This window comes from Odocoileus virginianus, chromosome 21 (assembly GCF_023699985.2).
Source record: "Odocoileus virginianus isolate 20LAN1187 ecotype Illinois chromosome 21, Ovbor_1.2, whole genome shotgun sequence".
NCBI classification, from domain to species: domain Eukaryota; kingdom Metazoa; phylum Chordata; class Mammalia; order Artiodactyla; family Cervidae; genus Odocoileus; species Odocoileus virginianus.
The window spans coordinates 50,971,201-51,115,379 of record NC_069694.1 but is presented as its reverse complement, the minus strand read 5'-3'; the positions used below and the strand labels follow the sequence as shown (position 1 = coordinate 51,115,379).

Genomic DNA, 144,179 nt, shown 5'->3' with positions numbered 1-144,179 from the left:
CACTGGAGATCCCTTCTCCAGGGGATCTTCCTGACCCAGGGATTGAACACGGATCTCCTCCCACACTGCAGGCAGATTCAACATGACATGAGGGAATGCCCTTCTTATTCATTAGTTTGTTTCATAGTATTTACCGGGGGTTTCTGTACAGATTTGCTGTGTGCAGATATCATGCTGGGCACTAAAGTTTCAGTGACAAGTAAGCCAGAAAATGCCCTTACTGATTTTCTATTTCTACTAGAGGACACAGATGATAATCAAGCAAGTAAATAAATAAGCAAGATAACTGCAGATTAAAACAACTGCTTTGAAGAAAATTAAAATGCTATGGAATACCATTAAAGTGATAAGGGACAGATTAAATGTAATTTAATCTGGGGTTAAGAGCTACCTCAGAAACAGTCTTTAGCAAAGGCCCATCTGAGGAGGGGAATTTCTAGCTAAACCTTTAGGGATGAATCTATTCATGTATTTAACTTAGTAAATGCATACTGAATATCTACCGTGTGACAGGCACCATTCCAGGTGCTGGGAAATCAACAAGGAATGAGAAAGCCAAAGATGCACCCTTCATGGTGTTGAAATTGAAGCCTGCAAAAACAGTTTCATAGTGATGCAACAAGGACTACAAATAAATATGGATGGGAAAAACCTTGATGGGCTAATTAAATTTTTAAAAGACTACAGTATCAATAACACTGTGAATTATCCAGAGAGTGGCTTGCAATGGATTTGAAGAGTAGGCAGAGACCAGAGCATGTGTGATTCTCTAGGTCATGGAGGAAATCTGCTTTATAGTCTTAGAATAATTAGAAATCATTGATGGATTTTAAGAAGACAAACGGCATGATTAGAGTCCAAGTCATACTATACTGCTTTGTAGAGAATGACCTGAAGGGAATAATAGTATACATTTAAAAAAAAAAAAAAAGCAAGTTAGTATCTATATTTAAGGCAAAAAAAGTATAGTGATCTGAACTGACATAGGAAAGTGGAGATAAGAAGTAAACAAATTTGGAGAATAATTTGGAGACACAATCAATAGTATTTACTGGTATATTGGTATAGCAAGAAAAAGAAAGAAAGAACAAATTACTCTTTTGCTTCTAGAAGAGACAACTAGATGGATTTTGATGTTATTTGCTAAGGTGGCAAAGAAAGAGAGAAGTTTAAACAAGAGATTTAGAATGGAAAAACCACGTATTTCTGCTCCCTAAAATAGATTATGTTTGAGAGGTGTAGGAAGCATCCAATATTGATTTAAATAAGTAGTTTGAAATACAAGTCAAGAGCTCAGGGATAAATATAGACATTTCAAGGTCATCAGAATAAAAAATGAATTCGTATCTCAGTCAAATGATTACTTAGAAAGAGTATGTTTAAGATGCAAAGAAGATCTAGGTGGGTCTGTCTGAGCATTTACAGGTCTAACAGAGGAGGAGTAGCCAGGAGAGGAAACAGTGATGATAGCATTAAGTTAAAATACCAATACCAGTCGTGAAGCAGAAGCCAAAGGAAAAGGGTGAGTGAAAAGAAGAAAAAGGCATTAGTTATCAGTGGCAAACTGAGCAAGATGCAGATGGTGGTATGTTACTGTTGACCCAGCTAAGATTTCAGAGGAGCACTGGGCACAGACTGGTGGGTATGGAAATCTAGTAACAGTAGGCTTCAATGAAAATGGAAGGGGAAGAAATGAAACAGCACAATGATCCATTGAGGGTGACAGTGAAGGAGACATTACGCGGGTGGCTTCAAGAGCGGAGATAGCCAAGTCTTATCTCAAAGTGGAAACATGATCCCGCTGGAAGAAAAAGGGAGAGTCAATAAGCACTATTGAGTGGAAGTTTGAGATTTTAGATCACAGAGCCATGGGGTCTTTCCCTAGCAAAGTTTTCCAGGTGAAGTTCAGTTACAAAAGCAAATGACAGAATTCTGCAAGGTAACTGAAATGGAAGAACACAGGACCAAGGGGTTGAAGAAAAATTGCAACAAAGTTATTAGAATGAAGACAGAAAGGAGGCAGAATAGTAGGGAAAAAAATGAAATTTGGAGCGGACCACTAAAACGTGTGAGTAGGGGTTAGAATCTTCATGTGCTTGAAGAATTTTGGCAGTAGAGATACTTGAATAAATGTTCTAGAAAAAAAGTGATTCGGGTGATTCAGTTATTGAGAACCCAGCTTTCAGAAGTGGTGTATTTTCTGAAAAGATCCTGTATAGAAGAGGCTTCCCAAGAGAAATAAAAGGAAATTTAAAGATGAGAAGACCAAAGAACCAAAAAAACTATATCATTTTGGATGATTTATTTATGTGGTTCTGAAGTCACAAAGAAATACACAGGATTAAGGAATCTAGATTCTTGAATAAAAGGGCTTTAGTAAGTAGGCAAATATACAACTATGACAAAAAATGTGGAAGAGGGATATTATGGAAGTGGCACGAATCTCAAAAGTACTACTGGGCATTTGCAGGAAAGAATGAAGAACTAGTAGAGGAAATAAAAACCAAAGACAACAACAACCCAATCTCTTTGCAATGAAAAATTAATCAACAGTCAATCCGAGAAAGAAATCGAAATTTTTATTCAAGTCAACCTGAGGATTATAACCTGGGAGACAGTTCTCAGAGAGCTCTGAGAACTGTTTGATGAGGCTAGTGGGGAAGCTAGTATGTTTGCGATTTTGGCAAAGGGGGCATGTGCATTCAAGCACACATCTCAGCAGATGGTTGCTGCTAATGGTTTTGATGCTTTTTTAATTATGGAAAGAGCAAGAAACTGGGTTCATAAAATTTTCTCCTGAAAATATCTAAGTATCCGAGGGCCAGTTCTGCAAGTTTTCCCAGGGCACAAAGTGCCCCACATTGACCTTCACCCTGAATTCCATTCAGGGTGTATCTATGATACATTAGTGCCTGTAGTAGCTAATGGCTTGATTTTTATAGAGCTAGATGATGGGCAACATTCTTCATTTTATAATCCTTTGCCTTTTCAGTCTTAATTTCAAAAAATGTTTGGGAGGCATTTTGTGACTGATTGATCTTATAAGACTATATGTTTAGTTAATCATTTAAAATCATCATTACTTTAAAAAAAATTTAATTGGTGGAAAATTGCCTTACAGTGTTATTTCCTGCCATACAACAATGCAAATCAGTCAAATTACACAGATACCCCTCCTTCTTGAGCCTCCCCTCCCCCGATCCCACCCTTCTAGGTCGGCACAGCGTGCCAGGCTGGGTTCCCTGTGTTATACAAAAACTTATCACTAACTACCTATTTTACACGCTGGAGTGCATATATGTCAATGTTACTTTCTCAGTTCATCCCACCCTCACCTTCCCCCACTGTCTCTAGAAGTCCATTCTCTACTAGGTTCATCAATACCATTTTTCTAGATTCCATATATATGCATTAATATACAATACTTGTTTTTCTCTTTTAGTCATCATTAATTTTATCTGAGGCTCCATCACACATTTAGTAATGCAAGAAACAGTAATCTTGTAAAATAGGCAGAATACAAGTAATGCAGCTAGTAACACTGACAAGATCCTAAGTGTTTAATCTAAGAACTTCCATCAGGTACAGCGCAGTATCTTCCTAGGTCTTCTGACCAGTCTTTCCTGCACCAATCGCTATCTTTAAGGGAAGAGCTATATTGGCACTGCACAAAAAGTTCACAAAAGAGGTATGCACCCACAAGGTGAGTGTTGGGTCATCACAACCCCTCACAGGATTTAAGGAATGTTATCATCTCAGGAGTTACACGGCTGGTGCCAGAAAGAGAAAAATTGATCCTTATGGTTGAGCATGTATTTTTCCCATTGGGGAGGTCTAGTTAACACATAATGCAGATGCATAATCACACTGGAGGGGAGGGAGGAAGCCCAAATGGCAAAGAAAAATTTTATGTTCAAGTTCTTATATTGCCTTAAAATTTCATCTTATACCTCATTTAGTCAGCGTGAGAAAGAACAAGCAGCTTTTACTTGAGAGGGCCACATTAAAGCTAACAGTTATTAAGGGACAGGCAGTTTTCACCAACACGAGAGTCTAAGAGAATGTTCCTAGGAGAATTGGAATACATAGGGTAGTATTCTGATCAAGAACAAGGGCTCTAAAGGGAAATAGAATGGGAGTGGGAGGATCAAATTAAGTGCTGGACAGAATGGAACAAAGGTGAGAGTTTTTGTGAAGATGAGTGTTCTTGTAATCAAATTTTTAGTTATGATAGAGATAAACAGGCATATGACATACAACAGCATTGATTCACCTCTTGGAGGAAGAAGGGCAACCAGAACTATTAATCTGGTACAAAAGCATTACCCTTGATGGTGTGGAAGCTTATTAGATAGGTATCTCAAAAGACTTGGGTAATAAGACCATGCATAGTCAACGGCCCCCCAAGTCTAGGGACAGTGTGATACCCCACAGGAGAGTAGCAGCTTCCCAGGACCTTGAACCATACAGTGCTGCATCAGCTTCCAACTTTCTCAGGTCCCACTTCCTTCATGAAACTTTTCTCCCACCCCCACCCCCAGACCACAGTGTTTGAACTCTGACAGCACTTACTATTACCTATACCATTTATCAGATTGTTTAACTATGTATCAACTAAGTCTAGGAATTGTCTCATACCCATGTAAGCTATTGTTTCATGGTGTTTAGTAAGTATTTAGTAAGCTCATGGAATGGAGATACCACATTTTACCCTTAGGGTGCATCTCTCTCAAATTGCAATTTCAAGTCTATACACAGCAATTCTATTTTTATGCAACTCCACTTAGTCTTTGCCCATTTCTCTTAGCGGAGAAAATTTAATCTTATTGATTCCAGATATGAGTTTATAGGTTTGCTAAAATCATTATGAATGGTATCTATAATGTATGTTCACCTGTCTTGGAATACTGGGTGAAAAGATTATGCTTTAAAACTTGAAAGCATAATTTAAAACAAATTAGGCATTACCTCATACAACTAATAAAGGAGCACTTCTTTAGAAGGACATTCAGATCAATCATTCATTCGACAGATATTCAATATCTGCTATTGATTTCAAAACCTATAATGGATATAAGTAGGAGAAAAAACTTGATGAGACACAACTGCTTGAATCAGAAAGGTTTCAATGTATTAATATGAATATAAAGTATTTACTATAAATAGACATTTTTGTGTATATATCTATAACAATGATGGATCTATAAAATGATATTCATATACACTCTCTAGAAAGGAAGGAGAGAGAGAGTAAGAGGACTGGGAGGGAAGAAGAAACTGAAAGCAAGCCCTCAACTTTTGAGGACGGTGTGGAAGAGAAACCACACCTTTCCATATGACCACCGCAGCACTGTCATTAGCCAGCGGCCAGACTCAGGAGAAACATATCGAAAATAATGTATCTGGTACTCTTATGTTCTAAAGGCAGGTACTTTCAGTAACAGTGACCGTAATCAGTTTCCGCACGGAATGTGGGTACAAGTCAGTACGGGAGGCAACTACTATCAATGGGTCATTGAAACTTAGTCTCAATAAAACACTGCCTTCACACTACAAATGGACCAGTGTTTGAGAAAAGAATCTGCCAGCTAAAACATGTATAAAAGTGGTAGGCCTCATGTATGATTCTTTTAAAAAACACAAACTGAAAATTCAGGCTTTGTCTAAATTATGATAGTCACATTTAAAATTATTATTGTTCATTTATTCATACAACAAAAACTACTAGAATTCTACCATGCATTAAGCACCCAAAAAATCTTAATATATTTGTTTATACTGATTACATTTCCAAGTAAGTTATTCCAAAGCAAAAACAAAAATATTTAAATGTTCCACCTGCCCTTTAATATTCCAAAATTATTCTCTTACCGAAGTACATAAGCAGTACTATCTGACTTCAGAATAACAAATATGCAGTTTTAGAGAAAAATCAATGTAAGGGCTTGTCAAAACTTATTTTAAAATACACGGCAAAGAAAACACAAAATTATCACAGTTTTAGTAGTACTAGGATAGTCTGTGAAAGACATCTGTTCCTTAGTTTATATGATGTCATTTTGAGATTAAACATGTGTTTTAACAAACATAGAAAAACTAACTGACCATGGAATAAAAACTTGAAGAGCCGTGAATAAACTAACGGTAACCAAAACAAGCAGGTTACAAAGTATGCCTTATTCAATTAAATTTCAGAAAAACTAGTATACACATACTGCCAATTTAAGATGCCCCAAGGAATTAGTGACTTGTATAACTAAACCATACATAGTTGATTTTTGTTAGGAACTCTAGCATTACCACAATTTGTAGTCAATACGCCTTTGAATGAATCTTCTGAATTTTGCTTTCTCTCTCAGGTAAATGAACCAAGATATTAGTCAAGTCACTATCTTAAAAATAATTTACAAATGGTAATCAGATTTGGTCTTTAAAGGAAAATATCAACACAGAAAACAACATGTGGGTTGGTATCTTTCAACCTTAGATATGTTTAATCTCATAGAAAGAACAATTTTAATTAATTTTCTAAGGTTTAATTATCACCTAATCTGTATACAGGGCTTCCCCGGTGGCTCAGACAGTAAAGAATCCACCTGCAATGCAGAAGACCTGGCTTCAGGCCCTGGGCTGTAAAGATCCCTTGGAGAAGCGAATAGCTACCCACTCCAGTATTCCTGCCTAGAGAACTGCGTGGACTGTATATATGTCCTAAGCTAAAATGAATTTGATAGAAAATAATAGACAGATGGGTAGGTTGATAAACATACAGTAAAGGTTATCTTTAATATATAACTGATAATACACATATATATGCATATATAATATACACACATGCAGAAATCTTCACCAAGAGAAATTAGTGACATTTCTAATGCATCATGATGCTTTTTAAAAAATAACCTGAATTAATTTATTTTGGGCTGTGCTGGGACTTTGCTGCTGCGTGGGGGCTGGTCTCGAGTTGAGGAGCATACGGGCTTCTCACTGTGGGGGCCTCTTGTGGCAGAGCATGGGCTCTGGAGCACACAGGCTTCAGCAGTTTCAACACGTGGGCTCAAAACTGTGGCTCCCATGCTCCTGAGCACAGCCTCAGCAGCCGTGGGGCACAGGTTGAGTTTCTCCACGCTGGAGTGATCTTTCTAGATCAGGGATCGAACCCGTGTCTCCGCATTGGCAGGCGGATTCTTTATCACTAAGCCACTGGAAAGCCCAAAGCACCCTAATACTTCGGCACATTTATTTAGTGGTGCCCCCAATTTCGAACTTAGACTAAACTTGTGTTTTGATTTGGGGTTCAGACTTCTTCCTGTTTGCTAAGAAAGAAAGAATAAACATACCCATATCCAACTAGAATAAAGAAATGTACATTAAATGTGAGAAAGAAAACTGGCCATACTTAAAGAGAGAGGAAACAGCTGTAGGTCTTCCAAGTTGAACCAATATGATGGATGCCTTGCGAGAATACAGCAAACATTCTATGGAATGGATTTTCATTTCCATTAACTCCATGCTCAAATTTAAAAGAAAGAAAACTTGAAAGCAAGGAAAAATCTCAGCCACTATTGTGAATTTAAATTTCCATAGGAAGAATAATGAATAAAGCTTCAATAAAATATGCAGATTTTATCTGACAATCAGGTAAATTCCATCTAGAACTAAGTGACACACCAAAGCTAAACTGAGACAGACCCCGTCAGGTACTGTCAGAGATGGCTTCTCTCTGTTTTTGCAATACTAAGACAAAATCAACTGCCTAAACCACAGCTGGCCTGCTGGGATATTACGGGCAAACGTAGAGGAGTGCTCACTCCCTTCACGGCCTCACCTGTTCTCTACACTGATTTAGCAACTGTCCCAAGAAATACTACTAACTGTAAACGCTTTTTACAAGTAAACACTTTTACGTTTCCAGTCCCTGTTATTGTATTAGTTTTCTAGGTCTGCGATAACAAAATACCACAGAATGAGTGGCTTAAACAACAGAAACGCACTTTTTCACAGTACAGGAAGCTAGAAGTTCAAAACTAAGGCGCCTGCACGTTCCATTCCTTCTGAGGCCTCTCTCCTTGGCTGCAGGCAGCCCCCTTCTCTCACTGTTCTCACGAGGTCTTTCTTCTGTGCTGGAGCATGCTTACTGTCTTTCCATTATGTCCACATTTATTCTTGTTACATGGACATCAGTCCAATTGGATTAGGACCCACCCTGCCGACCTTATTTTAACTTAATGACCCTTTAAAATACCCTATTTCCAAATAGATTCACGTTCTAAGACACTACAATTCAATCATAACAGTTGTTATTAGTGTTATTATCACAATTATTATACTGGTCTGTTCTAAAACATCATTTTACTTAATCTTCAGAGCTATACTAAAAGGTAGGTATTTCATCTCCATTTAACAAAAGGTTTCAAGATCTTGATTACGATGTCCTAAACAAAAAGTGGAAAAACTAGAATGCCTTCTCTAAAATTAAGTTTCTTCTGGAAAGTAAGTGCCATGAAAAGTTCAAATGTGACCTGTTTTCCTATCATCATTTTTCCAGCCTAATACTAGAAAATTCTAACTTGCAGCTAGAGATAATGCCCTTTAGCCAGACAGACACTCACACACATACAAACATAAATTGTTGGCCTAACAAAATTCTTTAACTCTTAGTTCCAAATTCTTTCCCCTCTGCTCAGAAGAATTCTAAGTTTTGATCCTGGATAGTTGGTGAGCCCTTGTCTTTTCATCACAGGACCTCCTACATCAGCATCTGGGCTTTCATGTTTGGGAAAGAAAAACCACCATCTTGAAAATGGCCAAAAGAGTGTCATTATGTATGTGAGACTAAAACACTCATACTTGTTTAAAAGTGGAGTGTGGTTTCTATGGTAACAACTTTGGGGAAGGAGAGCAGCAGCTACAGATTTTTTTTAACAGTGCTTTAAAAAAAAAACATGAACCAGATATTCAAATACATCGTAAGCTATCCAATTAGGTTCAGTTCCCTAAATACACTTTGGGACCCTAATCTATGGCCTCTATATTTGGCAGTTCTTTTATTTTACTTAGAGTAAGGTCTTGTCAGGGGTTCCAGCTCTTTCTCAAATCCATAGGGATCTCTCTACAGGACTCTGTATCCCATTATCCTATCACACCACACAGATGTCTTTTTCCTTGTTTCTCTTTGCACTCTTTATTTCATTCCCCTCTCTTCTCTAACGAATAAATACTTCCTTGCACATGCTCAGGCAAAAATCTAATGAGTTGTTTTGCTCCTATTTAGAAGTATTTATATGTAACCAAAACTTGTTAAAGGAAACATGTCGAAAGTTATGACTAAGATGGTATATGTCATCCTCTAACATTCATTTATGTTTCTTTCCCAGGAATATAGACGTGTTGTAAGAATCTGTAATGATTTAAGTTGGCTAGAGATACTGGCTTCTTTTGTCACATTGTTTTTACAAACTCAAAAACTAAGTGATTTCATTGTTTTCCTGCTCCAAACAGCATATAGTAGAATAATATTTTTAATTATTCCCTCTCAGTTACATACAGAGATAATATTTCTGATATATTTTTTTTATATTTTTCCAAATGAGTGATGTTTTAGCAGGTAATATCATTTTCTATTAAAATAAAAAAACGGAGAAAAACAAAGAAGTTTCAAAATGAAAGTCAGTTCCACAATTTAATAATAATTTAGGAAATTTATGCCCATTTTACCCATTCTATTCTTCCACCATATTATCAACTCTATCTTTGGCCACCTGATATGAAGAGACGACTCATTAGAAAAGATCCTGATGCTGGGAAAGATTGAGGGCAAGAGGAGAAGGCGGCAACAGAGGAGGAGATGGTTGGATGGCACCACTGGCTTCAATGGACATGAGTTTAGACTGGCATTCTGCAGTCCATAGGGTTGCAGAGAGTCAGACATGACTTAGCAACTGAAAAACAACAACAGTCTTTTGATTGGACTATATGAAGACAGCAGTGTTGTAGCCTTAGGCAACTTTCTGAATCTGCCCTACAACATGAAATCAGTGGTCCTTGCAGCCTTTTTCCAATAAACCTCCTGTGAACTATTCTGTTTTCCCACCTCCACCCAAGTGAAAACTCTAAGGCATTTCAGGCTTAGATGTGGCACAGTGCCTTTCAACACTACTTGATTTTAAACAGCCAGTTGAAAAGGAAAAGTAGATGAAATTAGATCTACCATAAATATATACATTGGATTTTACTCTGTTTAAAAATCAAATTTCTTCATACTAGAAAATTCTTAGCAAATGAACCAGTTAATTTGTAACAATTTTATTAGCAAGTCTGTGAAATGGATATGGATATTCTTTTTTCTACTCATATATTAGTTCAGCGCTGGCATTAACTCAGTAATATGCAAAGATGTAAACTTTGAGAAGGTTATTTTCAACACAAAGACCCAAATATTGACCTTTAATTTTTTTTCTGTTGGTTAGAATATAGGAATTCACAGTAAATTCTTAAATATTGCACAATCAATCTATTGATAATGTATTTTCATGATTTCTGTCAGCTAGTACCAACATAGTAACTATACTCACAATGTTAAAAAACAAAACAAAAAAAAGGAGGTGGCTTCATTTTAAGGAATAATTAATCTATAAACTCTTACTAAATAGAAGTCACTAGATGAATCTTGAGGATAAAATGAAGCCTAAAAAGGAAAACTGTGCCTTAAGAAGTTTATAAAATACTTCAGGAAAGAAGCCACATAAATGTAAATCAACCCCCCCAAACTAATCACTAAATCCTATTATTTTGAGAAATAAGATATTTAATGGATCAACATTCTCTTGACTCTTTGTAATGAAACTTAAGAGCTGCTTTTTCTAAGAAGTTATACTACATATGTAAAATAATCCTTACACCTAAGACAACTGTTTTTCCATAAATCTTAAAAACACCACCTCTTGGGCTTCCAGATTTTTAAGACTCTAAAAAATTTATGGGCTCAAAAATATGAAAATAAAATTATAAATTGAAATGATCATTAACTGATAATACCATATGTACAAAATTGTATGTTATATCAACTATTCAACTGCATTGAGACCCAACTTATTTAATTATGCGTAAATATTTAATGTGGAATGTGGCAGCATTTTAGTGTTTGTTATAAGAGAAAGTCAGATCTCTAAAATTTCCTAGATTCTATGAAGACTTTTAAATTGTCATGCCTTAGTCAAAGTATTCAAATGACATTGTTAAACATTTTGAGTGACCAATATTCAAACAAGAAATTAATCTATAGTTCTGTCTGGGACTTACACAATTAAATGGTAGGATTAAAACCATGTGAATAGTTTCATGAACCTCAAAGGAATAAAGTGACTTTACCAAATCAAATAGGAAAAAAGAATACAAAAACTGGCTTTTTAAAATCTAAAATTACCCTATGATCTGGACTAGGTAGCAAAATTTCATTAAGTACAATACCCAAATAAATGTAGTAGTAATATGCTAATTGTTCAATATTCAATCATTGTGTACGCTTCCAACTTATTAGTAATTCTGTTGACTGACTACTTTCCCCTCTGAAAGGATGCTGTTTCTTTTACCTAGGTCTCAGTTTATATTTTTCTCACAAGCAAAGTCTTTGCCTTTCTCAGACCCAAGTGATAAGTGACAGTTGCTCGGTCATGTCTGATGTGACCTCATATAGACTCTAGCCCGCCAGGTTTCTCTGTCCATGGGATTCTCCAGGCAAGAATACTGGAGCGGGTTGCCATTTTCTTCTCCAGGGGATCTTTCCAACCCAGGGATCAAACACAGGTCTTCTGCACTGCAGGCAGATTCTTTACCATCTGAGCCAACAGGCCTTTGCACTGAGAGAAAAATCTTCTGCACTAATTAATAAACAATATGGTGATGGTTATCATAATTAATAATTAATGCACAATATGGTGTCATGTTATGGTCATGAAAGACATCTATTTCTTCACATTCTGTTCAAATGTGAGAATGTCAACTGCCTTGGTCTTTTGATCAGTTTGTTAATATCTACAAAATGAAAAGAAATTGAAGAAAATTGTACTGTCACCTCAGACACAATGGTCCAGCACTGCCTGTGTTCACCCATGATCCATAATTACGTGCTCCTCATTCCTTGTTCCCATATCCTAAATCTAGGAAGACTGTTGCAGCAGTAACCTGGCTCTGAACCATATGCCACATTCTCACACATGGAAGGTTCTGATCTCTACTGTTCAGGCTTTTTGTATTGGTCCTTGATCTAGGGTTTGGGGACTTTCTCCGTGAGTTCTGGGTTGGCTGATCCTCGACACTATTTGACAACTTGATTCTTACTTTCTTGGTGGTTCTGACCTTCATTATTCATGCCTCCCACTTCAGCATCTCCATCATCACTCTGAACTGCTCATCCACTTCCTCGTGCACCATTTTCCTACTTTATTATATTATTTCTTAACCCTCAGCTTCCAAACTCCTCTAGTTCTACTTAACAAATCTTGTTCTCCTTGTTGAAGTTCTTCACCTTGGATTATAACATTTATTATCAATTTTAAAAATAGTGGTTATCCTCTAAGAGACAATTTTTTGGCAGGTGTTTTGTACATGGTCTACTCTCATATTGCAGCCCTCAACAGCAGTGGTCCTCAGCCTTTTTGGCACCAGGGGTCAATTTCATGGAAGACAATTTTTCCATGGATCAGGGTGGCTTGGAGATGATTCAGTCCATTACATTTATTGTATACTTTATTTATATTATTATTACACTGTGATATATAATGAAATAATTACACAACTCACTAATACATAATCAGAGGGAGTCCTGAGCTTGTCTTCCTGCAACTAGATGGTTGAGCTCAGGTGGTAGTGTGAGCAAAGGGGAATAGCTATAAATGCAGATGAAGCTTCACTCACTCACCCATCCCTCACCTCCTGCTCTGCAGCCTGGTTCCTAACAGACCATGGACTGGTATTGGGGTTTGCAGACCCCTGCTCTACAGAAGAAGTATCATTTCCTTACATTCAGTGGAAGATACAAGGAGAAGACCCAGGATGTGTGACCAGAGACTGTGCACTGGACACAGAAGTGCCTCATGAGGCTGAATTAATGCACTTGTCATGCGTCCCCTTCTTAGTCAATGCTATCCATTATGCTTTTCCTACAAATCAGTAAGATAATTTAAAAGCTGATGCTTAAAAGTCCAAAGTAAAGGAGATCCAAAGAAGGAATCTTGCTTCTGTCTGGTTATCTGTTAGAGCTAAAAAGTAAACAGATCTGGGCCTTGGTTGATCAAGTCATCACAAAAAAGGCCTGAGCTGCATATAGTTGATCCTGGAGTAAGTCCAAAGAAGGAAGAGAGGTCTGCTTCTGAGATGGCAGCCCAAGAAGGCACTAGTTCAGGAAAGAACTTTCAAAGCCAGGAAACGAACCAGAATGGTTGCGAATGGTGGCAATCCATAGCACATCACCAAATCAGGAGAACCAGGCAGATGGGAAGCCAGAAGAATACACCTCACTTTGGAAAACGCTCACTACAAATTTGATTTAGGCCAGGTAAGCTGCTGGGGCAGGTTAATTTCCATAAAGTATGACATACTTTACTCTCTTTATTTTGTTGTGTTCCCACAGAGAAACCATGTTTTTCTAAATTCTGATCTACTGTCTGGTATTGTGTCCCTTGTAAACTTCAAAATACTGGCTAAGAGGAAGATCTCAAGATGTAACCTAAATGGTATCTTTTTTCAAGGATGGGAATTCAGCATATGAGCCAATACCAAATTTCTGACAATTATCCATTCACATATTCAACTAATGTATTTTTAATTGAGACAAAACAGGAAGGTGCTAGGTGCTAAAACTTTGAGCATTTTAGCAAATGGTTACAGCCCTGAGATTTAGTAATATGAATTTAAAAGGAATAAGAAATTTTCTAGTTCTCTACTGATCATATTACCCAGAGCAAACTATCAGTTAAAAATCTCAGAAATAAAAGAAAGATCAGTTATCTGTTTATTCCTTAGAGAGTGAAGCAAAAGAGAATGCTTCTAATTTGTTTTGCCGTGATAAAATCCATGGGCTTTGTTATTCAGTCACTAAATTGTGTCTGACTGTTTGTGACCCCATGGACTGCAGGACACTAGGCTTCCCTGTCCTTCACTATCTTCCTGAGTTTGCTCAAACCCATGTCCACTGAGTCAGTGACGCCATCCAGCCATCTCACCTCTGTTGTCCCTTTCTCCTCCCGCCCCCAATCCTTCCCAGCACCAGGGTCTTCTCCAATGAGTTGGCTCTTCCCATCAGGTGGCCTCTTGGGCTTTATACCTTGTCAAAAGATTGTCCTCTTTTGACAATCTAGAGGTAGATTGTCCTCTACCAAGTTGCAACAACCTGCTAGATGGTTTTATAAATCCTCCATTTATAATCTGAAATTGAAATAAAGCATTTCAGAATTCTCATCAATTTATTTTACAGATCATGAAATTAGTATCTAGTGACTTGCTTAAGTTTTATCTGCAAATCAGTAGTTAGAATAATCAAATCCTCAACTTAAACAACAGTATCTCCTTACACCATAAATGTTCTTAGTTAAAAAGGTACATTTATTACTTTATCTGTTGTGGTTTCTCTCCTGCAGGGTACAGGGTTTAACACCTTCACTGGTGTTGAGGGAGTGGGGCCAGAGGATGCCCAACTCTGCTTCACAGAGCCTTCAGAAAGGGCATTTGTACATAGAAGAACATTCCATTGGGATATATATGAAAAACAAACCAAATCAAGTCACGACATTGAGAAGCTTATTATTGTTTCTTTTTGTTTAACATTTATAGTCACTGCTAAATGATATTTCTAAAATATACCTTTCAAAGCCAAAAATATGTTTACTTCTCCTCTAACAAAAAGATGGGGAAACCTGGAAAGTTGCTTTCTTTGTGTGTTTGGGGTGTGTTTAATTTCTAACTCCTTTAGTCTTCCTTTATAGTTTAATTTTGCTGTTTAATACTAAGTTATTTAAAGTTGTTAGAATAGGCATATATCTTCACAAACAACTATCCTTATTTTATGGATTAAGACACTGAAGCTCCCAAAACACAAACAACTTGCCATGAACATTATTACCTTAAATTCAACAATGCCGCTGATAGTCATGGTTCAAATATCACAAATAAAATATTTCTTGAAGGGTTTTCATGTAATATAAAATAAACAACAAAGGAAAATTCTGTCTCCAATTAATGATTTTTTTAAGTTAAAATACAATTCCTGATTTAATATAGTCTGTTTCCTTGAGGTTAAAAATGATGTGCCTATGTGTTCAGGGTCAAACCCAAATTAGACATCTTCACTAGAAATTAATAAATTTTCATATAAGTCATAAAGAAAACTTGAAAACTTTTTACCTACCATATATAAATAGCAAAGATTTTTGTATGAAGTAAAAAAGATACAGATATCTTTCTCTTTTTTTCTCTCTAGTCATTAATTTTTCCTTTTTCCAAATATAAGTACTTTTAAAATTATATTTATTACTTTACATTTTTTTTTTACAGAATCAAAAAAATATTGAATCAGTACCTGTGAATGCTGGTGCAACAGCAATTTCTTATTAGAGTGATCATCCTTAACAACAATTATACAATCAGATACCATTTAGGCAAGTCTTTCGTTTGTCAGTTTTAAAATAACACAGTCCTACTCAGGAAGTTAGCAAGAATGAATATTTCCATCCAGGTGTGAGATGTACAGCATGATCATTTCCTGAGAGAGGGCTTAAAGCCCATCCTTTCCAGGTGTTTAGTATATTTTTGGCAGTCTTTTCTATTTGCTTCTTCCACGGGGGACAGCAGAATTCCAAACTCTTCAGTTACAACTTTCAAGACAGATCTTCTCATTGTTTGGGGAAAAATACCGTGATTTTTTAAAAAACTACTTCCAAAAGTTAGAATGTTTATTCAGAGCCCAGTGGGAATCACAGGGAAATTTTCCGTGGACAAAGTCTGATTCTAACAATCTAACTAGGTTAGCGGGTCACTGAAACTCTTTTTCCCTCCCTTTAAGCTAATATTTCCAGGGGGAGAGAGGGCTGGGGAATATTCCAACCAAATATCAACAGGGCTTCCCTGGTAGCTCAGATGGTAAAAAATATGCCTGCAGTGTGGGAGACCTGGGTTCAATCCAGGGTCAGGAAGACCCCCTGGAAAAGAAACTGGCAACCCACTCGAGTACACTTGCCTAGAGAATCCAATGGACAGTGGAACCTGGTGGGCGGCAGTCCATGGGGTCGCAAAGGCTGTGGGCCATGACTGAGCAACTGACACAGGTATACACACACACACACACACACACACACACATCAACATGGTCAGTTTTTCTAAAGTTTTTGAGAACTAACTAGAAAAAAGTGAAAAGTCTGTGATACTACATTTTACAGCTTAAAAAGAAGTCATGGCCAAGTGCTCGGGCCTGGTGCACTGGGAAGACCCAGAGGGATCGGGTGGAGAGGGAGGTGGGAGGGGGGACCGGGATGGGGAATACATGTAACTGCATGGCTGGTTCATATCAATGTATGACAAAACCCACTCCAATGCTGTGAAGTAATTAGCCTCCAACTAATAAAAATAAATGAGAAAAAAAAAAAGTCATGGCTTTGTCCATCTCTCTCAGGTATGCCAGCAACGGTAGTGTGACAAGTGCTTTTTATCCAGTCCTGTGTCCTTTAACTTACTTTCTACACTGTGCCCACTTATAATAACATACACATATAGTCCCTGTTTTTAATATTTTTACTTTTTTGGGTGGGGAGTATGAAATAAAAAAGGATAGCTTTATTGCTTTGCCAGGCAAAGGGAAACACACTGGACTTCTATGTGTATAGTCCCTGCTTTTATCATAATAATGGTAAAATAATTAATTTTTCCCTATTGTTCCATGTTCCTCTGTACTTTTTTAGCACTGAGACTTGTGTGCAAATAAGGTTTTCTATTTACAAACTCCATTATGAACAACTGACCTTGTTTTTTCATTTCAGTGATTATTCACCTTCCACTTTAAGAACTCACTATGAATTAAAATTCCCATGCTTCTCTCACTTTCAATTAAAAGACAGAACTACTTATTTAACAAGGGAGGAAAAGGCAGGTAAACATGGTAGAAATCACACTGGACCTGACTTAAGCAACCAGGATCTTGAGTTGGTACAATAATTCCTGAGTCTAGGATCCAACTCATTCATTCAGATACTATTCATAAAAGTGTTTCTAGATCTCAGATTCTGTGCCCAATACTGAAATAATATAGTGCACAAAACATTCATTTTCTCAGTCCTAACACAATCTGGTGAGGAAGATAAGAAGTAACAAAATAATCACACAAATTAAAAATATTATTACAAAAGTAGGCGAAACTTGATTGCATCCGAAAGGTTAATATCTGCATCAGGTATCCCAGAGGAAGTGATATCAGATCCGAGATATGAATAGGCTGGACGCACAGAGCAGGGAACATGGACCGGGAAGAGCAAAGTCTTTAAAGAAAGGCCCTGAAGCTGCGGTTTCTCCAGTGGTCTTGTGTGGATGTGAGAGTCAGACTATAAAGAAAGCTGAGCACCAAAGAACTGATGCTTTTGAATTATGGTGTTGGAGAAGACTCTTGAGAGTCCCTTGGACTGCAAGGAGATCCAACCAGTCGATCCTAAAGGAAATCAATCCTGAATATTCACTGGAAGGACTGATGCTGAAGCTGAAACTCCAATACTTTGGCCACCTGATGCGAAGAACTGACTCACTGGAAAAGACCCTGATGCTGGGAAAGATTGAAAGTGGGAGGAGAAGGGGACGACAGAGGATGAGATTGTTGGATGGCATCACGGATTCAATCGACAAGAGTTTGAGTAAACTCCGGGAGTTGGTGATGGACAGGGAGGCCAGGCGTGCTGCAGTCCATGGGGTCGCAAAGAGTCGGACACGACTGAGCGACTGACCTGAACTGAAGCAGCAGAGTAGTTTAAAGTGTAACTTTAGGTCCTTAGGTAAGAAGAAAACAGTACCAGATATGACAGAGAGAGGCCAGACCCTGCAGAATCTAGGAGGACTCGTTAGCAATTTTGGTCTCAAAGTTAATAGCAATGTTTAAAAAAAATGGAACTGATGACATTGGATTTGCATTAAAAAAATTATTTTACCAAATCTGTGGAGTATGGATTAGAAAGGCGTAAAAGCACAACCAGGGAAGAGAACTTTACAAGAATCCAGAATGTAAATTATGGTCATTTGGACTAGAGAAATGTTTAGTAGGAGAGAGAAAAGTAAATGGATTCAAATATACATTATTTGAGGAGTGAAATCAATCAATTTTTATGATGAATCGGATATAGCATATGAGAGTGTCCACAGGGACCTACAGGTTCGGGGCTTGCAGACACCATTGACTGAAATGGGCCATGTTTGCAGGGAAGGTGAGGAGTCTGGTTTTACATTACTATGTTTGGGGTATCTTTGATCCACAGCTTGGAAACTGAGGTTTATAGAGCTCACTTTCTATACATTTAAAATGAGAGACTCAGTAAATCATTTCTAAGATTCTCTTTCAACGATATACTTTGATTTTATTCTGTCCCCTTTAAATGTTTTTTAATGTTGATTTTTATTTGCTTTTTAATTTATTTTTACTTATTTTTTATTGTATTTACATTTATTTTTCATATTACTTTTATTTTGTTTTTGTTATTTATGTTATTTTATTATTTTGTTATTTATGAATTCACTGGATTTTTTCCCATGGACGAGGGTTGGGGAGGTTGGGGTGATTCTAGCACATTAAATTTATTGTGACTTTACTGCTATTATTATTACATCTGCTCCACCTCAGGTCATCAGGCACTAGATCCCGGAGGTTGGGGACCCCTGTTTTAGAGGGAATGATATTTGGTGTTCAAATTGTCAACTTATCATTTATTGCTTTGGGCCCTAAACTGAATACAGTATCCAATTCCCTATTCAGTTCCTCTGTCAGCTGTTCTTGAACATTTTTACAGCTCTCTTTTCCATCAGGGGAGGATGGTGCAGTGGTAACAAAGGACTGGTAAGAACAAAATGCAATTAAAAATGTACAAAGACAGTAGATCATAAAAGGAAATTTTATGGTCAAGCCTACAAATGTAGTAAATAGTGCATACATTTAAGCAAGTGTAAATTACAATTAGTTTAAGGCGACATCACATATGCAGTGATAACACAGGGTCCTTCCTCACAACGGCAGGAATTCCAACTATCTCCATGGGCTTGTTAGAAGTAGGACTGGGTTACTGAGGGATCTTCCCTGATAGCTCAGATGGTAAAGCATCTGCCTATAATGCGGGTTCGATCCCTGAGTCAGGAAGATCCCCTGAAGATGGAAATGACAACCCACTCCAGTGCTCTTGCCTGGAAAATCCCATGGATGGAGGAGCCTGGCAGGCTACAGTCCATGGGGTCACAAAGAGTTGGACACGACTGAGCGACTTCACTTTCTTTCTTTCTTGGTTACTGTGGAAGGCAGCCTCTAAGATACCCCAATGATCCCCACCTCCTGGCATTCACACCCTTGAATGAAAGCTGGTCTTTCTGGATTGCACTCCATCCCTAACCCCACACCTAATTCAAAGCCAAGAGTACATCAGAAAACTATTACTTACAGCATATGCAAAGCAGATCTTTCACTCTTTATTTGTTCTCTGTCTGAAAGATTCAACTGTCAGTAGGAATGCAAACTTCAGTTATGAACCCAAACTTCTGAATTTCCTACACAAGAAAAATTGTACACCGTAAATATACTTCCATGTTTTTTTCACGAGATTATCATTCACCCCCACATCAACTATGTATCACCACTTGATCTCTGAAAAATCTTAGGAAGATAGAAATAACACTTTAACATGGAAATCACACTTTGATGCTCCTGTGATATGCCAATTGTTTCATATAACCCTCACAATTAAAAACTTTAAAAAGGACATTAGCCCATTCATGTAGAAACGAGGCTATTTAGAGAAGCTAAACACATTACTGAAGGTCTTATCTAGAGCAGAGCTTCAGTACATCTGATTCTGATCCTGCCCTTTTTCCATGGCCCTATTCCCATGTCTTAAAGACATGCTTGAAGAAGCAGCCCCCAACCTCCCCAGGAGACTATACTCAATATCACCAGCTATCATAAATGCTTGTTTCCTCACAGGACCAGTAGCAGATTTCCTTGCAGCTTTCAGAGTTGGGGATGTTTCTTGTTGTTTTGGAGTTCTTCAAAAAATAAATAAATAAATAAATAAATAAATAAATAAATAAATAAATAAATAAAAGAGACCCTTCAGAGGATGTCTCCAGGTGTACAGAATGGTATTTATTTGTGCCCTTGTCAATTTCTTCTCTCTCTCCCCCTCTCCTTCATATTTGTGCTTTCTTTTTCTTCCTTCCGCTTCTCTCTCTCTCCCTTTCTGTTTCTATTGCCAGATGTGTATTCCTTTCATATCACTGAAATCTTCACATTCTGTTCTCTTTTATTCTCATGTCCTCCATTAACTCCAGCAATTCTATCTCTAGACCTCTACAGTGTGTGGAGAAGCACTCCTTAAGCCCTTTCTCCTTCTCAAGCAGGCCGTGTGATCTGTTCATGATGCTGGTGTTCACCTTAGGCAAGAAGGAGGAACTCTCCCAGGAGTCACCCAAACATACTTTCAGCATTCATCCTCTCAGGCATTCCTAATGAAAATCTTGTTTCCTGGGGCACAGCTATTAACAACTTGCTTGGCTAACTGTGCACTAGAAAATCAAATACATCCACTGCCTTCTATTTAAGCTGATTTAAGCAGGGCTTCATCTTAATCTTCCACAAGGAGATGGAGCGGTGGGGTTGGTATAGTTATTTTTCAATTTGGGCTCCATATTCCTAAAGAGGAAAGAACCCCTGCTCAGCCTGTTAAGCTGCATATTAATTCTCCAAATCATCCCTTCTGAAAGAGTAACACAGTCCTCTCGGGTGAGTGACTCTCACGCAAGCAAACTGGCCTGTGAGCCAACGTACCATTGCTTTCTGCTGCCATACAGTCGATTGTAAAAGCAGACTTGGCTACAAAGTCAAAACTTCATCAGCCTTTATTCTAGTGTTTGCTGTAACGTGTGTATGCATGCTCAGTCACTTAAGTTGTGTCTGACTCTTTGAGACCCCATGGACTGTAGCTCACCAGGCTCCTCTGTCCATGGGATTCTCTAGGCAAGAATACTGGAGTGGGTTGCCATATCCTCCTCCAGAGGCTCTTCCCAACCCAGGGATCAAATCCACGTCTCCTGCATTGCAGGGGGATTCTTTACCACTGAGCCACTAGGAAAACCCTTTTGTTGTAGCATACTTCTTAAATGTGTGTTGAGTGAAGAAATAATAAAAAAGCAAATTAACAAATATGAGTTATCTCAGTGTGCCCATGAAAGATAAAAGCAATTTTTTTTCAGCCAGACATTTGATGGACTTTAGGAGTCCCCATAACTTCCCAATTAATCTCTCACTTCCAAAAGGGCAAGGGGATGGGGGTGGGGGGGGGTGTTGGAGAAGTAGAGTTAATTGAGACATTTTTCAAAGTTAAGAAGCAATATCAAAGATCCCAGGACTTTAATATTCACTGAGATAATTAGACACAATGTAAAAGACCCCTGATTCCATGCAAATCAACATCCACGAGCACTCTTCCTTTAGCTGATATTCATTAAGTATTGCTATAGAACAGAGATTGTGCTAAGCCCTAAGTCTAGCAAAGCCTGATCTACTCACTACTGCAGTGGCGTTGGGGAGGCAGGCATTAATCAAATGCACCATCGTTATAAGCTAAAATAAACATTCTGGACAAAAGGCACTTAATGTCCTGGAGGGACAGATCTGTTTTTTTTTTTTTTTAATATAATTGCTAATGTAGAAAATCAACTGGAGGAAACCCAAGTAATTCATCATTGTGCAAGGTAACTGACTTTTTAATATTAGATTAATAATCACAGAAGAAACCTCATCTTATGTGCATTTGTCTGGAACTTTGAAAAATAAATTTTATATTCTATATGGGAAAACATATAAACTGGGCAACACCCAGGCAAAGTTCCTCTACATTCAAGGTACTTTTGATGTTTCACTGTGTATTATTTTCAAGCATGTTTTAACTGGAGTAGGGTTTCAGTGGGTGGGAGGCAAGTACCTCCTGTTAAACCTGCTGTAATCGTGTGCTCTATAAAGCTTCAGGATATAGTAACAGTGGAACTACATTCAACTGCTTATTTCAGAATCAATGTATTAGTTCAACAACATGGATCTTTAAAAGGAACCACAACACAAAATATACTTTGTCATAACAGATTCCTCTAGTTATTGCCAGAAAATAACACTAATTTTAGAAATTCAACTAATTAACATGACATCAACATGTTAAAATTAGAATAGTATGGGAAAAAAAGATACCCTTTTATTGAAAGTGACTTCTTTCCATGTTTATATATATTTTTATTTTCTCTAAATATTTAATTATCCTTCCATTATTCCTCTGCAGTCTTTTCCCATTTAATTTCAAATTATTTGAAACACCACTATTTGCTTACCACTCCTATACACACTAACGTTTCTAGCATTTAAAGTATTTATTTCCTTCCCTTACATTTTGACTTTTTCTACCTCACAAAATAATTAGAAATTCTCTCACTACAAATGTCATTAAAGTTTATAGCAGTGAGGGAAAGAATGCTTAATCAAATCAGAATTATTTTCTACCTCTCAAATTATAAATTTGAAAAGCTCCCATTAGACTAGCCGCACATTATTCTATGTTGAATTCAGAGACACATAAGTTCATTGGATAGTTTCACAAAAAAGATACTATATTATTTAATGTATATTTACATGTAAGTTTTTTGCTGAAACTATTAACATATCAAAAAGGAAATGTTGACTCCTTAAATTCATTCATACCCAAAGAAATTTATGAATGTTACAAAACTAGTTTCCATGCAGTACTAAACTAAAAGAGACAGAATACATTCTATTTCCAAAAGTTTTTAAGGTGGATATTTTTTATAAACTAGAATCAGACTGTAGTTCATAAGCAGACTTTATGGCTCAGAATTCTCAATATGCTAAGAGAAACATTTGCAGAAAACCTATTTTTTTATTTATTGTGGCAAGTAAACAGAAAATAGCCACAAGGGAAAGCATGACCTATAAAACCTTATTTTTATTAGCTGAATCTTTGATGTCAAAAGGAAATTACATCAGGTACTATAATATTTAAAGCAATGAAATACATTTCCCATAGTATTATTTTCATATGGAAATTTGAAAAACAACATTTTAAAATATGGAATGCAATTTTAAAAGATATTTAAAAAGACTCTTATCAGCAAAACTAGTGTCCACCATTTTGGACTAAGAATAATGTAAAACATCTGCCTATGTTTTAGTATCGCCAAAGTAGTTAGTATTGCTACAGCTGACCCAGCAACTTAAAAATCAAAAGCTTCCTAAGAGACTGGAGTGGAGACGGTGGGGGGCTGAGCATTATATTCTATTGCATCTTAATATTATAGTATATTCTTTGCCAACTCCACTTATTTTCCACTTTCTGAAAATTAAATTCCTTCTGAATAACTGAGTGTAAGAACTGACTTCATTAACATTTTTACAGGGGGCTATGCTTTAACTTTTTCTAAATTAAAATCTTCCAGCATTTAATTTATAAAAAAGAAGGAAAGCCTCTACTTAAAAAAATAATAATAGGGAACATGATGTCATGAAAAAAGGAAAGCTTGAAAGCAGAGGCAAGAGAGATCCCTGGCCTTTCACTGAGAATTGCGTCTCGGATCTGCTACGTGACCTTGAAAAATCAACTAGCAACTCAAAGCCTGCCTTTACTTGTCCGTGAAGCAAATACAAAGTAATAGTTACCAGCTGTTTCCAGGGTCCGTGAGTCTGGGCGGGATCTTCCCAGGTCACACACGTGCACGTCGGCTGGGCCTGGCTGAGCCTGTCTGGGACAAAAGGCACGCGCTCCATCACGGAGCCTCCGCCGTGGCCAGCACCACACAGGCGGCACCGGCCGCAGAAGGTCCGGGGAGGCATTGTTCCTGCCATCGACACACCCAGTCTGCAACTACATACGGAGCAAGGCCTCTGTCAGAGACCTGAAAACTCGCTGAATAGCCAGCGCCTTCATGTGAGGAAATAAAAGCGGCACTTCCGCAGATACGTAGGAGCGGCCGAGACACAGTCTCGCGATAGACGGGCTCCGTAGGAGATCCACAGTCGCGGAGAAACTCGGAAATTATTCATCTTGAAATATCCTAATGGAAAAATATCCATTGAGTTTACTTCTTTTCCACAAATACTGCCAGAAATATGTTGAAACTCTGTATGTATAATATTGAAGGAACTTCTTTCACAAAAGGCTTCTTATTATATGACAAAAGTTAAGGTCAGAATAGACTTCTATCATGTCCACTAGATTCATGACTTTTATTCCCAGGTGCCTTTTGCCCTCTAGTTTTGCATCTCCTTTCTAAGAAGGCACTCAACTCGTTTTCTCCTCACTTTGGTACCTGGAGTCAGTCCCTGTTGGTCTTTCCATTCTCAGTTCAGCATGCTCCTTTTTTAGGAAAAGCAGGCTTCAATCCTGACCTTTTGTTGTCAGGCCTTGAATCATGGCCTGGGAACAGGCAGAGCCAAATTAACCACAGGGTGGTTTGGTTACATGATGTTTTTGTAGAGCAAGCAACACCCAAACTGAGTAGCTTAAAATAATGGCCACTTTATTTGCTCATGATTTCCTGAGTAACCTGGGCAGTTCTTCTGGTCTTTGCAGGTTTGAGAGATCCCTGTGGTCACTCAGTTGTATCCGACTCTTTGTGACCCTATGAACTGTAGCCTGCCGGTCTCCTCTGTCCATGGGATTCTCCAGGTAGGAATACTGGAGTGGGTTGCCATTCCCTTCTCCATGGGATCTTCCAACACAGGAACTAAACCTGGGTCTCCTGCATTGCAGGCAGATTCTTTACCACCTGAGACACCAGGGAAGCCCTAGAAGGTGACTCACCTGGGGCTAATGATCTTGGATGGCCTCCTTCATAACTAGTTAGGTCTAGTGGACTTCATTTCTGGAAGGAGAGACAACTAACCTCTGATCCATGTAGTTTCCTATCCTCCAGTAGGCTAGTTCTGATTTCTCAAAAAAACATTTTTCTCTGAAAAATGGAAATAGAGCAGGCAAGTCCCCAAGTACAAGCCGTTTTTACCCTTCTGTTTATATTAATTGTACTTGGGTCCCTTTGAACATAGCAAGTCACATAATCAAGCCCAGATTCAAGGAGGGGAATAGTGATTCCTTCTCCTGATGGGAGGACCTTTGCAAAGAGCAGCATACAGAGAGATAGGAAGAATTTATGACCAGTTTGCACAAAAGGTTGAGCCTAAAAATAGAAGCCAGTATATCACAAATATTAGGGGGAAGGTGAAATTTTTGATATTGGCAATTTCAAAAAGGCATTAAAGTCATTATTATGAAAAAATCAGTACTAAGTTGGATTTTCTTATGATGATATAGGATCCTGATGTTTTGAATTATATGTGGAACAAAAATTGGCAGTTCTTTTCATTACTTAGAGTCTTAGTCCATTTGGGCTGCTCTAGCAAAATACCACAGACTGGGTAGCTTTATTTCTCACAGTTTTGGAGGCTAGGAATTCAAGATCAAAGTGCCAGCATAGTTGTGTTTTCGAGACCTTCTTCTTGATTCCTATCACGAACTTAAAAAATTTGTGCAGTCTAAATGTTGAGAGTTATATTTAATTCAGTGGGAATTTTTAGGACTTCAAGTCTGGGAGACAGCATCTTAAGTAACCCTGAAAGAACTGCTACCAGGAGTCAAGGGGGGGAGCCAGGTTATATAGAAGTTTTGCAACAAAGGGCAGGTAGTCTGAACATCAAAAGATTATTATTGATTAGAGAAAACCAGATATCCTAAGTTAAGGAATTCAGTGCTTTTCTATGTGTGGGAAGATGCAAGAGTTTGGGTTCACAGGAAGCATTCCTTCGATATGCACCTCAGTTCTCTGGGTCCAGTAACCTTTGTTTTTCACATCCAGAGTTTTCCCAGGACTCACCATAGGGAGTGACTGCAGTCTAATGGCTGCTGGATGGCAGATATTCTTTCTTTCCTGAATTCCCCTAGGACTCACCAATTCACCATCCATGGTGGTTGCAACTGCTGATGATTGTGGCATCCTTTGTTTACTGATGTGGCAGGAAATATTCCATTTCTTACTATCCAGTGCCTCTTTGCTGTGTCCTTACATGGTGGAAACAGGGATCTCTCTGGGACCTCTTTTATAAGACATTGCTCCCCATGAAGTTTCCACCCTCATGACTTAAGCACCTCCCAAAAACCCCGCCTACTAATACTGTCACCTTTGAGAGGTTAGGATTTCAACAAATGCATTTTAGGGAGACACATTCAGATCATAGCACTTAGAAACTCTAGGGATCTTCTTTCAGTCCTCCTCTTCTTTGTTCGCATCCATAGTTGATACAGTTTTAGAAGAAGCAGTTTCAGAGGTAAACCTGAAACTTAACAGCACATCCTCACTTTATGATGCCAGTAATATTAACATGGATTCAAGATACAGTCTCATCATGCTAGGTTCAGAAACCCCAGCTCTGCTGTATTATTTCATCCAAATGTGAGCAGATTAGCAATTTATGTGTTATTTACACCAACCAAAACTATCAGAAAATGATCAAAAACTCAAAAATACTAGTTTATTTTTTGAATTTATTATCATAGTTTCAGTAGCCAAACAGGCTGCATGTGAAAGTAACTACTTTCTAATTCCTTATAGTTTAAATAGTAATAAAAGGTCAAGCAGTGAGAAATCAATCAAAGTAAATAGATATGATTCTTAGGAGATATTTCATGCAGATATAGATAGAAGCTGAGAGTGTCTAGGCTCTAAAATGAAGGGGAAACCTACATCTGTCATGTTTTCACTATTAAATTTGGCTGTATCCTTCTGGCGTGAGCTTATCACATGTAGATGACAATTACATCAGAGCCTACTTTACACTGATTACATTTTAGACTTCAGAAAGGTATGGGAGAGGAGCCTCAAAATCATTAAAAGATTTACTAAACAGCAAGAAAATCTCTGCTGAGACTGAATAGCATAAAATCAAACAATACTCAACGGCATGGAAACCAAAGTAAATAAAATAGTGCTGAATTTACCTAAGTTGGGATGTGATTGTTCCCATATAGAGTGTGTGTGTGTGTGTGTGTGTGCGCGCGCGCGTGCGTGCGTGCGTGCATGCATGCATGTGTGGGCATGAGTGCACATTCACGCTTACTTGTGTCTGACTCTTTGCAATCCCATGGACTGTAGCCTGCTAGATTCCTCTGTCTACAGGATTTTCCAGGCAAGAATACGGGAGTGAATTGCCATTTCCTACTCCAGGGGATCTTCCCAATCAAGGAATCAAACCTCCATCTCTTGCATCCCCTGCATTGGCAGGCAGATTCTTTACCACTGCTCCACCTGGGAAACCCTCCCATATAGATTAGGGCCCCTGTTTTAGACTCTCATAGGACTGTACATCGGAGAAGGCAATGGCAACCTACTCCAGTACTCTTGCCTGGAAAATCCTATGGACAGAGGAGCCTGGTAGGCTGCAGTCCATGGGGTCGCTAAGAGTCGGACATGAATGAGTGACTTCACTTTCACTTTTCACTTTCATGCATGGGAGAAGGAAATGGCAACCCACTCCAGTGTTCTTGCCTGGAGAATTCCAGGGACAGGGGAGCCTGGTGGGCTGCCGTCTATGGGGTTGCACAGAGTCGGACACGACTGAAGCGACTTAGCAGCAGCAGCAGGACTATACATATCATCTTCAAAGCACTCATCACAATTGTAACTAATTACCCATTATCAGTTCTCCCAGTAAACTGCAATCTCCATGAAAGCATGGACAATCCATATCTTATGCCCTATTGTATGTATTTCCAGTGACTGACTAATAACGGGCCCTTGATAGGAAATAGTTAAATGAATGGCAAGGCAGGAGGAAAGACAAAACAAAGATGTAAAACAAGCACATTAAAAATTGATTGAGAAGATGTGAGCTGAGTGAAGGAATAAATGGTAGAGGAGCCTGGTTACACATGTTAAGAAAGGGAATGATCATCCACTGAAATAATTATAACAAAAATATATTTGGCAGGAATAAGAGTAGGAGTAGGTTATGAGCAAAGACGTCTCGTTTCGAGGAACTAGGGGGCCCAAAGTGAAACTAAGGCTAAGGGTGGTTATAGTGGAGGCAGGAAAGAGATTGGGAAGTTGAAGAGGCTGATAAATTAAAAAGCCAGAAACAGCACTGTAGACCTAGCAAGAGGGGCACCCACCCCAGGTCCCACCCTGTAAAGGACCTGCTCTCTGAACTCTCTTCTAGTTCTGTTCCTCCCCAGAAGGCAGGAAATCTACTCAGAGTCCACATGCCCTCTTTCAGATCACATGTGGAATATACAGGACCACCAAACTCCCTGCAAAGATCCCTCTCCAGATCTGTTATGCTGAGGGTGGGCAGCACAACAAGAGTATGCTGCCTGGATCAGGAGGGAATAAGACAATTTAATGGGATACAGTTTGGTCCTGTGTGGCCTGGAGGGTCTGCACACCAAGTATCTAAGGCCTTCTGGTGCAGGAGCTGGGACAGAAAGAGAAAGGCATGATCATGGACTTGGGGCCCCCCGAACCAGCAACTAACTAATGACAGGAAACTCTGACCAGTTCAGGGATTCTAAATAGGCTTCCAGATCATTCTGAAGGTAAACATACATTCCATGTATATGGAATGCTCTCAAATGATATTTTTGGGACTTCCCTGTTGGCCCAGTGGTTATGACATTTTGCTTCCAATGCAGAGGGAAGGGGTTCCGTACCTGGTTGGGGAACTAAGATCCTACATGCCATGTGGCATGGCCAAAAAATAAAGGAGTCAAATGATATCTCTGTTTCCCAAGTACATTCTCTTGTTCCTCCTATAATAAGAGAACGCAGGATGTCTAGGGCACAAACAAGTTAGACACCAGCTAAGCTGAAGAAGTCAGAGATTTCAAACCAAAGGAATTCATTGTATAGAGGAGAATAGAAGCTACTTTATTTAACAGTCTATTAGCATGACATATGGAAAAGGAAATGGCAACCCACTCCAGTATTCTTGCCTGGAGAATTCCATGGACAGCAGAGCCTGGTGAGCTACAGTCCGTGGGGTCACAAAGAGTCAGACATGACTGAGCACACAGCACAGTATGACATAAGTATTGAATATTCAGATATGACACATAGGTATCCAGTTTCAGTCTTAATACAAGCTCTGTAATGCGAGGGGTGGGCCTAGCCAAGATATTTACCTTAAGCTAGAGGGCTATGATTTTGTAATGACCTTTCACTACAGGTTGATCTTGGCTGGTTGTGGATTTCTTAGTATCCATAACTACTCTTACTTTTACATGGAAATTTAGCCAGATTGTTCCACAACCATTCGCTTCGGTTCAGAGTTCCACCCACTCTTTTCAGATGAATACTGAAATTCATTTCAGATGAATACTGAGTCATTCATTTTCTCAGGAGTCTGCAGAGGCAAAAGGTTTTTCTGAAGTCAGAAAAGTAAAGAAAACTGGGGAGAGATGAAGCACCTATATGGTGCTTGATGGTTTTAAACACTTTTATGTTTTATCATCTCAATTTTGTTTTTAGAACCACACTGTACAAGGAGATGTGTGAGTGTTCAGTAGTTCAGTCATTTCTGACTCTTTTGTGACTGTACGGACTGTAGCTCACCAGGCTCCTCTGTCCATGGGATTATCCTGGCAAGAATACTGCAGTGGGTTGCCATTTCCCTCTTCAGGGGATCTTTTCAACCCAGGGATCAAACCTGTGTCTTCTGAGGCTCAAGGCTGCATTGGCAGGAAGATTCTTTACCACATAAGCCACCTAGGAAGCCCCATTTCTTACTGTAATATTAGAAATATTTTACCAGTTTATCTTCAAGGTTTAGCTTTAGTAACTAATTTTCATACAGTTAAAATTTATATATGTTACATTGAACAAGCACAACAAAGTTCTTATGACTTTTTTTTTTATTTCTAAGTGTTTCTTCAAATTCTATGAGCCTGATGTCTCCTGCACACAGATTTCCTCACTCCTGAATACCAAATAATCTTGTGATCACTGTAGATCACAAAAGTGAGTAAAGTCGCTCAGTCGTGTCCAACTCTTTGCAACCCCGTGGCCTGTAGCCTGCCAGACTCCTCTGTCCATGGAATTTTCCAGGCAAAGGTAATGGAGTGGGTTGCCATTTCCTTCTGCAGGGGATCTTCCCAACCCAGGGGTCAAACCCAGGTCTCCCGCATTGCAGGCAGACACTTTGCCATCTGAGCGACCTTGGAAGCCAATATATTACAAAAGCTGACCTTAATTCAGAATTAGGATGCTCAATCATATATAATTAGGAAAAATCTGAACTTCATCATATAATAAATCTTTTGTCCCTTCCCCAGATCAGTATTACCTCAGTCTGGAAACCTAGGATGTTTTCTAGTTCTCTGTTCCCTGCCTAGTATTGCCACTTCTCTCTCCCTGGCTTGTTAACCTCAAATTCTACTCCTCTAGGGTCAGTGTGCAGGGAGGGAGAGCAGAGAAGGGAGTCAGGTAAGTTCTAGAATGAACTGTATGCTGCTTCTAGGCCTAACAGGTGTTCAGGGTGACTTTTCCTCATATAGACCCCCTACAGTGTCTTATCTGCATTTCTCTTGACATGGGAACAGGCATCTCTAGGTCTATTCTAAAGAGGCACCCTCTCAGAATGGACAGCTACCATTTGTTTCTCTTTATGGAGGTCTGCCTGAGCCTGCAGGAAAACTTTCTGAACATGACTGAGATCATTCCAGGCCTGCTTCTTTTCACAGGTAGCCCACATCTGGTTCCCAGGGAACTCCCAAGCATCCTTTGCCCCAACAATGTCTGGGAGAACTGGCCAGAGTTTTCTTTCCCTATGCTATTCATTGACAGGCAGGCCTGATGCTTTCTGAAGCAACATCTAAAGAGCAGACCACAGAACCTCAGAGTCAGTATGCCCCACCTTAGACCCACGTAGGCAGGTTTAGGTGTTTTCAGGGCATGCCAACTACTTTATGAAAATATGTCTTCACAAATCCTCTTCAATCTCCATACACTCTGACCCTTTATTGCTTTGGCATGGGTAAGAATTTTCAGAGTTGCCAAACTGGTTTTTAATAATCTCCTTTGAGAACTGGTATCTTGTTCTGGCATACGTCTTCGGAAAATCACAGTTTGAATCTTGGCACCTCTATTAAAACTTCTGATTTAATACTCTGTTAAAAGTATTTCATAATCAATCATTTACCACTGAAATTTCTGTATCAGTTAAATACGGAAAATAGAATAGTTTCCCCATATATCTGATGTATAGTCAATTAAATTTTCTGTTGGAGTTTCTTTCATTTAAATTTTTAAGCTCTCCAACTTCAACTGGATGTGTTTTTTCCCTTGGTGTGTGCTAATTATTCTTTTTTTTTTCACTATGGTTACATAATTATCCAAGTATGTTTGTCTCTCTGTGCTTAATCCTGTCTTCCATTTTGAAAAGTTTATTTTCATATATGCATCCAGTTTTGGCCTCTCATTGCTCTCGTTAATCAGCATTTAATTATTATTGTGTAATAATATGTTCTATTATCTGGTTAGGCTGGGGTCTTCCCATTACTCTTCTTTTCAAGATTATCTCATGTTGAGGTTTGATTGAATGACATGTTTAAATTTAGATATAATTTATAATGTAGGAATAATTGTCATAGAGCAAATTAAAACAAATATTAAAATGCTTACAACTGTCACATTATTCTATGTGCTTTTCAAATATTAACTCATTTAATTTTCAGAATAACTTTGATCTATTTAATTATTGGCCCTATTTCTTCAACTCTTCCTGTATTATCCATGGCTTTGTCATGGCCTAATCCTGGGAAGGATGTATTTCCTACCCCTTGACTCTGGACTTGGTTCTAAGATTTGCATTGGTGAGTAGGATGGGAAGATATAGCTGAGTATAGCAATATGCTTGCCCAACTTGGCTTGTTCTGTGCTCCAGTCATTGCCGTAGGAAGAATATGTGTCTATCCCACGGAACCAGGAGGGCCGGGAAACACTGAGAGCAAGGCTGGTCCAGTAGATGCACATTATAAGACTAAATTATTGCTGCTTTTAACCATTGAGTTTTGGAGTGGTTTGTTAAGCAGTATTGTCTGGCAACAGCTAAGTAATAAGCCACAATATTCAATAGGCACTATTATTATTACCATTTTACAAATGTGAAAAAATGAGGCAAAGAAAGGTTAAGTAACTTATTAGCTAGCAAATGGGCAGAATGGCTCCAGAGTACATGCTTTTAACTATCTTTACAATATTTGAGCCTTCATTTAGAAGAAAGTTTAGTCAAAACCATATATTCTATTTTTTTCATCTTCTAATATAAATATATACTTTTCTTTATAAGGATGCTACACATCTCATCTAGCTTATTCTGAAATATATATTATTTGATGATTATCAGGGTTTATCTTCATAGATTTAGGACTAAAACTTTGTTTTATTTTGCAACCTACTTTGTTATCAATACGTTAAAACTTTAGAGCTCTGTCATTGTCAATGTTGGTAAACACATAAGAAAAAAAGCTTTAGTAAACTATTCACAGAGAATTTATCCCAAAGAACTAACACCTACTGTGTTCTTTATTTCACTGTCCTCTTTACTCTTGACTCTATTGACCTCTCCCTGGTTCTTGGCTATCTGATATCCTAATCTCTTTGATATCCTTCTGTTGCTTACCATTTTGTTGCAAAATTATAACACTTCTTTGCATAAGTAAAGGAATGGTTGTGAAGAACACTGAGCCAGTTCATGAAAAACCACTTCATATGGTGCTAGCACCATTCCACTATTAGGTGATGTCCAATAAAGGTTGCCTTCGTTGCAGTTGTATTTCTCTTGCTACTTCTTAGTCTCCTTGTGAGTCCCCTATTCATTGTCCCTGTCCTTAAATAGTTCTGGATAGTTATGTCCTTCTGGAGGAGGGCATGGCAACCCACTCCAGTATTCTTGCCTGGAGAACCCCCATGGACAGAGGAGCCTGGCGGGCTACAGTCCATTGGATCACAAGGGGTCGGACACGACTGAGCGACTAAGCGTAGTTCTGTCCTAGACCCTTTCTCACTCCCATTTTCTACCTTTCCCTGGGAAATTTTACCCAGTCTAGATGTGGATGAAATTTTCTGGTCTGCCCTGTTCCTGTGTGTGTGTGTGTGTGTGTGTGTGTGTGTGTGTGCGCGCGCGCGCGGGCTAAATAGTTTCAGTCTGATTCTCTGTGACCCCATGGACTGTAGCCTGCCAGGCTCCTCTGTCCATGGCATTCTCCAGGAAAGAATGCTGGAGTGGGTTGCCATGCCCTCCTCCAGGGGATCTTCCTGACCCAGGAATGGGACCCGTGTGTCTTATGTCTCCTGTATTGGCAGCTGGGTTCTTCACCATTGGTGCTACCTGGGAAGCACCCAGACACAAATATTCACCTACCTACTGCACTCCTCCATTGAGATCCTCACAGACCTCAAATTCAACAACACTGAAGTAATTTTTTGCCATCCACTCCCCAAACCTGCTAGTTCTTGTCAGTATAAATAGCAGCACCATTCATTCAGCTTCTCCAAAACCAAAACTAGGTATAATCCTTCATTCCTTCCTCAGTCTTTTTCTCAAGCCAACAACTTCTATTGATTTTACTACTGAATATCATACAAATTCCTACACTTTTTAGTCTTTATTTCAATCAATTCTTACATTCGTATGATTACTATAGTTTCATAAAGCTAATAATCAGGAATATGCTACTTTTTAGATATCCAACCAAGCAGTTACTCTTACTGATTAGTCTTGACTCTGTATCTCACATCTGTTTAGCCCCATTAAGACACCAGGCCACTTCACTCACAGGAGGTCAGCACCCTTTACGTTTGGCCTGGGAATCCACCAATGCCTGCACAGATGGTTGTCCCAGATAATCACCCACTTAGATGCTAATGCTTCTCTCTTCTTTTCTAGATACTGGTGGTTTAGCCACATCCCAACTGTACTTCTTCCTGTCATATTACAAAAGCTAGATGCTCAATCACAGGATGTTCTGACTCAAAGCTTATCCACCTATTTTTCAGCTGTGTCTCCTGCATTATATTAATATTTGGTAAACTTTCCCAACCTTATCCATTAAGCAATCCCATTAAAACTTTTTTAATGCTTTAGATTGAAATCATTGGTGCTCAGAACTCAATACACATGAGAATCACCTCGAATGTTTCTTCTAATATAAATGTTTTCAGACTTTGGATATTTTGATTAGGTTTTGGGTGGAACTGGGAATTTCCTTTTAAAAAATCACTAGAGAATTCTAATGAGCAGCCAGGCTTAGGAATTGATTTTTCTAAAAAGAAATTTATATATAAATAATATAGAAGTTTATTTACAAGTTAAGCAATAAAAACAGATTTTAAAGTTATAGAAATTACCATCTTTTCCCATAATAAGCAGCCTGTTTAAAAGTCTGCTTTCACATGGGGATTCCCTGATGGCTCAGCTGGTAAAGAATCCTCCTGCAATGCAGAACTGGGTTCAGTCATTGGGTTGGGATGATTCCCTGGAGGAAGAAACAGCTACCCACTCCAATATTCTGGCCTGGAGAATTCCATGGACTGTATAGTCCATGGGGTCACAAAGAGTTGGATATGACTGAGTGACTTTCACTTCACTTCCTGCTTTCATGTAAAGATGTTTACAGAATGGAAGAAAGATCTTTCCTTTAAGAGTTCAGCTTTTCCGAGTTTCTAATGTCAAAAATCTTGCTGCTTTGGGGTTGACACAATTTTGTTGTTGTTGTTTAGTTGCTGAGTTGTGTCAGACTCTTTTGCGACCTCATGGACTATAGCCTCCCAGGCCTCTGTCCATGGAATTTCCCAGGCAAGAATACTGGAGTGGTTTGCCATTTCCTTCTCCAGAGGATCTTCCTGACCCAGGGATCGAATCCGCATCTCCTGCATTGGTAGACACATTCTTTACCAATGAGCCACCAGGGAAGCCTAGCTACAATCTTACTAAACTGAAAATTTAATGTCTCATCTTTATAAATTATTACAGATTATTTCAACAGAGACTTTCTCAAAGAAAGCAAATGATCTTAATTACTATACCAGGCATTTAATCATCCTACTTGGTCTGATTCAGAGAGCTTTTGTTTCTTGTGACGTGACTCAAAGTAGGGGTTTCCCAGGTGGTTCAGTGGTAAAGGAATCCACCTGCCAATGCAGGAGATGCAGGCTCGATCCCTGGGTCAGGAAGATCCCGTGGAGGAGGAAATGGCAACCCACTCCAGTATTCTTGCTTGGGAAATCTCATGGACAGAGGAGCCTGGCAGGCTACAGTCCTTAGGATTGCAAAAGATTCAGACATGACTTAGCGACTGAGCACACACAATTCAAAGTAGCCTTATATCCATGGCCTAATAAAGAGTTAATAATGATCAACAAGAAGTTTATTATATGGAATCCATGTGAAAATGACTATATTAGGACAACCATGTTTTAGACAATTTGTGTTCAGGTCTAAACTTAGTGACATTCTTCATTTTTAAGAACTTAATATACTTATAAACCAAAACAAGCAACAATTAGGATTTTAAATCCTGTAATAGTCTATAAACCCCTGGATTGACTATTTTCACATCTTTTAAAGATGCATTTAAAAATTAGCTGTATCTGTTAAGTATCTGAGTACATGTTTAGCTGAAAATAAATAACCTACAGAAGAAAAGAAAATAGCATTAACAGGCATGCTATCTTACTAGGCAAAGACAAAACAAAACAAAATCTTGTTTAGGGGTATGTGGTTTGCAAGTTAGGGCAATTCTGTCCATCCATACTGGGGAGGCTACAGAAAATGTCATATTTGTGATGAGAAGCGATATAAGTATTTCAAAAATATCCTGGTGCAACTCCCCATTTTTCTGCTCATCTGTGGCTTTCTTAGCTTCTCTATTTACATAAAGGCTCCTCATATCCACTTCTTCATTCCACCCTTCACCCCTGACCAGCCAATATCCTTGGTATGTCCACTGAGGAGCCCCAGGCCACACTGTGGTACCTTATTCTGAGCTCCCCTCTCTGGTAATGAGGATCCTGCCAGTTTACCCTGCTTATCTTTTCCATTAACATTATCCAATTAAATGAAGTCATATCTGTGTCTCTTATTCCTTTGTCCCTTGTGTTCTTCTTGATTTACTTACTCCTTCTAAACTTTGAATGAGTGCTATCTTCCATCAGATTACATAGCCATTTGTTATTCAGTTGCCCAGTCATGTCCAACTCTTTGAGACCCCATAGACTGCAGCATGCCAGGCCTCTCTGTCCCTCCCCATCTCCCGAATTTTGTTCAAGTTCATATCCATTGTATCAGTGATGCCATCCAGCCACTTCATCTTCCTCCTCAGAAGGAGAAAATGGTGTCAGAGGACATAGCCATAGCATAGTTCTTTACCCTAAGGAATATATTACTGTAGAAATTTTACCCATTGAGACAGTTGTGTGACTCTAGGCTTTACTCCCTAAAATCTCTCCCTAAAAACATCCTGGGATTTCTTTTCCTATGTTTTTCGTCATGTCTTCTCTAAAACAAAAATCTTCAATCTCGGTACTCTCAGGGTGAAACTACAATTCTTCAAACTTTTATCAACTGAGGCAATTCATTTGTAGTCTATCTCTACAAATCCAAGAAATAACCTCAGTAAGATTTAATAGAATATATTATTATGCTATGTCCTATTTAAAGGACCTCATCACTCCTGATGCCCCTGGAATCAAGTTCCAGCCCTTCACACCTTTTCAAAGCTCTTCAATATCTGGTGTCACCTGAACTTTCTAACATTATTTCCCAAACTCCTCCAGTCCATGTGTCTCAGCCAGTTGGTATTCTCTTTTCTCTTAAATGTCCTTCCTTCAACTTCTTCTTTTCCTTCCCAAATTTCCATCATACTTTAAGACATAGCTTTAGTCCCACCTCCTGATTAAGTTTTGCATGAATAATCAGTTCATACTAATTTTATCTCTAAGAAATCCTGCTTTTCTCATCTTTTAAACTGAATCAAATAATACCTTTAGTTTTTATATAATCATTTATATAATTTATATAATTTTATATTTTATATGATTTATATAATCATATATAACTAGAGGAGTATATTTGCAATGTGACCATATCCAAGCCAAAATAAACCTAAGATGTGATTCCATAGGGAAGCTGATGCCTGAACACCAAAATGCCAGCTCAGAAAAGAACTAGAAGTTACTGGGGGTCTTTAACTTTGGATTTCATGAGGATGTCAGAACTATTGCTTAGAGTGCATGAAACCCAAGCCTATAATTAGAAATGTGAAGTTTATGTACTTAAAATATCAGTAGAGGTACAATAAAGGCTAGACCATTCAACTGCTTCTGATTTTATTCTCAAGTCTTCCTTATGGATGTGGGTATAACCCTTACCTATTCCCTACTGTGGGTAGGGCACCCAACTGATGGATTTTACCCTTCAAGTCACATCTCATTTGGTCTGCCATGGCATGACCATTCTTGTTTCTTGGCTCTTACTACTAATTGTAGATAGTTCTTAGTCTCCTTTTGTGTTCTGTTTATTCCAGAAGTGGCTTTTTTAGGGCTGAGTTCTGCCTTTCCATCCTACGTGTGGATTGTCTGCATGCCTTGTGTGGGAATTAGAATTCTCCAACTCTAGCAGCTGTGTTCTGTGCTGTGTGGCTGGAAAACATCTTAAAGCCACTTGTGGGAAGAATATCTTTTGAAAAACATGGATCTTGAAGTCAGACAGATTTCTAAGTCTAAATTTCTTGCATAAAGGGGATAACAAGCAAAATAACATCTCCTTCAATTTGAAGGTCATTTCTTGTACCACCCTACTCACTAACCACACCCAGTCTAAGGCACCTTTCTTTCGTTTAAAATTTCTTTGAATTGTTTCTTCACTTTTGAATACTTATCTGAATAGCTATACAGAATGCCACAGAATAATAGGCATTAGAGTTTGGTGATGATTAGTTTATCAGTATATTTCTTTCCCACCACAATTTAAGTTCCACTAGAGCAGAGGCCTGGCAGGCTGCAGTCCAGTCCACGGGGTCGCGAAGTGTCAGATAGGAGTGACTAACACTTTCACGTGGGGCTTCTCTGGTGATTCAGAGAGTAAAGAATCTGCCTGCAATGCAGAAGACCTGGGTTTGATCCCTGGGTTGGGAAGATCCCTGGAGAAGGGAATGGTTACCCACTCCAGTATTCTTGCCTGGAGAATTCCACGGACAGAGAAACCTGGCGTGCTACAGTCCACGGGGCTGCAAAGAGTCAGACATGACTGACTAACACTTTTCAGAATAAAAGCTATGCCAGACTTAGTTCACCATTATGTTTCCAGCCTGTAGCACTGGCCTAACTCCTCAAATACTTGTTGAATGGGTAAATTCCTTATAAGGTTGGTGGAGAAGGAGAGGAGGTAAATAGTATAAAACACTATATAAATATTTAGAGCATGTGTTTGTATGTATTTATCAGTACATAGAGTACTATAGTCAGTACATGGTATTTGGTAAAAGGTCCATCTAGTCGAGGCTATGGTTTTTCCAGTAGTCATGTATGGATGTGAGAGTTGGACGATAAAGAAAGCTGAGTTCGAAAGAATTGATGCTTTTGAACTGTGGGTGTTGGAGAAGACTCTTGAGAGTCCCTTGGACTGCAAGGAGATCAAGCCAGTCCATCCTAAAGGAGATAAATCCTGGGTGTTCATTGGAAGGACTGATGTTGAAGCTGAAACTCCAATACTTTGGCCACCTGATGCGAAAAGCTGACTCATTTGAAAAGACCCTGATGCTGGGAAAGATTGAGGGCAGGAGGAGAAGGGGATGACAGAGGATGAGATTGTTGGATGGCATCACCGACTCAATGGACGTGGGTTTGGGCAGACTCCGGGAGTTGGTGATAGACAGGGAGGCCTGGCGTGCTGCAGTTCATGGGGTCGCAAAGAGTCGGACACAACTGAGAGACTGAACTGAACTGAACTGAACATTTATTTACTCTTGCTTGAAATCTGAACTGAAAATAGCCCTTCCTCTTGCAGTAGCAACATAGACACTTCTTGTGTTATATCACTGACTCTCCCCAACTAAAAGTAGTGGATTGACCTGAATGTTCATTTGCCTCTTTTCTGCTGAAGCACCTGATGAGGCCCACAGAGCCAGGAGTATCAGCTCACAGTGCTTTCAGCCTCCCAAGACTCAGTCCTCTCATTACATATTTGGTGATTTATGTAAGACTTGCTAAGATCACATTCCCAAGCAGTCTCCTAAAACTGCCCATCTCTCCACAGACTAACCAGAGTGGCCTCAGAGAAGAGAACAGCCTAGTGAAAGGCTACACGTGTTAGCAAAATTAACTGCACGGAGCACACCAAGTTTCAAAGGTGTTAAGTTTCCATTTTACACATTTTGCCTAGAAACGTAACAGGAACTTTAGCAACATGACGGAATATAACACTGTAAATCAATTATACTTCAATAAAATTAATAAATAAGTACATAAAAATAAAGAAATAGCTAAGTAAAACAGATTTATATCTAGGAAACAAAGAGAATCTGACATTTTATGTGCCAGCACATAGTAGGTGCCCAACAAATAACTTTGGGGAGGGGGAAAGTATGTCTCAGTGGCTCCTGGAATTGATTGCCTCCCCATTAGATACTATAAATCCCCTTCCTGTCTTGGAGCAGGGCTTTAAAAACACGACTCTAGTAAAAGCAGGCGTATCTTCACAATCAAGACAAGCTTTTGTTTTACTCCACAGTTATAAAAAAGGCGGGGAGGGGGGAGGGGGCAGAGTTCCCCGGATTTCTAGATGGGAAATGGTGGTTTCTTTACTGCAGGAGTGCAGACCAGCCTCGTGGTTCCTGGGGGTGAAACTTGCAACTCTTCTTCCTCTCCAAGTTCTTGGCTGGAGATAGCTGTGGGTAATTTGGGGGAGATGGAAGGAGAAGGCGATTTCAGTATCTTCACGTAGAGAGACGCTAATCAGGAAGTCAGACTGTAAAGGCCAGCAATAGCCAAAAGATATTCAACTTGTAGTCGCGACTGTTTGGAAAAAAAATAGAGAGAGAGAGAGAGGCGGGGATAAAAGAAGTAGGAAAAATTGGGGGAGGGGGAGGCGAGTAAAGGAAAACCAGAAAAGAGTGTTATCTGCGCACTTCGTTGTTTCTCCTGCTCTTCCTTTCTCACTCCCAGAAGCTAGGAAAAGTTTGCAGGCGCAGCGTTCGGGATGGGTGAGCGGGATGTTGATCTGCAGACCCTGGAGGAAAAGCGCCCGCTTCCCTCTTCCCCATTCCCGCAGCCGCCTTCCCCTCTCGGGGGGATGGAAGGCAGTCCTCCTGGAGACTCAGGGCAGCTGCAGCCCAGGAGCCCGCAGGGCTCAAGCAGCGAGCAGCACTGTCTCTCTGGCAAAGCCTCCCCTACCTCGTCCATCCTCCTCCCGGAAGGGAAAAAGGCAAGATCGAACCTCTAAACCGACTTCACCCCTCCCCCTCTTCCTGGGGGAGCTGAAGCAGAAAGTACGGTTCTGTGATTCAGTGGAGAGAGAAGAGGGTGGAGGCAGCAAAGAACTCCGAGTGCCAAAACTAAGTTGGTTCGCTGACCGACGCACGCAGCTTGCAGCGCTTCCGCGGGTGCGCCAACCCAGCGGGGACCAAGGGGCTTGGCGCGGGGCAGGCGCGGGGTCGGGGACCGATTTGCGTCCCCGTGCGCTCCAGGGCCGAGGAGACGTTCCTACAAAGAAGGGGCGGTCAACGGTGGAGGGAGATCGGTTAAGGGTTTTCTTTTTTTCTTTTTTTTCTCCTCTGGCCGCCTGGTGAGTGTCTGGGAGATTGGCAAGCGCCTGGGAGAGGAAAGAGCAACAGAGAGCCCCGAAAGAGTGGAGAAAGTGATCCGGGAGCCGGTTCACTGCCTGCAGCTCCTTATCTGCCTGGGTTGGTGCTTTTTGTCGGCGCTTCAGCTTCCCAGCACATTCCAGCTGAGGGGACTGCTAGACCGACGGCCGATCCCACATCCATCAGTGCGCGCGCCTCTCAACTCCTCAAGACCCTCCTCAACTCCTCAACCTCGAGGGCGAAAAGTTCTGGCCACGAGTAGTTCCTGCCCAAGGTGATTCTCAGTTCCTTACTTGATTTTTTTGTTTTCCTCTTGGGAACTTTTGGGTGGAGGCTTTGATTTTTTTGTGTGTGGAAGCTACTTTGGGGAGCGAGGCGGGGGGGAGTGCAATTTGATGGAGAAAAGCGACTCCTTGTTTTCCCACACGTCCCATCCCTTAAGCCACCACTTCTAGAAGATTAAAGTTGTTGGACGTGGGGACAGCCGAGAGGAGAACAGGACTTCTTTCCAGGTGGAGCCCCTCCACCGCCTGTAGAGTCTGTTCCTCCTGCGTGCATGTGTGCGCCAGCGGCGGCGCGGGGTGCGTTGCTCTGCTTTGGAGTCTCAGCTGGGACCAGAGTGAATGGCCCCCAGGGGCTGCGCGGGGCCTCAGCCTCCGCCACCTTCTCCACAGACCTGGGTCTGGCCCAGAAAGATGCTAGCCATGGGGGCCCTGGCAGGCTTCTGGGTTCTCAGCCTCCTCACTTACGGTTACCTGTCCTGGGGCCAGGGCTTGGAGGAGGAGGAAGAAGGGGCTTTGCGAGCTCAAACTGGAGAGAGACTGGAGCCCAGCGTAACCGCCGTGTCCCAGCCCCATCTCATTTTCATCCTAGCGGATGATCAGGGATTTAGAGATGTGGGTTACCATGGATCAGAGATAAAGACTCCCACTCTTGACAAGCTTGCTGCCGAAGGAGTTAAACTGGAGAACTACTATGTCCAGCCTATTTGCACACCGTCCAGGAGTCAGTTTATTACTGGAAAGTAAGTGTTACTTTATTCTTTGCAGATATCTTAAGCAGTTGATTAAGATGCAGATCCTAACTTAATGGAGTTGCAGTAAATATGGGAAACTAAATGAATGAATGAGTGCATGAATGGATGGGTAAAATGCATTTAGCTGTGGTGGGTATAAAAATGGATGTCCTGTTGATGATCTGAAAGTCTCCTCACTAGATTAGTCTCATTTTCCTTACTCTCAGAGCCTGCTGTGAAGTGTGTTCAGAGTTTTAAAATGAGATCAGAACTTATAAACTCCCACCTACCAACCAGAGATCTCCGGAAGTGTTCTTTTCTAAATGGATTTTGGCTTTTGAGCTTGCTCAGATTTTGTTTCAGGTGTTGGGAGTTTCTGGTCACCATCACTGATAAGAGAAACAGACCGAAATTGTTCTGGACTCTTGGTTTATTTGTAAATCTAGAATTGACTAATCAGAGCCACAGGTAATCACAGAGAGAAGAAGGGCAAAGAAACATATGGAAGGCAGTGTAAAATCTGACCAGTGTACATGGGACTCTGCCTGGGTCTTTGATAGGTAATTTTCTGTTACAAGATCATTAGGGAAGGCAATAGGTAATCACCAAGGCAGTTCTCAAAATGGGAGAAATTACAGTGGTAAATGCTCAGTATGAGTTAAAATTCATCCGAAGTTTTCCAGTTGTACCTCACATGTCTAGGAATTTTCTGATTAACTCTAAGAAAAATCAGGTTATTTGGATGCTTAAGAAACTGTTTTTAATATTATTGTTATTCGCTAAATAGCTAAATCTCCTAATTGGGGTGTTCACTCATATTCATATTTTCACTCTATCCTGTCCGAATATAGGTTACTATAACTAGTTTGCTTGTCCAGATTCAGCCTGTGGAATGGAGATCAACTAGGAGACCCAGAGGTTTAGCCACCACTGGACAGAGGTAGAAGAAAAGCCTTAGAGGTTTCAGTGAATGAGTCTTGTGATTTCAGTTTCAGGGGAGGCGTGCTTCAGTGAAGTTGTTCTTGGAATTGGTTCCTATAAGAGTAGCCAGTATCCATTGGAAAAATAAAGACTATTTTGTAGGAATCTCTGTCTTGCAGAGACTTTTGCTTACTACCCGATTTCCACTGCTTAGCAAACTGTCAGAAGTTAGCCTCACTGCCAGAAAAAAAAAAAAAAATGCAATCATTTCCTGTCTTGAGAGTGAGAGTAAAGACTCACTGTACTTCAGAGTCATTCTAAAGGTTAACTGTGGCATCAGAAAGTCAGGGGCATTTGATATTTATAAAGTAGCAGACTGTTGGCTAGAAAATAACAAGTCCATCTGATGGCCTGGGGGTCAAGTTCTTTATGTCTAATCCAAACATCCTTATATTTGGTTTTTGAAATAAACTTGTCGTAAATGCTTCTCTGAAGCTCTTCGACTAAATTTGTAGAATTTGGATTTATTCAGATAGCCAAGAGTAATTGAAAAACATATACCTAAATGGTATTAATTTATCTTTCACAATAGAGCATTTAAGACTTTTTTTTTCACCAAAGAATAGCAGCAGCAAGCGTTATCTTGCACTGATAAAATATCTAGGTTTTATCTTTTAATCTTGATGTTTAATTAATGATATGAAGCAGAAGTCAAGGTGGAAATAAATTCTCATTTTTCTTTGTTGTCAAAGGTTGACTCTCCTGTCTTTTCAATGCAAACATTTCAGGAAAAGATTTATTCTCCTTATTAAATTTTTCTGTTCCGTGTAACAAGCTGTGTAACTTTTATGGAAAAAAAGTTCAAATAACTAGTGTGATTTGACTTAAATTTCTGTTTGAATTAAACAGTTGAAGACATTTGCACTTTCAGTTCTCCTTTTAGACAAATTGCTGGAACCTTCCTTAAATGAACACAGATGTAAGAAAGAAAGTGGTTATAGAAGCCTAGTTTTGGGTCTAATATTCATAATGCAAGCCCAGAAAATATGGTCATTTGTCCTCTACATGAGTACTTTTCTATGATTTCTGGATCCTCTAAAGTTAATAGAAAACCTAAATTAACTGAATTACATTAAGGGAAAGAACAGGTTATGTGGAATATGATAGAATTCAAAGACTGTCACATATATGAAGGAAGAGTTTAAGTGATTGAAGCTGGAGCTACTTTTGATACTATTAAGAAAATAATCCTCCCTTTATATTTTTGCTCGAGTCAAAATGTAAAAATCTATTCCCTTATACTGCACATAGCTATGATAAATTCCAATTTCTTTAACAATTTACATCATATCAGTCTGGCAATATTGAACATAAGCCAGCCTGTCAATAAGCATTCACTGTGTACAGATCCCTATATTGGAACTGTGAGGAGCAAAGAAGTAAGCTTAATCTCTGGACAGTGACTCTCAAGTTTGTGCAGAAAGAGTCAGCCTGACTGCTAGTACCTGAAGTATGGTCTTGCAGCTTCAGTGGTTTGGGATTGAACCCAGAAATTAATAGTAATTTAACAAACGTATCCAGTTATTCTAATAATGATCCTCATATAAACTGAGTATTAATATTAAACACTAGCATCTACTGAGCAGTTACTGTGTTCCAAGAGTGCATTTTTATCTCATTTAATCTTTACAACAGTTCTATGAGGTGATTATTATTGTTATCCCTATGTTGAGTGGATGTGGCAGTCGATTCCAGGAGAGAGAGTGATGCAGACATTCTGTGTACTGGACTTTGAGAAACAACACTGTAGGTGTTCAAAGTTAGACTGGAGATACAAAGGTTGATTGAGAAAGCAGCTGCCTACCTTTGATTTATTTCAAAGTAATTTTCCCACCTTTGAAAAAAATTGTTTTTCAAATAAAGACATATAGCAATGACATCATTTCTTCTTAAAGAGAATATAATGAAGGCCTCAGAAGAGAGTTATAAATTTTGCAAAATGTAGATGTGTTTCATGCAGACTTTAGAGTTGAAAAGACTGGCAATCTGAGCTGAATATTTATCTTTGGCAATACTTTTGTGTTTTCACTATTTTGTTATTCATTTTTTCCCACTTGAAATACCATGATGATCATTTAACAAACGTAAAGATAAACCAAATGATGTGTATTTATAATAGGATATTTGATTTGATATATTAATTTTTTAAAAAAAACAACCCCTGTGACTCGCCAAGAGTAATCACAACCCAGCTTTTAGCACTTTAGATTAATTTTGCCTGTTTTTGAACTTCATATAAATAGAATTGTAGAAAAGGTATTTTTTTCATGTCTGGCTTCTTTCTCTTAACATTTTGTTGTAAAATTTATCCATATTGTTGGCTGGAGTTATAACCCACTTATTCTCATCAGTGAATAGCGTTCTTTTATATAAATATACTATATTTATTCTTCCATTCTGTTGGATGACAAGTGGGTTGTTTTGGTGTTGGGCCATTATTAATAGTGCTGCTATAAACATACTTGCATATATTTTTGGTGAATATATTTGCATATGTCTAGGGTATCTATCAAAAAGCAGGATTACTGGGTAATTGAAATATATATACAGTTTTTGTAGATACTTCCCAGCACTTACCCAAAGTGGCTTAGCCACCATATACTGTCATTAGCGATGGAAAGTTTGTTTGCTTCACATCATAGCTAACATTGGTTGATATCTCTTTCATTTTAGTCATTCTGGTTATTATGCACTGGTATACCATTATGGTTTGGTTTGTATTTCCCTGGTGATTGAAGAAATTGAGTATATTTCATATTTTTATGGACTAGATATTTACTTGTATCTGATTTTTTGCCTGAGTTCTCACTAGGTGATTGCTTTTCCTTATAGATTTGTGGTAGTTATTTTTATATTCTGTTCCTTTGTCAGATATTTGAATTGCAAATGACTTCTTCCATTCTGTGGCTTGTTTTTTTCACTTTCTTAATGTTTTTTGATGAACAGAGGGTTTTTCATTTATTGTAGGCTTATTTATAATCTTTTTATTGCTGTCCTATTTAAGGTCTCTTTGACTAAATCAAGATCATTACAATGGTCTTTTAAAAAATTTTTATAGTTTTCTTTCTGTTTACATCTATAATTCATCTGGAATTAATTTCTAATATGGTATAAATCAGGATTCAAACAAACTGTTTTCCATATGTAAACTCACTTAATCCACACTATTAAAAATATACTTTCTCCACTTTACTACGGTGTCATCTTTTTCATAAACCAGAAAAGGTATGTATTTGGGTCTGTTTCTGGAGTCTATTCTACACCATTAATCTCTGTCCATTCTTCTGCCAATCCTACATTCCCTTAACTATTGTAGCTCTATAATAAATATTGATATTTGGAATGTAAGTCCTTTTATTTGTTCTTCTTCCACATTGCCTAGGGTATTCTTTACTAGTTCATTCATTTTAATATGAAAGAAGGGAAGGTATGGATGTACAGATTCAAAGAAGTTGAAGGATTTGGTTTTGGAGAATATGAGGTAGTTCTCTTCTGATTATTCTAAGTGAAATAATAAATGAGGTCATTAGATGAGAATGAGAATTTTAAGGTTTAAAGACAGAAAATATTCTAGGAGAGTGAGAAAGTGAATTAAGTAGAGAAGTGCTGTAAAAATCCTGGGCAGCGATGAGAACCCATTTGAGATCTGCGGTCATAAATTTAAACAGGGACCAGTCCTCGCTTGTTTTTCTTGCACCATGTTCAGGTATGTGAGTGCAGAAGAAGCACTGGTGAAGAGGTGGATTTCACTAGATCTGGAGCTTTGCCAAGTGAATATAGTGGTCTTTAGACTCTAAACTTGGCAAGGGAAAGAGGAAGACTATCAGCGGTTTATATTCTCTAAAAAAGTGCCAGGGTCAATGGATTGTCTGTCTGGGGTTGAAGTGAGGACACTACAGTCAACTTGGAAAACCGGAAAGGTAGATAATGATAGTTGAAGAAATGCATTTTAGAAATGATAGGAGAATTGTGAGATGGAGGATAAAGCTTTGGTAGTGAAGGCAGAGTGTTAGAAAACATGGAGTTGATGGATCACTTGGGTGGATATTTCAACCATTAAGAACCACAGGAGAAATTGTATTAAAGCACGCAGTAAGCCAGTGGCTGGAATCTGACAGCAGTCAGAGGGCAGGGCCTGGAACTGGAGGACTCTAACAGGAAAGACTGTTGTTGTTTAGTTCTCTAAGTTGTGTCTGACTGTGACTCCATGGACTGTAGCCCCTGGGAATCCTCTGTCCATGGAATTCTCCAGTCAAGAATACGATAGTTGGTCACCATTTCCTTCTCCAGGTAGTAGATGGAACACACATCTCCTGCATCGGCAGGCAGATTCTTTACCACTGAGTGATCAGGGAAGCCCATAATAGGAAAGATAATGAGCCTCTGATCTGTTGCCTGACTTTTCAAAAAAGTTGAGCCTTTAAAAAGAAATAGGAGCCAAACCATATAGAAGTGCCAGTGAGGAACTAGGAGGATGCCCAATCCCTGCTTCAGAATCCTTAATAATTGGCCCGTGGGTAGAAGAACCTTCCTAAATTGAGAGGATAATCAGCAATCAGCCAGAGCAAAAGATGGAAGGAATGTCCAGGAAAGAGATGAGCTCATAGAGGATTTTTCTAATGACAGATTTTTAGTAACAGAAGGCTCTTTGGAAAGGAGTTAAGAGGGGAGAAGGATTTAATCAGAGCAGAGAATATACAGTGATATACAGAGATTAGAATGAGTGAAAGATACATTGGAAAGATTGGAGAAAGATTGCAGTTCTGGTGAAAACTGAAATAAAAGAAGCTGAAAAGCATGGTGGGAATTTTTCCAGATGATCTCTTAGTAAATATAAGTGTCAAATTGTAATTACAGCTTCTTTTTAGAGATTGACTGAACGGGCCGTCGTCCCTATCCGTAGCCAACTACTGCAGCCACACGGTACAGTCAGGCACACAGTCAGGAGATCTGCGGGTTTGGTCCAGGAAGACAGGATCTGTGTTGGCTTTTTGCAGTGGGCTGTAGCAGCAAGGGAATGTGTCTTCCAGTAGTTTAGAAACTGGTTTTCAGATAATTGTCAGTTTACAATTACCCCAGTATTTCCAACCTTGAAAGAGTAATTGAATTACCAACCAGAATTCTCGGCCTTCTCCAGTCAATAGAAATTGACTAAAGGCCAGATAAATTCAGGCGAGGCTTTCCTGGGGCTCCAGTGCTGGCTGCAAGATGGAGCAAAGTAACAAGTTCCATTGCTCCTCCTCCAAGGAGAGGGAGGAGCTTATTCCTTATATGGATTGAAGGTAGGGGTGTGTCCAGCGGAGGGGGTCAGACTGGCGAGGGGCTTAGATGGTTTGCCCACCCCTTTGTGGTACTGAGCGCAAGGCACGTGTGTGGTACCCTGTTTTTGCTCCTGGCTTTTCAGAGATGGCAGTTTTGGTTGGGTTGTTGTTGTTGTTTTTGGTCTTTTTGTATCTTTTTGTGCAGAATTTGCCCCAGGTGCACCAACATGCAGTTATTCTTAGTCCTATATTGTTTCTTTGTATTTTGTAGCTTGAAGAGAGGTGTGTCCAGGTACAAAACGTTGCAGCAAAGAGTCCCAGGACCCAGTCTGTCTCACTTTCATGGGAGAAAGATTCACGAAAGCAAAGCTTTCTTGACTGTTCCATTTCATAGACATGTGGTACATACACACCATATCCACCCCCCCCCACACACACACACTTAGATTGTAAACATCAAGGATCATGCATGCTTCTTCCATCCATTTCTTTTATCCAAGACCTAGTTTTAAATAGTGTTATACACCCTAAAAGTACACAATAAGTACCAGTTACTAAGAGTTCACTTATTGCATTCATAAATATTTAAATAACACATAAACACTTGGAAAAATGTTTGTAGTTAGAGAAGTTTGGAAGAAACACTTTGGCTCTGGAAAGTGAATGTAACAGCAAATGGACAGGGTGGCTTTAAAAACCTCACGTATCCATTTCAAAAAGAATGACTCAATAGATGACACCATTCAACAAATAGCTGTTTCTTCCTGTTTTACCATATGGATTTTCCTGACAGTAGAATCAGGGTCACGTAAGCTATCGGCACACCCTTACGATCAAAGACCCTACTTATAAATGAGTCTTTCTAAAAAGATACCCTTTGAAGTGAATTCCTATTCAGGTAAATCTGATGAGTTTCCTGAATAGCTGTCCTGTAAGGTGTAAATTTATCCAGGTGCTGAAGTTCAGATCATTTTGTTTCATCCATATGACCTCTCCCAGAGATCAAATACATGGGAGGAACCAAAAGGCTTGGAATTCCTGCTTCTGACAGGAGCTCAGCATGGAAACTTTTTATTTCAAAGTTTAGTTTCATTTAGACTTTTTACTGTAGCCATATTATGGAATTCATTTTATGTAGTCTTTTTCTGTGTTTTACTTTGATGTAATTAGAGTGTGTTGCAATGTTCTTTTCTCATTCCAGATATTAAATATTCCCAGGAGTGTAACTTCATCGAGGCATTCATTTCCCCATGTGCTTTATTGCAAAAAAGACTTTTTGCCCCTCCTGCTTCCCCTGCTCTCTCCCCCTAATTCACCCACCACCTTTGCTTTACTCAAACATGACTCATTATATCACCAGCCTCAGCAAACTAGGGAGTCTTTAGTTCCCAGTGACCCCCCCAGAATGGGGAAGGAAAGTGATTTTTACTGAGGGCTTCCTTGTGCCAGTTGCTTTTCAAACATCCTGTCATTTGACCTTCACATCACCTTGAAGGTAAAATACTTTTATACTTTTGAAAAATATTTATCAAATATTTAACGGAGATCCTCATTTTACAGATATATGAATAATTAGAGAAATTATGTTAAGTTTTTGGTGTTCACACGACTTCCAAGCAGCAGAACATGTATTTGAATCTAAACTCATGCGGCTTCAACAAAATTCTTGCTGTTTTCATCATGCCATTCCTTCCGCCATGAAATTTGTAAATACCCTAGCCCAGCCTTCGAAAACAATTTTAGCCTTATCTTTATCTTTAAACTCTGCACTCCAGCAAAAAGAATGATTCACTGTTTCTGAGCATGTCTCATACTTGACTTTCTCCCTCCTTTTTCACAGACTGTTTCCACTTCTTGGAATTCACACCCTATCTCACTTGGCCCTAATGCCAGTCGCTCATTAAGACTCAGCTAAAATACCACCTTCCCTATATAGGTTTCCATGTTTCCTTAGCCAGAAATATTTATTCCAGTGATGACCTTACATAATTCTTTCTGTTACTGTCTTATTAGGCATGATTTTCCACCTCATTCACACGCTGGTCCCCTGAGTAGCAAGGCTGATTTATTACCTCCATAAATTTCACAGCAGCCAATCCAGTGCTTTGTACTAACAGGCATGAAGAAAAATGAATGAAAAGATGAATAAACAATTATTTATTCCCCCCTGGCAGACCATGTGACAGAGCAGAAATAACAGAAAATAGTGAGGAAATCTGAACTACAGTTCTGATTTAGGAAAGTCCAGACTGTGACCTTGAATGAGTAATTTAATCTTTTGAAGACTCCATGATTTTATCCATAGAATAGGAGTAATGATAATCTCAAAGGTTGTAGCACTTAGCTGAGATAACATATGAGGAAAGTAATTGGAAAACCTTCAAGTATTATATAATTTTTAAGTAAAAATTCCTCTACATTTAGAGCTACATCTCCATAATGTTTAATCACATACTGACTTTAAAAGGACTGCTTGTTCTTTTTGAAAGCTGTATGTGTACTCATATCTCTTTTCCAATTTCAATCTATAAGTATAAAACTTTACAAGTAAATCCCATGTTTCCATTTTAATCTATTTTATCCACCAGGGTTTTTTGTAAGATATTTTTTCTCCAAGAAGGTGATTAGGGCTCTATTTTTTTTTTAAGTTTCTGCACTTGGAGGTTGTATGTGTTGTTGGTTGTCACGCTTGGCATGTTGCTCTCATCATGCTTGGCAGAATCTGTTGGAACCCTGCTAAGCCTGTGACAAGCAAAAGCCAGATGTATGTTTAAACAGTAACATTAAGAGTACCACACTAAATGAGAATTAAAAATAAGGTAGTGGAAAGGCCAGTGATTAATTATTTCAAATTCCTTCAATCAACAGTAATTTTAAAACATTTTCTTGAATATAATTTCTATAACTTATTTGTGTTTGAATGCTAGCTTACCCCAGGGACAGCCACTCAGCAGGTATGCAATAGTTTTGAGTTAAGATTTTGTTCTAGGCTTCGTGGTGATTGGAATTTCTTGTGCTTTATGGTCACTATTTCATTACCTCTAAATGAGTATACTGCCTGGAGCGTTTGAACCCACAGTGCACGCTAAGACCTGAGTGAAATCTCAGTCAAAATCACACAGTCAAAATTATGCCACTCCCTGCTTAAAATCTTTTAGAAGCTGCCATTACCTGTAGACTAAAGCCTAATTCCTAACCATTTCATATAAGGACCTTTAAAATCTGGCCTCTGACAAGATCCTGGTACAGTCTCCTAACACTTTCCCGTTTATACCCTCTTTGGTTTATCACTGCCAGGATACTTGTACTTTCTCACCAGGCTATTCCCCTTAAAGCCCTGTTCCCTTCTAAGCAGAATTCCCTTTTGTAGAATGTTCTTCATTGTCCTCTGGGAAAATACCATTGCATCCTTCCCGACTATCCCGACTCTCTACGTCCCCCATCTCCTCTCCACTACTTCTTTGATCGTTTACACCTTTATAACAGGTTTTTTGGCATATGTAAGATGCAGCAGTCAGTATACAAGTGATGGAATTCTTAGAATTCAAAGGCATGTTGTGCACAACTTTTTCCAACAAAGAACATTGTTGATCATTTTAAAGCAGTGAATGGGGCTCTTCTTTCCACTGACCAGAATGAATCATGTCTCTGTCATATGATATCAGTCTACCAAGTACCTGAGCTTGGCAGAGGGAAAAGCCAGAAAATAATTACTAACTCATTGTCCTCTTGCTGAAGAGATACATTGATTGCTTTCTGAATACTTGGTTGTTCTCCGACCTGTTGGAAAAGGTAAGGAAGTAGCCCTGAAAAAAGGCTGGGGAAAGCAACAAGATCCGGTGAGAGTGCTGGATTGTTCCACGCACAGTGTCCAGACAAGCTGGAGAAGCGTGATTTGGCCACATTCAGTGTCTGAGAAGGTCCAATGCATAGGTGGGCATAGAAGCAGACATGTGAGTGACAGCCAGTGTTTGATTAAATTAAATTCATGATCACAGGTCCAGAATAGGCACACAGAAATGCCTAGTGTTCTGTGTGCAGTGTGTCCAATTCTTCAGAACTGCTACTTCAAGATTTCTTATCTCAAGCTGCCAATATCCCTTCATCAGCTCACTACTTTACTTCAGAATTCCATTGAGAGAAAAGAAGCAACAGTGAATTATCTCTTTCATATTACCAATACAAAATTTCCGAACCCAGTGGCATCAGTAGCCACACTTTCTGCTTTCTTTCCTCCAGTTGGCATTGAAGTACTTGCATCTGTCAGACATACACCTCCCAGAGCTCCTTCCCTCCTCAGACACTTGATTCTTAAATTTTACCCTTTTTAAATTTATTATTAATTTTTTTAACCTCTACAAAATCATTTTCATCTGCATGTGAATGAATTTTAGTTCCTTGCATCTACAAACAAAAGCATGAAAAAAAGTTAATTGACCCAATTTCTCTGCTCTCCTACCTAGCAAAAATTCATGAGTTATCTATACTTGAGAACTCCATTCTAAATTATTAATTTATACTACATTAATCTATAGTTACATCTATCAATCTACATTTATCCATAATTATCAATCTATATTATACTATAGTTATCAATATATTATAATATTATGATTATCCATTACAATGTATGTATATTATATATATATGACTATAAGTGTCTATTACAATTCTGATAATATAATCTAATACTATAATATTAAATGTATTAGTGTATGCCATAATAATGTATACTATAATATTAATGTATACTATAGATGATCAAAATTTTAAGATTTTCACTGAATCTGTAATTTATTAGAAATTTACAGAAAGATTATGCCATAATCTTGGATCTGAAAAACTCAAGAAGTTTTTAATTGCTTTATTAGATTTTGAGATTGAATATCATGAGGTTAAAGACTATGTTATATCTTTTTAACTCATCAAGTTCTTACAGAAGCTAAAGCCATAATAAATGTATAATAAATTTATGTGAAGTGAGTAATTCATATTCATCAATTAAAGTTTAATTTAGATTTTTTGAACAAACTTAAAAGTATCAGTTCAAATACCTAAATCAGTTTTTTACTTTGAGTCTTGTTTGGATGTCTTTGTAATGCTATAAAATTAATTTAATTATACATTTTTCTAGCTAAATGGTTTAGTTGAAGATAAAATCTTAGAAGTAGAGATTGACATTTATTTGGCACTTAAGTATTATTTGGCACATATATAATTTATATGTGTGTATTAATATATGATACATATTTTCTAAACTATATTCTCTAAGTCTCATAATTTGTGTATAAATATAATATCCACATTTTACATAAGTAAAAAATCAAGCTCTCAGAAGTAAAATGCCTTTGCCAAAGTCCCATGGTAAGTAATGAGACTAGAATCCCAACCCCAAAACGATGATTTTCCTCTACATTACACAGATGGTTGACAGGATGGATTTGGTGTAGCTAGCTGCACAGCTTGTCTTTAGAGTAGAAATAAATGAGTATCTTGTTCGACAACAAAGAGCTAAATATAGTTATTCTAAAAATCAGAACTCGTTTCAAACTGGCTTTCCCATTCAGTTTGGTTTTGGAGTTCATTCTTGTTCTTCATTTGTTTTATATATAAATTAAGGATAATGTTATGAGTTTACCTTTCAGAATTTTTAATACTTAAATTATTAATCAAGTTATTAACCACCGGAGAATTTGTTAAAGCATTCATTCCTTGCGTTCCTCTGGGCTCTTCCTCAGAGATTTTCTTCCTAAGGTTAGGGTGGGGCCTGAGATGCTACAGCGCTGTCCCTCTGCCTGGTAATGCTGAAGTTGTACCTCTGAGAGCCACACTGATAACATATTTATAATACATTGATTGATAACAGTACAGTTTTGGCATTTAATGTTCCATGACTGTTTATTACCATCTTTATCTCTCTTTTTTTCTTTTTTAACCATTTATGTAGCACTCACTTTATGCATCTTGAAATTAAAGGTGCTAGGAAATGTAGGCATTTTAACACATTGCTTTTTTCTTTTAGAACCTTTCTACTACAAGGCCAACCTAAAGAAAGTGGACATTTATTTTGGGGTCTCGTTTAACTCAAACTATGAATTTGATCAAGTTGGCATCAGTTTCATATGCATGTATATCCTAATTTTCTACAGGGTTGTACGTAGTCTCTTAGCTGAGGAATTCATTGTCATCACTTACCTTTAAAAGAAAATTGAGCCATTTGGATCAGGAGTCTGAGATTTGCTAAAAATAATTTAATGATTTGGTTCTAACAATAACACTTTTCCAATCGCTTTTCTTTCTTTCCTTCTTTGACTGTGTAGAGGCTCCATTGTGGCATGCAGGCTTCTATAGCTTCTGTAGCCACTAGCTTCTCTCTGCTTGTGGCATGGAGGTTCCAGAGCACATTGGAAAGCAGATTCTTAACCCCAGACTACCAAGGAAGTCCTGCAGATCTCCTTTCTGGTGTGGCTCTGAGTGATCTCAGATGTCAAAATAACAATAACCAAAAAAAATAGGTAATTTAGAGTTTTTTTGAGGCAAATGTTTATATCGTCACTTAATCCACATCACAAATGTGTGAGGTAAGTGAATGTTAATGTTAAATGTTTAACATTAACCTCAGTGTCAATGTTTAACATTGAGGTTAATGTTAAAAATATTTCTCAGTCTTGTAAAGGAAATCCCCAGAGTTAAATGCAAATCCTTAGACATTCTGTAGGGGAGAAACTATGCATTGACTATTTTGTCAAAAATTCAGGAGGTAATGATCCTTGATTTAATTGGGCTTCTTGTTTTTATTTCCTTGAAATTCATTTATTCATTCATTCAATAGTAAGCACCTACTTTTTGCTAGATACTGTTCTAGGCACTGGGAAACATTTCAGTCAACACAACCTCCCAAACTCGCTTTTCTAGTGGTGTTTATATTATATTCCTAGGAGACACATCTAGATCAGATATATAGTGTGCTGGGGGCAGTATGGGCTTCCCAGGTAGTGGTAAAGAACCCACCTACCAATGCAGGAGACATAAGAGATGCGGGTTTGGTCCCTGGGTCGGGAAGATTCCCTGGAGGAGGGCATGACAACCCACTCCAATATTCATGCCTGGAGAATCCCGTGGACAGAGAAGCCTGGAGGGCTACAGTCCATGGGGTTGCGGAGTGGGACACGGCTGAAGCAACTTAGCATGCACAGGAGGCAGTGTGCCCTGCGCAGGAACACATACCAGGAAACAGGGCCGAAATTAAGAGGTGAAGGGTTGAGGGTGAAGAGGGCAGTATCACGGAGGTCAGGTCAGCGGGTGACGGAGGGAGCCTCCTGTCACTGCAGGCAGGCCAGTAACTGCACTGGCCGCCCTATGGCAGCAGCACTCCTGCGCTCACCATCAGAGGCCAGTCCAGCGTGCCTGGACCAGCCAGGGGCAGGGGAGAGTCGGGGAGGTGAGGTCAGGGTGGTCAGGGGGCTCAGGGCCTGTCACGCACTGCTGGCCAAGGCAGGGACTCTGACTTCCACCCTTAAGTCAAGAGTAGAGGGGTGACGTGACCCAGCTTGGGTGCAACGCTTTGGCAGGTGTGTTGAGGGTGGGTCCTAGAGATACGGTTTACAGCAAGGAGACCTGGTAAAGAGACCGTAGCACTAACCTGTTTGAGAGATGATGGGCTGTGGAGACGGGTGACAGAGAGGGTTAACTCTGAGTACATTTCACAGGCAGAGCAGACAGAATTTGGGGGGCAGACTACAAGTGGGTTGTATGATTGGAAAGAAAAAGATGATTTAAGTACAACTTTAAGGTCATTCATTCTGCTGCTAGCAAAAACACAAAAACAGAAACAAACAACAAGTACTCACTCAGGCAGATAGAGTCATAATTTATAGAAACCTCTTTGACAGTTGCCTTGGACACTTCGAAGCCCACTGATGAACAGTAGCCTCTGTCCCTCCATTCTCCTTCCTTCCTGACTCCTTGATGTTTGACAGATTGCAGTAATGTGTATATTTTCATTATATATATATACACCTACATATGTATATGTATTCACTTTATGGTATAATTTAAGAGAAGAGTAGTAAATGGTGGTCAGAAGATCTGCATTTGAGTGAAGGGAAGTCACTCAATCCTGTCCGACTCTTTGTGATCCCATGGACTGTAGCCTACAAGGCTCCTCAGCCCATGGGATTTTCTAGGCAAGAGTACTGGAGTGGGTTGCCATTTCCTTCTCCAGGTGATCTTCCGGACCCAGGGATCAAACCTGGGTCTCCCGCATTGCAGGCAGACGCTTTACCGTCTGAGCCACCAGAGGTCTAGTTTAGCCACTTCCTAATACTTGAAATGAAAGACCTTTAAAGCAGCATAGGTGAATGTGGGGGAGGGGGCTTTCTAGAGCAAGGACGACTGTCCAGCCCTAAGGCTGTCGCAGGATGGTACTGACTGGGTGAATTCATCATTCCTGTCACTTAACCTCACAAACCCTGCACATCTAGAGTGTCTCAAATGGTTGATTAAAAAAAAAGGAAACCGACAAGGAAACCTGGTGTATGAACTCAATATTCCTCTCTATTTCTATCATGCTGAAAATGCTGCTACTTCAGACTAGGTGTCAAGTGTATGCAAACAAACATGCACAGTCACATGCTTCTCCCTTTCTCTTGGATTACTGTCAAGACCTTAGAGTCTGGACAATGCTTTGTGCTTAGCTCTGCACCTGTGATTTTAGAGTTGTGATGTTAAGGCTTTGCTTTTTGCAATACAGTATTTTTAATTTACATATTTTGCATCTCAGTTTAAAATGGCTAAAAATAGAATATCTTTTATTTTTAGAAAAATAGTCATTTAGGAAAACTTTCCACTTTGGTGATCTCTTCTTTTTCCTCTTCAAGTTAGTAAAACTCTTCCTGAATAGCTTATCAACCACGTCAGTAAGTTGTATTACTGCTGACTTCTGCTGTTGTTTTTCTGGACCAAAGAGTCAGTCAACAGCTGTACAGACACTGAGAAAAGCTATGTTGAGAGGAATGTCTGTTGCCATGCATTCACCTTAGTTAACCCCCTTCAACTGAGATCAAAAGGTTATACCAGCAGAGGTTTCCCTTTCTTGGATTTTAAGGACAAGCACTGCAAAAAATCTCCTACTGATGGGAAAGAAAGTTTTCAATGATTTACTTCTTAAAGAATGCCGAATGTAAAGAATCTTTCCAGTCCCTCCTCTTCCCTCTTCTCAGCCTCTTGATTTTAAATCTTTGTGTGAAACTGCAGCCAAGCCACATTGTCCTGTCACGTAAGTGCTGTTTCACTTCCCAAGTGCTGGAGGCCTTCCCCTGGTCTCAGAAGCAGGATTTGAGTACACATCCTGCTGTCTACACCGGAACTGCATTGCTGTCTCCTTCTCTAGTACTTACTTTTGACCTCAAGGAGCTGGCCAGTTCATGCATGTTTGTCTGCCATACGTAAATTGGTTTATTTCCTTGTTGGACTTAAAACTTGTTCTGTACTTTACAGACTTTTTTTTTTTAAACCGTGGAACTTTTTATTCAAGTGAATTCTTTGATGGAATAGCCCGGTATACAAAACATATGAAAGCAGAACTGCTGTAGGGAGTTCCCGGCCTCAACCCCTTCCTTCTAATGCAGGCTCAGAGCCCCTCTGTTCAGGCTCCAGGGCTCCTGGGCCATTGTTTGAGACACTCAGACCTATTTAATCTACTCTGGGAGTAATTTTCCAACATGTCAAGGAAGATGAATTACTGACTGAGTTCTACAAATAGTACCTTTTCAATATACAGTCATTCTCTCAAGAATATAGAATACAGGCCTTGATATATAAAATGTAAAAATAATGATGCAGCAGCAGCAACGGAGTCACCAGTCTCTTAAATACACTTTTTAAATGCCTTAAACACACTTTTTTCTTCAAAAAATGCTTTGATTATAGTGGGTGTTTTTTTCCCCCAAATAATGATGTCATTTTAATGCTTTTAAAGAATTGATAATCGCTTTTAAAGGTGAAGCAATTAATAATCTTGAGGTATTGTAATACTTCCCTGGTGGCTTAGCTGGTGAAAAATCTGCCTGCAATGCGGGAGACATGGGTTCGATCCCTGGGTCAGGAAGATCCCCTGGAGGAGGGCATGGCAATCCATTCCAGTATTCTTGCCTGGAGAATCCCATGGACAGAGGAGCCTGGCGGGCTACATCCATGGGGTCACAAAGTCGGATACAACTGAGCAATTGACACTTTGACTTTCATTGTAATACTGCAGTGGAGAAGGCATGAAAGACTAACATCCAAAGGAGGAGACATCGAGGCGCATAGAAAATAATAATAAAACAACAATGTCTAAACACCAGAGAAAACTATTCAGGTGTTAGACTTTCAAGTTTTCCTCCTGTCATCAAATACCATTTCAGTATCCCAGTACAGAGAAAAGAGCAGAAGGAAAATATTATTCAATAACTCTTTGAGACCCCCTGGAATTCTCCAGGCCAGCCTGCTGGAGTGGGTAGTGGTTCCCTTCTCCAGGAGATCTTCCTCACCCAGGGATTGAACCCAGGTCTCCCGCATTGCAGGAGGATTCTTTACCAGCTGAGCCACCAGGTAAGCCCATTCAGTAACTAGGTTGTATCCTTTCTTTTTAGGTTCTTCAAATAAGGGGTATCATATGATGTTTCTCTTTGCTGACTGACTTAGTGTGACAATCTCTAGCTTCATCCATGTTGCTACAAACTGCAGCCGGGATGGGAGCGGAGTTTGAAGGAAATTGGATACATGTATATGTATGGCTGAGTCAGTGCTGTGTGTCTGAAACTATCACAACACTGTTCATTGGCTATACTCCAATATAAAATAAGTTATAAAAAATAACTAGCTTGTAGGTAAGCTCATTGCAGAACAGTTATTGGAAACTAACACTGAAAATATGTTCTCCTTTGTATGTTCTATAAAATGCCTGGTATAAAGCAACTGCCTCATTATTATTTCTCTAATTCTATAGCAGGGGATTCAGCTGTTCAAATGAGAAATGAGAAATTGAAAAGTCATAATATTAAGAAAGGCAAAGAAGACAAAATTTAAGAGACAGTTGGTGACAGAATGGACATTTCTTAGTGCCTGAATGAACATAGCTTTAAGTACAGGAGAAACTAGAAGATTTTCAGAAAAATTCTATTCAGGGGATCATAGTAACATTAACCAAAATAAGAATTAATCAGAATTCAAGGTGGGGAATACTGTAACTTTAAACCATGCTCTTTGGCTTTATATTTGGACTCCATTTTCAGAAACCAAATACCATTTGCTGCTGTGCAACCATATACAAGATTCTGGTGAGTTAACCCTATGTTGATTATAGTTGCTAAATTGTCTGAAAGAATCAAACTAGATAAGTAAAAAGTGAAATATAGCATCTGTAAAATTGGTGTATAAATGCTACACATGATCATTGTACCTACATAAATTTAAAAAGATAGCAAATTGAGGTTCCTCTAATACATGATGAAATTCAAAAAAGATAAGACATGAAACATAAAAGTTGTGAATCACTTTATTGTACACCTGTAACATATATAACATACATTATACATCAACTATACTTCAATTTTAAAAAAGGATGTGAAACAAATTTATTGTGATTTCTTTCTTACCCTGGCCATTCATAAAAGCTAAACACTCAGTCTCCCTTGAGACTGTGAAATTGTTCACATGTTCACATATGTCCCTGATGTCCTAATAGCTGAGTGTCCTGAGGAACTTTATTACTCTGACTCATGTTTGGCCAGAATGATTCAACATTAGGAAATTGATTCACTGGGTCAGGACTGTTCTGTGCATTTGAAACATTAAACAGAAGATTTTTAAAAGGAAATGTCATGCATATTTAGAAGTAAAGCTGTTAATGGGACGGAGCGCTGGATTGAGGATAAACAGAAATCATTTCTCCATCTCCCAACCCCTGCAGTGCACTGTTGGCTTATGAGGTGTGTATTCTAGATAAGCCATTCAAAAATACATCTGCAGCAATTTGAGGCAGATTACTTAATTTAACAACATTTGCCTGAAGAGAAATGTCCTTTTCAGATAGTTCTAGTTATTATTACAATATTTATGGTCCTTTAAAATCATTATTTTAAGAAGAAAGACATTTTATCCACCCCTCCAAACTCAAAAAGCTTTGATGCTGGAGAGGTTATTAAAAGGGTCAGTGGAGTAGAAATAAAAAGAGTGAGTGTAACCTGTATGAGGGCTTTGGCCTTGAAACAAAGCAAGAGAGAGATATGTGGTAATTTAAAAAGTAGTAGGTTCAAAGAGAGGGCATTTTCAAGATAGGGACAAATGCTTGAAGCGGTGGGTAAAGACACAGCAGAAAATAGAGGGGAGTTCAGTGGGAAGTAAGTGATTAAACACTTGAGAGAGGTAAAATTGTGCCAAATCATCCTCTTCTCAGCCTATTTGAAATCTTCCTTATTCTTAAAGATCCAGCTCAGTGTCCTCCAAATATGCTATGCATTAAGCCTTGGTATATGAAGACATGTGTGTGTGTGTATGTGTGGGTATGTATTTATAAGAGCTAAAGACAGAATATTAAGTTGCTACATAAAGAGAAAAATAACAAATCTATAATGCAGAGGCTTGATATTTATTAACACTAATGATTTACAGACCTTCTTTAATTATGATAGGTGTCTGATTTGGGAGATATAGTACAAACAAAAATAATTAATGCATTCCTTAATCTCTCTACACATAGTGAAACATTAGACTGCATTCTGTCTTTAATCATAACCTTGATAATGCTGTTCTTTCTCCTGGTTAAGCATGCACGTTTTTATTTGACACTAATTTTGCTTCTGAAGCTCTCCCCAGTTTGGCTGGATTTTCGTATTGCAGCACTTTATACACAGGGACACTGAGTAAGTTGGCTGATTCTTCACCTCGCTTTTTCCTGGGCAGCCTCACTCAGTTCAAGTTGCATCAGAACTGCTGTTCAGCTTTCATTTCCATGGCAGTCTGGAAGGAGAGAATAAGAGGGGACAGAGGCTGCAGGCACTAGCAACAGCTGGAAGGCATCTCTAATTAAATTCCAGGCAGACTTGGGCCACATTTACAACTTTCCATATGCTGGCTTACAGTTTCTTTTAAAAAGCTTCCCAAAACAACATGCAAATTTTAAAAGATTTTTTGCACTTGTGTATGTCACTGAGTACAAAATGGTTTTCCTGAGCACCTTAGCATGGAGAATAGAATGGTAATCAGTCGTGTCCAACTCTTTGCGACCCCCTGGACTATATAGTCCATGGAATTCTCCAAGCCAAAATACTGGACTGGGTAGCCTTTCACTTTTCCAGTATGGTAATCACTGACTCCTGATTTAGGGGATGATATCCAAAGAGATGTCTTAGAAGGTCTGTGTGCTTGACCAATTTGTTATCTATGCATAAAAGTTTTATGACTGCCATTACATCGTAAGATTAAAAGATGTATTTAAACCATGTGGATGAAATTCTATCTGATTTTTAATGTTTTTCCTCACATAGGCAATTTGGAGTCTTTCTTACAAGTTAATGTTACTTAAAAAAAAAAAAATTAAAGAAACAAACCATTGTGTTCAGTATACAAACAAATCAGTGGCCATGAACTATGAGAGGATATGTTGTGCATTTGTGAGTATGGCTTTGTACTCAGCAATAGAAAGAGAACTTTGGAGTTGTTATGTTTTGTCTTTCAATGTTATATCCTGGAAAAATTGATTTGAAATTTTCCTACTTGATGGAATTAAAAGTCACATTGTTGCAGAAGAACTTTAAAGACCCATTGCCATTCTTAAATAGTTGATTTAATTTTACATTTTATTTTCCAATAAAATGTATTGCTTAGCTTTGCAGTTATACAAGATTTATTTTTGTGTTCACTTTTCTCAGGAGGGGACTCTGAAATTAACTTTTAAAAATAAGATGCTTAAAGAAGCCTTAATGCTATTAACTTACTATGCAATGGGTCCCTTTCAAGACCTGCCTCCCCAAGCCTGGCCTTGCCTAAAAACATTTCATAATTATGATCCACTCATAGTTATTAAAAACATTAATTACTCTCAAGTAAAATATGTTATCTGTGTGATGATGCACATAGTTATGTAGGTTCATCTTACCTGTTGATTGCAACAGCTTGTGAAATGTCCATGGGCACTGTTCTCTTTTTCCACCACTTTTTTCCCTTAAGCCAGTGAACTTAGCTCACTCAGCTGCATATTGGACAGTACTCTTTCTGACAATAGGCAGCCTACATCATGACAAAAGACCCCTCACAAACTAGTCCCTTGCTGTCTTTCCAGAACTTTCTCATCTCTTCTCCAAGTACCCTGTTCATCTACTTATACATCTGGTCATGTCGCCGTTTCATGAACTGACCTCTCTCACACTTCTATGCCTTTCCATGCTGTTTCTCTTGAAGAGCCTTTTAGCCTTTCTCATCCTGTGTATATGTGATTTATCCTTAAAAACTCGAGTCAAGTTTTACTTCTTAGGCTTCTTTCTGCAGATGGGTTTCTCCTTTTTAATTCCTGTATTTTATGTACACTTACCAGTACTGCAGCTCTCATCAGCATATTCTCCATTGTACTTGGAGCTCTTCAAAGGCATAGGCCTTGTCTTTAAAAATTTAAATTTGCTCTCTATGTGACCCTGCTTGGCAGGTAGTAAACAGTCACTGAATATCTATTAAGTGAATATATGTCTTACTGATTTTTAGTGTATTTGTAATATTTCTTAATATTTTTGCTTTTATTAGCTTAGATCCCTGTCTCCTATTTTTCTTAATTCTTTATGTTCTAAGGAAACAATATATATTAACTACACCCTGTAAAGAGAGGAGGTTCCTTTGAACCCCAATTATTTTATTCTAGGTGTTTTTTTATACAGTAGACTTTATCTCACTCTCTTTCAAAATCACTATATCCCCAAAAGTATTCTAATATTTTTGGACAAGGACATTTTTAAAAGATTTTTTTTTTTAAATGTTTTTTAGCTTAGCTCAGTGACTATTCAACTTTTCCAATGCTGACTTGAAAAAATATTCAGTACATGTCTGTTTTAACCTTTCCCATCTATCTGATCTTTGTTAAGAGATGGAGTTCAATGAATATTTGGTTATAGTTTAAATTGTATCTTGTTCCAGATAATTAGAGAGAAACCTAAGTCAGTTGGAAATATAAAGGCAAAAAAAGAAAAGAGAAAAAAGGGAAATTATCATCAGACTGTTTGCCAAATAGCTAGCATTTGGGCATAGTTGGCAAAGAAGCCTAAATATATTTTGTTCATTTTCTAAATATTTTATGTCCATTTGGATTTATCACTAATACATTCTGTGGAAAAAAAGTTATATCTCTACTATAAATTTCTAATCAGAATTTTTAAAGTTCTAAAACTGTTTTATCCTTACTGAATAATTTAATTTTACTTAAATTATTATTTTTTACACATGTTTTTTATTTTACACATTTCCTCAATATATTAATTTTCTGATTAAAATCAGGATATAATAGGGAGAGGTTGAATTATGTACTTTGTCTTCTCATAAGTAAGATGATGTATTATTATCTAGAACAATCTGGGAATGAGTTTTATTCCTTCTGTAGCAGCTTTGGACAATCTATTTGCTTTATGTTAAGTTAGAGCTACATGATAGCTGAAGAATTTCCCAAAGTTAATTTTTATTGAAAAAAATAATGAAGAGAACATCCAAAGCCTTCTCTGATTTTAAAAAGTCATAGTTATTTTCAGGTGCATAAGCAGCAAGGTTCCCCCACCTAACCAGTTTTAAATTCCAGTTAAGTGTCTTCTGTCTTTTCTCACAGTCAGTGGGATTAGAATACTTACCATAAGCTACCATTTTCATAAGTTTTAAATACCTTTATTCATTCTTTAGCCTTATTTCCTTAAGCTTTTGTTTTGGTGGAATGTTTTTCTGTTTCCTCATGACTGCGTCACACGTGTAATAAGAACGCAATGTGAAGTAATTGTCAGCAAAGCACTTAGTTTTCATAAGCTAAGATATATAAGTACAGATATATAAGTACAGATATATCTATACTCTCGTTTATGTATAACAAATATATGTGATTCAAAAAGAACATTTTTGTGACTAGCTAATCTCCAACAAAATAAAACTTATAAAATAAACTAATATAGACTGGATAAAATAGAATACAATAACTCAACGAACATTGCATTCTTCCTAATAGAACTGATTTACATGAAATTTTTTCACATAACGAAGAAAGCATCAATGAAGATAAACAGATTGTGTGTTTATCTACTAGGTGGTATCATTTAAATTTCTCATATTAGGACTTTTTAATGGTGCTTTTATACCTAATATATATATATAAACAAAAAGACAATACAGTGCTAAGTTGATAAGGAATATTTTTTAAAAAGCAACTTAAGGAAAAAGAGAATAAACGGAATTGCTCTCTTTCTATAGGGCATTCAGGGAGGTTGTCTGTGACAAAGAAACATTTGCAACTTGAATGAAATGAGGGGCAGAGTAATTTCACAAGTGATCCAGGCTGATGGAACAGCAGCGGCATAGGGAGTCAGCTCGGCGTGGTGAGGAATGGCCAGGACTCTGGTGTGGAGAGAATAAGCCTAACATAGTGGGAATTGAGAACAGAGGCAGAGGCAGGGGCCAGACACAATAAGGACCTTGAGACTTAACCCAAGAGCGATGAGTGCCATGAAAAAGGTTTTGAGCAGATGTGCCATGATCTCATTTATGTTTCGGAATGATGCATTTTGCCTTGAGTTTCTCAGTCGGACTGTCTGAGGCAGAGGACTCCAGATTCACAAAGTAAGGATGATGTGTCTCTCAGGATAGAGTGGGTTTTGCTGTCTCTGCTCACAGCCTCTTGAATACTGATCTAGGCCAAGGGAAGCTGGTCCACAGAAGCAAATATTGACCCCAAAACAAGCCTCTACTACAAAATACAGGCTCATGCACATGCACGAATGTAGTCTGACTCCCCATGCTTCCAGGGCAGGCTTCCCCAGTCCTACCCTAAACCCAACCCAGCGTTCGGAAGCAGAGAGCACCACCACTCCTCACTGTAGCAGCCTCCGCAGCTTGTTTATAAAGGCCCCATCTGGCTAGTGCAGGGACCTTGTCCCTCAGCCCCGTCCACTAGTGGACGTATTTGGTGGAGGTAGGGCGTCGTCCAAAGTGGACAGCTCCTAGACCATTTCTAGTGCTTCACTGAGGCTGTGCCGCGAGAGGGTCAGTGGGACCAAAGAGTCCCCACTTATCTTGGCTTCTGGACAAGGTCAAAATCTCTAAGAAAGAGGTCAGTTCATTGTCTTCTTTGTTTCTGTTAGAATTACAAAATTGTCATTTGTGATTAAAATAAAAAGCAATGTTAGTTTAGCTACTCAGAACTTCATAAGTTATTCCTTGTTAAATATTTTCATGTTTTGCTCCAAGCAAGCAAGAGCATTGCTTTTAACTTTTTTTGGAATATTTCTGCTATAGAGATGTTACAGGCCTTTTTATAAAAAGTGTGAGCTCCAGCAGGCTTCATGTGAAAGCACATTAACCACTCTTAGAGATTATGTTGTCTTATCTAATTAAAGACATGGTTATCTGTTTTTCCCTCACTGAAATGAATATGTATCTTTTGCTTCAGAAAACTTTATAATTGTAACAGCGCTTTAATCAAAGGTAATCAAAGTTAGTATGCTTTGAAACTTTATTTTCTTAACACATTTTGTTTAAATCAGTGATCTTTATTCTGAGGCATAACATTATTCTTGAGTTTTTGGCACTTTTGTGTAGAGCACTTTTGTGTAGACCGTGAGGATCCGTGGATGAGGTTTTAGACTGGCTAGGGCCATAATCTACCCAAACTGCAAGTTTCAGTACACAGAAAAAAGGTTCAGATAGAATAAAGTGGAACCAAACAAAAACATTTAAGTTGACTTCAATAACATATCTAAAGTTTCAGTTTAAAGAGACTCAGTTTCTATACTACAAATGGCTCAAAAACATTATCTTTGTGAAATATTAAACCATAAAACCTATTGCTGGAAGACATTAAAAGGCAATCTTTCTTAAAAATTTCATTAAAAAGTATCATCACAACATTATTTTACATCCAATGTAGAACTTGTTCAAATAGTTTTGAAAAGAGGCAGCGCAGCATTGTATAAATAACACTAGAACTGGAATCAGAAAGTCTCATTTTGGAATTTGAAAGTTATGGTTAAAACATTGACTTTTACTTTGTGATATTACTATTCTTTTTATTTTTTAGTTTATTTTTAATTGGGGGAAAACTGCTTTATAATGCTGTTAGTTTTTATATACAACAATGCAAATCAGCAGTGTGTGTGTGCACACACCCTCAGTCATGTCTGACTCTTTGAGCACCCATGGACTATAGCCCCTATAGCCCTCCAGGCTCATCTTTCCAGGGAGTCTTCCAGACCGGAATACTGGAGCGAGTTGCCTTTTCCTACTCCAGGGGATCTTCCCAACCCAGGGATCAAACCCATGACTCTTGAGTATCCTGAATTGGCAGACGGATTCTTTACCACTAGTATCATTAGCCATAGTTATACATATATCACCTCCCTCTTGAGCCTCCTTCTCCTCCCTGTATCACCCCCCTCTAGGTCATCACAGACCGCCAGGCTGGGCTCTCTGTTATATATTAATAGCAAATTCTCACCAGCTGACTGTTTTACACATAGTGGTGTATCCATGTTGATATTACTTTCTCCATTCATCCCATTCTCTCCTTTCCCAACTGTGTCCACACGTCCATTCTCTAGATCTGAGTTTCCATTCCTTCCCTGAAAATTGGTTCATCAATACCATTTTTCTAGATCTCATATATATGCATTATTATATGATATTTGTTTTTCTCTTTCTGACTGACTTTACTCTGTTTAACAGGCTCTGGGTTCATCCACCTCATTAGAACTGAGTCAAATCCAGTCTTTTTAATGACTGGGTAATATTCTATTGTATATTTACTATGTGATCTTAACTAATGCATTTTACTTCCATACGATTCAGTTCCCTTATATATAAATGAGGATTATAACAATTATGAAAGTTAAACAAAGCCATGTGTAGACTAGAAAACACTCTGCACATGTCAATCATTATTATTTCCATGATATTTATTCCTTTACTCCTATGAGCTTGGTGCTTGGAGAAAGTTAATAGGCTACATCCTAGTAGTTTCTCTTATAATAAAAACTTTGGCACAGCCCCTGCAAGATGGTGTGAAACCTGGGCTTCTGAGTATTTCAGTTGATTCTCTTTACCAAATTGCTTATTTAGTTATATAATCATTAAGATCACCGTGAGTCCATGTAGATTTAGGACCTGAAAGAAGTTAGTTAATCGGTTGAGTTACAAATAATAACCAGTCTGTCCACTTACTTTGATAGATTTTAACAATCGTTTGGGGGGCAGGGGCAAGTAAGTGTAACACATCTGCCATGACTGCTCAAAGGCTTCCTCCCACTAGACCTAAGTGCCGCTGGATCTAACAAGACCCTGAAAGTAGCATTAGTGTGTTCCCAATAATGGGCCTTTCCATTTTTCAGTTTTCTACCGTTCTGTTATCCCTTGCCTATAATCTCTCTTTCCTCAGATTTCTCCAATAATTAATTTCATCCATCTGTCATAGACTCAAAAACAGATGCTGTGTGCTCATATATGCTAAGGAAAACAGTCAAGAAACTGAGAGAATAGAAAAGAACATTGCTTTGTTTGTAGGAGAAAAGGAGGAAACCAAAATAATTCAAGACAGATAAGTGCATAGAAAATCACAAAGCAGAAGCATTACTGCTTTAGAACAAATTAGCAATTCTTTCTAAGGGCTTCCGTCTGGCTCCCAGGGTATAGGTGTTGAATGTCTATGGACATTGCAGAAACAGCACGGATTTAAAAGGCGTGGCTCTGTTTTCAGCAAGTGGGCCATTGGAAGATTGCTGCGCGGTATGAGCTGGCTTCATCTCTCTCGCTACTGTGAGATAAATTCCCACCTATCAGTAATACCCATACATCAAAAAATGCATATAGTAACTGGAAGTCTGTTTTTGGAACAGCTAGTGTGGTGCAAATTAAGAGATAGATACGGACTTCTAAAGTACAGTCTATGTTTAACTTTCAATGAGATGAAGATATTTCAGTTTTTTGAAACAGATGTTCCTAAGTATTTTATTTGGAGCAGAATTTGAAATAAACATTTTACTTATTTTCTTTTATAAGTATTTGAAATATGTATCCTCATAAAGGATGAAAACAGGCAAATAATATGAATTACAGATTTGTCTTACATGAACTTGAAATTTTATTCTGTTTCATACCAGTTGCAGATGGTATTTCTTTAAAATCAGAGGAAGCTACTGTGGAAACACACATTAATATGAAGGAAAAATCTTTATGATTGCAAGGAATATTTTTTATGTGCTGGGAAGAGAAGGGAGACCCCACCATTAACAGAGTTCCATGTATTCAGATGTGTAATGGATATATTCAGCTATCTAATGAGATGTCAGTGACTCTAGGAAACCAGAAGACATCCTTTCAGAAAATCTAAAATAGATTTTGGTTTTAATATATTATTTTAATTACTTCTCTGCTGAGAAAGTCATTAGAAACTCAGAACAGTAAAGTTATGAAGAACCATACTTATTTACTTAGTCCTAAATCTTGTTCTAGAATGCTTTCAATATACTTAAAAACACTGCCTTTTTGAATCTCACATTTCTTGAAACAATTTTATTCAAACTGTGTCACACGTCTTTAATATCAGTGACCTTATCATCACTTCTGCTACTTTTTGAATCTTTTTCTTCCCCAGAATACTTTATCTTCACTTCCATAAGTTATTTAACACTCAGCAGTTTTAAAATCCTTTTCTATGCTACCACTAATCATGGTGGGGGCTTTTCTGTTTTTCAGATACTAAAATTATAAACCCCTTTTTACCTCTTTAAATATTTTCTCCATTAATTCATTAGTTTGCATTTTCACTAAGTTGATCTGGTGCTAAATTTTGTGGCCAGTATCTGGGGTCAAAAGGTGTGGATCCTATTTGAAATTCAAACTGTTAGTGAGAATATTTATTGCACAGTTTGTATTAAACCCATAGAACTAAAAAAAATGATTTATTTACAAAGTATACATTTACCTTAAGACATTAAAGAAAGTAGAATGTTGTTTACATCCTCCTTAAAAAAAGCACAATGAGCTTTTTTTAAGCTCATTGTAAAGAATTAATGTATTCTTTAACTTTGTATTTAATGTATTCTTTAAATATAACACAGAATTAACTGTAAAGAATTAATGGAATATGATTATGATTACTAGCAAATAGAAGCCCAAGATAAATGTGTTCACTCTGCAGAGGTTCTAAGAGAGAAGGCCAGGACCTTGAAGTCAGTTTCACAGGTTTCTGTCGTGCTGTCTTCCCAGAGTTCTAATTATTGAGTCAGGATGCTCTATAGTCTTTCAGCATTGAGAATACATGCCTCGGTGCTCCACAGACCTCTTTTCACATCCCAGTTTTGCCACGTAATTTCCTTTTTATGAAATAAGGATGCTGTTACTTTCCAAAGGTTGTTCCAAGAATGGGAGATGGTGTTGCTTCGTTGCTAGACATATATAGTAAATACTCAGTAAGTTGTATGTATCATTGCTGACTCTGTGCCATTTTTGATCTTAGCTTTGAATACAGATCTCAGCCATAACACCAAGACTCCTGTTGTCGAGGGTTTTCTGGTGTTGATACCACACTTCCTAAAAATGTGTGTCACTGCTGTGTCTTCTATCTGAGTGCTGGCTGTCAGATCCATCTTGGTTAACCCAGTTGTTTCCCAGTTACGTGAACCATGTATATGAACTGGAGTTTTTAGATAAGCCTAAAAGATTTGCTTCTCTTACAGAGGGCTGGCCTTCGTGGCCCCAGGTGTCTTGCTCTTCCGGCCATCACCCAGTACTCTCCGTTTCTCAGCCTTCTATTGCCCTCTAGTGACTGCGCTCAGCACTGCCTCATCCAGGGATTCATCCTTGTACTGAGGCCCTTGGTTACCTGGGTTAAGAAATTGTAAGAACAGCTGCTTGAATTGAGACTCCATAGTCTCAATTAAATTACTTGCCATATTTTGAACATTAACATATGTGTGAAAAAATTGAAAAGCAGCCATTCCACTGAGAACTGAGAAGTAAATGCATCAGAAATTGAAAATATGTAGCATCCCAGTGTCAAAAATAGAAAAGTCTGGATTTTAGGAGCAAGACTGCTTAATTAATTATGGTGCCCTGATGAAAAATTCTGCATGACTAGGCAGTTAATTGTTATTGAGTAAGATTCGATCATTAGAATCTATCTCACATTTATTGACAATACATCCCTCAAAATATCATTTAATTTTCTTTTGGCATGCCAACATCAGGGAAGTTACAGCTATACAGTATCTCAGTTTCAACAAATTTTATGGACAAGCCAATCATTTTAAGTGAAAAAATAGACTTAATGATAAGTTAAACGTTGAGTGAGCCATTCAAAGTGAACTGTGAAATCAATCAAAGTTAATCTGAGGGCAGGTCTCCAGTAACATTTTATAAGCCTTTGCTCTAAGTTAATGCTGTCCCCTCAAAGTCTTTAATGCATGAATCAGGTGAAGACACATATTTACCAAAATTAACAGGGATGGACTAACTAACATATTGGACAACAGAATCAAGTATCTTCTGGATCATCAAATGGCAAGAAGAATGAGATTTTAAAAAATCAGGAAATGGGAAATTCTCTGTGTAGATTCACCAATTAAATTGTTCTTCTACAAGATGCAGGAAATCTGGCTTAGGAAAATCATACATGAAAAAAAAAAAACTTAAGGTTTTAGCTGCCTGTGAACTCATGTGCCAGCCCTGTGAACTGCTAGTAAATTGATGTGACTCCTCACAAAAGTGTAGACTGCACGTCAAGGAAGGTGATAGTCCTGCTGAACTTTGCACTGTTGAGACCACATCTGGAGTGTGATGTTCGGTTCACACCGCCCGCTTTACAGAAGGACACGGACGAGCTGGCCTGCATGCCAGGAGGAGATGTGACAACCGCTGAGCCTGAGGATCGGCTGAAAGAGCTGACACAGCTTTGCAACATGGCGACGGTCTTCACGTGTTTGAAGAACTGTAATGTAGAAGGGAGTCTGCATTTACTAAGATTCCAGACAAGTGGAGCCTGGCTCAATCCAAATAAGAACCTTCTATTAGCAGACTCCTCAGAAATAAAATGAGCTGTCATGAGAACCTGAAATTCCCATCTCTGGAGGCTTTCTAGAGCAGGCAGTGAGACTCAGTATGGCTCTTTACAACTTTACTCTTTGGGGCTTTGAAATGCCTTTCTTGTACATCTTTAACTTCTGTGATTCTGGTTCCTTTCCCTTTTTTACATTTGTTTCTTTAAACAGGGAAACCTTCATTTAGTTTCTTGTACTTCCCAATTCATGCTCCCAGATTTGTGCAGTTGGATGAGAAAGTGCTGTGAACAGAATGACATAGTATCCTGGCCAAGCCAGTATGCCAGTGTTTCAATTGTATGCAGATTTCTTTAAGACTAGGATGCTGTCTCACAACAGACTCCAGAGAAAACAATTCCTGTTTCTATGCCTAGTTATGGTGTAATCAGAAAAGTATAGCCTCTTAATATGCAAGCCTTTATATTTAGTGACTATAAAAATAAAGAGAACACAGATGCTTTAGCATAAGCCTAAAGAGCTGGTGAGCAGTATTTTGATATTCATGTTACAGAACCAAATAGAATATATGTAATTCCAGAATTTGCAGGCCTTTTGAAATAAAATCAGTCTCTCTTTCTCTCTCCCCCTCCCTTGCTCTCTTTCTCTTCCTTTTATTCCCTCCTACCTCTGCTCCCTCTATTTTTCCTCTTTCATTCAAGATTTTCTCACAGCTGTTGCAGAATGATTCAGTGCCCCATTCCTATGTTTCTCTTGAGCTGTTTCCTTATCACCAAACCAAGCCAACTGCCGGCTCCGGGGCTCATCTGGCTGGCACTTCCTACATCTGCTGTGCTTGGGAGAGCTTTCCCTTCACCAGCTGGCAGTAAAGTAACCATGAGGTGCAGGGGGAGGCAGGCTTAGGGGAGCAGCAAAGGAACGAGGGGGGTGTAGAAGAGGAATCTCCTTTCTTCCACGCAGTGGATTTCCTTCAGGGCAGCGCTGGACAGCTGCAATTGCTTTGAAAGGAGGGAAGTAGAGAAGTTGTTCTTTCAGAAGCAGGTTTCTCCTTTGACACAACCCCATATTAGGATTCAGTACATTTTGTTAGAACTTTTTATTTCCTGAGAAACCATGTACTTTGCATCTGCGTACCATGCATTTCTGTGGACCCCTAGAGTCCTGACATTTACAGCGTCTGACTCCATTCCCAGATTAAACATAGGAAAAACCTAGGAAAGAAAGTTCCCCTTAACTTTTTTTTTTCCCTACAGAGAGCCTTTAAAAACCAAGTGGAGAAGAGGCTTTGAGCCATAATAACAATGATCTTCATCTGCTTTGCACGAGGAACTAATACGTTATATATGGAGTAGGGTAACTCTACACATTTCAAAAGTGCTTTATTAATCATGAGACCATCGGCTTCATCTCTTTATGCCTTCATGTTGTCATATGCAAAATGGCACCGTGGACTTCCTGACAGTCCAGTGTTTAAGATTCTGCGCTTTCCATAGTGGCTGTACTAATTTGCATTCCCACCAACAGTGTAAGAAGGTTCCCTTTTCTCCACACCCTCTCCAGCATTTATTGCTTGTAGACTTTTGGATAGCAGCCATCCTGACTGGCGTGTAATGGTACCTCATTGTGGTTTTGATTTGCATTTCTCTGATAATGAGTGATGTTGAGCATCTTTTCATGTGTTTGTTAGCCATCTGTATGTCTTCCTTGGAGAAATGTCTGTTGAGTTCTTTGGCCCATTTTTGGATTGGGTCATTTATTTTTCTGGAGTTGAGCTGGAGGAGTTGTTCATTTGAATCAGTTCTAATGAGATGGATGAAACTGGAGCCCATTATACAGAGCGAAGTAAGCCAGAAAGATAAAGACCATTACAGTATACTAACACATATATATGGACTTTAGAAAGATGATAACGATAACCCTATACGCAAAACAGAAAAAGAGACTCAGATGTATAGAACAGACTTGTGGACTCTGGGAGAAGGCGAGGGTGGGATGTTTCAAAAGAACAGCATTGAAACATGTATATTATCTAGGGTGAAACAGATAACCAGCTCAGGTTGGGTACATGAGACAAGTGCTCGGGCCTGGTCCACTGGGAAGACCCAGAGGGATCGGGTGGAGAGGGAGGTGGGAGGGGGGACTGGGATGGGGAATACATGTAAATCCATGGCTAATTCATTTCAATGTATAACAAAAACTACTGTAATGATGTAAAGTAATTAGCCTCCAACTAATAAAAATAAAAAAAGAAAAAAAAAAAAAAGATTCTGCGCTTCCACTGCAGAGAGCATGGGTAGAATCGTTGCTTGGGGTAATAAGATTCCACATGCTACTCAGCATGGCAATAAATAAATATTAAATAACACAAGTGTATATAACCCATGGGATCATTATGAGAAATATATAGGAAGCAGGAAGTAAAACCCTTAGCACAGGGACAGGCCTGAAATCAAACCTCACTAACACTCGGCTGTTAGCATCATTCCTGTCTGTTTTTAAGTTGGACACAGGAAGGGGGCATCAGTAAACATTAGTCCAATGGACGTGGGTCTCTGAATAACTGTCCTAGTTCGCTGTGTTCAGATTATGAACTTTGTTGAGAAATGGCAGATTCTAGTGTGTGCTTCCTTAACTTTCATCCGCATGCCTTTTTCCTCCTCCTTTGATGAAAGTCAGGCATATAGGAAAGATGGTTTCTGGTTTTCACCTTATCTTCACTTCCAGCCAAAAAAAAGAAAAAAAAAAGTGCCATAGATGAGATTGCATGTTTCTTAAAGGTGGACTTCAAGAAACTCATTGAACATCTGTTGCAATGAAGACATACAAAAAAATTAAGAGCAAAGCCAAATGAAGACATACAGAAATGAAGAGGTCCAAAAAGCCTGGAAGAGGATGAGGAAGAGGTTGTACATGTCTACTTCTCCTATGCAGGGCTGTATAATTCATAGTAATGGAATTGCTATGTTTCCCAGAATAAGCTTTGGAATCTGGGTCTAAAATATGATTGCCTAGACATCAATAGATAAACTCAGTAAAGCACAGTAAAATTTAAGGCTATAAGGATGACATTAACAGTATGCATGGAAAAAAACCTAGAGTGCAGCATGCTTGCAACTATTATCAGGGCATAAAAAGCTTACATGGTTTTAAAATAAGTGAAGCTGTGCAGATATTACAAAATATGACATTTTGTTAAGGTTCCAAGGAATGTGCAAATCTACAGCTGTTAATTGTAAAGAAGATTCCAAAGTAAAGAGTAATAATTTTCAATTTTTTCCTGGTTCAAATTTCTTTGTGATTATGAACCATTTGAGTTTACTCATCTGTAGTATGAAAGAATATACCTTTCATCAAGTAATTCCCCACTCAGATTCCTGTAGATAAGATAGTAGAATAAAGTCATAAATAATTCACAAGCATATTTCTTCTATAGAGGAGGAAAAAAATCTCTTCTACCTTTTTGTGTCTCTAGCTGGGCCTAAGAACAGACATAAGAGAGAAACAAGAGAAAAGTGTACAAAATTAACTGAATGTTTACATGCACATGGGACCCTTCAAAAGAGAACGGAGATCGGAAGTAACCAGAGCAAGAAGCTTTTATACCTTTGGGGCAAAAACAAATCTGTGAAGAACTGACAAACAAAGGGATTTGGGTTGTGGATAGTAAATGGTGAAGAAGTAACAACCAGATGCTTATACAACCTTCTCTAAATTTCCCTTCTCTGGTGATAAAAGAATGTCCCCCTACCTCCTGGCAGAGGGGGCACCTTTCACAGGGGAGGCTTATCTCCTGCTTTCAGGGAAGAAGCAGGAATTTCAGAGTGACCTTTCTGCTTCTGCTGGTTCCTCGAACTCTTTCAACCTTAAAGTATTCAATCTACTAAGTTGCCACATTTTGGAGTAGTGTTTCCTGAACCCCATCATTCATAATATAATGATACAAAATTCTATATTTTAATATATTTTTGTTAGATGAAAAGCTTTAAAACTTGCTTTCCAAAAGCTATAATTAAGGAAAATACTCTGTATCAGGTAAATTTAGTGATATGTCTTACTTGTTACACTTATCCAAAGAAAGTATAAGGTTTCCCAAGCTAAATGATCAAAACTGGAAAGCAAAATTTAAGTAACTTGTAAAATGTAGTTTATATAATTTCTTTATTTAATTAAGGCAGTTTGTTTTTCTATTTAATAAAGATACAGCTATTTTTTCACTTTTAAATCACAATTAAAGTACCTAAACATAACAGTTTGAAAATTTTGACTATATATGTCAAATGTTGTATGAAATGTCTTATTGATAAAAATAAAATTCAGATGTTTTCCACTTAGTTCACAGAATCAATAGGTGACATTCATCACAGTTTTTTAGTGAATCATCAACTATTGAATACCACTTTATTTTGTTGATGATGGATAAAGAGTTGATTATTTTAAATTACACAAATAACTTGTAACTATTATTACAGTATCCTTAAAATTTGTAAAATTAAGAAGTAGTAAATGTGTTTAGGAAGAGAAAATAAAAACCTAGAACCACTGCCTGTGAAAACAAAACAGCTATAATTCAAATTACCAAAATGATTTTAATAGTGCGTTTGCTTCTTCATGACTACCCACTGAGCTCAACTGTAATAATGTGCATGAAAATGCATAGTATAATTTTGCAAATGCAAAATATTATAGATGCAGTATTACTGCTATTATTAAGGTCAAGGAGAAATGTAAATTTATGAACATGAAGAGTTTGGCATATTAACTATATAAATCATAGTTACATGCTTGTGTTCACATACATGTGTGTGTGCCTATGTGTGTGTGTACTTGTGTGTATATATTACATTTTTTGATTTGTGTTTTACTGTAAAATGTTCATGTGCAAAGCTTGGTATACTGATCCACTGTAAAATATGGCATTTTTAAGCTACCTTCAACATCTCAACATTTCACTCTTTTCAGTACATTTTTTTATGCTCATAAAATGCTACTTGCTATGAAAAGGAATCTTCTCTGTGTGAAACTTCTGTGTGCCTGCATTGTGTTCTTGTATTTAGGCTTGGTGGTTTGTGAGTCATTCTAAGATGGTGGTTACAACATTTAGGATTTATTTTCACTTTAATTTGTAGAGCAAGCACAGCCCCTGTGGTTTCCAGTTCTAGGAAAGCATGAAGGAAGCAGATAAGAAGTGGTGAGAAATACATCTAGGAGAATGGAGGAGTAAATTCCAGCTCACTTTTTACTTCTTCTCTAACCTGGAGAATTTAATTACAAGTGACTCATATCTCCCTTATTTTAGGTTACTCATCCCAGTACCCACAAGACACATTATTTTATACCAAGAAGTGATTCTTAGTGAGAGGAATTAAAGAGTAGAAGAAAGCACTTTGTGAGAAATTGCTTTCCTAGATCACTCTGCCTGCATCTATGAACAGATTGCTATTTTTAAGCCCCAAAGATCCTCTCCCAACAACCGAGATTGTTGGTTCAAATCAGAAAAGAAGCTGTGTGAAAGCTAGGAGAATTATTTTTCTTTTCATAAGGAAGAGAGTAAAAAGGAATCAAAGAACAGGCAAACGGTAAATATATAGGGTACTTACAAGCAATGGTTATATCTATTTATATAAATGTCAAATACATAAAGGTAAACTGCATTAAGGATTTTAATATGGAAATGTGGCAATGGTCCAGACTTACAATGGCAGTTAAGCTACTCTTCTCATACTTGCTCACAATGCCTTTTTTGAAAGATGATCAAAAAACGAAAACCCAAAATCCCTTAGAATATGAGTATCTTAGGAACAATTCCATGTGTACTCAATCAAAATACCGATATCACTCATGTCTCTATGAGTAAGTTATAATACTAACTATTCAAAGTTTACTTATTTCTATCTTTTCCTGACTTATTGTCAGAAATGGGCATTTTAAGAGGGATCACGAGAGAACTAATCACAGTAGATAAGTTTCCATTCAGATTTCAAACTGTCTCTTGATTTTTTATGCACTGTTGTTATTTTTGTTAATGCATGTTGAAGGATTAAACTGAGGGATATTAAAACTTTTTACTTTGAGCAAAAATCAGTTCAAACTGGGCAGCATCCAATCCAGCAGATAGGAGTTCAGAGGGACTATACAAAATGAAACATGCTATAGGCAAAAAGGAGCAGAATAAGGAAGTTACACTAGGGGAAAAACAGTGGGCTGGATCTGTGGGGAATGGCAGGGGTCTATCAGGCAGATTAGCTGACTAGTGGTGATCAGGCAAGTCCTCACTGACTGGTTTTATGATTCATTTCTGGGAGAGCCTAAATGGTAATTAAGTTGTGTTGGTTTTTTGACATGAAGTTTTAGTACAAGTGACTCCATTTTGGGCTGATTGTCTTGTTTCTAACACATGTAATTTCAAAAGATAAAAGTTTTTACTGTTTCTTAAATGTAAAATAAGCATGTCAAAGATTTCATTAAAATCATTAATTAGGGAGAGAAACTTGACTATGTCAATATTAGTTCAAATGAAAATTTGAAATGATTATACATGCAATCATGAATGCTAAAATGAATTTATTATTAAGTACAAAACTGGTTAATATTCAGAGGGAACAAAATATAATGTTTGGAATCATATTTTTTATAGGACAGAAACCTGTTGTATTTCAACTGGACAAAATTCATTTGCATTGCTATGGAAAAGAACCATTTGTATTACCCTCAATTTTCTACCACTTAACTTCTAACCCCTACAGATTTGTACAATAGTCAATTCAATTGTAAGACTCACCCCCCGCGTAGAATTCATAGTCCCCAGAGGATCCCATAGAACAGTAGATAGCCCTGAAAGAACTCTTTTGCCCATTTCCAGATCTTGAACAATATTTCCTTGACAATGTCTATAATTATATTGAACAAGTTGGTCTTAGTGTAAATGCCTAAGTAAATGCCTTAGTAAAAAGCAGTAAATCCCTTTTAATGACTGGAAAACTCTAAAATTATGAGGAAATCTTTCCTCAAGAAATCTGCCTTATGAGAAGCTATGAGATGAATATGGCAGCCTCCAGTCCTTCAGACAGAGCTATTTATTTCTTTTTTTTTTTATTGGACAATAGTTGCTTTACAATGTTGTGTTAGTTTCAATTGTACAACAGAGTAAATCAAGTGAATCAGCTATACATATACATCTACATATATCCCCTCTTTTTTTGTATTTCCTTCCATTTAGGATGGTCCTTTTCTAGTTTTCCCATTGTCCACACAGTCGCTTAATCCCAAATCCTAGAAATAATCTTGGCTCCTGTTCAGCCGTCTTTGTTGTCTCTCAGCCACTATGTGTGTTCAATTCTTTGCAGCCCCATGGACTGCAGCACGCCAGGCTTCCCTGTCCTTTACTGTCTCCTGGAGTTTGCTCAAATTCATGTCCATTGAGTCGGTGATGCCATCCAAACATCTCATCCTCTGTCACCCCCTTCTTCTCCTGCCCTCAGTCTTTCCCAGCATCAGGGTCTTTCCCAGTGAGTCACCTCTTTGCATCAGGTGGCCAAAGTATTGAAGCTTCAGCTTCAGCATCAGTCCTTCCAGTGAATAGTCAGGGTTGACTTCCTCTAGGATTGACTGGTTTGATCTCCATGATGTCCAAGGAACTCTCAAAAGTCTTCTCTAGCACCACAGTTAGAAAGCATCAATTCTTTAGTGCCCAGCTTTCTTTATGGTCCAGCTCTCACATCTATACATGACTACTGGAAAAACCATAGCTTTGACTATATAGACCTTTGTCGGCAAAGTGATGTCTCTGATTTTTAATATGCTAAGTTTGTCATAGCTTTTCTTCCAAGGAGCAAGTGTCTTAATTTCATGACTGCAGTCACCGTCCACAGTGATTTGGAGCCCAAGATCTGCTCCATCCCAACTATACATATACATGTGCATATACACACCCATCCCCTATCTAGCCCTGTTAGATCTACAAGCAAATCATTTCCCAAGTATCAGTTCTCTAAATCTCCTGGTTCCAAGCCACAGACCAAGCCACAAACACCACTTGCCTAGATTATTACAGCAGCATTCACACTGTTTCCTTTTTTGACACCAAAATGGCATTCTACACAAGTTAGCCAAAGAGATTTTGAAAAGCTTAAATCAGATCATATCACTCCCCTTCTTAAAGCTTTCCAATGGTTTTAAACCCATTTCGGTTAGAATAAAATCAAAATTTATGAAACAGTCTACGGGTCCAACATATTCTGGCCCCTCCTGCCTACCCTCCTGCCATCTTCCCTCCTTCCTGTAAGCAGCCACGCTGTCCTTCTCTCTGTGGATATCTCTCTCTGTTTCCCAGCTCAGGGCCCTTACATTTACCCTTACTTCTGCTCGAATGACTTCCCCCTTATCTTTACCTGGCTTCATCTCATCATTCAGGTGTCAACACAAAATCCACACTCTCAAAAAAATCTTTCTTTCCCCCCTACCTGATATACCTTTTCTCACTCCCTCTGCCATTAGCTTGTTTTATGTTTCTTCCATAGCAATTATCACTTCTTAGATTTTTCTTATTTGCTAATTGATTGAATTGTTTATTATCTGACTCCCCTGGTTGGGGGTGGAGAGCAAGGTGCTATGTCTCACGTATACTCTGGTGCTTGGCCCAAAGGAATGTTCAACTAGTATTTGTTAAAAGAAAGCATAGATAAGTCAAGTAAACATGTTTGAGGTATTTATACAGGTGTTTCTGCTCAGTGTAGAGAATGACTCTGCTACATCTGATGTGTCAGAACATCACAGAATGGTGCTCAGTGATGAATCTGGTCCTCCATGTGACCGTGGAGCATAATGGTGACAGTCTCCTGCACAGGTCTGCACTGGATCCCTTAGGAGTAAGAGGCACCAGTCAGTCCTCAGTTGTGGGCTAAAGTGTGAAGTATAAGTATTCAGGATCATAGGAGCCCTAGAGAGGAACAAGAGCAGGTGGGGTGGAAATTGGAGCCTATTGCAAATACTGACTCTTCTCTGTCAACTTTTAAAAACATCTGAGCAATTCCAAGCCTACGGTGATGAACTTTTGCTATAAGGATTTTAGTAGCCTCCAGAAAAGTCCTGAGACTGCTTGAGTTTGAGGACATATGTTGGGATCCTCTAAAGAATCAGAGTCTACTTTTGTGAATGAGTATCTTGGGATCCTTAGCAAAAAGGTGCTTTGACCTCTAGTTGTTACTGTTTTTTACTAACTAGGTAAATTTCAGACTCATTAGGCCAGCTATTTTCTTCACCCACATCTATTATCTATCAGGCAGTCAGTTCAGTTGCTCAGTTGTGTCTGACTCTTTGCGACCCCATGGACTGCAAAACCCCAGGCTTCCCTGTCCATCACCAACTCCCAGAACCTGCTCAAATTCATGTCCATCGAATTGGTGATGCCATCCAACCATCTTATCCTCTGTTGTCCCCTTCTCCTCCTGCCTTCAATCTTGCCCAGCATCAGGGTCTTTTCTAATGAGTCAGCTCTTCCCATCAGGTGGCCAAAGTATTGGAGTTTCAGCTTCAGCATCAGTCCTTCTGATGAATATTCAGGACTGATTTTCTTTAGGATTGACTGGCTTGATCTCCTTGCAGTCCAAGGGACTCTCAAGAGTCTTCTCCAACACCACAGTTCAAAAGCATCAATTCTTCGGGACTCAGCTTTCTTTATAGTCCAACTCTCACATCCATACATGACCACTGGAAAAATGATGGCTTTGACTAGATGGATATTTGTCAGCAAATAATGTCTTTGCTTTTTAATGTGCTAAGTTTGTCATAGCTTTTCTTCCACGGAGCAAGCGTCTTTTAATTTCATGGCTGCAATCACCACCTGCAGTGATTTTGGAGCCCACGAAAATAAAGTCTCTCATTGCTTCTATTGTTTCCCCATTTGCCATGAAGTGCTGGGACTGGATGCCATGATCTTAGTTTTCTGAATGTTGAGTTTCAAGAAACTTTTCTCTCTCCTCTTTCACTATCAATAAGAGGCTCTTTAGTTCTTCTTTGCTTTCTACCATAGGGGTGGTGTCATCTGCCTATCTGAGGTTATTGATGTTTCCCCCGGCAATCTGGATTCCAGTTTGTGCTTCATCCAGGCCGGCATTTGGCATGATGTACTCTGCATAAAAGTTAAATAAGCAGGGTGACAATATACAGCATTGACATACTCCTTTCCCGATTTGAAACCAGTCTGTTGTTCCATGTCCACTTCTAACTGTTGCTTCTTGACCTGCATACACATTTCTCAGCAGGCAGGTAAGGTGATCTGGTATTCCCATCTTTTTAAATTTTCCAGTTTATTGCTATCCACACAGTCAATAAAGCAGAAGTAAATGTTTCTCTAGAACTCTGTTTTCTTCTCGATGATCCAATGGATGTTGCAATTTGATCTCTGGTTCCTTTGCCTTTTCTTAATCCAGCTTGAACATCTGGAAGTTCATGGTTCACATACTGTTGAAGCCTGGCTTGCAGAATGTTGAGCATTACTTTGCTAGCATATGAGATGAGTGCAATTGTGTGGTAATTTGAACATACTTTGGCATTGCCTTTCTTTGGGATTGGAATGAAAACTGACTTTTTCCAGTCCTGAGGCCGCTGCTGAGTTTTCCAAATTTGCTGGCATATTGAGTGCAGCACTTTCACAGCATCATCTTTTAGGATTTGAAATAGCTCATCTGGAATTCCATCACCCCCACTAGCTTTGTTTGTAGTGATGCTTCCTAAGGCCCATTTTATTTTGCATTCCAGGATGTCTGGCTTTAGTTGAGTGATCACACCATCGTGGTTATCTGGGTCATGAAGATCTTTTTTGTATAGTTCTTCTGTTTATTCTTGCCACCTCTTCTTAATTTCTTCTGCTTCTGTTAGATCCATACCATTTCTGTCCTTTATTGTGCCCATCTTTGCATGAAAATGTTTCCTTGGTAGCTCTAATTTTCTTGAGGAGATCTCTAGTCTTTCCCATTCTATTGTTTTCCTCTATTTCTTTGCATTCATCACTGAGGAAGGCTTTCTTATCTCTCCTTGCTCTTCTTTGGAACTCTGCATTCAGATGGGTATATCTTTCCTTTTCTCCTTTGCCTTTAGCTTCTCTTCTTTTCTCAGCCATGTGTAACGCCTTTTCAGACAACCATTTTGCCTTCTTGCATTTCTTTCTCTTGGGGATGTATTGATCACTGCCTCCTCTACATTGTCATAAACCTCCATCCATAGTTCTTCAGGCACTCTATCAGATCTAATCCCTTGAATCTATTTGTCACTTTAACTGTATAATCATAAGGGATTTGAGTTAGGTCATATGTGAATGGTCTATTGGTTTTCCTTACTTTCTTCAATCTAAGTCTGAATTTGGCAATAAGGAGTTCATGATCTGAACCACAGTCAGCTCTCTGTCTCGTTTTTGCTAACTATATAGAGCTTTTCCATCTTTGTCTGCAAAGAATATAATCAATCTGATTTTGGTATTGACCATCTGGTGATGTTCATGTGTAGAGTCGTCTCTTGTGTTGTTGGAAGAGGGTGTTTGCTATGACCAGTGTGTTTTCTCAGCAAAACTCTGCTAGCCTTTGCCCTGCTTCATTTTGTACTCTAAGGCCAATTTGCCTGTTATTCCAGGTATCTCTTGACTTCCACATTTTGCATTCCAGTCCCCTATGATGAAAAGCACATCTTTTTTGGGTGTTAGTTCTATTATATACACCAAAGAGTTAATTATTCTAAGGCTATGATAAACATAACTTGGGTGCTATTTACATAAACATGTGGGAAATATTTTTCATCTTTTAGGACTTTTTCATTAAAGAATAAGTTCTGAAGTTCTAGCGGCACTGCCCGCTATGTATACCAACTTACAATGAAGATCTGAAAAGATCACTCATCCACTCCTTGCCAAATCTAAGAGCATTCCCTAGTCATTTTTATTGTCCTACTTTGTGCTTGACATGGAGAGAAAAGATCCATGGCAGAGGTGGCATTTGAAATGGGCCTTTAAATAGAAAAAACAAAATATGGAAGTGGTTCCAGAACAAGGATTCACTTTGAATAAAGTCACAGGAGTGATGTTGTTTGGGATTTATTTGGAACAATAACAATATGAGTCCTTGTTATTTGGGTCTCTGAAAATTTGCAGCTATAATTTCAAGTGCCTCATATTCTGCAATGTCTCTATATTATGTGTACTTTTTAGGTAACTGGTTTTTTAGCAACAAGATTATATCATTGGGCTTTATTTTGTAATATATTACCCCTGAAGCTTCTTAATAAATTAATTTCAGTAGAACAGAGAAAGTGAGAAGGGGTAGAAACATGAATTCAGAGGCTGTTACCATCATTTGACTAGGTTTTTAAGTCACCCCAGGATTTAACGTTTCTTTACCTTTTTGCTCACTACCCGTCTCGCATTGGTAATTGGTATCCAGTCTTCTTCCTTCAGCATCTCAACAGTTTAATCATATTTCAGGAAAGTCAGAGCCCTGACACCTTCTCCAACCTGTTCCCACTATCATCCCTACAAATCCACATTCTGGAAAAATGACCTCTTATACATTTCTTACCTCTGATTTCTAATCTGCAATAACAATAACAATAAATCTAAGAATTGTGCTACAGTAGATTATGAATAAAAATATTTTGAGCATTCTTATTTTTGGATTGCTGCAGTTTTAACTTGGCAATATTAATTTAACATTTTGTCTTGCTTATGGTATTCATGTACATGAATACTGTATGTGAATAATTCATGTACATGAATTATTTGCTTCATCTAGATTATAATTTAAAGTGTAAATTGTATATATATATTTTTTGTTTCCACCAGAGTTTCTTGTATTGCCTTATACATTGGGTATTTAATTCATGTTTTATTTTGAATTAAGTGACAATTTACAGTTTTTAACAGCACATTTGTCTTGGATTGTGATTATTTGGGGGCTTCTGGGGAATCAGCTATATCACATACTTTATTTCATTGTAAGTCATCTGAGGACAGGTAGGCCATGCCTTCCCACCTTTTAAACTCCTAGGATTTCTTCCACATGGTATGAAACAAATAAATATTTGATGACCCAAACATGAACACAGAAGCAGCTTTTGTATTATTTTAAATTCTCTGAGATGCCAAAGAACTACGCGTTGGCTTGCTTATTTATGTAACTGAAAAGTGGGGTTTTTGTTATACAACTTTTGAAGGCTTTAGGGACACTGACTAATGTATCTTATTTTCAGAATATAGAGGCTGTTCTCATGTCCCTATGTATCTCACATTTTCATCTGGAAAGATGACATTTCGTTCTTTCTGGAAATATTTGTGAGCCTCTACAATGTTCCTGACTCTGTGAAGAGCACAGAACTTCTGATGAAGAACCAAACTGAAAGATCTGTTTGCTCTCTGTTAATAGACCTTCAAAGGCTACTCAGCTGGAAGGCTATCTCCATTTTTTTCTGAAATCCAGAGGTTTACTTTAGGAGGGCCTTGTAGAAACTAGAAAAGAAAAAGGAAATCAATTGTGCAAGGGAATTGTAAGACCCTTACCCCAAGAGTAGGGTGTTTTAAGCATATATACTAAATTCATGAAGTATGTTTTATGGCCTGTCAAAATACTTGGATTTAACTGGAAAAAAACTTTCTCTCATTTTAAATTTGTATTCCATTTTGAATTTACTCTTTAATGTAACTTTTTCCTAGAGCTAATTCTAGATAAAGTTTTAAAGTGGATAAAAATTCATCTTTGGTAACTGACCTCCCTCTCTGAGTTCTCTGTCTTTATCCTCATTTTATAGGCATTCCGTATTATCCTGTTGCTTAATCCAGAAGGACCTTATCTCACTAAGGTTTTCATATTTTACAGATGCATTAATGTTCCTATGTTCACAGACTTTAATGCAATATAACTAAAAGTAGAGATATGAACCTATGAACAGAGGGTACTAAAAGCACATTAATATTTCATTTGAAATAGCCAAATACCTATTTCATTCTTATAGATGTTTTTAAAGTTATTTTCGTCATTATTATTATTCTTTTATAAACTCAAAAACAAAAATTCAAGCTGTAATAAAATATTTTCACCTCTGTGATTAATGATAGTGCCCTTCTAATTATTTTTAGATTTAAAAAAACCTACAGTGAATCTGAGTCTGGTTGTAAAAGAATATGTACTAGTTTCTTTTTTTAATGCTTAGTTTTGTGGTTAGATTATTTCAGTGTAGTATAAAAAGTAGAAACCAAGTTATTTTGTCTAATTAGTACATTATTTTTAATTTCAGCTATTACAGTTTTATCTTCTTTATGTAGTAATTCTTTAAGCAATTCTCTATGTCTAATGAAAAATACATTTTTCTGTGTGGGTTATGATGGGGAAGATCATATTATTGTCTTCATTTTATACAAGAGGTAAAGGACATTGTAATTTTTATATTCTTTGCTTTTTAGTGTATAAATCCCATATAGCATCCTGCCCAATGTCAAATAAATGGTGAATATTCACGAGAGTATCAGTCGTTAGCAATGTGCCCATTTTTCCAAGCAGCTTTCCTCATTTGTAATAGTTAACTTTATTCTTATTTCTTATTCTTCATTCTGCCACTGGCCTATAGTAAAACACTCACACTGTACTATTTCATACTAGGCATCAGGCACTTTGTAGTGCACCAAAAATACAGTGATGAAGAAGTCAGACAAGGCCCTCGCCTCATGGAACTTACATTCTAGTTTCAGTGCACAGTGAAAGGGAATAAATAACCCCATGAGTAAGATAACTTCAGATTATGCTAGGCAGGAAATATACAGGTTGAGTTGACAGAGAATACCATTTAAAATTCAACCTTCACTTGTGTGTGTATTCATTCAGTATATTTATTTCTTAAGTAAAGTTATGTGTACCAGAAATTACAAACTCAAGTGCCTCTATGTGAAGTGTGTAAAGCAGCTATCTAATGAAAATTGTGGTTTTCAAATGTTCTTCAATTTTTTTTTTTTTTTGCTAACCAAACCAAATTACCTTTGTAATACATCGGTCTAATCTATCTATCTCTGCATGGAAACGTCCTCTTTTTTAGGCAGTTCAGTTCAGTTGCTCAGTCGTGTCTGACTCTTTGTGACCCCATGGACTGCAGTATGCCAGGATTTCCTGTCCATCACCAACTCCCAGAGCTTGCTTAGACTCATGTCTATCCAGTCGGTGATGCCGTCCAACCAGCTCATCCTCTGTCATCCCCTTCTCTTCCTGCCTTCAATCTTTCCCAGAATCAAGGTCTTTTCCAATGAGTCGGTTCTTTGCCTCAGGTGGCCAAAGTATTACAGCTTCAGCTTCAGTCCTTCCAGTGAATGTTCAGGGTTGATCGGATTGACTGGTTTGATCTCCTTGCAGTCCAAGGGACTTTCAAGAGTCTTCTCCAAACCACAGTTCAAAAGCATCAATTCTTTGGCGCTCAGTTTTTTTATAGTCCAACTGTCACATCCATACATGGCTACTGGAAAAACCATAGCTTTGACTAGACGGACCTTTGTTGACAAAGTAATGTCTCTACTTTTTAATATGCTGTCTAGTTAGTCACCATGTACAGTGATTTTGGAGCTGAAAAAAATAAAGTTTATCACTGTTTCCATTCTTTCCACATCTATTTGCCATGAAGTGATGGGACCGGGTGCCATGATCTTCATTTTGTGAATGTTGAATTCAAAAACTCAGAGTCTACCTTCTAGCAAATTATAAACCATGTTACATCTTTTCTGTTTGTCCAACCAAAATTAGTTTCCTCCTCTTCAGGGCAGACAAATAATTTTCTGTCTTGCATGTATTGCTGTTTATGTCTTGTTCTCCTTCAGTTCAGTTCAGTCACTCAGTCGTGTCCAACTCTTTGTGACCCCATGAACCATAGCACGCCAGGCCTCCCTGTCCATCACCAACTCCCGGAGTCCTCTCAAACTCATGTCCATCGAGTCGGTGATGCCATCCAACCATCTCATCCTCTGTCGTCCCCTCCTCCTCCTGCCCCGAATCCCTCCCAGCATCAGGGTCTTTTCCAATGAGTCAACTCTTTACATGAGGTGGCCAAAGTACTGGAGTTTCAGCTTCAGCATCAGTCCTTCCATTGAACAGCCAGGACTGATCTCCTTTAGGATGGACTGGTTGGATCTCCTTGCAGTCCAACGGACTCTCAAGAGTCTTCTCCAACACCACAGTTCAAAAGCATCATTCTTCTGCACTGAACTTTCTTTATAGTCCAACTCTAACATCCATACATGACCACTGAGAAAACCATAGCCTTGACTAGACGGACCTTTGTTGGCAAAGTGAAGTCTCTGCTTTTTAATATGCTGTCTAGGTTCATCATAACTTTCCTTCCAAGGAGTAAGTGTCTTTTAATTTCATGACTGCAGTCACCATCTGCAGTGATTTTGGAGCCCAAAAAAATAAAGTCTGACACTGTTTCCACTGTCTCCCCATCTATTTCCCGTGAAGTGATGGGACCAGATGCCATGATCTTAGTTTTCTGAATGTTGATCTTTAAGCCAACTTTTTCACTCTCCTCTTTCTCTTTCAATAAGAGGCTCTTTAGTTCCTCTTCACTTTCTGCCATAAGGGTGGTGTCATCTGCATACCTGAGGTTATAGATATTTCTCCTGGCAATTTTGATTCCAGCTTGTGCTTCCTCCAGCCCAGCATTTCTCATGATGTACTCTGCATATAAGTTAAATAAGCAGGGTGACAATATACAACCTTGGCGTACTCCTTTTCCTATTTGAAACCAGTCTGTTGTTCCATGTCCAGTTCTAACTGTTGCCTCCTCACCTGCATATAGGTTTCTCAAGAGGCAGGTCAGGTGGTCTGGTATGCCCATCTCTTTGTTCTCCTTACTTAGCCCTTTATTACTTATATATCTTATATATATATATCTTATATATATATAGATGTCAATCATCATGGCATCTAAAGTTGTGCCTTACCTACAGAAATTGCTCAATATGTCTATTACATGAATGAGAAGGTCAGACTAAGTCAAAGCTATTACCCATATGATCATTATGTGTTTTCTAGCTTAAAGCATCATATTTTGTATTTATTTACATTGTGAATTATGGTGAGGATATAATGGACAACACATTCCAGAATTATTTGATTTTGTTGTTGTTCAGTTGCTAAGTCATATCTGACTCTTTGTGACCCCGTGGACACCAGGCTCCTCTGTCCACTGTCTCCCAGAGCTTAATCAGATTCATGTCTATTGAATTGATGATACCATCCAACCATCTCATTCTCTGTCACCCCTTTCTCTTCATGCTCTCAATCTTTCCCACATCAGGGTCTTTTCCAGTGAGTTGGCTCTTTGCATCAGGTGGCCAAAGTATTGGAGCTACATAGAGAAGCCCTGAATCAGGTTTACACCAGAAAACTGGTTTTGTTTGCTCTTACTTTCTTGGATCAGTTCATATTCCAGTTGAACAAAAGATAAACTCGAAGGTTTAGAATATACAATTTTAAATTGTTTATTGTTTTGAATTTATGTTTATTGTTTTGAATTTTTGACTTTTGAGGAGGGAGAAGTTTTATTTGAGCCTTGTTATGTATGAGGCAAGTTTTAGATATTAAAGTGGAATTATCATGTAAGCAATTAAATACAAGAAGCTGGGGTTTGGAAGAGAGATTATATATCTGAAGATACAAATGAAAGACATAAGATTATATGGGATGCATAGTTGAACCTCAGCACTCCAGAGTTAAGAGTAGTGGATGGAGGGAATCAAAAGGATACTAAAAGGAAGCAGCCAGTGAAGTAGGAGGAAGGCCAAGAGTGTTCTGGAAGCCAAGAGAACAAAGAATGTAAAAGAGAAGCAAATGATCAGCTTGCTGAAAGTTTCTCATGGAATCAAGAGAGAGGAGGACTGATTAAGGACCATTGAACTTAACAACATGGAGGTCAGTGGTGATCTTTTAGTGGAGTGGTGGGTAGAAAAACCTACTAGAAATATGTTCAAGAGAGAATGGGAGAAAACCGGGTGGAAATAAGTGTCAACAAATATTTCAAGGGGTAGTACCTGGACAGGGAAATAGTGTCAAGAAAAGATATTGTGTAAGATGGAATAAATAACAGCAACAGTGTTATGTAAGTTGGTGGGATTGGTTCAATAGAAAGGAAGACTCTGCTGATGCTAAAGATAGGGTGGCAGAATTTATGAAAAGATGTTCCTGGGTCATGACAGAGGTCATGAGATCTAATGGGCAAGGTGGAGGACCGGCTTATCCATGAATGAGGAAGGAACGCACAGTGTATGAGCACAGAGCAAGGAGCTGGTGGATTGGGTTGAGTGCTGTGGAAATTAGAACAGAATCTGAGTCATTCTGCTTCCTCTTGTGAATCAAGAAGTGACTTTATGAGCTGAGAGTGAGGATGAAGGGGGAGCTGTTAGAGCATTGAGAGGAGTATAAATATTAAATATTTTACCTAGGGAATTGAGAGAGGTGATGAACATGGAAAATAAAGTAGGAATTGATGGCTATCACTATGGGCCCACCTGGAATTCATAGTAATGACTTTAAAGTGAGACTAGCACACATCATTTTAGTTTTTCCCTTTTTTTTTCTTTTTTTTCAGGAAATGGCTTAGGCAGAAAATTGAATTTAGATTTAGACAGAATTGAAGTTTACCAAAAGAATGTGATAAAGTTAGAAAGAGGGAAAGAAGAGTTTCACAGTTGCACAAAAAGGTAATTACAAGGAATGCACATGGGATTCATACTAGGCAATGGTACAAGGATAGTGAAAAGGTAGTAGAATAAACTGATTGCTGGTCTCAGCACAGATTTTTTTTTAAACAATTTTTAAGTGCTAAAAGGAATGAGCTAAAAAAAATAATTCAGTGTTTAGAGCATGAAGTGCTTGAAATTGTGACTTGAGTGGGGTGCCCATAAATGATAATGATAAACTCTAAAACATGATCTTAGGAGTTGGTAGCTGTGGGGACAAGATCATGGGAATAGAGGGTGTCAAGGAGCTGAGTTCAGGACATTGGAGAATCATTCATGTGGATATTGAAATTGAGTTGAAGAGTGTTTTGCAGTAAACCAAGAGCCAAAAATCTGTAAAACTGAAGTTCGCTATCTTACATTGTCTGATAACATGGGTTTCAGTGTTCCTGTTTATGGGGAGGAGAACTGTTTGGAAGTAGTAATTTCAGCCCGAGAGTTAAGAGCAGATGGAAGAAAGAAGGGCCACCACTGGAGGGAGCTACAGGGAATGGAGTGCTGTTGTCAGTGGCAACAAGAAGATAAAGATCACATTCAAGAAAAGACTGAAGATTAGATTAACTTCACTTATGCCTGCTCCAGAGGACACCTGGTGTTGGGGAGAAGTTGAAAATGGGAGCAAAAGGAGGAAAGAACATACAGAGCCTTCATAAATTTGGAGACAGTGATGTGAGGAAACTCAGGTTTCATCTGGCTTGTGACTTAACTAGGAATAAAAGACCAGATAGGAGTGGAGCTGAGGCAGAGCGTGGTGGGCACCTGTCAGTGTTGTGGGGAAGGGTCTTGCCAGCGGTCTGCAGAGCTAAGAATATACTATCAGAAAGCAAATATACTTGACAAATGAGACAGTAGTCTTGATGTTCATGAGTGGAAAGGTAGACTGTAAATAGAGTCATAATTTTTGCTGCAAAACTCTGCTTTGATCATTTACAAACTGATATTCTATAGAAATATAGTCTATGCTATTTCTTATCTTATAAAAGAAAAGGCTTGTTTAGGGAATGATTTTTATGAGTTTTGCAAGATTTAGACTGATATTGTAGTTCCAGGAATTCATATATGTTTTGTCATTAACTTCTTGGGAAAATCTGGATTTTCGGATAGCACAATTTATAGATAGTATCCTTTCCCCATTATTTCCCTCCAGTTTCCCAGAGTCTAAGCTTCGCTACGAATATTTTACTCTATTTTAGTTATGACGGGGACTGAGTATGCTGAGTGAATGAATTTCTTGGCCATTGCATCAGTTTTAATTATTTTAAAATACATTTATACTCATAAATCCCCTGCCTAAGACTGAAAATTAGGTAATCGCTAGCAATCTAAGTAATAGACAATTGTTGAAGTCTCTGAGCTGTTTTCTTTTTCTCTCATTTCTTGCATCTTTCCCTCCGGGCCTTCTAGTGGGTTCTCCTTGTTGCCACTTTTGAGGCTGTGATGTTCAGGTCCTGTCTTGGTTTCCTTGTTGGTTTGCTATTAATTCTCATCATACTTTTCTGTTTGGGATTAATAATTTCATTGTCCCTTTGTTTACCTTTCAGTTTATTTTGATTCAGCATATTAAATTGCATTTTAGTTTCTCCTGGATCAAGATGTTCCCTGTTCTTCAACTCAGTTCTAATTTTATTTGTTCTTACAATTATTACTTTTTTCTTGCAAATATTCTGAACACCTTGACGTGAGTTCTTGCTTATATGCAAAACTTCCTCAGAGGAGAAAGATATTTAGCTTCTCCCATCCTAAAAGAATCCAAGAATTATTTTGAACCATGACCAGGGGGAAATAGCTGGTTTGTTAACATTTATTTAAATAAATTTCAGTAACAAAATAGGGCTTCCCAGATGGCACTGAGTGGTAAAGAACCTGCCTGCCAGTGCAGGAGACATAAGAGACCCTAGTTCCATCCCTGGGTCGGGAAGATCCCCTGGAGGAGGGCATGGCAACCCACTCCAGTATTCCTGCCTGTAGGATCCCATGGACAGAGGAGCCTGGCAGTCTGTAGTCCATGGTGTCACAGAGAGTCGGTCACGACTAAAGTGACTTAGCATGCACACAGTAACAAAATGAGTGAGGAATGGAGTGGAGAAGAGAATGACTGTTCTTTCTTTAAGTGGCTTTCCTCTCTTCTAAGCAGGTGAGAAAGTTGTTCAGTTCTTCTTTACCCTTTGTAGGTTTGGTTATCTCATTAATTGCTTTTGCTCTTTCCTTCCATTTAATTTTGAATCAGCATATTAAATTGCATTTTAGTTTCTCCTGGATCAAGATGTTCCCTGTTCTTCAATTCCTTTCTAATTTTTATTTATTTGTTCTTACAGTTATTACTTTTTTCTTGCAAATATTCTGAACACCTTGACAAGAGTTCTCGCTTACATGCAAAACTTCCTCAGAGGAGAAAGATATTTAGCTTCTCCTGTCCTAAAAGAATCCAAGAATTATTTTGAACCTTGACCAGAGGTTCCAGAGGAGAGTAAAGTTGTTAATGAATAGGGAAACTTCATTCTTATTTTTCCTCTTGTTCAAAATATTGAATTTGGGCCAAAGCAAAGGAAGCTGAGCCACTGACAGTCTTTACTTTTATGCATATTTATTTATACTTCTATTGGCTCCATGTCAGAAACATGTGTGAACCATATTGAAAAATCACACTAAAAAGCAGTATTTAATTATTGGTACTTAACTGGTAGATATTTAACTCAAGTTTTCATGGTTCAGAGTATAGTATTTGAGTTTTCAGCCACTGCATTGAAAATGGATCTTTTTCCTACAAATAGATGCTTAGTAGCTGGCATCATAAGCACATAGACCAAGTAATTATTTATTATCCTAAAATGCAAATTCTCATATGGTATAGAATGCTATTGTGTTGACATAACCATTGCATTCATTCTCTGCTTGAATGAAAGCCAAATTATAAGCAGAAAACAGTTAGTGAGCCTAGAACTGGTGGACATGCTTCTGATTCTAATGTTTTATGGCTTTCAAGTTTTATTTGTTTTTTTATTGCAAACAACTTGGAATTAAAAGATTAGCAGGTACCCCCAACATATGCATATATATTTATTTAATCATGTATTACACATTCAAATACTATTTAATAAGTATTATAAGAAATAATACCTCCCAAATCAGAAATTTTATAAGAATTTTAAAATACACACAGTATTTCTAACCTTTTCTTTATGCCTTGTACCTCCCCCATGGTGGACACATCAGCTTGGAAACCATTGACCACGTGCTTAACTTACATCTTTGCTGGAGAGAAATGGAAGAGTTGGAGATCCAAGGCTCTTCAACAGCAGAGCAGCCTTGGAGACAAGAATAAAGACTGCCCCTCTCACCTCTTTTTCTGGGTGACTTGCAGGCCAGTGGTCCTCATTCTGAGTTACACCGTCCTTTTTATATAGGTGTGAATGTCACCAGTAACTGTGTCAGATGTCAGTGAGCAGCTCCATCAAATGACTTTTATCGATACCAAAATTCCTCCCTAACCTGGTTAACTCTGTACTTTAATTCTGACAGGGTACATCTTTTTCTTCTGAGTTTATGAGATGCTGCTCTCACACCCCGCTTTAGAGCAGTCCGCATTGTTGCACTGTGTGCAGTGTAGCTATTCCTCATTCTGTGGCACATCCTCTGATTGCCCAGACATTGTCAAGGGCCGGGTATGTGAAGCTGGCTTCCAGTGTTCCAACCTTTTGTTTCACTGCTTCCCTCCCTTATAGTGGGGCTTCCCCGGTGGCTCAGATGGTGAAGAATCTGCCTGCAATGCAGACCTGGGCTCGATCCCTGGGTCAGGAAGATCCCCTGGAGAAGGGAATAGCAATCCATTCCGGCATTCTTGCCTGGAGAATTTCATGGACAGATGAGCCAGGGGGGGCTACAGTCCATGGGGCCGCAGAGTCAGACAGGACTGAGTGACTAACACACTGCCTTGCAGCGAGGCTCCAGTGCGCCATAGTGCCGTGCCCTCTTGGCATACCTCATCGCCTAGCCCTGCCCTCTGTGGACAGCTCCTGGGCTTTATGCCTGTTTCCCCCACTTCCAATATTTTGAAACTTTGAAAAGTGAAAGTCGCTCAGTTGTGTCCAACTCTTTGCGACCCCATGGACTATACAGTCCGTGGAATTCTCCAGGCCAGAATACTGGAGTGGGTAGCCTTTCCCTTCTCCAGGGGATCTTCCCAACCCAAGGATCGAACCCAGGTCTCCCGCATTGCAGGCGGATTCTTTACCGGCTGAGCCACAAGGGAAGCTTCCCTATTCCTTAGTAGAGGAATTTTCTCTTGCTATAACTCGAAAGCTAAAATATTTTGAAGACAGTAGAGTTCCATTGGCGAAGTTCTATCATCGGACACCCCAGTTAGCTAGTTTTACCTGTCCTTTACCACACAAAACCCTCCCCAACATCCTCAACCCTGCTCTTGCCTACCAGATTGAGCTACTTAAAACTCCACCATTGTGCCAGTTCACATCATTAAGCCTCTGCTTGAAAGGTTTATTCCGACCCTCTTCACTTTTGTGTTCTATATTCAAGACTCAGCTTAAATATTTCCCCAGGGAATATTTCTTTGAACTTTCTTGAAATGCCAACATTTGAGTTTCCATATCACACTGCCATCATCCCTATTTAAGCACTTAACTGGCTGAATTGAAATTATCTGGATGTTTACCTTATCTTTTATTGTTTGGCTGGAAACTCCTTGAGATAAGCCATTAGGTCTTATTCACCTTTGTTTAAGCAGTTGTTTGGGAAGAAAGTGTGGGGGGTGGGGGGAGAAGGAGGAAGTTAACTATAAAACTGAAGAAAACTAGAGGACTCTGGGTCTTTTGTCTTTAAACAAATAAGTAAATATTTGCTGGGAATCTTTCATAATATGAAGAGTAGGACAGAGATTTGAAGTTTTATTGTTATGATATAAAATTTAAAACATTATCTTTGTTCCAAGCTCTTCATCTCAGTATTCCTGCCTAATTTACATCTTATGATGCTTTTAGAATTATATACCACTTTGATATGCAAATTTCAAACACATACATTGCTCTGGGAAGATATTTCATATTTTATTGATTATAAGATGCCATTAATAGTAGAGAACCCAATATATTAAATAAAGTAATGTAAAATATGTAAGTTAATTATAAAATACTTAATTTTGAAATTGTTAAGCAATGAAAAATGAGCATTTTAGAATTAGGGACTATGGTAATAACAGTAAAATCTAAGATTTAATGAATGCTTACAAAAAATAAGTACTTTACATAAATTATAAAACATTTCTCAAAACAACACTAGGTGATAAATTCTACTACTATTATATTACATGAGAGGAAACTAAATGCACAAAGTTCACATTGGTAATAAGCCCTCAAAGTAAAATTTATATCTAGGTACTTTTATGCTAGAGAAATGTAGTCCAATGAAACTTGTATTCAATGATAAAAATACTCAATATCTGTGTTATTCAATATGATAGCCACTAGCCAGATGTGACTATTAAAACCTCGAAAATGTGGCTATAAATGAGAAACTGAATTTTAGTTTAGTTTAACTTAATTAGTTTTAATAAAAATAGCTGCAGAGAGATTTATTTTACATAATTGGCTCACCTGATTTTGAAAGTTGGCACGTCCAAAAATCTTCAGGATAAGCCACCAGGCTATGAACCCTGCAGCTGAGTATGAAGGCATTGTACTAGGAGAATTCCCCCTTCTTCCGAAGACTTCAGTCTTTTTCTATTAAGGCCTTCAAGTGCTTGGAATATGCCTCCCCACGTTACGGAGGATAATCTGTTTCATTCAGTCTGCTGATTTAAATGTTACTCTCATCTAAAAATTTTCACAGAAACATCTAGAATGTTTGACCAACTATCAGGGTACCATGGCCTAGCCAAGTTGACACAAAAATTAATCATCACATAGTTCACTAAGCACTTCTGTATGCAATACACAACAAACTACATTGTTCTATAGAATACACTAGAAAGGAATTTGGTAATGAATTGCTTTCATAAAATCAAACAAAACTGACAGGTTTAATAAATCATCAGATAAAGCTTTCTAACTTAATGCTATTTGTTTCAGAATATTCTAAAATTATTTCATGATCAGACACTACTTTCTTGTTTCCTATAGTATATGAGTATAAGTGTGAGGGGGAGGAATGTGCTCAGTTGTGTCCGACTCTTTGTGACCCTACGGACTATAGCCCTCCAGGCTCCTCTGTTCATGGAATTTTCCAGGCAAAAATACTGGAGTGGGTTGCCATTTCCTTCTCCAGAGAATCTTCCTGACCCAGGGGTTGAACCCGCATCTCCTGCATTGACAGGTGGATTCTTTACCGCTGAGCCAGCTGGGAAGCCCAAAAATATGAGGACTGCAGTAAAAATTATCATTTTCCCATACTGAAAATATCATAATGATTGATTGGAGTTTAATCTACCATTACTTTCATAAAACAACTACAGAACACATCTAATGTATTTGGGAAAAAGCATAATGATAGAGTTGATGGGATATTATGTTATACTTGCCATCATTAAACATGGGACAATTAGCTGGTCATAAAAGAATAATTAGAATATTTGTTAATAATCCTTCTTATAAACACTTATAAAACACTTATAAAACTTAAGTGTTAAATTACACTTCTTCATTGACTGCAAACTCTTAGTAATTGGAATTAATAAAATGAATAACAATACTTGATTTGGTCTTATTTTTAATTTCATACCAAGGATTTTGGCTCAGTACTTTCCTAACAGAGCATCTTTGACTAAAGCATGAAGTTTCACTTACGCAAAGGGCTGCCTTGGAAAGAGAAGTAGACAGATAGTTCCTGCAGTTTTGAGTGTTTTTCTCTGTAGTAGACATTACTTCCTTCACAAACTCTGATGTTGACATTGCTGTCTTTCATATTTGAATGAGGAAGATGGATCACAGGGAAGAAAACATCTGCCCTGTTCATATTGTACAGGCATAGTGATTGTTATTTGTTTTTTCTTCTTAGAATTATTTGAGAATTCATTGATGTTTAGATATTTAGACTCACTGTCCACCTGAAGTTTTCACCAAGGCACCTCATTCCTCGTTGTTATCCATCAGGCTGTCTGTAAGTGACTATTGTGAAAGATGAAATTTGTTACATTTGGATTAGAAATGGCTAGAGGCAGCTTTTATTTTAGTAATTTGCAAAATGGAAAGCTGAACTCAAGTAACTGTAGCTTTCTGACTAAGAACAGAAGCTATACCATGTGTTGAGTTTAATTAACACAAGGCTGGTGAGATTATTCCTAGAATGATAGGTTAATAATCACTAAGTTGGTGGCTTCATTTCCAGCCTAGATGAGCAAGCCTTTTTAATCAGCTTTGTGGTTAACCTAGTCTCTTGGTTAAAAGTTACATTCCTGGTAGATTAAACAAATTTTATAGTTTGAGGTGAATAACTCTGAGAACCTCTTGTCCCCTCTCAATAAACATTAAACAAAGGAACTGTCATTCAAGATAATAAGAAAAAGAGTGTGTATAAGCTAAAAGAATCTTCACTAAATCCTTTGCACACACCTCCCAATTCCCAGTCTCTTAACAGCCTGGTTCTTTGTGTTCTTCCTTCTGTTACTGGAATGAGTAATACTCAACACCGCTTATAGAAGTTGCAAAGCACTTGTGTCAACAAGATTCTTTTCACTCAGGGCCTGTCATCAAATACCGTGGTTTTCTATACTTTCTTTTCATTTTAACCAAAGATGACTCAAAGTTTAAAACTTAACAATTTTTCTTTCTACACTTGGGTTTCCCGGTGGTTTCACAGTTATGGTTACTTAAAAATGTGTATCTGTACATCTATTTCAGAGAATTTTAAACAATATTCTGCTCTCTTTGGTGAGTTGAATTCAACTCCATAGAATGTCCACACAGTTTGGCCATCCCATTCCTGCAGTAACCCCAGCTTTAATGCTCCAGGATATCATTACTGGTGCTATTGCTTTTTATCAGATACCTTCCTTAAGCCTGGCAGTGGCCCAGATTAAATTGTTCAAGAATGAGAATGTGAATTTCTGGTTATTCAGACCTCAAAGCTATTCAAAAAATGTTAAACTTCATTCTTATTCTAAAAGGTGATAAGGTACATTGAATGCAGATTGACCTTGTCACAGCAGGCATTCAAAACAGGTCTTGGTGATAACTCATGCCCCATGGGGACTTAACATTTGGTGTGGACTTTGATTCTAAGTCTGTGCCACTCCAGATTCTTTATGATTTCTCTCCTTAAAGTTTTCATTTTAGGAGAATTCAGCTCATCTTCCAGCTTCTAATTGCTTGTTAAAGTTACTGATTCATAGATTGTTAGAACAGAAAGGCCCTGGAGACTTCCTAATTCCAGATCCCTTATTTTATAAAAAGTTTTACAGTTTTGTGAAAGGAGTTTCCTGATGTTGGCTAGTATATTTCTTTAGCTGTACCACCAATAGTTATCCTAACCCATTTCTGCAAATGTGTGAGTAGTCTGTAATGCACAGTGATTTTGCAAGTGATCCTGAGTAATTTTCATGTTTGCTGCCTTGTTTTATAAATGTGTACTTTGCTTGCTTACCTGTGTCCAGGACTTCCCTGGCGGCTCAAACAATAAAGAATCTGCCTGCAATGCAGGAAACCTGGGTTCAATCCCTGGGTCAGGAAGATCCCTTGGAGAAGGAAATGGCAACCCACTCCAGTATTCTTGCCTGAAAATTCCATGGACAGAGGATCCTGGTGTGTTACAGTTCATGGAGTAAAAAAGAGTCTGACACGACTGAATGACTTTTTTTTTTTTCTTTTGTGTGCTCACCTGTATCCAGTAGCTACTGAACACTTTTATAAAGAGTATTTTATGAGATTTGAACATTTATGTAAACATTAACATTCTATAGAAGCCTTACCATTCATACTGAAACTGCCCTGTTACAAGATCTAGGAATAATTTTGAACTTTGGCAGAATGGTAGGATCATTTTCTTCTAACTCCCAGAAACTAGCTATTGGCTTTTATACATGGGAATATCAAGTTAGTTTCTCTTTATTAAAATGCAAAGGGGTATAGAACAAAGTGTTCAGTATACAGAAGGAAGTGCTTCCTTTCCATAGAACTGTATGTTTCTAGTTCCTACTAGAAATCTTTAATAAAACATGACAATACTCACTTTACAGAGCTTGAATCCTGTTAGATGCAAAGCTATTTCAACACCCAGCTTGTCTCTATGAGAGGTATCTGCAGGATTCTGTAAGTGATCTTATTCTTTTAGAAGAAGAATGAAGTTTAATATTTTTTCAACAGGACTCGGTTTTGTTCTTATACGACTTAATAATGATTACTGAAATTGTAGGGCTTCCCTGGTAGCTCAGACAGTAAAGAATCCACCTGCAATGTGGGAGACCTGGGTTCGATCCCTGGGTTGGAAAGATCCCCTGGAGGAGGGTACGGCAACCCACTCTAGTATTTTTGCCTAGAGAATCCTCATAGACAAAGGAGCTTGGCCAACTACAGATCATGGGGTCACAAAGAATCAGACATGACTGAGCTACTAAGCTCAGCACAGCAGCACTAAAATTGTATAATCCTTCATTCTTTATTAAAGGGCCTCTGTACATGTTATCTTATGTAACTTTCACAGCAACCTCAGGGGAAAGACGTGTTACAACTCTGATCATATTAAGTGAATGTCAGATGTCATTTGGAGCAGTCATTTAGGCAACTATAATCCACACCCTCTTTCATAATCAGGGCTGGCCAGGCCCCTTCCCATCATTTCTCTGCCTTTCCTAGGCTGTGTTCCTGCATCTGTCCATCTTCCAGCTTCCTCTTCTTGTTGCTGACCCAGGAACTTCTGCCCTCTCCTTTTTCCATAAGATTCCCCGTGCTTTTCTGAGGCATTACTAACTTTCTTGAAAACGTGGGGTCATGTTGCATAGCAACAGGTTTCTGCCATCTCTCTAGCTCTCCATCTCACTAACTACCTGTGTTCCTCATGCGGGAGGGGGCACTTAGATATGGGAAGAGTAAGCAATGGACCGAGGTGATGGAGCAGGACCTGAAAGCGTGTGTTCCGAGGACAGATCCAGAGCTCCACTTATTACTTTTAAAATATCCATTTATTTAGCACATTGTAGTTTACATAGACATTTTACTTAGGTAAACTCATTTTAATGTCTTTAATAATACTGTGAGGTTAAGTATTATCTTTCCATTTTGAAGAAGCGGATGTGGACACATGAAGAATTGACTTACTTTAGCCAATCCTGTTTGTTAATGCTCAGCTTTACCCTTTCCTTTGAGATTTCATTTACCTAAAACTGATTTCATCTCTTTGTGGTAACCCATGGTGTCCCAAGGAGTTCTGTTCAATACTAGGGTTTCACACAGTCTTATGGTCATCTCTTCCTAGAGCTGAGCCCTGATCGTAGCTAAATTTCATCTTCTTCCTAGGACGATATACCTTTCAGCTTCAGTGCAACCCAAATATGAAAAATAGTCTTTTCTTTCTTTATTTATTTTACTTTTTTTGGAAAAACTAAAGCCAGCTACTCCAGAAGCTGAAGAAAGCAATACAGAAAATTTTCACCACTGAATTTTACCAGAACTGACATACTGTTTTGGCTTTAAAAACTCATTTTTTTTCACTTTACTAGAGAGTTAACAGTGGAGTCAGTGTTAGAATTTCTACTCATAATCTTTTATTCTTTTTACCACAAAATACTATTTCATAAAGGTATTTGTTAGTTAAGTTTGGTAATGATTGATATATCTATTCAGAAAATTTCAATCCTAGAATAATTAAAGAGAATATTAAGACATCAATGGTTCTCAAACTTTTTAGGCCTCAGGGCCCTTTTGCACTCCCAAAAATCACAGAAGACTCCAAAGTCTTTTGCTTATATGAGTTAATACTGTTGATTTCTGCCATAATAGAAATTGAAACTGGGAATTTCTTAAAATATTTATTTTAAAATGACAGACCAATTAGATATTAACATAAATAAGATAGTTTTATGACTATAACTATGCTCTTCTAAAAAGAAGTGAGAAAGGTAGCATTATTTTTAATTTTACTGCTCCCTTTAATGCCTGACTTAATAGAAGATAATTGGATTTTCATTGTTGTTATATTTGAAGTATGTGAAGAAAACTTAGCTTCTTAAAGGTATATAGCTGAAAAAGGGAGATATATTCAAATCATATTTTTAGATACTTCTGATACTCTTCTTGATTACTACACCAAAATTTGACAAGTGGTAACTACTTGGAGACCACACAACAAGCAAAGGTTGGGGAACGTGTTAAGTCTGCCAAAACTCTAGTAACCGCACTGAACCCTTTGATTTTTTTTCTGTTGTGTTTCTCTGTGCTAGACACAGTTTAAAGCACTTTGCATGGTTGGGGTGGCAGTGGTGGTTTAGTCTCTAAGCTGTGTCCAACTCTTGTGACCCCATGGACTGTAGCCCGCCAGGCTCCTCTGTCCGTGGGGTTTCCCAGGCAAGAATACTGGAGTGGGTTGCCATTTCCTTCTCCAAGCACTTTGCATATACTAGCTTTTTTAATCCTCATAAGAACTCAATGAGAAATGTGCTAATATTAACCTCATTTTCAGGTTACTGAAGCAACTGAGTAAACTGAGGCATAAAAATGGAAATGAGGAAACTGGTGAGTAGAGATTCTCTGCAGTGAATTTGCCATTTTAATCCTCAGCTCTGTTGTTTTACAGGATAGTAAATTTAAAGTAAAATAGCCCTTAATGACAAGGGCAAGTAATAGATCACAGGATTATTGATAAGCATATGACATATTGAACACTCTAATAACATAATAGAGTGAGAAATATCAATAGTCTCAGATATGGAGATGATACCACCATTATGGCAGAAAGCAAAGAGAAACTAAAGAGCCTCTTGACGAGGGTGAAAGAGAAGAGTAGAAAAGTAGGCTTAAAACTCAACATTCATAAAACAAATAAAGGAGGAGGGTGGGAATGGAAAGAGTGAGACTTTATTTTCTTGGGCTCTGAAATCATTGTGGATGGTGACTGCAGCCATGAAATTAAAAGACACCTCCTGGGAATACATGTAACTCCATGGCTGACTCATGTCAATGTATGACAAAACCCACTGAAATGTTGTGAAGTAATTAGCCTCCAACTAATAAAAATAAATGAAAAGAAAAATAAAATAAAATAAAAGACACCTCCTCCTTGGAAGAAAAGTTATGACAAACCCAGACAGCATATTGAAAAGCAGAGACATTACTTTACGGACAAAGGTCTATCTAGTCAAAGCTATGGTTTTTCCAGTAATCATATATGAATATGAGAGTTGGACCATAAAGAAAGCTGAGCACTGACATATTGATGTTTTCAAACTGTGGTGTTGGACAAGACTCTTGAGAGTCCTTTGGACTGCAAGAAGATCAAACTCAAGATCACTCAATCTTAAAGGAAGTCAATCCTGAATATTCATTGGAAGGACTGATGCTGAAGCTGAAACTCCAATACTTTGGCCACCTGATGGGAAGAGCTGACTCACTGGAAAAGACCCTGATGCTGGGAAAGATAGAAGGCAGGAGGAGAAGCGGGAGGCAGAGGATGAGATGACTGCATGGCATCACTGACTCAGTGGACATGAGTTTGAGCAAGCTCTGGGAGATAGAGAAGGACAGGGAATCCTTGTGTTTTGCAGCCCATGGGGTCGCAAAGAGTCAGACACGACTGAGCAACTGAACAACAACAAATCCTTCTTCTTACAAGACTGTCTCTATTCAGAACATTTATTTTATGAAAGTAAAACTGAGTACTTGGCACATGGGTTTCCCTGTAGATCAGTGTGAATGATTTCTTTGCATTACTCCATAGACGTTTAAAGGAATTGACAAATTAGTCAAGTAAGGTTGAAAATAAGCAACCACATGGGGTGAACTTCAGTTTGACTATTGGAATTTCCAATCTGACTGTCAGGAAGAAAGACTGTGGGCAAGACAGTAATTCCCTCATCCCAAATGATGACATTATCTTTTGCTTTGCTTGGCTTCATCATTTGCACACAACAGAGCAGTGGGAGAAGGATGTGGAGTTAAGGAGTTCATGGGCAGGAAATGCATAGAAGAGAGAAGATATAATGATGGTTATAATTAACATGTGTATACCTGTTCTCAGTTGTGTCCAACTCTTTTCAACCCCATGGATGAGCCTGTCAGCCTCCTCTGTCCATGGGATTTCCCAGACAAGAATACTGGAATGGGTTGCCATTTCCTACTCCAAGGGATCTTCCCAACCTAGGGATCGAACCCACCTCTCCTGTGGCTCCTGCGTTGCAGGCCAATTTTTTACCACTGAGCCACCTGGGGAGCCCAACATTTGTGTAACATTTTACAATTTACTATATGGTTTCTGTATTTTATTTTCTATAATCTTAGCCAAAAAAGAAAAAAAAAACAGAAACCTGTGTAGAGGGCATGTTTATTTTTCTTTTCTATCTCCAATTTTTAGAATTATTATTACTATGAAGTATTTCAAGCATACTAGAACTTCTTAAGAATAATTTAGCAAATACTCTTGCGTATTTTTCTACACAAAGGAAAAAACGGAATCAAAGAAGTTATTATATGAAATTAAGTCAGTTGTAACCTTATTCTTATACATGGGGTAGATAGAAGAAAGATGATCTATAAGAATGATTAGGGCAAGGGAGTCTGTTTAAATTTGCTAAATTTCTTTCATTTAACTACTTACAAAGTTCCAAACCTCAGAATATAAAATATCCATTCCACTTTTTTATCTGCCAGCACTAATTGCTTGTTAATACTGCCAGTCGAATAATAAATCCTAAGCTATTTAAAATAGTTCAATATCTGTGTTTGGGACAGAATCAATAGTTGTCACTGTTAGAAAAGACACCAATAAAGGGCAAAGCCACAGACAGATTAGAAGTCCATAAATTCATCTTCTAGGAAAGAAAATATTTAATACATGTTTTTAATACATGTCAGTTGGTGTCTGTGTTCTATTTCTAATGATGGCTACAGGAAAATACACGGCTCTAGCCTTGAGAATTTACACATACCAATTGATGAAAATTTTACTCAGTAATTGTCTTTGCCTTCAGTTGCAACTGCTTTACAACAGAATGACAAACTTTCTTTACAAATAATGCTAATTTATTGAAAGTGCAGTAAACCAACTGCCTTGAGGAATTATCAAGTATATTCTTTTCTAAACTTCCCTAAAACAGAAAAATCATTCTCTACTTTTGATATTTAGTATAACATAAATGCCCCATAGAGTTATTTATCATAAGTTCTCACTATCCTTTCTGTTCCCTCCACTGTTCAGTGCCTGGAATATTGTAAATTCCTAATAAACATAGTTGTTGTTAAACTGAATTTGTGAACTTTTCTGAAGACTGCCGTCATTTTCTCTGCTGAGCCATTGCAAGCTATGGCTTGCAGCTAAGACACTGATGACACACGAGTTTGTCATGAAATACTTTCACCATGTGTGGCTAATTTCAGGTGCAAAGATACTCAGTTATTTGAAAGAGAATTCCAAACCATGAGTCAGTCAGTTCAGTTGCTCAGTCGTGTCCAACTCTTTGTGACCCCATGAATCACAGCACACCAGGCCTCCCTGTCCATCACCAAGTTACTCAAACTCATGTCCATCGAGTCGGTGATGCCATCCAACCATCTCATCCTCTGTCGTCCCCTCCTCCTCCTGCCCCGAATCCCTCCCAGCATCAGGGTCTTTTCCAATGAGTCGACACTTCGCATGCGGTGGCCAAAGTACCGGAGTTTCAGCTTCAGCATCAGTCCTTCCATTGAACACCCAGGTCTGATCTCCTTTAGGATGGACTGGTTGGATCTCCTTGCAGTCCAAGGGACTCTCAAGAGTCTTCTCCAACACCACAGTTCAAAAGTATCAATTCTTTGGCGCTCAGCTTTCTTCACAGTCCAACTCTCACATCCATACATGACTACTGGAAAAACCATAGCCTTGATTAGACAGACCTTTGTTGGGAAAGCAATGTCTCTGCTTTTTAATATGCTCTCTAGGTTGGTCATAACTTTCCTTCCAAGGAGTAAGCGTATTTTAATTTCATGGCTGCAATCACCATCTGCAAACCATGGATAGGGGGAGGTAATCCTGCTCAAAGATGCAAGAATGTTACCACATTTTTGTTGGTCCAATTTCTATAGAAGACGCTTGGTGAACAGAAGTATCAAGTTCTAATTTTTTTTTCCGAAAGTCAGAACCATAAAGAAAATGTTGAGCTTTACCAACATTTGAATATATGGCAGTCTTATTTCCAGAAGAATTAACTAAATGATGAACTGATAAATACAGAGAAAAGTGAATAGATCACATTTTCAAAAAAAATTTAAAAGATTTTTTACAAGGAAGCTGTATTTTACCTTGAAAATTTCTGCTAATATCAGCAAAATATTAGCTAAAGATATTTTCTTTAACACATCCTGTCTCTTGGGCAAAACTGGTAACATGAAATGTGGTTTAATATTTAAGCTACTCTCTGTTCTACACCTCTAAGCACATTTTCTGTTTAGAACAGAGGAGATAAATCACATTTTTCTACATTGATTTAATAATACACTGTGGTAGTAGTGAAAATAGCAAGAAAAATAGAAATTTTATTTTGACAGTATGGGTACACTTTGCTTTATGGAATACATGTGTCCTTGAAAAAGTCTCTGTAAGTTAAATTATTTTAAATGCACTCTGGAGTTCCCTGTTAAATTTTACTCTGTAAATAATTTTGCAGATAAGGAATCAATTAACTATATAAGTGAATGTTCATTTAGTTAAATGTTTGATAGTCTTTAATTTATGTTTTAAACTTTTTTTTTTAAATAATGAAGTATAGAAAGTCCAGTATTTCTTTAAAAGGAAGACATCCAAAAGATAACACAGGAAAAAGGGGTCATAGCAAAGTCTCCTTAGTTTGGGACGAAGCTTATTTTTTTATGGAAACTAACAGGAATTACACACACTATAGATGAGAGTAAAAAGAATGTTTTCAGAAGGAAACCACTTGTGGTGTAACTTGCATCTATGTGTTTTAGGAGACCAGGAAAACTAATCAGTTTTGCTCCAATTGCGTTGGAGCAAGGCAATTCCAAGGATAAACAGCAGGCTCTGATGATCAGCAAAGACCATTCATAGGCATGTTTTTAAAATTATGTGATAAGTTATCCTTTTCCTTGTTTAGTAAAAGGAGACACCCGTGGTATAGTGGTAAAGAATCTGCCTGCTAGTGCAGTAGAGAGGGTTCAATCCCTGGGTCTGGAAGATTCTCTGCAGAAGGAAATGGCAACCCACTCCAGTATTCTTGCTTGTGAAATCTCATGGACAGAGGAGCCTGGTGGGCTATAGTCTGTGGGGTCACTATAGAGCACAGAATTCATTTAGCACATAACCATGCTCTTTCTTCTGTTCTAAAGGTAATCTCCCAAGTAGATGTCCTTACTGAAAAGAAAATTCCTTGATAAAATGAATGAGTGTTTCCATTCAACTGGCATTTAGATTTCTTTTTTTATTTACCAAGGCTAACTAATGCCTTGGTAAAATTAGTCCCATATTAATAATTAATCCTAGTAGAATAAGCTAGTTATTTTGAAACCGATTCATCTGGATTTCATCTATATATAAATTTATGTAACAGAAAGTGACAGCTGCTTCTTCTCCCACAATTATTATCCCCCGGAAATAATCATGTCTGAGGGTTTGGTGTGTATCTTACATTTTCTTTATCTCTCTCAGTGAATACATACACATGTACACTTATTCATTCATTCATTCAAAAAAATACTTACTGAGATCCTATTATGAACCAAGTATTACTTTAGGTGGTGGAGATACAGCAATGAATAGTCCCTGCCCTCATGGAACTTAAATACTTTTTATTATAAAGAGATAATAATGCAGTAAGATATTCTTCTGTAGGCAGGTGTTCTTGCACTCACTCAGCAGTACATCATATGCACTTACCTGTGTCAGTGCTTAGAGCCACACATATTCTTTTATTTTTTCTTTTTCACTTATAGTCTTGAAGAAATCTGTGCTCACCATCTAGACATTTTCACTTTTCCAGTCATGTCTCAGCTCACAAAAATCTGGCCTTCTTCCCACACCATTCTATTAAAATATTATTTAACAGGTTGCACTTGCTCGTGAAATCCAGTGACCCTGCTCAATTCCCACCTTCTGTGGCTCTTTCACAGTGTGGAGTGCTATGACTCTGTTAAACAGGTGACTCTAACTCCCCTCTGCTACTCTAGTTCACCCAGTAGCTGTTTCATCTCAGACTTTCCCTGCTGCTCCTTGCTTTAATTCTAAATGTTGGTATTTCCTTGGCTCTCGGTCTCTATTCTGTCTTTAGATGGTTTCATGTGCTGTGGTGAATTCACGTATGACCTTATGCTGCTGCTGCTAAGTCGCTTCAGTCGTGTCCGACTCTGTGCGACCCCATAGACGGCAGCCCACCAGGCTCCCCCGTCCCTGGGATTCTCCAGGCAAGAACACTGGAGTGGGTTGCCATTTCCTTCTCCAATGCATGAAAGTGAAAAGTGAAAGTGAAGTCGCTCAGTCATGTACGACTCCTTGCGACCCCGTGGACTGCAGCCTATCAGGCTCCTCCGTCCATGGGATTTTCCAGACAAGAACACTGGAGTGGGTGCCATTGCCTTCTCTGACCTATATGCTAATGAGTCTCAAATCTTTGTTGTTTCATCCTATAAACTTCCAGATGGTATCTTATAGGTGCCTCCAATGTGATGGAGAGCAGGATTCACCATCTTCCCATTCATTCCTGCTCCTCTTCAAGGATTTCTTTGTGCAAGAAGCTTCTTTTCCCTCAGCCACTCTGACCAGACATTCTGGGCTCATTCTCAGCATTTCTCTCTCCCATGCTTCTCACATATGGCCTGTAACCCTATTAAAAGTCCCTCTTTATAATCTCTAATCTTCTTCTCTCATTCTTTCTGTTACCCATCTTTGCTTTGACTATCAACTTTTATCTTAGATTAGTGCAAATCCCCTTGCTTAAGTCCTGTTCCATTCCAATGCATTCGTCACACTACAACCAGAGTGCTTTTTATAATGCAAAACTCATTATTATGTTATTCTCTTCTCAGAAACATTTCTCTGGATTCCTGTGAGCACTCCATTAAATACTAAAGCCTTAGCAGGGCTGGAGGCTATAGAACCACTCTCTGGAATTCGGAACCTACTTGTATATATACTCTCATCTCCTGCCAATTTATGTCTGAATCTGTGTTCTCAGGGGGCCAAACTCTCTCCCTTTTTGTATTTGAACATCATGCTTCTCCTGCTGAAACTCTCTTTGCCTTCCTTTCAGCCCTTTACCTGGATGGCTCCTTCTCCCTCAAGAATCATCTGAGTCATGTTCCTTTGTGAAACTGCTTTTGCCGTGTTGTTGCATTTTAAATATCTGTCCTTCTCCCAAATTCACCCAGATACTCCTATGATTACACTCAGATCTAACGTGGCCCCTTCTCGGAGCATTCCCTGACCCTGCTGTGAGTACCCAGAGAATGCTGTGGTTGTCTTTGTTGTAGCTTTTACTCCAGCCGTGATCATTGTTATATGTATCTTACCTAGACTGAGTCCCTTGAGAGCAGGACCCATCTTATTCAACTTTGTCATCCCCAGAATAGCAGTGTCTGACTCATGGGTAGAAGAGTGGTAAATAAGTAATTGATCTAAACTATGCTGAGTTTTCATCTCAAAAACGAGAGGATGTTTGTCCATGAGATGAAGAACAAGGCATAGACTTGGTATGACACTCCTCCCCCACCCCCACCCTCCACCTAAAGATGCAAGTACTAAACAATGAAATTAACGCCTATAAATAGTTATACTCTTTGAGACAAATAAAAAAAGGATGTCACTTGGAAGGAAGTAATAAACGAACACCTTTCAGAATATGGAAAATAAGTTGTATCTTTCTAACATACATATCTGTGTGACATTTGATTCATAAACTGTGATCAGTTGTACTGTCTCCTTCCCTTCAATTTCTTACTACACTGCTGGCTGCTTTTGTACCCTATAATCATCCTGGACTTTAGAATCTGCATGAAACTATTAGGATTCATTTCTTTCATCGTTGTATTTGTACTTATAAGGCTACATTAAATGTGTAACTGGATTAAAATAATAATACTGGATTATTATTTTAAAATTAAGACATTTTCTAGAAAAGACAATTCAAAAATTACTGCCGCTGCCCGCACCCAATAATATAAATTAATATTTTTAAAAATTACAAAAGTCTTCATGTATTCTAATTCCATGCTGAAAGGTCCACATAGCTCTTTTCTTTTAAGTTGGTGGAAAGTGAGAATCGTGGTTGTAGATTTAAGGAGATTTGGCATCAACTCTAGTTTTACTATTGTTCATATGAAATTTTCTTCACGTGGTAGCCATATGGAGACAAAAAAATTCCACTAAATTTCAAAATTAGTTTATTTTTTAGCAAATATGATTACAGTATGTATTCAGAATATATTATGTGAAAAACCTATCTTTTAATCTAACTTTATATTGTTCAAAAATAGTTAAATATATATTGATACATTGTGGAAACTTCTTTGTCAGTTGTCTGTACGTAATATAAACTTGGTTTTGTAAAGCTGCTTTGAGCTTATATGGAATTCTTTATGGAAATGCTAAGCTGTAGTCCTTGACCCATGAATTTTTCTAGAAGGACCCTTGAGTGTCATTTAGTACTTCTTTTCCAGTTCGGGTGTGCCTTTTATAGAATCTTTGATAGATTTTTTTGGTGTTTGTTTCTTTTCTTTCTTAGAGTTTTTTTTTTTCCCTGCTTTGGGTTGAAATCTGCCTCCTTGTACTGTTACCCATTAGTCCCAGTTATATAGGACAGAAACAGAGACCAGATGGCCCATCTACCAGTCACCATGTTCTGAAAGCCACAAATCGAAGTCATTCTTGAGTTTTCCTCCTTTGTCCTTCCATCATCCTTCCCTCACTGATTTAGCCCTAAAGTTCTAAGTCCAAAGCATACATTTGATCTATCCACTTCCATTTTTACTGCCACTAGATGGTAGTCCAAGCTACCATCATCTTTGACCCAAACTACTTCAGTAGCCTTAAAAAATCTGTGTTTTCACTTTTCATCTGTCTACAATCTCCTTTCTATACCAGTGATCTGCAAATGTAGTCCTGACACCCTAGAGCAATGCAGGATAATTCATTAGAATTCAAGAAGAAATGCCAGAAATTCTATTTATATTTATTTTTGCCTCATCTAATTTAATTTCTATTTTGTATACATTTCTACAATTATTATAATTAATAAAATAGTACAGTGTATATACTTGAGCTCTTATTTTTCTTTTTTGCTTTCTATTAAATTCATAGTCTGATAGATTCAGCTTTCCACAGTTATTTACATAGTCGTATGTAACTAACATGTAGGCAGTTGACTTTTTAAAATTAACATGTAATGCCTTTTGTTTAGATTTTCTTACTTTTTAAAAATTTTGAAACCATCTTGTACTTACAGAACATCTTCAAGTAGAGAACAACATAAATAGCTTTTTTTCCCTGAACCATTTGACAGTTAATTGCCGACCTGATGCCCCATCATATCTAGCACTTTATTGTGTATGTCCTACAAAGATAGTTACCCATTATCCAAAACACAGCTATCAAGAACATGAAAACACTATTATTCACATTTAGTTTTCAGACTGCATTTAGGTTTTGCCAGTTCTCCAACCATGTTCTTATTGTAACCATTCCAATTCAGAATCATATATTTCATTTATTCATCATGACTCCTCAGTCTCTTTCAAACTGGAAGTTTCTTAGTCCTTGTTTACCTTATATAATCTTGATACTTTTGAAAATTTTAGGCAAGTTATCTTGTAGAACGTCCCTCAGTTTCGTTTTGCCTGATGTTTACTGAGGATTAGATTCAGATTATGTACTTTCGAGTAGAACACTGTAGAATCAATGCTGTGTTCTTCTCACTGCATCTTATCTGCTGGCACATGATGTTGATTTGTCCTGATTACTGATGATGTTAACTTTGATCATTTGATTAATGTGTTAATTGAGCACTTCCACTGTGTGGTTACTCTTTTCCATATATACAGTTAATAAGTGTTTTGTAAGAAGGTACTTTTATATCACATTACATATCAAACTTTTCCTATTTGAATTTAAGATTTCCTATCCTATTCTGTGGGTGCAGTTTATTACTAATACTGTTTATTTTGATGCTTGCATTTTCCCAGAGTTGGCCCATTAAAACTCCCTTAATTCAGGATTCTGCATATTTTTGATACCTTTTTCAGTCTTTAAGCCCTTCCTTAACTTTCTATGTATATTTCATTGTATTTGTTTCAACAACATTTCAGGTCACTTAGATTACTTTGAATCTTCATTATCCACTTTTAACTATTCCTCCTAGATAATAAGCATGTCTTCTATTTCTTTATTCAAATCGTGGATAATAATAATCTGTGAGTTGAAGCCAAAGAAAGGGTCCAGTTTTGCTGTTTCAGAAACTACCTTCCAGACTAGGAATTCTCAGCCAGTTAGTTAATGTTGATCAATGTGCTATCTTGTAATTCTTTTGAACAATTATCTGATTGGCCTTCCAGTTGGTTGTTGCCAAGTCAATGTCACTGACAAGCCAAAAACTCTTATCAAGAACTTCCCTAGATCCCAACCATCTCCTTCCTGAAAAAAGAAAAGATGTTAACATTCAGTGCTGTTCTCCATGACTGATAGTGGTGACTCCACCCAGTCCCAGGGTTCAGAGAACTCATGCCTTCATCGCTAGTAGGATCTTTACTTACAACTGAATATAACAGCTCTGGGAGTAGGAGGGAAACAAAGCAAAACAAAAACTTAATTCCTGGCACACATTATACACTCAATAATGCTGCTTAACTAAGGAAATGAGTAAGTACTGAAGATTAATGCAGATAAATTAATCCAGACTTTACATGGGTCTAACTGTAGCTGTGAGTATACACTAGAAAGTTTCCAAAGCCCAAAGTCTGGATTCCAGTACATAACTCAAAACTTACAGCTATAAAACTTAGGAAAGCCACTAAATTACTCTGAGTTTCAGCGTCCTTTTATTGTTGTTGTTGTTAGATGGAATTAATAAATGGAATCCCCCTGCCTGTTCCACACAGTTGTGGAAACCAGAGAAGACCATGTTAATGAAAATTTTCTCTTTGCAATTAACTGATATGAAAGAATAAGATCATCCTTATTGTGAATATTCAGGGCTGTCATTCAGTTGATTTTCCATTATTTTATAAGGAAAGAAACAAGGGCAGACTTTTCAAATGCCTATCGTTTTTCTGGGGCTTCCCAGGTGGCTCAGAGGTAAAGAATTCACCTGCTAAGCAGGAGACACAGGTTTGGTCCTCAGTTGGGAAGGGCCCCTGGAGAAGGAAAGGGCACCCCACTCCAGTATTCTTGCCTGGGAAATCCCATGGACAGAGGAGCCTGGCGGGCTACAGCCCAGGGGTTTGCAAAAGAGTCAGACACAACTTAGCGACTAAACAACAACAAAATCATTTCCCTAAGCTATTTTCTTAATTCTCCTCCTTTTAAAAAGAAAATGAAGCTAACTTGGCAGGACTTTTCTTTTTGACCCTACCTAATTTGCTTTAAAGGAGAAGGCAATGGCAGCCTACTCCAGTATTCTTGCCTGGAGAATCCCATGGATGGAGGAGCCTGGTGGGCTGCAGTCCATGGGGTCGCTAAGAGTCGGACACGACTGAGCAACTTCACTTTCACTTTTCACTTTCATGCACTGGAGAAGGAAATGGCAACCCACTCCAGTGTTTTTGCCTGGAGAATCCCAGGGATGGGGGAGCCTGGTGGGCTACGGTCTATGGGGTCGCACAGAGTCGGACACGACTGAAGTGACTTAGCAGCAGCAGCAGCAGAATTTGCTTTAAAAGAAAAATGCTCAAAAATTATCTACTTAAAAATACATTCTCAAACTTTCTAGGATCAGCATAAGCCTCACTATTTGGTTTATAATTTTTTCCTATCTTTAATTAGAAAGTTAGATTAACTTCTCAAGACTGACAGTATCTTTCCTCTGCTCCTTGATTTTTTAAGAAGTGCTGGACTTAACTCTTAAGGAGACAGGAAAAGTATCCAGTTTAGCCTGTGTTGTTCAGGAAACTGTATCACAGCCTGGTGAAGCAGATTGGAGGAGGTGGGGGGATATCTCTGTATCGCTATTCTCCCATCTATAAAATGAATGTAAACAATCCTACTTCTCACTGTTGTAACAGGGACTAAACACAATAAAGCATTGAAAGATCTGTCAGTTATAAAACTTGAAAGACATATGTTAGTAACGTGATTCAGAACTCTTAAATAATAACAGCAAAAGCTATCATTTATTGAATGCACTCACCTTATCAGATTCTGTGCTCTCTTTCAGGGCTACAGCAATCCAATATGTATTATTATCCCTCTTTTACAGATGAAGAAATGGAGGATCAAGGGGGTTAAGTGCTGCTTAAAGTCACACGGCTAATAAGCAGTTGAACAAATTCAAACCCTGATTTCTCTGACTCCCAAGACAAAACATACCCTTAACCCCTGCCTCTAATGGTGCATCAAACATCTATTTGGTCCCAGAGTCTTGAACTCATTTAAGATGGAGCTTCCCTAAAAAGCTCTCTTCTGTTAGGAGCTGCTGCCAAACCTTTATATTGTTGATTCTGAATTTTCCGATATGAAAACCATTCTATGCTGGAGAAGACAGAAACCACACAGTTGATTAATAGCTCTGTACTGTCTTCTATGTCTGCCAACACTGTACCATCTTCTGAAAGCAGCAGACCTCTTTCCTACTCTTTTTCGTGTGTGAACATTTTCTGTATTTTACACTTTCCAAAAGCCTCGGTTCTCTTTGCCTTTAGTACTGGGTGCAAAAAAAGTGCCCAGTTTTAATTAGAAAGACTTCAATTGGTTAGCTGGTCAATGAATTGAATAGATACTCTGGCCAAGTACATCTTCTACATGAGACAATTATGTAGAAATCCTTCCCCATGTCCACAAATCCTTCCCCACAGTCTCACAACATACAGATTTCTCCTTTTTAAATATCTTCGATGTTTATATTGATAGGTGTTATCAACTTGTCATGTGCTTATACAAAAATTAGTGGTTTTAGAAGTTAATGTTTTAGATCTTGAACTGGATCAGAAACTATCAAGAGCAATAATACTTTATGAATTTAGGACTAAATTATATTTATTAAAACCTTGTTTCTTTGGAGTTCATTACTGTATTCATTGTGAACTTCAACAGCTAAATGATAAGCAGAGTAGACGGGGCCCATATGAATGCTGTCTGGACATTACTACAGCTTCTATAAACCTTCAGCCTGTTACTGCAGTTGACACTTTGAAAGAACTCACAGTTGCATTATACTATCATTTGAACGTTTAAAAATAAACTAGCCAATCCAAGGCATATATAGCGTGTTGGACTTTAAGGTTCAATTGATTTTTTAAAATTATTTTTTATCTCAATATAACTCTTTGTAATTTGATTCCAGGAATATTTTTATTTTTACACTAACCCTTTTTGCAAATTTCATTTTCTCAGAATGTCTATATTTCCTATTCAAAAATTGTTTTGAACTTATATAATAAACTATAGAATTAATCACTTTTAAGATGGCATGAACTAGTGGGCACATCTTGACCCAGTTGAAAATTCATATACTTATATGATAATAACCATTCTCTGGGGGGATAAAAGCCCTTGGCAAATATCCTTGGGAAGAGAACAGTGCCGGAAATCAACATACATTTAATTTTAATGTATAGAAAGGTTACATCGATTTCTTAAACTAAATTGTAAGTGAATGTAATTTTCTTAAAAAGAGACAGTGGGAAGCATATGAAAGGATTCATTTCCTACTGTTTCTGGAAAAATGTAATCTTTCCTTAGCACTAGCTAAAACACTTTCTAAAGTGGCTTTTCAACAACAATATACTGTGATTCAGAGATGTTCTGTTTCTCACTACAGAGATTTAACAGGTTTTGACAAACAGGAGATTTTTACATAATTTTATATGTATTTTTAGTACTTTCAGATCAGCTTGAAATAAATTATTCAAAAAAATGATTTAGGAGCTAATGTGAGGTCTTTAGACCAAAAACAACAGTAACAACGACAGCATATTACCAAACCAAACTTGAGTCCCCTCACCTGCCTGCAGTAAAGCTGATCTACTGATACTGAGTTGTGGTGAAGGAAAAAGTGTTTATTGCAGGGCCCCACGCAAGGAGTCCAGGCAGCTAATGCTCAAAAGACCCAGACGCCAAGATGAACATTCTTCTGATTGGTTGATGGTGATGTCATCAGGAAGCAACATCTTCAACTTTCTGGTTCCAACTGGTCTGGGTTCTTTGTGCTTGTGGTCAGCATATAGTTAACTTCTTCCACCTGGTGGGGATTTCAGAGTCTACAAAATAGCTAAAAGATAAAGCTCAGAATATTATTTATGGCCACCGAGGAGAAACCAAAGTTCTTTGACTTTGTTTAATGGCTAAGTTATTATTTTCTCATACTTGAATGTTTTCCTTTGTTTCTGCATTTTCTCACTTCTTTGATTGAATATATTCTTTAGAATTTGGGGAAGGCCCAGAAGGGTATAGTTTTCCTACAGATAAGAAGCAGGAGAGGACATGGAAGTAGGGAGTGGTGGGGAGGGGGAGCATGGTCTGCCCTGAGAAGGCCCCATAGGATCCTTCTTGTTGTTATTTTTGAGTCACTAAGTCATGTCTGACAGCATATCGGGGCCTTTTCCAGTGAATGGGCTCTTCACATCAGGTGGTCAAAGTATTGGGGCTTCAGCTTCAGCATCAGTCCTTCCAGTGATATTCAGGGTTGATTTCCTTTAGGATTGACTGGTCTGATCTTCTTGCAGTCCAAGGCATGTGTCAAGAGTCTTCTCCAGCACCACAGTTCAAAAGCACCAATTCTTCAGTGCTCAGCCTTCTTGATGATCCAGCTCTCACATTCATAAGTGACTACTGGAAAAACCATAACTTTGACTATATGGACCTTTGTTGGGAAAGTGATGTCTCTGCTTTTTAATATGCTGTCTGGATTGGTCATAGGTTTCCTTTCAAGAAACAAGCATCTTTTAATTTCATGGCTGCAGTCACTGTCCACAGTGATTTTTTGAGCCCAAGAAAATAAAGTCTGTAACTGTTTCCATTGCTTCCCCATCTATTAACCATGAAGTTATGGGACCAGATGCCATGATCTTAGTTTATTGAATATTGTGGTGTTTTATTTGTTTTGTTTTGTTTTTTTGAATGTTGTGTTTTAAGCCAGCCTTTTCGCTTTCTTCTTTCACCCTCATCAAAAGGTTCTTAGTGCCTCTTTGCCTTCTGCCATTAGAATAGTAATATTTGCATATCTGAGATTGTTGATATTTCTCTCTGCAATCTTGATTCCAGCTTTTAATTCATCCAGCCCGGCATTCTACATGATGCAGTCTGCACATAGGTTAAAGAAGCAGGGTGACAAGCCTTGTCATACTACTTTCCCAATTTTGAACCAGTCTGTTGTTCTATGTCCATGTCTAATTGTTGCTTCTTGACCCGCATATAGGTTTCTTAAGAGACAGGTAAGATGGTCTGGTATTCTCATCTCTTTAGAAATTTCCCACAGTTTGTTCTGATGCACACAACCAAAGGCTTTAGTGTAGTCAATGAAGCAGATTTTTTTTTCTGAAATTCTCTTGCTTTTTCTATGAGCCAATGGGTGTTGGCAATTTAATCTCTGGTTTCTCTGCCTTTTCTAAATCCACCTTGTATATCTAGAAGTTCTCCATTCATGTACTGCTGAAGCCCAGCTTGAAAAATTTTGAGCATTGCCTTACTAGCATGTGAAATGAGCGCAACTGTATGGTAGGATCCACAGAATCCTGCTTGGTTACAAACACTCTGAAATTTATATTCCTTCCTTTATCACGTTAGTTTGGTGAATCATATAATTATTCAAATGATTAAAGTTTGTTTAAATTAATTCTGTTATAAGAACTTTAAAAAGACTTTGAAATAAGTAATGAAATCTTAGTTTCAAAAGTACTAATTTAAAGTGAAAATTCATTTCAAATATTAAATGTGTAGCTAATTATGGCAGGACTTTTGGGTCAACAGGAGAAATACTGAATTGATCAATTTTATTTGCAGTAGCATTTATCATCATAGAAACATTATTTAATAGAAGAATTGTTTTTTTCTGTGGAATCTCTCTTTTATCCTGCACTGACACATTTTTTTACTCTTTTGTTAGGTATCAGATACACACCGGACTTCAACATTCTATCATAAGACCTACCCAGCCCAACTGCTTACCTCTGGACAATGCAACCCTACCTCAGAAACTGAAGGAGGTTGGATACTCAACACATATGGTTGGAAAATGGCACTTGGGTTTTTATAGAAAAGAATGTATGCCCACCAAGAGAGGATTTGATACCTTTTTTGGTTCCCTCTTGGGAAGTGGCGATTACTATACACACTACAAATGTGACAGTCCTGGGATGTGTGGCTATGACTTGTATGAAAATGACAATGCTGCCTGGGACTATGACAACGGCATATACTCCACACAGATGTACACTCAGAGAGTGCAGCAAATCTTAGCTTCCCATGACCCCAGAAAGCCTATATTTTTATACATTGCCTACCAAGCTGTGCACTCTCCACTGCAAGCCCCTGGGAGGTATTTTGAACACTACAGGTCCATTGTCAACATAAACCGACGCAGGTATGCTGCCATGCTCTCCTGCTTAGACGAAGCAATTAATAACGTGACCCTGGCTCTCAAGACATACGGTTTCTACAACAACAGCATTATCATATACTCTTCAGATAACGGTGGTCAGCCCACAGCAGGAGGAAGCAACTGGCCCCTCAGAGGGAGCAAAGGAACCTATTGGGAGGGAGGGATCCGGGCTGTTGGCTTCGTGCACAGCCCACTCCTGAAGAACAAGGGCAGCGTGTGTAAGGAGCTCGTGCACATCACCGACTGGTACCCCACTCTGATTTCACTGGCTGAGGGGCAGATCGACGAGAGCATTCAGCTGGATGGCTATGACGTCTGGGAGACCATAAGCGAAGGCCTTCGTTCTCCCCGGGTAGATATTTTGCACAACATCGACCCCATTTATACCAAGGCGAAGAACGGCTCTTGGGCTGCAGGCTATGGGATCTGGAACACGGCCATTCAGTCTGCGATCAGGGTGCAGCACTGGAAGCTGCTCACCGGGAACCCGGGGTACAGTGACTGGGTGCCCCCTCAGTCCTTCAGCAACCTGGGCCCGAATCGGTGGCACAACGAGCGCATTACCTTGTCAACGGGCAAGAGCGTGTGGCTGTTCAACATCACAGCCGACCCCTACGAGAGAGTGGACCTTTCCAGCCGGTATCCCGGGATCGTAAAGCAGCTCCTCCGGAGGCTCTCCCAGTTCAACAAAACCGCGGTGCCGGTAAGGTACCCCCCCAAAGACCCCAGAAGTAACCCTCGGCTCAATGGGGGAGTGTGGGGGCCGTGGTATAAAGAGGAAAGCAAGCAACGGAAGCCGAGCAAAAAGAAGGCCGAGAAAAAGCAGAGGAAAAGTAAGATGAAGAAGCAGCAGCAGAAGGAGCGCTCCTTTCCAAACTGCCATTCAGGGATTTCTCATGGATAAGTACAAATTTTTTTCCTGTCTTCAGTTCAGTTCAGTCGCTCAGTCGTGTCCGACTCTTTGCGACCCCATGAATCGCAGCAGCCAGGCCTCCCTGTCCATCACCAACTCCTGGTGCCTACTCAGACTCATGTTCATCTAGTCAGTGATGCCATCCAACCATCTCATCCTCTGTCGTCCCCTTCTCCTTCTGCCTTCAATCTTGCCCAGCATCAGGGTCTTCTCCAATGGGTCAGTTCTTTGCATCAGGTGGCCAAAATATTGGAGTTTCAGCTTCAGCATCAGTCCTTCCAATGAACACCCAGGACTGATCTCCTTTAGGATGGACTGGTTGGATCTCCTTGCAGTCCAAGGGACTCTCAAGAGTCTTCTCCAACACCACAGTTCAAAAGCATCCATTCTTCAGCACTCAGCTTTCTTTATAGGCCAACTTTCACATTCATACATACATGACTACTGGAAAAATCATAGCTTTGACTAGATGGATCTTTGTTGGATCCGTTGGATTTTTGTTGGATCTTTGTTGGGTTTTTCCTCTCTGGTTAAACTTAAATCAGTGCCGAGCTTTTCACCAGTTTCTAGGTGAACCAGCGAATTTGGCTCAATCGGATCCCTGCCATCAGCATCAGACAGTTTTCATATCGTGCTACCCCATGGAAATCGTGCTCCATGCCAAAGGTGCTGCTGTGGGGAGCCACACTTCAAGCAGAATGGAGATGTTTGTTTCTCTTGCTCCTTTATGAAAGGTGGTCAGTGAAGAGTTCAGCTGTCGTACTTCAGTCAGTTGACCAAACACTATGTTTTAAATTATAGCATTGAGCTTTAACCAGCAATTGATGGACATGCCAATTTAATGGAACTTACAGGGTAGCATGATTAAAAACCACCTTTGATGAAGCCTAGTCAAAAGTTGCATCACCTCAAAGGCCTTGAAAAATGCTTTTTTCTTAGTGAATTTTTGTATTTCTATCACAAGACACTTGCGTTTTTTAAGTGAATTCTATTTCATACATCGTTTCCTTTCCTGTGAAAAATAAGCTGTTTTTCTCACATGTGAACAGCTTGCACCTCACTTTATCATGCATGAGAGAATGGCAAATAAGAATGTTTCAGCACACTGCCAAAACGTGAATGTAACTATTTTCTAAACACTTTAATAGAATGATGTTTCAACACAAAGTACATAATTTATTTTTACAGAAAAAATATTAATTATTTTGTTTTCATAAAATTATACAAATGAATTTTAATTATTTTATTTTATTTTCTACATACCATTAGAAGAATTTTATTTCATATTGTCAAGATTATCGAGCACTGTAATACTATAAATTAATAGTGTGAATTTGTAGAATATAAAAATTAAAAAGTGATAAACATCATTGTTCAACCATTATTGTGAATGTAAGAAGATGAATATATTCCTTACAAATTGCTTGGAAATTCAGTGTTTATATAGAATTGAGAGACAACTTTATTGTTTCTATCATAAACACTTTATTTATGTATCTTAATTATTAAAATGACATTTTTTTAGTACCAGCAAATTGTGTGGCTTTTCTGATTTAATGTCTCTATAGAATTACATTAGTCATTTTAACAAACAAAAGTCTTTACAAATAGGCAAATGAAAGTACGATTTGCTAACAAACATAGTAACATAAAATGGATTTTGCAAATATGCAATGTTTACACCTGGCTGCTGCATGGAGAAGAGTGTTCTCTTGTTAACAAATAAGATTTATAATGACCTTACTCTTACACCAAGTGAACATGGCAGGAAGATACCAAGAAGTGAGAATATGGATCCTACCTAGAGTCGTTAAACATCTGGTTTGAAATTCACACATGCAGACATCATGAGGCAGATTACAGGAGCACAGTCTGTAGTGAAGTTTATCATCAGTGATCGGTGAGGACAAGTTGATGTGGTCCCCATCAGCCCTGGAGTTCTCTTTAAGGTGCTTTTTCCTAATACTACCTGTAAGTCTCAAAGTGTTTACAGTTGAAAAATCTAGAGTTAGAACTATGATGTGTGATATTACAACTGTGATTAAAGAAATGTATGCACATTTTTTGTTTTTTTCTCCTGAGGAAACGGTGGAATATTACTCAGCCATAAAAAATGAAATAATGCCATTTGCAACAACGCGGACAAACCTAGAGATTGTCATACTGAGTGAAGTGCATTAGACAGAGAAAGACAAATATCATATCATATTGCTTACATATGGAATCTTAAAGCATGGTACAAATGAACTTATTACAAAACAGAAATAGAGTCACAAATGTAGGCAAAAAACTTAGGGTTACCAAGGGGGAAAGTGAGGGGAGAGGTAAATTGGAAGATTGGGATTGACATATATACACTACTATGTATAAAATAGATGAGCAGTGAGGACCTACTGTATGGCAGAGGGAACTCTACTCAGTACTTTGTAATGACCTATATGGGGGAAAAGATCTAAAAAAGAACAGATATATGTTTATGTATAATTGATTCACTTTGCTATACAGCAGAAACCAGCATAACTTTGTAATCAATTGTACTCCAATAAAAATCAATTTAATAAAAAGAAATGTACGAGGTGATGTTGTTGTTTTAATGTTGCTAAATCATGTCGGACTCTTTGAGATCCCATGGACTGTAGCCCGCCAGGCTCCTCTGTCCATGGGATTTCCCAGGCAAGAATATTAGAGTTTCTTGCCATTCCTTCTCCATGGGCTCTTCCTGTGCCCAGGGATCAAACCTGTGCCCCTTGTGGCTCCTGCATTGTCAGGCAGATTCTTTACATGGAGCTGCCTGGAAAGCTCATGAGGTGGTGTGGTCGGTTCAGTTCAGTCACTCAGCTGTGTCTGACTCTGTGACCCCATGGACTGCTGCACTCCAGGCCTCCCTGTCCATCACCAACTCCCGGACTCATTAAACTCATGTCCATTGAGTCAGTGATGCCATCCACCCGTCTCCTCTGTCATCCCCTTCTTCTCCTGTCCTCATTCTTTCCCAGCATCAAGGTAATTTCAAATGAGTCAGTTCTTTGCATCAGGTGACCAAAGTATCGGAGTTTCAGCTTCAGCATCAGTCCTTCCAATGAATATTCAGGATTGATTTCTTTCAGGATGGACTGGTTGGATCTTCTTGCTGTCCAAGAGACTCTCAAGGGACTCTCAAAGTGGTATGGTAGTATACTGTTAAATGTGTTTCTATCAGAATTCAAAGGACAGCTTCTGACAGTGTATGGAAATCTAGAAAATAATTGATAGACTTACCAAAATTACTAAAATGGACAATAATACAACTTTTAAAATTTTTAATTTTTCATTACTAGAATACATATTTCCATTTCACTATGTAGAATAAAGTACTATTTCTTGAGTTTGTGCTTTGTCAACTGTATATTTAAATGAGTCTTAAAAATCAAAGGCAGACTGTCAAGTGTTTTCCTTTCTTAGTGGTACATAAATTAACAAGTTGTCTTATATAGATGGCATCTTATAACATCAAAGATAGAGTTATTATTACATTAAAAAAGAGTTCTGAGAAAAAACAAGTTTGGGAAATGTAAAGTTAAGGTTAAAGGGGTCAATTTATGCAGACTTTCTTACAGTTTTTAAAATCCTAGCTTGCTTGTAAACCTCTAACAGAAGGCAATTTTTATATAATGTTTTCTAACTTACTTCACCATAAAACCCTTGGCTATAGCAACTTACATAGGACTAGGCAAAGTATGAAACAGACTTTGGAAATTTTCAGTGTAAGCATAGAATCTTCTAGAAGTCCCGAGCAAGATATAAAGGCGCAAAAGAGGCAAATTAGGATCATAAAAATTGCTCACATTTGAGCCCAGTGGGTATTATGTAATATGGTGGGATTTTAAATTCTCTATAAATGACCATAACTTTCTCAATGAAAATAAATTAACCCACAGTTTTCTACCTGGAAATGATTTCAAGTATGTTCACTCTTTTTGAAACTAATTTTTACTGGAGTGTAGTTGCTTTGAAATGTTGTAGTTTCTACCATACAGCAGTGAATCATCCATGCATAGACGTATATCCCCTCCCTTTTGGACTTCGTTTTGGTTCAGGTCGCCACAGTGCATTAAATAGAATTCCCTGTGCTATACAGGATGTTCTCATTAGTTATCTGTTTTAACATAGGATCAATAGTGTGCGCATGTCAATCCCAGTCCCGCAATTCCTCCCACTCTGCCCTTTCCCCCTTGGTATCCACATATTTGTTCTTTATCATCTCTACCATTTTTCTGGATTCCACAAGTTCGATATTTTTAAGAGAGCACCCATCCCCCACACGTGACTCTGGGCAGGCTGTGATGTAGAAGTCTATGTCTTGCCCTTAAGAAGCTAAAATTTAATATAGCAGTCATGTATAAATAATGAACAGAAATGTTTCCAAAATGTTTCAGCAAATCACTGGGTGTTTCAGGATATCCAGGGAGAAAAATACTGTGCGCTTGAGTTCTACACCGTAAGCATTAAAACTATGCTCATATGGGGCATTTATTTTCAGGTGTCATTTTCCTGAACTCTGATTCTCAGATTGTATTTCTAGTGTTGCCTGTGGCTTTTCCAAGTGTAAATGGCACCTCTTTAAAACCTCTGATCCTTTTATTAGGATAACAAAGGAAACTCCTGGATTGAAATATAAGTATCCCCCTAGCTTTGTCAGAAAATAAATGGTGGGTGCGGCTTATGGGTCTTGTATAGGAAAGGCTCTAAATCATTTTATTCAAAAGAAAAAAACTCTGGTAAATTTCAATCATTGAAAGAATCCACACCAGGGCTAAGTCCTGTTTCATTTACATACTTTTCTCTCACTTTTCCCTTTTAAAAATCTTAAGAATAGAAGAGAAGCTGTCCCTTTGACAGTTGAATGAGTAGATGGTACATTGTAGCATTTGATATTCCAAGGTAAATGAATTTGGCATCAGGTTTAGTTTCTTAAGCATTTTATTACTAGGATTCTTGGATACGGACATTGTGAATTTGTCAGTAGCCATCAGATTGTGTGTTATTGGCAGGAATAAACTGGCTTGCTAAAAGTAGCAAACAAAATTCTTGTGTCAGAAGTTAATAACTTCATTGTTTCCTTTGAGTGAAATCACTTATTAAAATTCATTCATGCAACAAGTATTTATTAAATCCTACTGCCTGCTTGTTAGGGAATATTCTTGGTGCTTGAGATTCATCAGTGAACAAAACGAATAAAAATTCTTATTGCTTGTGCAGGTGACTGTCTAGCCCAGCAATGCAGATAATAAACAATAAACATAACTAATAAATAAATCACACTCTGTATAAAGTAGTGTGAAAAAGAAAGAGTAGATCAGGATAGGGGGAGGAATTATTTAACACCAGGTTTATCCATCCATTTATTCAACACTTGGTAAGTGCCACATCTAATGATACATGCTGGGATATGGTGACAAGCAACCCAGGGCAGAGTCTTTGTCTTCAGGTCAGTTCAGTCAGTTCAGTTCAGTCGCTCAGTCATGTCTGACTCTACGACCCCATGAATCGCAGCACGCCAGGCCTCCCTGTCCATCACCAACTCCTGGAGTCCACTCAAACTCATGCCCATCGAGTCCGTGATGCCATCCAGCCATCTCATCCTCTGTCATCCCCTTCTCCTCCTGCCTCCAATCCCTCCCAGCATCAGGGTCTTTTCCAATGAGTCAACTCTTCACATGAGGTGGCCAAAGTATTGGAACACCCAGGACTGATCTCCTTTAGGATGGGCTGGTTGGATCTCCTTGCAGTCCAAGGGACTCTCAAGAGTCTTCCTCAACACCACAGTTCAGAAGCATCAATTTTTCAGTGCTCAGCTTTCTTCACAGTCCAACTCTCACATCCATACATGACCACTGGAAAAACCATAGCCTTGACCAGATGGACCTTTGTTGGCAAAGTAATGTCTCTGCTTTTTAATATGCTATCTAGGTTGGTTGTAACATTCCTTCCAAGGAGTAAGCGTCTTTTAATTTCATGACTGCAGTAACCATCTACAGTGATTTTGGAGCCAAAAAAATAAAGTCTGACACTGTTTCCACTGTTTCCCCATCTATTTCCCATGAGGTGATGGAACCAAATGCTATGATTTTAGTTTTCTGAATGTTGAGCTTTAAACCAACTTTTTCACTCTCCTCTTTCAATTTCATCAAGAAGCTTTTTAGTTCCTCTTCACTTTCTGCTATAAGGGTGGTGTCATCTGCATATCTGAGATTATTGATATTTCTCCCAGCAATCTTGGTTCCAGCTTGTGCTTCTTCCAGCCCAGCGTTTCTCATGATGTACTCTGCATATAAAGAAGCAGGATGAAGCAGGATGTCAATATACAGCCTTGACGTACTCCTTTTCCTATTTGGAACCAGTCTGTTGTTCCATGTCCAGTTCTAACTGTTGCTTCCTGACCTGCATACAGGTTTCTCAAGAGGCAGGTCAGGTGGTCTTTTATTCCCATCTCTTTCAGAATTTTCCACAGTTTATTGTGATCCACACAGTCGAAGGCTTTGGCATAGTCAATAAAGCAGAAATAGATATTTTTCTGGAACTCTCTTGCTTTTTCGATGATCCAGCAGATGTTGGCAATTTGATCTCTGGTTCCTCTGTCTTTTCTAAAACCAGCTTGAACATCTGGAGTTCACGGTTCACATATTGCTGAAGCCTGGCTTGGAGAATTTTGAGCATTACTTTACTAGCGTGTGAGATGAGTGCAATTGTGCGGTAGTTTGAGCATTCTTTGGGATTGCCTTTCTTAGGGATTGGAATGAAAACTGACTTTTCCAGTCCTGTGGCCACTGCTGAGTTTTCCAATTTGTGGGAATATTGAGTGCAGCACTTTCACAGCATCATCTTTCAGGATGTGAGATAGCCCAACTGGAATTCCATCACATCCACTAGATGTCTTCAGGTAGGGTATGTCTATTCTCCTGGGAGACACAGCCATCAGTCAAATAAAAAAACACTCTCCTTTCCTCCACTCTCTTCCCCTACTTGATCTTTCAGCATAGACTCATCACCCTTTAATATATTTCATACTTTACTTACACATTTTATTTCTTCTCTAGCTCCTCCCACTAGATTATAAGATTCTTTAGAAAAGTAGCTTATGTCTACCCTCCTTCTGTATGGCTAGTGTGTAAAACAATGCCTGGCTCCTAGTCAACATTTAGTATAGATCTATTTTTTTGAGGGAATTGATAAAATAATCACGAAAATCCACGTGAACTACATTTGCTTGAATTTCCACTTCCATTGTTGTGTAGGAATTTCACTGTTGAAAAACAGAACTAGTCATCCCTAATACTCCAATGCCATTCCTCACAATAGCAATGTTGTAAAATGCAAAAATGTCTAGCGTTAGAGAAAACTAACTTGATACTGTAGAGTTACAGGAACACAATTATACAGCAAAAACCAAGCGAAAAATCACACGAAATTGAGAGTAAATTTTATCTTTATTATCTAACAGGGTAGAATATAATTATTGTAACACTACTTTGAATATAACAATACAGTAGTTTAAATGAGAGTTTTCAGAAAGGAGAAGTGGCAACTTAAAGTATGAATAATTTTTGTAGCAAGTCATAAAAGAGAAAATATAAATAGTGAATAAACCTTTGTTTCTTCATAGAATTATGAAGCAAAATGGACTATATCTCACATCCTTGGGTATCTTATTAAGAAACTCTCCAGTTTGGCAGGAGGAGAATTGTGCTTCTTTAAAGGTAAGTTTTTCTTAAGTATTTTATTGGTTGTAGCATCTCTGTGAAGTCCATTGATTCACTGATTAGATTTGACAATATGAAACACACGACAGCCAGTGTTGTCCTTGGGACTTAGGCAAACTTGAACACATTTCCTAACCTTTCCATTTTATATCTGTGATTAGAAATTTCCTTCCCCTCTCAAACTTTCTACAATCCTATACTATTCTTTTTCAATTGGATTATGCAACTTTGAGTAAAATCAATCTTAAAAACTGAAAAGGTGTGAGAAAATAACAAATGCTCATTTAAAATATCTATGTACTCACTCTTTGCAGAAATCCTTTAGCTGTTAATCCTTTAGCTTTCTCCACTTATTAGTGGAGAAAGTGAAAGTGTTAGTCGCTCAGTGGTTTCTGACTCTTTAGCCCCATGAACTATATCCACCACACTCTCGTATCCATGGATTTTTCCAAGCGAGAATACTGGAGTGGGCTGCCATTCCCTTTTCCAGGGGATCTTCCTGACCCAGGGATCGAACCCCGGTCTCCCACACTGCAGGGTAGATTCTTTACCATCTGAGCCACCAGGGAAGCCTATAGTATCTTATCCTATGAATCAAATAGAAATAAAATGTATCTTTCAGAATAAACAAACAAGGACAATTTTCAACATGACATATTAATTTCTCTGGAAACAATACTTTAAGAATTGAAGTCTCTTCAGCCTTAAGAGTTGTGAATGACGGGGGAGTACTTTCAGTTGAACATCTAAATTCTAAACAACTGTGGGAAAGAATGTTTTTATAACCAAGGTTACAAAAATAAAGCAAAACTTTGATTTTACTTAATTATCTGAAACTATCTTCTTGTGTCACCACCACCAGAACTTCCAGAGGCTCCTTTTCAACAAAAATGATGGCAAAACTCGTTAGTCATAGACTCATTTTGTTTCTAATATGTGTCCCACTAACATCCCTCTATTTTAAGATTTTCCTGATTGAACTAATCCATCCCCTCTAGCACCTGGAAGGTAGGGAATTATCTCATATAACACCCACATTATCTACTACTCATTCAGACTTAACAGCAACAAAATGTAGCCGTTCAGACCAGGTCGTCCCAAAACACGCCTCATTGGAATGTTAGTATTTTGACTTAAAGTCTCTTTAAAAGCAGCAGATCAAGCAGGACACTTTGATCTTCCTTTTTTCTTCTGGAAAGGAGGAGATAAAAATCGCAGGTGAAAGGTACCTTCTCTGTATCAGCAGGAAAGAAGACATTCTTATCACCAGGGATGGGAAGTTAAGGTTGCGAGAAATCTGTACAAATGAGCTTGTTAAACTAACCCTCATCTTCCTAGTCACATTTCCACAAATCACTGCGCTAGTCCAGACCCCTTTGCCTTGTCCCGTCCTCACAGTTTACTATCCTTTGTCCAACCCAAGACATAAGCATCCAGCTCTAATTGCTTCTTTGGGTCTTCATTTTCCTGGGAAGGTGCCCATGTGTATATAAAAATAAAATATAGCCTTTGTATTAAATTTGTTTTTCTCCTCTTAAATTTTTGTTCAGAGCTGTATGAGTTAACATAGCATTTCAAAGGTTACATCACAGACACCAGGAAGCTATGATCTCCCTGCTGGAGGAGTTTGCAATGACTGGGAAGGTGGGGAGGATAAGTAGAGAGGTTCTTCCCTTCTTTTTTTCTCAGACTCCCCACTTGGTCACTTCCCATCCCTGGGCTGTGGCCGGACTGTTTCTTCCTGTCCTTTCACCTAGAACCATGGCTCCACATGTTACATTCTTGGTACTTTTTATCATCCATCTCTGAGTCCCACACCCTTTCCTGTCCTAGAACTAGGCACACAGATGCCTGTGTCCAAAAGATTATTATTTGAATCCATCCCATCCTGCGTTTCCTGGCATAAAGGGATGCATGTGTAGAGCTACTCCCATTCTCTGGTGACAAGAAGCCCCGAGCACCACCCCTAAACCTTAAGGCAGCCAGTTATTGTTGCTAAGTCACGTCTGACTGTTTGCAACCCCGTGGATTTTAGCCTGCCAGGTTCCTCCCTCCATGGGATTTTTCAGACAAGAATACTGGAGTGGCCAGCCATCTCCAGAAGATCTTCCTGACTCAGGGATCAACCCTGCATCTCCTGCATTGGCAGGCGGGCTCTTTACCACCGAGCCGCCTGGGAAGCCCCGTCTGGAAGAGAGAGTAAAACCAAAAGCACCATTTGGACTGTTTATTTCGAGCCTACCTCCCAGTCCTTGGGCAGCAAATGTCTTTCAATCGTTTTGGCGTGCCGGCTACTGGTTTCTGTGACCTTCTCTCAAATCCTGTCAGTCTATGGGGATCTGCGCCATCTCTCCCAGCAAATCACATTTCAAACAGGAACCCATCCTTGTCAGCAAAAGTGATACATTTTTACTCCCTATGTTTCTTCGTTGTTATCCAGAAAGCAACCATGAAGCTTCCAGAGCGGAGATCAATCGTTGTCATTTTCATTACTGACTATAGTGACTGCACTGGTTGCCCTCCTTCAGGTTATCAGATTCTGTGTCTCCCAAACTGCAGTTCTTAATGTTGCCAAACCCAGACTTGGGTCCACTCATCTTAAGTGCAGCAAAGCCAACCTACTGACACTGGGTTGTGGTGAAGAAAAGTATAGTTTATCTGTAGGGCACCAAGAGAGTTCCAGAAAAACATCGATTTCTGCTTTATTTACTGTGCCAAAGCCTTTGACTGTGTGGGTCACAATAAACTGTGGAAAATTCTGAAAGAGATGGGAATAACAGACCACCTGACCTGCCTCTTGAGAAACCTGTATGCAGGTCAGGAAGCAACAGTTAGAACTGGACATGGAACAACAGACTGGTTCCAAATAGGAAGAGGAGCACATCAAGGCTGTATATTGTCATCCTGCTTATTTAACTTCTATGCAGAGTACATCATGAGAAACGCTGGGCTGGAAGAAGCACAAGCTGGAATCAAGATTGCCCGGAGAAATAGCAATAACCTCAGATATGCAGATGACACCACCCTCATGGCAGAAAGTGAAGAGGAACTAAAGAGCCTCTTGGTGAAAGTGAAAGAGGAGAGTGAAAAAGTTGGTTTAAAGCTCAACATTCAGAAAACTAAGATCATGGCATCTGGTCCCATCACTTCATGGGAAATAGATGGGGAAACAGTGAAAATAGTGTCAGACTTTATTTTTGGGGGGCTCCAAAATCACTGTAGATAGTAATTGCAGCCATGAAATTAAAAGATACTTACTCCTTGGAAGGAAAGTTACGACCAACCTAGATAGCATATTAAGAAGCAGAGACATTATTTTGCCAAAAAAGGTCCATCTGGTCAAGGCTGTGGTTTTTCCAGTGGTCATTTATGGATGTGAGAGTTGGACTGTGAAGAAAGCTGAGAACTGAAGAATTGATGCTTTTAAACTGTGGTGTTGAGGAAGAATCTTGAGAGTCCCTTGGACTGCAAGGAGATCCAACCAGTCCATCCTAAAGGAGATCAGACCTGGGTGTTCATTGGAAGGACTGATGCTGAAGCTGAAACTCCAATACTTTGGCCACCTCATGTGAAGAGTTGACTCATTGGAAAAGACCCTGATGCTGGGAGGGAATGGGGGCAGGAGGAGAAGGGGATGACAGAGGATGAGATGGCTGGATGGCATCACCGACTCGATGGACATGAGTCTGAGTAAACTCCGGGAGCTGGTAATGGACAGGGAAGACTGGCATGCTGCGATTCATGGGCTCGCAGAGTCGGACATGACTGAGTGACTGAACTGAACTGAACTGAAGCAAGGAAAATGGGCAGCTCATGCTCAAAAGACCCAAACTCTACACAGTGGTTTTCAGGAGAGGGTTTTCAAAGGCAGTGTGAGGGAGGAGGCTGCAGGCTGCCTAGTCAGCTTGTGCTCAATTCTAGGATTAGTTGACATCAAGGTGAAATTTCTAGCATTGTCAGTCTTCTGGTTTTAACTGAACTGAGGTCTACGTGATTTTGGTCAGTAGTTTTCATCTGCTGGGGTTCTGGTTTCTGTAAAGACAGTTTAGGAGTGTGTGTCAGACCTTTATCTATATCTCTGAGGGAGTGGGAGTTTGGTAACTCTGTGATGTGGCTGATTTCTAGTCCCACTTGGTACCAGTTCCCCAGCCCAGCAGCTAGTCTCTGTTTCCACATGTTTACATTCCTAATTATTAACTCTGGAACCAGCTTTTGAGACTCAGGGGAGGCCCCGAGACACTAAAGCAAAAGTTGTTTACATCAAAAGATGGGGACATAGGGGATTGTATACAATTTGGTTAAGACCCTAAATAAACCCTTTCCTCATCTGCAGCTTCTTGCATTATTTTCTTTCAGTTGACAGTTGGAGTGTCTACTATGCGCTTACCTTATGATGCAGCAACTCCACTCCCGGATATTTACCCCAAACTAGTGATCAAACCAATACATACCTAGCAAAGCGTTTTGAACACTGTAGTATTTACTTAATACTGAACACAAAACAAAAAAGCCCTAATATAATCACTTGATATTTTAATCATTTTTCTACCATGTTAACCAACAGGTGGAAATTTGTGGAACCTAAATAAACATCTTACCCATTACAGATTATAGAGGGCTGCCACCAAGTGTCATGCCAACAGGGTTCCTTCAACTGGTTGAAGCCGTATGTAACTAATTTTTAGTTATTTGAGTCAAATCCTTTAAAACTGGGCTCTCCTGGTGACTCAGATGGTAAAGAATCTGCCTGCAATGCAAGAGACCTGGGTTCAGTCCCTGGGTCAGGAAGATCCCCCCCTGGAGAAGGGAAGTGACACAATGTGAATGATTTATTGAATGTTGAAAGTGTTAGTCATTCAGTCATGTCCAACTCTTTACAACCCTATGGACTGTAGGCCACCAGGCTCCTCTGTCCATGGAATTCTCCAGGAAGGAATACTGGAGTGGGTAGCCATTCCCTTCTCCAGAGGATCTTGCCAGCCCAGGGGTTGAACCCAGGTCTCCTGCATCACTGGCAGAGTCTTTACTTTATATTGAATGGTAACTACAGTTAAATCTGTATATACATTTTACTCACAATTGATCTATGTCTAATCATCACGATTAAAATTCAATTCTAACCAAAATTGCTAATACATATAAACCGAAATAAAAAGGTATGCAGGCGTGCAAATATGACTTTCTGATTGTATGATGCACTACTGAGAAAACTAGAATACTCCTCCGATCTCTCCATATCGTTATCTCTGCCATGACTACCCTTCTGTTTCTCTGCCCTGCCCCACTCCACCACTGCCTGTCTTCTTCTGCCTATTTGTCTGTCTCCTACTCCCCTTTGTCTCTCCTCTTTCTCATACTTTCCTAACCTTCCCCCCTTCAATAAATATAATATATTTAATATCTCTAAAAAACTAAACAAACCCACTAGTTGAAATTTAATGTTAACTCCTGTTAGTTCTGAGCACCTGTCTTTAAAGAAAGTCTTTGAGCAAATTTTCATGTTTAGGATAGTCTATTCCAAATTGCCATTTATGCTCCAACCTAATCTGAGAGTGAACAAGACAGACTACCGATTGAAAATTTGTATTTTTACTTACAGTCAAGGTAGTGATAATATTTCAACAAAGATAACTTTATTTACTAGTACCAGATTCACAACTATCTTTGTGTGTGTATTTCTATATTTAATTATAATCATATAATGTTTGCTTGAATTATGGTTCCAGAACTAATTACAGCTATTACTGGCCATTAAATGAGGAAATGTGCTTGCAGCTCAAAAATTTGTCTTGTATTTCCTAGTGGAAAGGGCATATACTGACAGTTATATAAAATTATAACTAATTTTAAGTGGATTCACATTATTACCCTGCATAATAAAACAATAAGCAAGTCTCTGCTTTATAGATTATGAATTATTAAATATTTGTATTATTTCTGCTTGCCTAAATTGCCAATATTTTTATATTTATGTTCAGTTTTGTAAGTAAAATTAATGTAAGATTTAAATAGTTATGAACAAAAAGATGAATTACCATTTTTCTATTAAATTGCATTAATTTTTCCATCATGAAGTAGTCTATTAAGTTATCTCCTATTCACTTTCAGAAGTGATGCATTTGTCAATTACCTAACAGGTTGTGTTAAAGGATAATTTCAGTAGAATATATTTTGAATTATTGTAAGTTGTGACTAACACAATTTAAACAATTAACACAGTCTAAATTATGACTAACAATTTTAAATAAACTGTAACTATTTCATGAGTTACCTAATCCTGCCTCCAAATTTCACCCAACCCTTCCTATTAAAAATGAAGTTATAGTTTCAATAAATTTCATATTATTAATACATTGTAATCCTCCTTTTCCCTGTAAACATTATTTGAATATTTTTTCTGCCACAAATTATTTTGTTTCCTTTAAAATTCTAAATAAATGTTGGGATTTTTGTCAATATGGAAATATTCTAATTTCCTTATAATTCACACTAATTTACTTCATAATTTATTTGCTCTTTATATCATCTTTCTCTTTTGATATTTGTCTTTAAAATGTCTTTTTAAGCTGCCAGTCACTGAGCTGAACCATTTCGTTAGTTGATTTTGATGTTGTCCATGCTCATGAAATACTGCCAAGTAAATCCTTGAAAATTTTCCTTATCATTACTTGTCTTTTCTCTTACACTAAAAAAAAAAAAAAAAAAAATTGTGTACTATTTCCATGCAAGATAAAAATTTCTAATATCTGACTTCTAGTCTATTATCTCCACTTGAAGAAGTGCAGAAACTTGAACAAATAGATTTCAGCTATTGTTCAAGTGTTTTATCCTTTTATCTTACATATGTACTACTGATATTCTTACTATTATTATTTAATATCTCTTTTTAAAACTTTGACGTATCCTTCAAGATTTGTGAAGGATATAAATAATGAGCAGTACAATTGAATTTGCCACACTAAAACCCTTCACCTAGTTCTCGCATTCACAGTATGTGTCATCTTAAAAATTGTGCAGGAATCAAAAATTTAACCAGTGTTACTGAATGAGCTTTCTATAATTGTGTGTGAAAAGAGAGGAAATGCCTATTTCATAAAAACACTAATAACTTCACTTTATTTATTTTCCTGCCTTTCTCCGAATCAGAAACCCAATCCTGATACATAACTAGAAGAAAACTAGTTATCTGGAAGCTTCGCGTTACTGATATATATATCCTCTACAGAGAAAAAACAAGAAATGCAAAAATTTTATTACTCAGATCCAGGTCTTTAATTTTGTTTTTTTGCAAGATGAGAAACATGAGAAGTCTGTAGGAAAGCTGTGTTCTCTTAGATCATTTGGACAGGGCATGCATTCTTATTCATTAGGGTTACTAACAGAAAAAGGATTACTAGGAGGCATATCATTGCTAAACATATTATGTGAGACAGTTTAAACTCATTGGAACTCATAACTAGATTAAAATGTTTTTAAAACTGCATACATAGGACTAACAGACTGAAATAACCGGCAAGAAACTTTTGGCTCAATATAAGCAAGAACTTTCTAGCAATTCGTGCTGCCGTCAGTGCAGCATGGTAGACTCGAGAAACACTGTGTTTCCGTTATTAACATAAATCTAACAGAAGTGAAACCCTGCGTGCGGGGGTTATATCCTGACCTGGTGTGTTTAATTAGCCAGGAGAGTCACCCAGAGCCCACACTGCTATGGTAGTTTGGGTCCAAAACCACCTTACACAGACAACCAGAAAAATGACCTCCCACAGTTTCCCAGTCCAGGTTTCCTTCCCAGCAGTGATTCTAATGAAGTGATTATGTGTGTACATTATTTATTTTCCCTGACTTCAACTGAAATCAGTAGAAAAAAGAACAAGAGGTTTGTGCCATACTCAGAAGCTTGTGAGCATACAACTTCTCACTCTGGGATATCATTCAAATCTTCAGTCTCATGACTTCATCTTTAGTTGATGGCATACACCCGTTCCAAACTCATTTCCAAACCTACCTCCAAGAAAGATAGGGCCACCTCTATTTGTAATTTACTTCATGTTCATGCGGTTTTCTCATTATAATGTCTTTGCATAAGAAGACACACCTGTTGCCAGGGCAACCTAAAAGCACAATTTGTCTCCTTAAAACCTACGCTACCTGGACAAATTCCCTCTGTGTTCTTGGCTGGCCTCACTTTTGTGCTATTAAAATGCAAGCATTCTGCAGTTTCCTCATTATTTTTCCTGTTTTTAGCACAGTCTTGTCAATCTATGCTCTTTTCTTTTGATTCACTGATATTTTATTTTTACAGACTAGGTTGGATGCATTTCCCCATCTTGAAAGCATGGTAGTTTTCCCATCTTTTGCATATGTCTGTGTCAAAATTTTTATCTTCATTAAAAAATAAAGAGGGTTCAACTTTTGTATTTTAAAAGCCTATAGTTTATAAAATCTTCAGTGTATGTTTCAAGGAATTGAGGTTAATATACTGCATTTTTGTACAAGCAGTGGAACCATGTATGAGAATTACAACCACTTTTTAACTTTTTATTAAAAAAAGTTTTTGTTTCATCACAGAATCATATCTCCTTTAACTTGCTTAACATGCTCAAATCAACTGTAATCATTTATTTCCCTTTTGACATTAAAATTGATATCCTGGCCCCTGGAAGCCCTCTCACAAACTAACCTCTTGTCTTTTCCCATACTACCTCAGATATTTCTGAAAGCATCTTAGTGTCTCCTACTGTTCATGGGGTTCTCAAGGCAAGAATACAGAAGTGGTTTGCCATTCCCTTCTCCAGTGGACCACATATTGTTAGAACTCTCCACCATGACCCGTCCATCTTGGGTGGCCCTACACAACACAGCTCATAGTTTCATTGAATTAGACAAAGCTGTGATCCATGTGATAGTTTGGTTTGATGGACATGAGTTTGAGCAAGCTCCAGGAGTTGGCAATGGACACGGAATCCTGGGGTGCTACAGTCCATGGGTTCACAAAGAGTCAGACACGACTGAGCAACTGAACTGACTGAACTGATCTTAGTGTTTGGTAACATTTAAGATATGTCAAGCCTATTCTTATTTTTCCAATCCTAAGAGGTAGAATCATCTATGTTTCAGGAAGTTCTGGATTACATTTTCAGACAAATAATATCAGAAACCATAATGTTGACATTAAATCATACATTAGACTATTCCATGTGACTACAAGATGCAAGAAGTGACCCCAGAGGACCCAAGAAGTGTCTGCTTGCTTCATTAACACATATGGAATATTAAAAAGTATATTCACAAATAACACAGTGAAGCATAATATTTGAGCTTATTCAAAATTATGAAAATGTTAAAAGGGCAAACATAGATTACAAAAGTGAAACTTTATAACAGTGTTTTTCTTAGCATGTTGAAACAAATCATATGCAACAGTAGAATTTTCTCAAAAAGAAGAGACAATCAGAAACAATAGTTCTTGTCAATAAAATGTCCTTCCCTTTCCTCTAATATATTCAAGACTGAAGAATGCATCTTAAGGAATTTTAAAGTTAGTTCTTCTCTATAATGATAGGACTTTTAAATTGGTAGTCTGGAAAAGAGGTCAGAGGACCTATTTTTTTCTTATGCATCTTAGCCAGTTAATTACTATAAAAGATCAGTAAATAAGGGAACCATTTCATATATGTTTGTTTTTACTAATTAGAAGACATTTCCAAAATGAAGTTCTGATAGTATATCCTAAAGATATATTTCTTCCATAAAATGAAATTTAAAATAAATTTTTTTTCCTTGGAGTGTGGCTTTGTGGAATTATGAAAAATATTGTTCTTTATTTTAACTGAATATGGAAATGATAGGGAAAGACCAGTCATTGCCAAATTTCATTTAGCCAACAGTCATTCATATAATGCAGATGTGTGTGATCAAGTCTCCTTAGAGAGTTTAATGTTGCATCAGAAGCAAGAGTCAGCTTAGCTATGTTTCCAAGAGCTGTCATTTTTCCTAATTATATCAACTACAAGTGTGCTAAATTCATTCATAGATATATACTGAGCATCACATCAAAATCAAACTTCATTCATCACACCTATTCTTTGCTTTTTAATTACTGAGAAGCTTATCAATGGGTAAGACTATTGTCATAGATTTGAGTTAAGATTTCTTAATCTTTTTCCCCCTGAAGAAGTATCATGGCTTTGAAAGAGGTTAGATGTGACAGAGATTTGAGTTTTTCTTGAAGGACCAAAGTCTGAAAATAACAGTTAGTATAAAATCATTAAGAATTTATGAAGAAATAAATATTAAATAAAAACAAACTCAATTTATCTTTGACCATCAGATGAGAAGGGAAGGTCTTGAATCAACTTTTTAATTAATTATACCTTGGCTGAATAGTCTAGGTAGAAAGAACTTGCCTTTTTCTTATACTAATTTGTAGAGACTAGATTAACATGTTTTACATAGCCAAATTTTTTGCTATTGTGTACTATACTAATATGATTAAGAATAGAGGGAATAGAAATGAGAATAGAAAATGAATTTTTTTCCTAGTGTTACATAGTTTAGGACTCAGAATAAGTCTCTTGGAAGAGTGAAGTTGAATTTATAAAGGAAATTAACACCCTAAAAGTTTCTCAGGTTGAGTAACTCTATATACTATTCATTCTGAACAATTCAGGAAACCACACAGCTTTCTTATCTATATTTACCTGTACAGACTTTACCTTCACTGTGTATTTCTAATGCTATTTATAGTTTGAAGTCATCAGCAACTACTGTTGTCCATATTTTAAAATGTGTATTGTTTTACTACAAACATTAATTTTTAATACAGTACAGAGAACTAAATGATTGTCAATGATGTTTACAATCAGATTTATGGATAAGGCAATGTCTGTCAATGATGATAAGCTATGATGTTATAACATGGTGTTGGTAGACTACCAATGGAAAACTGTATTACTGTCCCAGAATTAATGCCTTAGGGTTCACAGTATAACGCCAAGTGAGGCAAGTATATTTTCCTATTTTCCCAGAAAAAATGTCCAAATCCACATGACGTCAAGTAATATCAAATTCTAAAATAAAAAAACTATCAGCTGCAGAGTCAACCACTTTGAAGAGAGGATGGCTGAGATGCACTATTTCAGCTCAGCTGGAACCATCCAGCACCCCAGCCCTCCACCTCCCTATGTCCTCTGCACTATATAAAAAGAAGGAAGACTAGAAGTCATCTTCTAAAGGAATCAGAGGTGATGAAGCCGTTTTCCATACTCCTCCAATTGGTGAGGAGGAGTATTTCACTTATTTTGTCCCATCCTACAATGTTGAGGATGCCAGAACCTTTCCCCTTTCCCCTAAATTATGGCTGCTGATCATCTGTGGGAATATAAATGTTGTTACTTTCTCAAGGCCCTGCTTTCTGGAGACTGTTCTGTCCTACCCTTTCCTTCTGTGCTCCTTCTCATGCCCTTAAGACAGATATCTTGACCGATACATCAGCCGCAGCAGGTGTTCTGTCTGCAGAACAAACTTCCTTATCTTCAAAGCCTTATTATATGACTCCCTTGTCCAAGAGGGAAACTCAATAAATATGTACTCAGGGTTTTCTCAGAGAGTTGCCCTTTTGCCAGCTCTCCTTGCGCTGTCTCTCATAATACTGTGTGGCTCTGAGAATTAATTCAGTGCGACTCCGCCACAATCATCCACCTTGTGAAATTTTCTAAGCTGCTGAACCAGCAGGGTACTTGGTTTTCTCGACTTAAAACTGGTAAGAGAAGAGAGGAGCAGGACACAAGATGAGGTGAGACTACTGCAAGGGGACGTAGCCTGTACCCCCACTGTGTGATGTGGCAGAGATACCTGTTTCCCACAATTACTGGGGTGTAGGTTAGACACAGAGTTATTTTACAAGCACTCCCTAAGAGAAGTACAGACTAGGATAGAAGCCCCAGCCACAGGAGGTAATGAAGCAAACCTCTCTTGGCTTTATTTACCTCTTTGGAATTCATTGGTTTTCCTGAATTTGATATTGGTGTATCTGAAATGGTAATTATCTCTTCAAATGGTTTCTTTACACCATCTTTATATTTTATTATTCTGGAGCTATCATTAGGAGCATGTGGGAACTCTTCCCTCTTTCCTCTCTTAAACATATTTTCATTTCCTTCTCTTTCTTTGCTGCACCCTGGGTTATTTCTTTGTGTCATTTTGTGATTCTTTTTTCAATTGCGTAGTATAGTATTTTACCCATCAATCAGGTTTTTTAATCTAATTTTATATTTTAATGTTTAGAGCTTCTGTTTTGTTCTTTATCAACAGTAATTTGGTCTGTATATATTTTTGACTCATTCTTTTTCTTTAAGGAATTAAAAAATACTCATTTATTTATATTTTTCTGATTATCAGTGTTAGGCAGTTAGAATAGGAAAAAGGGGTCCAAAATGGTGGTGGCTATAACACAAAGAAGGAGAAAAGCCTGCAAAAATGAAGCAAAAGAAAATCCATGGACTGGAGTGAGAATTTCAGGTGAAACAAACACACCTTCTGGGCTGGCCCAATTTGCACAGGGCAGGCTCAAGTGGGGGAGGAGACAAACATATAAAAGGGGGGAGCCAAGATGGATTGAAGCCTCTCCTTTGGGGTCAGCCTGCCCTCACGCCTCGAGGGTGTACCATCCTTTGCTTACCAAATAAAACTGAGCTGTAACCGACCTGTAACACTGATCCACCATTTCAAATCTTTGCTGTGGTGAGACAGAACCAAGGAAATTACACGCTCCCCTGACAACTCAATATCTGCAGGCTTTGCGAGTATGGTTCATAACATTCTGTTTCTGCTAACTTAGTTTATGGCTTATTTCTTCATGTTTTGAATGACATTTTATTAGAAAATGATATTCTTTGGAACTCAGAGAAATGTTTGAAAAATGTATTGTAAGTTCTTCCCCATAGAATATTTGCGTGTTCTTTTGCTGGGCTCTTGGGGTCACTACCAGTCCAGAATCACTTTGACTTAATTATTGGCTTGGATTTTAATTGGATTCATACAGAAGTATGAATATCCATGGTCTCGGGGTGATTTAGGGCAGAAGGAACCTTAGCTTGGTGTGTGAGAGTTACATAAATGAGGTGGTTGAGGATATGGACTCAGGATCATTTGGTTTGCATATAAAAGGCATGCTCTTGCATAGTTTGCTGACTCTAGGAATTAGGTAGCTCTGGGCAGGGCAGTCTCTCCCAGATAAGCAAGGCCCCAAAATATTAAAGTATCATAAAATAGTAAAAATCACAATACATGGGCTAGACTGGCAAATACTCTCAACATCTTCCTCGGAAGGGGGATTTCTCCTCAACTTCAGTCACTAAGGGTGCTGTCCTCTGGGAAGTGGGATCTCAGATTTTTGAAATTATCTCTGACCCAGCCTTCTGTGACACTTAGACCCATGCTTTGCCTCCAGCCTCCCTGGGTGCCTGGGACTTTAATATCCAGGCCCAGGGTTACTGACGATTATTAGGTTCTCTCTAGACAAACAGTGACTCCAGTGCTCATTTATTCTCTGGATTTGTGTTTTCTTGCCCCTTCTGCTCTCTGATGATTTTTCTTCATTTACTACCACATTAGCAATGAGTTTTAAAACTTTTTTTTTTTTAACACTTAACTAATTATTTCAGGCATTTGATGCTAGGAGTGTTTTTCATGCTCGACTAGTCAAACATTTTTTCTAAAATTAAAGTCTTAGGTTTACACTGTAATGACTCTGCCTTCTGAAAGTTATTCTTAACAAATTCTGTTAAAAGCAAAGCAAAAAACCCTAAAATAGTATCTAATGAAATTTTAATCTTGAAATTTTTTTAGGGCTTTCAAACAATTTTATGCATTTTGAACAATTGCCACCAGCATATAAGCTACTTAGAAACTTTGACTGTTTTGTAATTACTATTTTCTCTAAGAAATTTAAAAATTTTCCTGTAGTTATATATGTTGCAATCTGAAATCTAATTTTAAAATGTGAGAACATCTGTCTTCCTTTTTCAATATTAGAACTGTTTTTGTAGGGATGTAAATATTTTAATATTTTCTCATTCACTGATCTTAGAATATAGAAGCTATTGTCCCTATCTTCTGAATACTCAATATCCTCTAAATGGGTGGTGAGAAAACATTTCAAAAGCCAAAGAAAGAAAACTCAACATGCAGGAGACAAGAATATAAATGTGGAGGTTCATAAATTTTATTCAGAAAATAAAATTTGAATTGCATGATATATTATCTACAATTTAAATATCATATTAATTTTGCCACTTTGTTTTAATTTTTAAGTTCTGATAATACTAAAAAAACTCAAAATTGATAATACAGCTCAATTATTATAAAAACTATTCTTGATTGTTTTATAGAGCAGTTTGAGTTTAATTTGTAGCCTCTCTCTTTGTTTAATATTTTATTTTTTTTAATTTATTTAGCTGTACCAGGTCCTGGTTGGAGCACAAGGGATCTGATCTTGATCCTCCTTGCAGCACATGGGATCTTTTTTAGTTGTGGCATGTGAACTCTTAGTTGCAACACATGGTATCTTGTTCCCTATGAAAGTGAAGAAAGTAAAGGTGTTAATCGTTCAGTCATGTCCAGCTCTTTGCAACCCCATAGACTGCAGCCTACCAGGTTCCTCTGTCCATGGAATCCTCCAGGCAAGAATACTGGAGTGGTTGCCATTCCCTTCTCTAGGGGATCTTCCTGACCCAGGGATTGAACCTAGGTCTTCTGCATTGCAGGGAGATTCTTTACTGTCTGTTAAACTTGGGGCCCCTGCATTGGAAACAGGGAGTCTTAACCACTGAACCACCAGAGAAATTCCTCATTTTTTATTATAGTTAAACTAGCTAGATCCTTATAAGAGTCAATGTGTTTTATGTTACCAACTAACATTGGGAATTCAAACAACTATTGTCACTAAATAATCATTATTTTAATTTTCTTAGGAATCAAGCCAGATTTGAGATCAGGAAGTTTGGGAAAGACCTGTTTAGCAAAAGGAATATGAACAAACATGTTTTGTATGTATTGACTATTCCAAAGTTATTTGCCAGTTAAGTTATCTACCTTGCAAGAAGCTTTCTAATATTTATGTCAAGATTAGCAGACAGAGGAAAGATGAAGGAAAAGTTCTGAATAAATAAATTTTCCTTTAATGAGAATTGACTCAATCTCAATAGTAAAGAAATACCATTTAAAACAAGGTATTTTTCAACTATCAGATTACCAAAGAAAACAGTGTATATTACCAGGGTTAGCCAAGGGGGAAGTGAAATCAACGTTTTATGCACTGCTAATTTATATATAAATTGCTATCAGCCACAGGAGGAAAAATTGACACTATGTATTATTAAAAATTTTTTTAAATGTGTACATACTTTAATCAACAAAACTTCCAGTACTTTTCCTAAAAAGTAAAAATGTATGTTAAAGATGTAGATACACAAATGTTTGTCACAGTTTTGTTCATAATTCTGAATGTTTCTAACAAGAGTGAGACTCTATACTAAAAATGTAGGCTAAAGAATATGCATAGCTCTGCTCTTTCAGGAAGGACACACCTTCCCATGAAATTTGGGAGGTTATCTCCAACCCAACACCTCTCTTATCTAAGGACTCCTCCTGCCAGCCTGCCTACAGCATGACTGGGTTTTCTGCCTGAACTAAAAATGACTTCTTTGGTTCATCACCTCAATAGTGACTTAAAACTTACTATTAATAACTTGTATGATGTTTACTCCTGATTTTTATTCTAATTTATTCTTTTATTTTTGTATTTTAGATTTTCTGCTTCTTATTTTTTAACTTAAAAACTTATTCCTATATTTTTAATAACTATAATTTCACTTCATTTTGTGGTCTTAAAAACCACTTTTAGTCTTAATAACCTCTTAACTTTTTAGTGTTTAGACCTAGCTTCTTTGACATCTATTTATTTTCGACATTCATTTTCTTAATTTAATTGCTTTTTTCATATTTTAAAAATTATATTTGCCTTTATAATTTTTTTTACCTTAAAATTAAACCTTATTTCTACTTTTTTGTTTTAGGCTTCACCTATTTAAATGTCTGTTACTTCACTTATGATTTCACTTTAATTTTTTTTCTATTCTGTTAAACAATGTCATTCCATTCATGGCCATGAGGAGGTCCTGGTCCTGCCCACAGCTGACTCCTCAGCCCATCTGCATGTATAGGTAGGGCGGCTCTCTCTTCTTGCACCGTCCTTGCTGAACTCAGCTTGAACAAGAGAATGTCATTTCTCCTTGCCAGCTCTGCTGAAACTTAACTGGCAATACACTTGAAATGTAACTGGCAGTGTGTTGTAGAGGCGATCCAGTTCTTAACAAAGACTCATTTGAAAGAAACATGGTTGATTAAAGACTGCATAAAAGTTGTATAATCCTCCCATGTCTTTCTAGGTGCTTCCATCAGAAAGTTGGTGCCTGAATTTTAGTGTTCCAGTCCCATCTAGATTGATCACACAAAATTACACTTTGGTGTGCTCTCATTGGACTATTTTGAAGAATTGCATAAGAAATTGCCCTGTGAACGTGCTAATGCATCTACTGTGGAGAAGTTACTGGGAGCATAGTTCTTCTGGTGCAACTGTTTTTTTGTGGTTTTTTTTGGTATGGCTATTGATATGATCAGCTTTATCTTATTGACCCTCTAAATTATGTAAATATTTCTTTTTTGTTGGCTGCTAGAGAACACAGAGTCAAAATCATGGCCCACATCCAATGGGCACCCAGAATCTCTTGTCAAACATTTAACTACTCCCAGTTTCATTTTATTTCTCTCATTTCAATATTCCCTTTGTGGTGATTTTCTTATTTATATATTTTTATTTTATCCAGATACATTATATGCATTGTGATACACCCCTATAAAAAATTTGGAAAACAGTAATACTCTGAAAAAGAGAAACACAAAGAAAAGGTCAACATTATAACCCAATTTTGCACATTAAAAAACCAGGACAAGGTGATAATTATAGGCACCCAGTTATTAGCAGAACAGAAACTGAAACATCCATCTTTAAGTTATAAAATAACTTAAAATTTAAAGCCATCAGATTCTGTTGCTATGTTACAATTGCCAGATTTCCATCAACAGTGGGGATTAAGCACCAGTCAGAAATAATCAAATTCCTTGTGCTGTTTTCTCTAATTTATTTTGAGTAATATTAAAGTTCCAGAAATATATCAACCCAG

At 38.1% G+C, this 144,179-nt stretch overlaps 1 protein-coding gene across 1 annotated transcript; it reads left to right on the top strand.

Annotated features, from left to right (window-relative positions):
- The first annotated feature begins 41,411 nt into the window (after positions 1-41,411).
- Positions 41,412-121,774, top strand: ARSJ (arylsulfatase family member J). Its single transcript, XM_020889214.2, has 2 exons — positions 41,412-42,153; positions 117,787-121,774. The coding sequence occupies exons 1-2, from the start codon at positions 41,753-41,755 to the stop codon at positions 119,183-119,185; spliced, it is 1,800 nt and encodes a 599-aa protein (XP_020744873.2). The 5' UTR covers positions 41,412-41,752; the 3' UTR covers positions 119,186-121,774.
- The last annotated feature ends 22,405 nt before the right edge of the window (positions 121,775-144,179 follow it).

Bases quoted from the DNA above. Each gene is read 5' to 3' on its own strand.
- ARSJ (XM_020889214.2), top strand. From the start codon at position 41,753: ATGGCCCCCAGGGGCTGCGCGGGGCCTCAGCCTCCGCCACCTTCTCCA. The intron at 42,154-117,786 runs GTAAGTGTTACT...CTCTTTTGTTAG, and splicing joins AGTCAGTTTATTACTGGAAA to GTATCAGATACACACCGGAC.